The 103,134-nt window shown below is 40.4% G+C and overlaps 2 protein-coding genes across 21 annotated transcripts; both read left to right on the top strand.

Annotated features, from left to right (window-relative positions):
* Positions 8,110-44,086, top strand: ZC3H11A (zinc finger CCCH-type containing 11A). 20 transcript variants are annotated; one of them, XM_021063207.1, is made up of 21 exons: positions 8,278-8,441; positions 8,932-8,993; positions 9,090-9,136; positions 14,213-14,266; positions 15,634-15,693; positions 18,353-18,557; positions 20,482-20,601; positions 24,266-24,389; positions 26,064-26,267; positions 26,394-26,510; positions 26,780-26,860; positions 27,704-27,814; positions 28,924-28,986; positions 31,119-31,217; positions 32,583-32,651; positions 37,472-37,975; positions 38,303-38,382; positions 39,944-40,274; positions 41,049-41,215; positions 41,608-41,675; positions 42,069-44,086. In XM_021063207.1, exons 6-21 carry the CDS (start codon positions 18,504-18,506, stop codon positions 42,325-42,327), a joined length of 2,451 nt encoding a protein of 816 aa, XP_020918866.1. In that variant the 5' UTR covers positions 8,278-8,441; positions 8,932-8,993; positions 9,090-9,136; positions 14,213-14,266; positions 15,634-15,693; positions 18,353-18,503; the 3' UTR covers positions 42,328-44,086. The 20 variants fall into 20 exon arrangements, 15 of the variants coding, with proteins under 15 accessions (XP_005656710.1, XP_013844997.1, XP_020918865.1 ...); XM_021063206.1 differs by having other exon boundaries at positions 8,273-8,422; positions 8,932-9,136; XM_021063208.1 differs by lacking the exon at positions 9,090-9,136 and having other exon boundaries at positions 8,273-8,422.
* On the top strand, positions 49,759-56,222 carry SNRPE (small nuclear ribonucleoprotein polypeptide E). The gene is given in 5 exon segments (NM_001097465.1): positions 49,759-49,832; positions 50,338-50,364; positions 51,418-51,480; positions 52,990-53,068; positions 56,004-56,222. Coding segments are annotated over 5 exon segments (279 nt in total). The 5' UTR covers positions 49,759-49,778; the 3' UTR covers positions 56,060-56,222.

Here is a 103,134-nt window from a genome sequence, read left to right on the forward strand (position 1 = left end):
CAATCCCGTATCCTCATGGATCCTAGTCAGGATTGTTAACTGCTGAGCCACAAAGGGAACTCCAGCTCCAACCTACTTTTACAATATTTCCTCTTCCTATAACCTGTGGACTCTCCCCCAGCTGGATTTTTCTCCTTGCTCCTTCAGGGATCTCCCTAAGGTAGTCTTCACTTACTTCTCACTCTGTTCTACTTTAAGGTCACCTTAAGTTTTACTCCCTCCAGAGAGTATTTCCTGAAACGCTGCTTTTTTTAATGACCACCTCTTCTTTTCTAACTCTCCTAGAACTTAAGTAGAGTTGCAGACCAGGCCATGAAATGATTTTTTTTGTTTGTTTCAATTGAATTAGCATCCAAGTTTACAATCATAAATTTTTACTTCTAAATCTGAATTTCTAGGAGTTCCCATCATGGCGCAACAGAAACAAATCCGACTAGGAAACTTCAGGTTGTGGGTTCGATCCCTGGTCTCGCTAAGTGGGTTAAGGATCTGGCGTTGCCATGAGCTGTGGTGTAGGTCACAGATGTGGCTCGGATCCCATGTTGCTGTGGCTGTGGTGTAGGCCGGCAGCTATAGCTTCCATTCAATCCCTGTGCCTCGGGTGTGGCCCTAAAAAAAAGACAAACAAACAAGAAAAAAGAATATCCCTATTGGAGTTCCCATCATGGCTCAGAGGTTAACAAATCTGACTAGCATCTGTGAGGATGCAGGTTGGATCCCTGGCCTTGATCAGTGGGTTAAGGATCCGGCATTGCCATGAGCTATGGAGTAGGTTGCAGACACAGCTAGGATGTGGCATTGTTATGGCTTGTGGCTTTGGCATAGACTGGCAGCTACAGTACGAATGGACCCCTAGCCTGGGAACTTCCATGTGCCATGGGTGCGGCCCTAGAAAGACAAAAGACAAAAGAAAAAAAAAAAAAAGAATATCCCTATTTCCTGCTATTTGGTATTATGACCAAATAATATGGTCTCAAAAAATGACTCATTTGGCATATTACCCAGAGTTGAAGGACCAGAGGTTGAATCTTGATATGTTTCATGTAGTTGTGGAGGAGAGACAGGATTTGAAATTTATGGAACCAGAAGAGAATCTGCGGAAAAATCTTCCAATCATCACATATGTAAAATTTTAAATGGAGGACTCAATCGGAGTTCCCATCGTGGCGCAGCGGAAATGAATCCGACGAGGAACCATGAGGTTGCGGGTTCAATCCCTTGCCTTGCTCAGTAGGTTAAAGATCCAGCATTGCCGTGAGCTGTGGTGTAGGTCGCAGGCAAGGCTCAGATCTGGTGTTGCTGTGGCTCTGGCGTAGGCTGGCAGCTATAGCTCCGATTGGACCCCTAGCCTGGGAACTTCCATATGCCACAGGTATGGCCCTCGAAAGAGAAAAAGACAAAAAAAAAAAAAAAAAAAAAGTAAAAATAAAGAGGACTCAATTATTACTAACACCTGATATGATAGTAAGCATCCAAGATAGACCCCAGTGATCTCTGCCTCCTGTTATTCACGCCTTAGTTTAGTTGGCCCCTCTCCCCCATTATGTCAGTGTTGGTCTGTGTGGTCAATAGAATACAAAAGGGGAGGGGGGTATGTCTCTTCCAAGGCAAGATCATGAAACCCATTGCAGCTTATACTTTCTGTCTCAGTGTCCCTCTTTCTCGCCTTCTTTTCTCTCCCTCTGGAGGAAGGAAGTCAGTGGCCCATATCCTGAGCAGCCCTGTGGAAAGATCCACATGGTAAGAAACAGGTCTCCTGTTCATAGTTATATGAGTAAGCTTGGAAGTGGATCCTTTAGCCCCAGTCAAGCCATCAGATGACTTTATGGCCAATAACTTGGTTACAACCTTTTGAGAGAACCCGAGCCAGAACCACCCAGCTAAACTGCTCTTGAATTCCTAACTCACAGAAACTGTGGGGTAATAGATATTTGTTGTTTAAACCAGTAAACTTAAAGAAAATTTATTATGTAACAGTAGATATCTAGCACATTGTTCTCTCTTGGTCAAAATTATATTAAACAATTCAATATTAATTCTACAAAGTCTTAGTGTCTATATACATAAGAAATGATAGAAGTTTCCTTAAATTTGACAACAATCCTATAATTTTTGCCAATTTTACCAATAAGTTGTGAAATAAGAGATTTTTCTAAACTTATTAATAAAAAATTTTTAGTAAAAGTGGCAGGGGAAAGACTTGATCTCTTTATAGAAAATACAAAATTGTCATACCATTATGATGAAGAACAATATCCCCACATTTTTCACGTAAGAATGTTAATGCAGGAGTTCCCATGATGGCTCAGCAGAAAGGAATCTGACTAGATACCATGAGGACACAGGTTCGGTCCCTGGCCTTGCTCAGTGGGTCAAGGATCTGGCATTGACATGAGCTGTGGTGTGCGGTCACAAATGTGGCTCAGATTTGGTGTTGCCATGACTGTGGGGTCGGCCAGCGGCTATAGCTCTGATTTGATCCCTAGCCTGGGAACTTCTATATACAGCAGGTTCAGCCCTAAAAAGACCAAAAAAAAAAAAAAAAAAAAAAGAGGAAGGTTAATGCATTGGAGAGCACCAATGCTTATCTATTGGGGAACTGTTAACTTGATTTTCAATAGATCTTGGAATAAAATTTCTGCTGCCCTCAAACAAAACTAAAAAATTTAAAAAATGAAATTGGGGAGTTCCCATCGTGGTGCAGTGGTTAACGAATCCGACTAGGAACCATGAGGTTGCGGGTTCGATCCCTGCCCTTGCTCAGTGGGTTAACGATCCGGCGTTGCCGTGAGCTGTGGTGTAGGTTGCAGACGCGGCTCGGATCCCGCGTTGCTGTGGCTCTGGCGTAGGCCGGTGGCTACAGCTCCAATTCAACCCCTAGCCTGGGAACCTCCATATGCCGCGGGAGCGGCCCAAGAAATAGCAACAACAACAACAACAACAACAACAACAAAATGAAATTGGCATATGAAGAGCAATTAAAGAGTACGCAGCTAAATATATATAGAAAAATCTATATTAGAGGATTATAGAGTTTATTGGTTAAAATTATGACTTTTTTGGAGTTTGTAATGTATTATGGTACAAGGCTGTTGTTTTTTTGTTTAATGTGTAATTTATGGTGATTTCCTTTTGTAGTCTACATAGATATTCACTTCTTAATCTAATTTTGTCTCAATAATTTTGCCTTCTTTTTCTAGAGGGCTCTGCAAAACTTTTGTTCTCACATTGGATATCACAAAATGTTTTGCCAATTATTTACTGAAGAGGTCTAAAGATTGTTCGAAACTCATTTAGAATCAAGGTGGGGTGTGAGTAGGGAAAATCTGGTATTGCGCCCTTGGTCTAGATAATTTATCCCCTGATAACATACAAGGGGCAAGTCTACATCCACCCTTGAGAATTCTGTTTGTATGGGAGTAGGGAATCCTTTTGTGGTCTCTCACATGACCCATATGGAGATTGCCTGATTGGTTCTCCCTCTTTTTTTTTCTTTTTCTTTGCTATGCCCATGGCATGCAGAGATTCCAGGCCAGGGATGGTACCTACACACAGCAGCAACTTGAGCTGAAGCAGTGACAATGCCAGATCCATAACCTGCTGAGCCACCTTGGAAATCCAGTTCTCCCTCTTTTTAATAGCCCCAGGCTTTTAACTTCTGCCCTCTTCAATGCCCCTATTACTCCATTATTTTTCTTCCTGCCCCCCCCCCTTTAAGGGCCATACCATGGCATATGGAAGCTTCCAGGCTTGGGGTTGAATCAGAGCCGCAGCTGCCAGCCTATGCCATGGCCACAGCACCTCGGGATCATACAACTGCAGCTCATGGCAATGCCATATCCTTAACCAGGCCAGGGATCAAACCTGCATTTTCATGGATACTAGTTGGGCCACAATGGGAACTCTTCCATTATTTTTCTTTTCTCCCTTGGGAGAGACTAATGGAGACTGAAACATGATTATTTCCACCAAAAAAGAAAGAAAAAAGAACTGATGAAGTTGACTGCAAAACAGCCTTATGGTGGTATGAGAGCTATTAAAAAGAATAGGGTAGGAGTTCCTATTGTGGGTCAGCATGTTAAGAACCTGACTAGTATCCATGAGGATGTGGTTTCGATCCCTGGCTTCACTCAGTGGATTGAGGATCTAGCATTGACCTGAGCTGTGGTGTAGGTCAGAGATGTGGCTTGGATCTGGCCTTGCTGTGCCTGTGGTGTAGGCCAGCAGCTATAGCTCTGATTCAATCCCTAACCTGATCTGGGAACTTCCATATGCCACAGGTATGGCTCTGAAAAAAAAAAAAAAAAAAAGGATAGGCCTCTAAGCACTGATAACCATTAAAAGATAGCCAAGGAGTTCCCGTTGAGGCTCATCAGTAAATTAATCCAACTAGTATCCATGAGGACTCAGGTTCGATCCTGGCCTTGATCAGTGGGTTAGGGATCTGGTGTTGCCTTGAACTGTGGTGTAGGTCGCAGATGAGGCTCAGATCTCACATTGCTGTGGGCTCTGGCATATGACAGCAGCTACAGCTCCAATTTGATCCCTAGTCTGGGAACTTCCATATGCTGCTGCAGGTGCAGCCCTAAAAAGACCAAAAAAAAAAAAAAAAAAAAAAAAATTCAAGACACATTATAAAGTGGAGAAAAAAAGGAAGTTGCAAAACAATGTGCATAGTTTTAGCACGTTCTTATCCTAAAATTATAGTATTTTCAGATGGCCAATAAGCACATGAAAAAAATGCTCACATCACTGATTATTAGAGAAATGCAAATCCAAACTACTATGAGGTACCACCTCACACCAGTCAGAATGGCCATCATCAATAAGTCCGTAAATAACAAATGCTGGAGAGGTTGTGGAGAAAAGGGAACCCTGCTGCACTGTTGGTGGGAATGTAAATTGGTACAAGCACTATGGAAAACAGTATGGAGGTACCTCAGAAAACTAAACATAGAACTACCATATGACCCAGCAATCCCACTCTTAGGCTTATATCCGGAAAAAACTTTCCTTAAAAAAGACACATGCACCCTCATGTTCATTGTAGCGCTATTCACAATAGCCAAGACATGAAAACAACTTAAATGTCTATCCACAGATGATTGGATTAAGAAGATGTGGTATATATCCACAATGGAATACTACTCGGCCATAAAAAAGAACAAAATAATGTCATTTGCAGCAAAATGGATGGAACTGGAGACTCTCATGTGCTAAGTGAAGTAAGTCAGAAAGAGAAAGATGAATACCATTTGATATCATCATATCTAGAATCTAATATATGGCACAAATGAACCTTTCCACAGAAAAGAAAATCATGGACATAAAGAATAGACATGTGGTTGCCAAGGGGGAGGGGGAGGGAGTGGGATGGACTGGGAATTTGGTGTTAATATATGCAAACAATTGCCTTTGGAATGGATAAGCAATGAGATCCTGCTCTATAGCACTGGGAACTATATCTAGTCACTTATGACGGAGCATTATAATGTGAGAAAAAAGAATGTATACATGTATGTGTAACTGGGTCACCTTGCTGTACAGTAGAAAATTGACAGAACACTGTAAATCAGCTATAATGGAAAAAATAAAAATCATTATAAAAAATTACAGTATTTCATGCATTCTAAGATGCACATCCTATCAAAAAAAAAAAATCTTTTTTTTCTTTTTACCACCACACCCTGGGCATATGGAAGTTCCCAGGCTAGAGGTCAGATTGGAGCTGCAGCTGCCCGCCTATGCCACAGCCACCTATGCTGCAGCTTGCAGCGATGCCAGATCCTTAACCCACTGAACAAGGCCAGGGATCCAATCCTCATACTCACAGAGACTATGCTGTGTTCTTAAACCAGGGAGCCGCAACAGGAACTCTTCTATCAAATTTTAACGTCTCTAATTAATGCCCTGTCAGTTTAACTGGCCATTTTTTACTCTTAGAGGTCTCTAAAATAAGATGCATGTTACAGTCGACGATACCTTAGATTTGATGAAATATATGATTGTTAAAGGACAAAATTTGGGAGTTCCTGTTGCAGCTCAGCAGGTTATGAATCTGACTAGTATCCATGAGAATGCAGGTTTGATTCCTGATGTTGCTTAGAAGGTTAAGGATCCAGCATTGCTGTGAGCTGTGGTGTAGGTCACAGACACAGCTGGGGTCTTCATTGCTGTGGCTGTGGCCAGCAGCTGCAGCTTTGATCTGACCCCTGGCCTGGGAACTTCCATATGCTGCAGGTGCAGCCCTAAAAAGAAAAAGAAAAATTCGACTGAGTAATTTTAAAGATGAAATGGGTTTTAATCAATGATTCATGAATCAGGCAGCACCCGTCCCATATAACAAATATAAGGATACTCTGAGGAGTTGTACAAAACAGGTTTTTATAGGCAGAAAGAGGATGGAATAAGGAAGTTAAAGGAGTGGATTATTTGGAGTTCCCTGGTGGCCTAGAGGATAAAGACTCAGCATTATCACTGCTGTGGCTCGGGTTCAATCCCTGGCCAGTGAAGGCAAATTTCCACACGCCATGGTTAAACCAAAAAAAAAAAAAAAAAAAAAGAATGGATTATTATTTGGAGAAAGGTAGAAAGATGGGGGGAATCTGATCAGGCAGATTGCCTCACTAGTGCTGTTAAGAAATTTCACTCTGGGAGAAGCTGAAACTGCAGTTAGTTTAGGTATTAGGTCTTGGTGGTGATAAACATAAGCAGATGCCATTTGGGGACCTAATGCGGTCTTTTAAAACATTTTTCTTTTAGGGCCACACCTGTGGCATATGGAAGTTCCCAGGCTAGGGGTTGAATTGGAACTGTAGCTGCTGGCCACAGCAACACCAGATCCGAGCCTCGACTGCAGCCTACACTGCAGCTCATGACAACACCAGATCTTTAACCCACTGACTGTGGCCAGGCATTGAACCCACATCTTCATGGATACTAGTCGGATTCGTTACTGCTGAGACACAACAGGAACTCCCTCTTTTTACACTTTATATAGTAGACCAAGCAGATGCATCCTGCAAGCCCTAGTCTGGAGAACCCGTCAGCAATTTGGAAAGGCTTCTATTAAACTGAAAAACCTTAGGTGTTGTGGCACAGATGGAAATTGGTTACCAGGAACCTGCTTGTTAGGGCTGGTTGACATGGCAATCACAGAGTATTGTCATGTAAGGCAGGGATGATTGGGGCTAGGATTCTAGTGTTGTGGCTTCTCACTTTGAAGGGAGATAAAAGCTCAAGTGCCAAGAGACTCAACACCTCTCTGACCTGATACTTACCCAGTCCTGGACTGGCTGTGACTCCCTCACGAAGCTGGTAGTTGGCAAAACAAACCCAAGAGGAAGTAAAAGGTGCCTGGAGTCCTATGTGCTTTCCCATTAAGTGTATCCTTTCTTAACAGCAGAACTACATCCTTTATCCAAGTTCAGTAAAATGCTGCCACCCAAGTAAGTTCTGTTGAGCCTATATGCCAGGGTACACTATATATATTTAAGTGTATTTGCATATTAAAAAGTTATAAAGAATACATGCTAAATTAATGATAGGTTATTTCTCAGGAATGAGATTTATGGAGACAAATTTTGTACTCTACTTAAATTTTAAGAACCCACTTACATGTATTTTATAATAGGAGGAAAAAAGTAAAGATATTTAAATGGAAAATACAGGCTAATATTAATAATGAAGTGGGTAGGCGACTAATGTTTTTCCTTTTCATGTCTCAACCCTCATGAACTTTTTAAATGACCACGAATTATTTTTCTAATACGAAAATTTGTTTTAAGGGGAAAAAAAAAACTGAAACCCATTCACTACTTCAAATAAAAATAACTGTTCAATAAAATTTTAAAAATAATAAATGCACAAATCTTTCAACATCGCATGGGAAAAACAGTTTATTTCTAAATCAGATTTATACAGGATTTGAACAATTTACTCATTATTCATAATCAACTTATTTAAATTCAACTTTCTGGTAAGAATAAACTGAACGCTTACAGTCTCGTGGACACAATTCTCGCGCTTCCCCGCTTATTACGTCAATTTCATTACACAATTTTTAAAAAAAAATCAAAGACAGTTTCAAGAAACCCGTGACCTTCTAAAGCGCATTCCTTGGAAAGGCAGGGCCTCCACGGTTTAGCACCTCCCCTCTCACGTGACCCTGTCACCCGAGGAAGCCATCTTAAGCATCGCCTCATAGAGGAAAACTACATCTCCCAGAATCCTTGCGCTTTGCGTCGTGCTGGCACTTTTACTGGCCGGATCTTAGAACTGAACCTGTAGCCAGGCGCCATCTTTGACTCTGGCAGTCTTGGATTTCTGCTGGTGTTGCTGCTGAGAGGACGGCGGACGGCAGCGGCTAAGAAAGAAGAAAGACGTGGCAGCAGCGGGAGTCGTGGATAGTGTCGTCGGTTCGGTAAAGTTTCTGTTCTCCGGTAACTAGACCCGTTTTTTTGCTTCCCGGGTGGCTCGGGGCCGGGGAGGTGGGGGAGAGGGCGAGGGGAGTGGCCGCGGCCTCCCCTCGCCCCTGGGTCGCGGCCTAGCCCGGGAAGTCAGAGCGGGTCCTTCGGCCCGGTGGTAAAGACCGGCTCCCCCACCTCCGGGCCGCTGCCGTCGCCAGGGCGGCCTGGGAGCCCCAGGCTCCAGCTCCCAGGCCCATCTACCCCCACCCTCCTTCACCCCACCCCCACGGGGCCTGCTCCTTTTCCCAACCAGTCTTCCTCCCTTCCCCCACATCCGGTGTTGGCGAAACTGTAGGAGCCGGGAGCAGCCCCGGGAAACCGACTTGTTCCCCTACTCCCGGAGGAGAACTGACAACTACGTTGCTTTCTCTGGGGCAGCAGTTTCCTTAGTTTTAGCGAACCCCACTGCCTAAATCAAATTGAATGCCAGGAGCTGATTTTACCTACTCTCATTCCTCTCCAGGGTCCCACTACTTGGGAGATTTTCTCAAACTCCACATACAGAAAGCCACCGATCTTATTCCGGTATCCTACACCCCTTTCCTACCTTAATTACACTCCCACCCCCAGCCCTCAGCATCGGAGTCAAGAGCAACAGGGACACTTCCGTTCTCCTTGTAGGATTGATGAAACCGTAATGAAGAACGCCCCCTAAACTCCCATAATCGGTGCGGATTCCTATGGGGAAGGCCCATATTGTTGACATCTTCCAGGCCTTGGTTCTGGACCTTGAGAAGGAGGCTGAACTAGTGATAGCGATGCTTTTTAGGGTAATTGTATGTAGGTATTGGGGGAAGGGGAGGGATCAACCAAGAAGGCATGACACTGATTTAAAACTCATATTTCATTTTCTGCTGCTCATATAGAGTCCAACTTAGGAGTTACTCATTTGCAGGCTGTAAGGCTTCTCCGGTCTAAAAATGTCTGAAAACCAAGTATGGATTAACTCTTGATACAGATAGTAAATTAGAAATTCAGTTTGTAATCTTACTTTAAAATTTTACTCTCAAAGCATTTTTTTTTTTAAAAGCTACCTACATTTTTAAAAAATTGTGTTACTTTTAGCTAGAGCTGAAAGGGTCAACAGGCATTTGCTGTTAATGACCAGTATGTGGAGTCTGATTTAGCTTTCCAGAATTGACTTTTGGGGTTGTATTGGCAAATCACAGTCTTAAATAATGGATATTAAATGATGCACTATGTTTTTGTTTAAATGAAATTTACTGAAAATAATTCCAGAATTAAGGGGATTTGATGTTGCTGTCGTGAGGCAACATAAAAGATACGTATTTTAAAAGCTAAAACATTTCAAGCAGATACAGTTCTTGATGAATCATAAAGAATATGGACCATAGATTTGGAAGACTTGGTTTTTAGCTGCTACTAACTCTGACGCTGGAAAAGTAGACCTCAGTTTTCTTTTCTGTAACATGAGGAGATTGGACTATTTGAATTCAGAACTCAGAAAGTTGGAAGGGATCTTAAAGCCCTCTGTAAAAGAGTTTGGGAATGAGCTCCATTGCTGTCACTTTTCCTCCAAAAATAACCTGGCATGGAAGTCATTGGTCCAGTGGGAATTTGACTCCCCATAGAAACTGGAGAAAAGGTAATGCAAGTAGAGAGGAACAGCTGTATATCTGTTTGAGGAATAAACCCACTAACAGATTCTGCTACGAATTTTGGAGACATAAAAAGAATGAGTATATGTACCTTAAGTGTACCAGTGTCCTCACTCTCTCCTGGCAGAAGATGTAGCACTTTTAGTGGTGCTGGGATTCTGGGCTGTGTTCCTATTAATTCTAATACAGATGAAGAAGATGTGGTAGAGGGAAAGATGGTGGCAGAAGGAGTGGATAAAGAGGCAAAATTGCCTGCCAAAAAGAAAAGAAAGAAGGGTTTGCGAATTAAGGGGAAAAGGCGACGAAAGAAACTGATCCTTGCAAAAAAGTTTAGTAAGGATTTGGGATCTGGGAGGCCTGTTGCAAGCACTACTGCTTTGTTAGCGTCTGATGCCCCTGAGCATGATGAAGAAAGTCTTTTTGAGAGTAATATAGAAAAACAGATCTATTTACCTAGTACTAGAGCAAAGACTTCCATTGTGTGGCACTTCTTTCATGTTGACCCCCAGTATACCTGGCGGGCAATTTGTAACCTCTGTGAAAAAAGTGTTAGCAGGGGTAAACCAGGTAGCCATCTTGGGACATCTACTCTCCAACGACATCTACAGGCAAGGCACTCACCTCACTGGACTAGGGCCAACAAATTTGGAGTTACTAGTGGGGAGGAGGATTTTACTTTGGATGTACCTTTATCTCCCTCTTCTGCTGGAAGCAATGGAAGCTTTGAATATCTCTCTACTGATCCATTAGATGATAGTGGAATGGGTAAGAAGCGTGATAAATCAGTATCTGATGCCTTGAGGGCAGAAAGAGGAAGATTTCTCATCAAAAGTAACATAGTCAAGCATGCCTTAATTCCTGGAACAAGAGCCAAGACATCTGCAGTTTGGAATTTTTTCTACACAGATCCTCAGCACATCTCAAGAGCTGTGTGTAATATATGTAAAAGAAGTGTGAGCAGGGGTAGGCCAGGTTCTCACTTAGGAACCTCAACACTTCAACGACACCTGCAAGCCACACATCCCATCCATTGGGCTGTTGCCAACAAGGACAGTGGTGCAGTTGGAAATGGATTAGATGAGGCTGAGACTGAGGGAAATGATCTCTTGAGCAATACTTTGCATGGAGAAAAGTCTGCAGGCAGCCAAAGTGTAACAGCTGAGGACCTTACTGACTCTGATTCAGATGAACCTCCTGTATTAGAGGTTGAAAATAGAAGATCTGAGAGTCCCATTCCTGATGCAGAGCAGGACACTCTTATGCATGCACAGGAACGAGAAGCAACATACTGTGAAAATTCAACCTCAAGTCAAATAAGTCAAGCAATAATTCAGATGATTGTGGAAGATATGCATCCTTACAACTACTTCTCAACCCCAGCCTTTCAGAGATTCATGCAGATTGTGGCCCCTGACTATAGGTTACCATCTGAAACTTACTTTTTCACTAAGGCTGTCCCTCAATTATATGATTGGGTTAGAGAAAAAATTTTCTTGACTTTGGAGAATGTTCAAAGCCAAAAGATTCACTTGACTGTGGACATATGGACCCATGACCCATCCACTGACTATTTCACTGTGACTGTACACTGGGTCTCTTTGGAAACGCCATCTTCTTCAAATAGTGACAGGATCCCCAATTTTAGAAAGTGGGCAGTTCTTTGTGTAACAGGTTTGGCCAAAGACTGTTTGATAACCAACATTTTACAAGAATTAAATGACCAGATTGGTCTGTGGCTTTCTCCTAATTTCCTCATCCCTAGTTTCATTGTTTCTGACAATTCTTCTAATGTAGTACATGCAATCAAAGACGGTGGTTTTACCCATGTGCCATGCTTACTGCATTGTTTAAATATAGTTATTCAAGACTTTTTCTGTGAACACAAAAGCATTGAGAACATGTTAGTGGCTGCTCGGAAAACATGTCATCACTTTAGTCATTCAGTCAAGGCCCGTCAGATACTGCAAGAGTTCCAAAATGATCACCGACTACCATGGAAAAATTTGAAGCAGGATGAAGCTGGCCATTGGATTTCTACCTTTTATATGTTAAAATGGCTGTTGGAACATTGTTACTCAGTTCATCATAGTCTTGGTAGAGCCAGTGGAGTCGTGCTCACCTCCCTTCAGTGGACTCTAATGACATATGTTTGTGATATTCTTAAACCATTTGAGGAGGTCACCCGGAAAGTGAGTGTGAAGACCACAGGGTTGAATCAGGTGCTACCCCTAATCCATCATCTACTCCTTTCCCTGCAGAAACTCAGAGAGGATTTTCAAGTTAGAGGTATTACTCAGGCCCTCAATCTGGTAGACAGTTTATCTCTGAAACTGGAAACTGACACTCTACTAAGTGCCATGCTCAAATCTAAGCCTTGTATCCTGGCTGCTTTGTTAGATCCTTGTTTTAAAAACAGTTTGGAAGACTTTAACCCTCAAGGTGCTGATTTAGAAACTTATAAGCAGATGCTTGCAGAAGAAGTTTGTAATTATATGGAATCTTCACCAGAGGTCTGCCATGTTGCAACTTCAGAAGCTTCTGGTCCCTCAGCTATAGTAGGAGCTGATTCATTTACCTCATCTATAAGAGAAAGCACCTCCAGTTCGGGGTCTATTGATAGTTCAGCTGCAGATAATGTTGCCGTTGGAGGCAAAAGCTTCATGTTTCCTTCTGCTATGGCAGTAGTGGATGAATACTTCAAAGAGAAGTATTCAGAGATTTCAGGAGGTGATGACCCTTTGGTTTACTGGCAGAAGAAGGTGAGCATATGGCCAGCTTTGACCCAAGTTGCTGTTCAGTATCTGAGCTGCCCCATGTGTAGTTGGCAATCTGAATGTATCTTTACTGCAAATGGCCACTTTCATCCAAAGCAGATCATGAACCTGGACTTTGACAATATAGAACAGCTAATGTTTCTGAAAATGAATTTGAAAAATGTTAACTATGATTATTCTGCATTGGTTCTGAGCTGGGATCCTGAAAATGAAGTTACTCAAAGCAGTGAAAAAGAAATATTGTCTTAATTTCTTTTTCCTTTCTCCATTTAAATTGGGCAACTTTTGCTATGTTACTGTATCCTATTTCCTATTATTTTTATATATAGTTATACTAATTCTTCATGCACATCTGGGGAAACCTGAAAACACAGGAAGGGCTGAAAATTCCTCAGAGGTACTATAGTGTTGAAAAAGTGAATATTACAAGATTTCACAGTAACTCAATGTAGCTGTCACTTGAAATTTTGTTTATATTGAGAAAAGAAAGATATTTTTTAAATAAAAAATATAGTGCAGCATTAAAAGGCCTTAGGCTATTAGATTGAACTAGTAATTGGCTTTAAATAAAAATATCTTTTAACATGGGAAGTTTGATTGCTCTGAAACAAATTGAGGAAAAAGCATACTAAACTGTTATGTGCTTCCCCCACCACCATTTTCCTATTTCTTTAAAAACCCTGATTCATATTTACAGCTTGGCAAAAACTAAAGTTCACAGATTTTTTTTCATATTTGGAAAATTCTAATTGCCTCCTCATACTGGTCAACTTTACAATTTCAGCTTAGTGTGATAGTTACCCTTTATGTTTAGGATTGGCTTTATATAAAAAGGAAACAAGAAATTTAGGAAAAAAATTACTTTTAGTCTTTAAATTGCCTTTTTAAACTTTTATAAAATAGTGTAAAAACCAAGATTATATAGGTACTTTTATATAACTTATGGGTAAATGAGAAAAAGTTTACAAAATTTTAAAAGATTAAGTGGGAATTGGAATGAAAGCCCTGTGAGCACACCGACAAACCCAGTATCCATTTCCCAAGGAATGTTTTGCTGAATTTTAGTGATCTTAAATGTCTTTGAATGATCCATAGTGTTGTATTCTTAACTATGAGATTATTTTGGCCTCTATTCTTATTTAAAAATAAACAGTATTTTCATGTGTTAGGAATCATTGCCTCACTGGTAGAATGAGAGAAATGATCTCAAATGATCTTACCACTGTCCACTCTGAGAGTATGTTTCTGTGACTGAGAGGCCAGAAAATAATGACTTTTAGTAAAAGTCTATTAAAAGTTTCAGACTGAATTACTAATGTAAGATCCCAATTTTTCCTTTTTTTCATTTTAGATTTGGGGATATTCCCTGCCCAAAAATTTCCTGGAAAATTGACTAGTATTAAGTGTGAGTAAAAGGTGTCCACTTTTTTTTAAGTTTTGATTTTAGTTTTGTCTTGGATAGTATTTGGCAAGATTTAGCCTAGAAATTATGTAGTATTTATTACGTGAGAATCAAAATTGCTTTGTTACTGGGCTGTTTCAAAATTTAGAGCTCATTTCTATGTATCAAAATTGTTTTTTGTTTTTGTTTTTTGTTTTTTGAAATTCTTAAATGGTAAATGTACCATCGTGAAATGAAATTTCAACTCCAAAAGTTTACCCTTTTACTAAGTGGAGTAAATGGATGATTATAAAGTCTTTAGTTATAGCCATCATTAGTAAAGAATTTGGAACTAGGCTACATAAGCAAGCCTTTGCAGGGCCGGTATCGAATGTCATGCCAGTGACCCTGGTGTTGCTATAAAAGAAGAAAAAAATCCTCCCTTTAGATAGAAGCTTGCTGTATCTTGACAGTGCCAGTTCAGGATGGCCATAACACTGCTCTGCCTTCTACAGCTTGCTGCACCACTCTGTAGTTACTCTGTAACTATACATTTCTATCTTTTTTGGTTAAACACTCCGTGAAGGTGATAAAAGATGATGTGATGATATACATACATCCATATTATACATGTCAATATATACGTAAGGATTTCTCTTCATCTTTGTTTGTGGGCTGGGCAAAATTTAGTGTAACATATTAATATACTTCATGATACTTTGGTATAAGAATAAATTCACTATTTTTATAATGAACCCAAATTTAAAGGCTTTTGTAGTATATTTTAAAAGGGAAAACTTACCCAAATGTTTTATTTCTACACATTTGTGTGTGTGTGTGTGTGTGTGTATAAGGCAGTTAGTATATATGTATATTAAACATAAAACACTTATATTTTTACATACAAGTGCGTTTTTATTATACAGATAATAAAGATGGGGGAAGGTTTCTGTTTTTTTCTTAATAGGTGAAGAAATCTTGAAGACCAGAGATTGGATCTTATTGAATTTTGGTGTTCTTTTTCTTTTTTTCTTTTTCCTTCCTAAATTAATATTGTTCGGCTGTGGAAGATGGATTTTTTTTTTTTTAATAATCCTTTGACTCCCAAGTTCATCTTTATATGAACTCTTTTTTTTTTTTTTTTTTTTTTGGTTTTTTGGTTTTGTTTTTGTTTTTGTTTTTTTTTTTTTGAGGAGATAACTAACCCTAGCTGTCTCCAGTTTGACAAAGGTTATTCGAATGGACTTAATCTCCCGGTAGTTGGGAGATGTTTTAAAAACACATCCTGTGTTTGAATTGTGGCTGAGAGGTTTCCTTGGCAATGTGAGGAGGAAAATTCTTTCTGCCCCATTATTATTAATTCATGGATTGAGTGTTGGTTCGACCTACAGGCGTAATAGATTGGAACTCAGTGAAGACACAGACATTCCTGTTGAGAGCAACCAGCTAATGTAAGTATGGAAATGAATTTTTTTTCTCACTAAAGAAGCGAACATTTTTGTAATTTAAGGCATGATTTTCTTGTATCAATAAAAAATTAAAAAGATATTGTCAAGACATTTTTTTTCTTGTAATTGTTTACAAGTTTTGGGTTTTTTGATGAAACTATCTGTACCCTATTTTGTTGCTATTTCATAAATTCCATTTTGTTGTTTGATTAGCATGTTGAAGTCTTGAAACCAGCAACAGTTTCATGTATGTTCTTTGGGATGTTGATTTCAGGAGTGAAATTGACTGCTAAACCTTTTTTTTTTCCTTTGAAAAAACTTTATTATAAAACTTTTTCTTGGGCTTTCCCGTCACGGCGCAACAGAAACAAATCTGACCAGGAGCCATGAGGTTGCGTGGTGGTTCAGTCCCTGGCCTCTCTCAGTGGGTTAAGCATCCGGCGTTGGCATGAGCTGTGGTGTAGGTCGCAGACGCAGCTTGGATCTGGCATTGCTGTGGCTGTAGTGTAGGCTGGCAGCTGTAATTCCGATTAGACTCCTAGCCTGGGAACCTCTACATGCCATGGGAGCAGCCCTAAAAAGATAAAAGACAAAAACCCTTTTTCTTGGGCATTCCCATTGTGGCGCAGTGGAAAAGAATCTGACTAGTATCCATGAGGATTTGGGTTCAATCCCTGACCTTGCTGTGAACTGTGGTGTAGTTCGCAGACACGGCTCAGATCCCAAGTTGCTGTGGCTGTGGTGTAGGACTGTAGCTCGAATTTGACCCCTAGCCTTCGAACTTCCATATGCCTTGGGAGTGGCCCTAAAAAGAAAAAAAAACAAAAAACCTTTGTTTTCCTGATTAATACTTTTCCTCATTGCATATGTGTCATTGTAATTATTTGAATGTTCCTTGTAGACTTGATCCCATTTGAGGCAATTTTTAAAGTTACCTGTGGCGTGCCATAGATGCGTAATGCATTTCCTGTGTTTGTGGTCATAGGAGTCCTGGTAGTGGATCAGTGAAGTGCTGTTAAAAAGGTCCAACTCGGAGTTCCCTTCGTGGTGCAGTGGTTAACGAATCTGACTAGGAACTGTGAGGTTGCGGGTTCGGTCCCTGCCCTTGCTCAGTGGGTTAACAATCTGGCGTTGCCGTGAGCTGTGGTGTAGGTTGCAGACACGGCTCGGATCCCGCGTTGCTGTGGCTCTGGCGTAGGCCAGTGGCTACAGCTCCGATTCGACTCCTAGCCTGGGAACCTCCATATGCCATGGGAGCGGCCCAAAGAAATAGCAAAAAGAGAAAAAAAAAAAAAAGTCCAACTCTTATTTCATTCTATAGAGAATCAGTGATGGTCAGGTCAGTTAGAGAAGACTTACATTTTTTATTAAGTCTGTGTTGTGTTATATTAGAAAATTTAATACTGTTCTCAGCATCAAACAAAATAAGAGCTAGCCACATACAGTTCTATTACCATGGCCGTAACTACTGGTAGCATTTTGGTCTGTGTTCTAGACTTCTTCCTGCTATTTTATATCCACGTGAGCATTTGATTCAGTTTAGGATTTTAGCCATTCTAAAAGGAATTTGCAGTTCCCTGTGATGTTGAGTATCTTTTTTTTTTTTTTTTTTTTAAGGACCACACCTATGGCATATGGAAGTTCCTGGGCTAGAGGTCAAATGAGAGCTGCTGGCCTATACCACAGCAATGCAGGATCCGAGCCACATCTTTGACCTATACTATAGCTCACGGCAGTGCCTGATCATTAACCCACTGAGTGAGGCTAGAGATTGAACCTGCATCCTCATGGGTACTAGTCAGGTTCGTAACCCCCTGAGCCACAAGTATCTTCTCATATGCTTGTTTGTCATACTTAAATTTCCCTTGGTGAGGTGTCTGTTTAGATCTTACGGCCATTTTTTAATTGGTTTTATTTTTCTTATTGTTAGGTTTCAAGTGTTCTTTGTATATTTTGGAAACCAGTCCTTTATCACTAATGTACTTCGCACAGATTTTCTCCCATTCTGTAATTTGTCTTTTCGTTCTTTTAAGGGTACTTTCACAGAGTGGAAAATTTTAGTTAAGTCCACCTTAGTGTTTTCTTTCATGGTGTTATGTCTTAAAAATTACTGGCACATCCACGGTTGCTTGGATTTTCTCATGTGTTATTTCTAGAAGTTTTATGGATTCACATTTATGGTCCATTTTAATTTTTGTGAAAGTTATTAGGTCTCTGTCCAGATATATTTTTTTCTCATATAGGTATGGACTTCTTCCAGCATCATATATTGAAAAGATTATCCTTTCTCCATTAAAATTCCCAGAAATTTAGCAGATATCTTGTGTACAATAACCCAATTAATCTAATAGTCCCATTCTTAATCTAAAATGCAGATCATTTGTTGAGTTTGCAATGCTTACCTAATTAATGCTGAAGCACCATAGAGAATGCAAAAGAAAGAATCATGGCTATTCTTAACAAAAATCTTACATTGTAGATGAGAATGTACAGCATTCACATAAGAATAAAATAATCAGAGTGTTCATAATCTGTAATAGGCAAATACATATTAATTAAAATTTGGTTTTAACAGTGTGATCTCATTGGTCAAGGTTGATTTGGAGAAGAAAGTTGGAAGGATTTACCTGAAACACTTTAATCTCTTGTCTTCTCATTTTAGGATTACGTTTAAAAGACCATTTCTGTGATTGAGTTGTCTTTTGGAAGATTTAAACCAATTTCAAGAGGACTTGGAGCTTGTCCTTGCCTTGAAGAAGGAGTGGCTTGTTTTCAAGAAGCCACTTCTGATCTAAGGATCTGCGCTACTCAGCATGCCTAATCAAGGAGAAGACTGCTATTTTTTTTTCTATTCTACATGTACCAAAGTAAGAATTAGCATCTCTAAATCAGTTCTAGCTATGCTCTCCCTAAGAAAATTAGATAAGGTTTTCTTTTTTCTTTCTTTTTTTCTTTTTCTTTTAATTGCTTTTTAGGCATACACCTTTGACACTTGGAAGTTCCAGGCTAGGGGTTGAATCGGAGCTATAGCTGCTGGCCTGTACCACAGCCACAGCAATGCAGGATCCAATGCCAGACACTTAACCCACTGAGCAAGGTCAGGGATCAAACCTGCATCCTCACATCCTAGGCCGGTTCATTAACCACTAAGCCATGAAGGGAACTCCCGAGAAAAACTTTTCTCGGGAGTTCCCATCGTGGCGCAGTGGTTAACAAATCCAACTAGGAACCATGAGGTTGCAAGTTCGATCCCTGGCCTTGCTCAGTGGGTTATGGATCCAGCATTGCCGTGAGCTGTGGTATAGGTCACAGACGCGGCTTGGATCCTGCATTGCCGTGGCTCTGGCGTGGGCCAGCAGCTGTAGTTCCGATTAGACCCCTAGCCTAGGAACTTCCATATGCCACGGGTGTAGCCCTAAAAAACAAAAAAGAAAACTCTTCTTAAATCATCTTGGTGCTGTGCTTAAAATTGTCAGTTTTGGAGTTCCTCCTGTTATGGTTCAGCAGATTATTAACCCTACAGTGTCTGTGAAGATGTGGGTTAGATCCCTGGCCTCACTCAGTGGGTTAAGGATCTGGCAAGTTGCAGCATAGGTCGCAGATGTAGCTCAGATCTGGTGTTGCTGTGGCTGTAGTGCAGGCCTGCATCCGCAGCTCTGATTCCACCTCTAGCCTGGGAACTTCTATATGCCGCAGGTGTGGCTATAAAAAGAAAAATAAATTATCAGTTTGGAGCAGCTTTGATTTTTATTAGCAGTTTGCACAACAGTAGCGTTTTATTTCAGATATTAATGTATGAAATATGGACTGGGAGTTTGGGGTTAGTAGATGCAAACTATTGCATTTGGAGTGGATAAGCAAGGAGATCATGCTAACAGCACAGGGAACTGTAGTCACTTGTGATGGAGCATGATGGAGGATAATGTGAGAAAAGGAATATATATGTATGTATGTATGAATGACTTGGGTCACTTTGCTGTACAACAAAATTTGATAGAACATTATAAATCAACTATTAAAAAATATATAGTGAATCACAGAACTCTACTTAAATTCTCATCTATTTTTTTCTTTCTTTCGGGTCACACCTGCAGCATATGGAAGTTCCCAGGCTAGGGGTTGAATCAGAGCTGCAGCTGCTGACCTGCACCACAGCCACAGCAATGTCAGGTCCTTAACCCACTGAGCAAGGTCAGGATTCCAACCCACATTCTTATGGATATTAGTTGGGTTTGTACCACTAAGCCACAATGGGAACTCCTTAACTTACTTTCTAATTTTTCATTAAAAGCTAGTTGGGCAAATCAGGAAGTTCCCTTTGTGGCTCAGTGAGCTGTGGTATAGGTCACAGACATGGCTTGGATCCCATGTTGCTATAACTGAAGCGTAGGCTGGCAACCTTAGCTCTGATTCCACCCTTAGCCTAGAACTTCACATGCCTCAGGTGTGGCCCTAAAAAGCAAACCAAAAAAAACCTAGTTATGCAAATCAGGATGTATGAAATGGTTTTGAAGAGTAACTATAAAATACATTTTTAAAGAGTACTTAATACTCCCACTTGTCTTTTTCAAACCCGTCTCTGCTTATGTCATTCATGTCTTCATGTTGTGAAGAAATAGGATTTAGGAGATTATAAATTTGTTGACCTCAGATTGTTCTTGTCCTCCCATCTGAGTTTTCTACTTTGCCTATCCCTCCTTATTCCTTTATGTTTGTCTAGATGCCAAGAAACTTAGTGAACATTTTGCCTGGGATCTAGTTTGGTACCAGTTTTATTCTCTTTGTTTACAGGGTGACAGCTGTCCATTCCGTCACTGTGAAGCTGCACTAGGAAATGAAACCGTTTGCACATTATGGCAAGAAGGGCGCTGTTTTCGACAGGTGTGCAGGTTTCGGCATATGGAGATTGATGTAAGTTTTCAGTTTGTGTTACAGTAAATAGTCTGGTGTCATGATGGGCCAATAAAAAATAGAGGGGAAAATAACATTTCATGCAATGGGTGAATTAAATTTCTTAATGATCTAGTAAAAATTCTGTCATTAAAATGCTAACTTAATATCTAGATGTTATATGGTGTGAATTGGTACCATTTTTTTAAAAGCAGTTTGTAGTCTACAGTGTAAAAATTACATATATATATTTAGGGAGTATTTATACTTCTCTGTTTATTTTTAAACAGTCTAAAACTTAGAGAAATGTTGCAAATACAGTATAAGACTTCTAAGCCATTTAGGGGTAAACTGACTTCCCTTTCACTTCCAAATACTTCTCATGACTGTTTTCTACAAACAAGAAAGACATTCTCTTACATAATCATGATCCAACGGTCAAAATTAAAGAATTAAGATTTATGTATTACCTTCATTGAATTCTCAGATCCCGTTCACGTTTGCCGTTGTACTGGTGATGTCTTTATTGCAGTAGGGGTGTGTCCAGGATCAAGTGGTGCATGTAGATGTCATAACTTTTCAGTCTCCTTATGTCTAGCACCGTCACTAAGGCTTTCCTTGCTTTTCATTGGCCTTGACACTTGGTTAGTTAGAGGAATGTTTCTCAGTTTGGGTTTATCTGGTATTTTCTCATTACTAAATTCAGGTCATATATCTTTGGTAGGACTCTCACAGAGGTGATCTTCTCATTGCTTACCATTGGGTGGCATATAATCTTAATTATCCCATAGCTGGTGACGTTAACTTTGATCACTTCACTAAGGTGGTGTACACCAGATTGCTTCAGTGTAAGCTTTTTCTTTTTGTAATTAGTATTTTATGGAGAGGTACTTGGAAGCCCTGTAATCATTCCATTTCTCATCAAACTTCCAAGGTTTTTTCCCACCTTTTTTCAAGTTTTTTCTGTATATAAAATATGTGAACTCATGGTTTCCTATTTTTTTCATGTGTTACATCCCTTTACTATCATTTTTTATCCTCAGATTGACTCACATTTGGCCCCTAAGAACCCTTAAAGCTGATTTTTGTTTCTTTTTGATGTTTCCATCATTCTCTTAACACCTCTTCACTTGCTGGCCTAACAAGATTATCCAGGCTCATCTGGTTCTTTCCTTCCTCCGGCCCTGGAATCAGCCATTTTTCCAGAGAGCCTTGGTTCCTTCTAGTGTAGCTGCTCCTGGAGTGTCACTGCTCCCATGCCTGCAGTGGGCAGAATGGTGGAATGTATAAATGTATATACATATTTACATCATTACTTATTTGTGTATTGAAAATGTGTATTGAAAATATGTATTGAAAATCATAGTAGATGAGTTCACATAGATGCCCCCAATTTATCAACACTACAAGGTTTCATCTAGACTTCTTCCATACTTGAAACTCAGTTCTCCAAAACTTGATTCCTGTTGTCCTTAGTCTTATTTGATCAGTGCCCTACTTGTGTAAACCAATAATCTGTCACAGCCTCTTTCTTCCTCTCAGGCTCTGATAACATGTAAGACTTTTCCTCCACAGGACTGTTCCTCCTTTCTCACTTCATTTCGATTCCAACATCCTGTACTATACAGGGAAGCCCTCCTGGCTTGCTCTTCTGTGAGGATTCTTTCTCACCTTGCTTGTACCCCAGTGTCCTACTGTGGACCCGTCTCTCCCACCATGGATTCCTTTTTCAAATCCTTGAGTTTTTAGTCCTCTGTTGGGCAGCCCTCCCATGTGAGATGCTTGTTTTCCTCACCCTGCTTATTCTCCAAGTCTGCACCAGGTCCCCACTCAGGAAAACCCAGCCTTCCTCACCTTGCTTGGTCTTTGATTCGAATTCTATGGTGACTGTTTATGAGTACCCCTCTCCTCACCCTACGTTGGAATCCTACTGCATAAAGCCTTGCTCATTCTTCTCAGGCTCCAATATTGTGCCAGGCCATCCTGGTACACAAATGTCTTGCTAACCCTGACACCCTGTGCAAGTTCCACCTTGTCATATGGACACCTTCCTCATCTCAGTCAGCCTCCAACACCCTGCTCTGGGCCCCTTGCTCTTCCCTCTCCCAGCATGAAGACCTACCTGATTGATGCCTTTGGACTGAATTGTTTGAGATGGGGGTGGGCAAAGAAGAAAGAGACCGAGTATGTAATTTGTATGCCTGGGGTTATATACAACTACTCCATTCTAGTTGCAGATTTATGGTCTCTCAACTACTCTCTATGCTGACTGTCTTCCAAATAAGAAATTCACTAGATAAATTTCAGAAAAAGAATTATGGAGTTCCCGTCGTGGCGCAGTGGTTAACGAATCCGACTAGGAACCATGAGGTTGCGGGTTCGGTCCCTGCCCTTGCTCAGTGGGTTACGGATCCGGTGTTGCCATGAGCTGTGGTGTAGGTTGCAGACGCGGCTCGGATCCCTCGTTGCTGTGGCTCTGGTGTAGGCTGGCGGCTACAGCTCCGATTCGACCACTAGCCTGGGAACCTTCATATGCCACGGCAGCAGCCCAAGAAATAGCAAAAAAAAAAAAAAAAAAAAAAGAAACAATTACTCTGTAACTTTTGGTATTTATTCCTTCTCATTACTAGATAGTATTGTATCACGTCAATATACTAGAGTGTATTTATCCATTTTAAATGTGTTCATGTACATTTGGGTGGTTTCTGTTGTGGAGCTGTTGTAAGTAGTGTTGCTTTGAACATTCTTTAACACATCTAATGTGTAATTAGAACTAATGTATGTATTTCTTTTGGATTATATCTTGTCATCTAGCAGATCATTCTAGATGTGCAGGTATTCTTGTTTTTCTTGTTCCCCTTTTTAAGAGCTTGGGAAGGACAGAGATACTATCATGTGTTAAGCCTTTGAGAAGTCACAAATGGGAAGGATTTTCTTCCTTAACTCTTGAACTCTCAGCTTCAAATCATAACTGCAGTTTACTGAGTCTCATCTATTTGCTCAGTGCTTCATATGCATTTCATTTACTTTTCTTAAGAAACAAATTAAATAGCTATTGTTACTCCCATTTTAGCTGAGGAAGTGAGGCCAGGAGGCATTAAATCATTTGTCTAACATCACATGGCCACTAATTAGCATGATAGAGATTAAAACCCTGTTATCTTTGATTCTATAATCTTAACTATTATATTGCCCTGCTTTTCTAAATTAAGTGTAGGCATTTAGGGGTTCATGGATGAGGGCAAAGATGAAAGAAAAGGAGTTCCCATCGTGGCTCAGTGGTTAAGGAATCCAACTAGGAACAAACAGGTTGCAGGTTTGATCCCTGGTCTTGCTCAGTGGGATAAGGATCCGGCGATGCCGTGAGTTGTGGTGTAGGTTGCAGATGTAGCTCGGATCCCGAGTTTCTGTGACCGGTGTGGGCCGGTGGCTACAGCTCTGATTAGACCCCTAGCCTGGGAACCTCCATGTGCCTTGGGTTCGGCCCTAGAAAAGACAAAAAAAAAGAAAGAATAGCAAACCCTGCTCCTTTAATCTCTGCGTCATGCAAGAGGATGTCACTTTAAGCATCTTGCTTCCTACTACTCAGAATCATCTCATGCCACAGGTTTTTCAATTCTATATGAACTTTGTCCAGAAAAAGTGTTTTTTTAAATTTGAAAACAGTGTGTTTTTCCTCTTACAGAAAAAACGCAGTGAGATTCCTTGTTATTGGGAAAATCAGCCGATGGGATGTCAGAAGCTAAACTGTGCTTTCCATCACAACAGAGGGCGTTACGTCGATGGCCTTTTCCTACCTCCAAGCAAAAGTGAGATTAGTTTTTAATTGAATTTTAATAACACTTAGTATGCACACAGTACAAAATACTTCATAGATGTAGCCTTCTTTTAGTCTTGTGAGACAGTAGCATTATTTCCACTTCACAGATAAGGGAATTGAACTTTATTAAGGTTAAATGTCTTGTACACAATCATAAGCCAACAAATAGGAGAGTCACAGTTAAAACTTTGTTGCCAAAAGTCATGCTGTCTCACAAGTGTTTCTTGGCAAGACAGTTTAGATTACAACAGCATACCTCATTTCCTGTTTTCTTGTCAGACCCATACAGATTTAAAAAAAATTTTTTTTTTTTTTTTTGATTCTCCAGGCCAGGGTTTGGCAAATCTGATCTTCCACTTGTTCTATGAAATAAAGTTTTGTTGTAATGAAGCCATGCCCATTTGTTTATGTATTTTCTATGGTCAGATTTTCTGCTACTATTGCAAAGTTGAGTAGTTGAGACAGAGTTCTACAAGGCCTAAAATATTTACTATATACTTTTTTACAAAAAAATATTTACTAGCCCTTCCCTGCGGTGTAATCTAAAACATAACTCACTTTCTACCAGAAGCTCGTATTTATTTCTAAAGTTCCTTTTGAAGTAATTTCCTAGTGGAACGATGGGTCGTTTAAAAGCTGTGTTTGCTTTATGATTAAAATTCCATAGTTGTATATTTTCATCTATCATTAAGAAAAAAAAGTAGGTTCACAAAACCTTTTTGGTTTGGTTCAAAAGTGTTAGCAGAGTTCCCGCCATGGCTCAGCAGTTAACAAATCTGACTAGAATCCACGAAAGCAGGTTCCATCCCTGGCCTCTCTCAGTGGGTTAAGGATCTGGCATTGCTGTGAGCTGTGGTGTAGGTTGCAGATGAGGCTCAAATCCTGTATTGCTGTGGCTGTGGTGTAGTTCAGCAGCTATAGCTCTGATTCCATCCCTAATCTGGGAACCTCCATATGCCATAGGTGTGGCCCTAAAAAGCAAAAAAAAAAAAAAGTATTACCTACTATCTCTTTTAAAAGCTCTTCTTGATCAGAAAGCCTAGAATTTCAATATTAAATGTTTAGAATTTGTGAATAGTTACTATGCATCTAGCTTCCTGTTTATTCTCTATATTGAATGCCGACTTTGTATGTGTTTACATATAGTGAATGGTTGTTAGCCAGGAAAGCCACATTTTCAAAGCTCCCTGGAAGTTTAGAACCTAATTGGGAAAATGTGGAAATTTGAAAGTAAATTTTTAATTAAAAGATACAAATTAAAATAAAAAGACAATGCTCCTAAGGAAAATCCCCAAACCTATCATAGGTGGTCAGGGATTTTTGATGAATTGGGACTGTATCTTCTTGTATGTTCTACTGTTTTTTTGTTTTGTTTTGTTTGCTTTTTCACAGCCATAGCCACAGCACATGGAAGTTCCCAGGCTAGGGGTCAGATCGGAGCTACAACCGCTAGCCGATACCACACCCACAGCAACAGGGGATCCAAGTCATGTCTGCCCCCTACACCACAGCTCACGACAAAGCTGGATCCTTAACCCACTGAGTGAGGCCAGAGGTCAGACCTGCCTCCTCATGGATCCCAGCTGGGTTTGTTAGCCACTGAGCCATGAAGGGAACTCCTGTGTCTTCTACTTTTAATTTATGACTGTCTTTGTATGTGTAGCTGTGTTGCCCACTGTGCCTGAGTCACCAGAAGAGGAAGTGAAAGCTAGCCAGCTCACAGTTCAACAGAACAAATTGTCTGTCCAGTCTAATCCCTCTCCTCAGCTGCGAAGTGTTATGAAAGTAGAAAGTTCAGAAAATGTTCCTAGCCCTACACATCCGCCAGTGGTAATCAATGCTGCAGATGATGATGAAGATGATGATGGTAAGTTTTAGTTCTTTCTTTAAAGGAAGTAAATGATCAGGGTAACTTACTGATTTAGACAGAATTCAACTTGAAGATCTAGGCCTATTCTTAATTGAAAATTTGCCTTAAATTTTGATAATGTAGATCAGTTTTCTGAGGAAGGTGATGAAACCAAAACACCTACCCTGCAGCCAACTCCTGAAGTTCATAACGGATTACGAGTGGCTTCTGCTCGAAAACCTGGGGTCAATTTAAAACAAGGTAAGAAATGGCTATATTGATGCTAGTTCCTGCTCATAAATCCTACAGTGCTGTTGAATGTGTGTAAATACCTGTTTTTTAAATACCTCTGAACTTTAGTTCATAATTACCACCCCCTTCCTCTTCCCTGCTCCCATTATACTCACACACCTACTTACACATACTTTCTCTTATTCATTCAGAAAACATTTGCATGCCAGCCATGTACAGATAAAATGCAAAGGTGAAATGGTGCTAGTTCCTCACACAGTTGCTGTTTGCATTTCTAGGTGAATGTTTGAATTTCGGAATAAAAACTCTTGAGGAAATTAAATCAAAGAAAATGAAGGAGAAATCCAAGAAGCAAGGTGGTGAGTTATCAGGAGTTTTGACCTGGAGGGTTGAATGTTGTTAGAGAACAAGGATACTTCTGATAATAAGGACACTTGGCACCAACCAAAATGAGCAAACAGTTTTTGATTTTTGTAGTTTATAAATTAAACTCGGATTTATTTTAATGATGGTTGCTTTTTTAATTCATTACAGCTGTGTTTCAGTCCCTAAATATTCTAGACATTTAGAATAAACTGAAAGAACTTATTTTGAGAAATAACTCTAAAGAACAGCATATAAACTGTTATTAAAAATAGAAAAGTTTATTTTATGGTAGGTGAGCTCTTCCTTAAGAACAGCTAGGCTTTTCTTCTGGTGCTTGCCTTAGCTTAATCTGTATTTCTGACCTTAAAAGTTACAGATAAAGTGTAAAATGTAGTATTTTAGAGATAATCAGATGATTGGGTCTAAGTACCTTCTTGCTGAAGCTTGTTCTTTAGGAACCTTGGAGTTGTGTTTTCCAGATGATTAATTATAGATAGAGAAGATTGAATTGATACGCCTAATGTAGCTCTTGTGCTTCTGAGGTTACCTTTAGAATAATGTTAGCCTTATTAGTATATAAAAGTAGATTGAATGCCTAAGTCAGTCAAAACAGTTTCATGTTTTATATTCACTTTGTGCCAAGGGCAGGTAAGAAATAAGATTATCTCCCCTTCCCCTGCCCCATTTCCCTGTAGGCAGACAAAATGAAGACGGATTGGCTTTTGTAGTCCAGTGGTCCGTATTGGACTTATCTGGTCACAGAGACGAAATTTCTTGATTTGTGAAAGCTTTACTTTCCATAAATTACTTACTCTTCTTTGACTTGATTTATTCAGAAGGTTCTTCAGGAGTTTCCAGTCTTTTACTCCAGCCACAGCCTGTTCCAGGTCCTGAAAAAGAGAATGTCCGGACTGTGGTGAGGACAGTAACTCTGTCCAACAAACAAGGTGAGGTATAGGTAGGTCGTAAGTGTTGTCAGCCTACTGCTTTTAAATGACTGGGAGGAGCAGAATCCTTGCATGTATTTTGCTCTTAATGGATTTGCGGGGAAACTTCAATATGTTGACTGGATAGGATGAAAACTTAGTGCATTTGACTCTGCTATTTCAAAGGTTGAAATTCTTAACCAGGCAGCTCTCACATTTATGTATTCTGTTTACTTTTTACATTTACTGTTTATTTGAATCCAGCAAATTTATTGACTGCCCATTGAAGGTAAAAAAAACTATAATAAACCCTTTAAATTAGAGAAAAATGTAAAATTCTTTTCCCTTAATAGTTTTAAATCTAGTAAAGAACATGACACAAATAATTGCAGTATGCAGATACATGTAAATATTTATGTCATTCAGACAGCAAAGAGTCAGAGAAAAGAGAGCTCCCTTCTTGCTGGGATTTTCAGGGAAAGCTGTATGGGAGAGTTAGCAGTGGAGTAGTACATGATTTCATTTAAATTATGGAAGTGCACAAGCAAAGGTATAGTTTGGGTTGTATAACCAATTAGACACAACTTGTCTTCATATACTTGTCTACTATTAATAACTAGTACTGTGCTCTTTCTTCCCTTTGGGCTCTGCGTTTGGCTATTTAAATTATTTAATAGGTTGGTTTTAGGCGGGGGGAGGTGGTTTGTGTGTGTTTGTTTTGCTTTTAACGTGGGTAGTCTTTAAGACTGATACCTGATTCCCAGGAGACTTTCTGGGTGGACTTTTGTCTTTTTAGGGCCGCACTCAAGGGATATGGAAGTTCCCAGGCTAGGGGTTGAAGCAGAGCTGCAGCTGCCAGCCTACGCCACAACCACAGCAGTGCAGGATCTGAGTCACATATGCGACCTATACCACAGCTCACGGCAATGCCTGATCCTTAACCCACTGATTGAGGCCAGGGATCAGACCCCACGTCTTCATGGATACTAGTTGGGTTCTTAACCTGCAGAGCCACAACGGGAACTCCAGTGGACTCATGTTAATATTAGAGCATAATTTGTACTCATTAGTAGTTACTGAATACAGAAAAATTGGCTAATGGTAGAGAAATTCTGTTTTTGTCATTTTAGGAGAAGAACCTTTAGTAAGATTGAGTCTAACCGAGAGACTGGGGAAACGAAAATTTTCAGTAGGTGAGACAAGTTTTATGCCTATTCTTTGTTTTCTGCTTGTTTGTACGTTATGATATCTCCTCCAAAATTCTCTTTATTCAAATGCCCTATCAATATTGATATTGACTCCCTTTATTCCTGGCTGAAAGTATGTATAAAATTTCTTTGTTTTTCACATGTGCATTATATTCTTACTGAAGTCATACAAATTTATAGTGTAATGATTTAATTAGATTATGTGTAACTCTTTAAAAGTACTACATTTTAAAAAAGAGTAAATAATATCTCAGTTTCTATTGCTAAATTGAATTTCAGTGTTTAGAGGGGAAAAAAGTATCCAGTTAATATAAATTCAGTCCTTGAATTTATTAAGCTATTTTATATGTACGGAAGTATTTTACCATGTAATTGAATTGTTGTATACCTACTCATGTGTGTGGTTGTTTTTTGTTTTTGTTATGTTTTGTTTTGTTTTGTTTTTTGGTCTTTTTGCTATTTCTTTGGGCCGCTCCCGCGGCATGTGAAAGTTCCCAGGCTAGGGGTCCAATCGGAGCTGTAGCCACTGGCCTACAACAGAGCCACAGCAACGCAGGATCCGAGCCGCGTCTGCAGCCTACACTACAGCGCACGGCAACGCTGGTTCATCAACCCACTGAGCAAGGGCGGGGACCGAACCCGCAACCTCATGGTTCCTAGTCAGATTCGTTAACCACTGCGCCACGACGGGAACTCCTCGTGTGTTTTTTGTTGTTTGTTTGTCTCTTTAGGGCTGCACTCACAGCAAATGGAAGTTCCCAGTCTAGGGGTCAGATCAAAGCTGTAGCCACTGGCCTACACCACAGCCACAACACTGCCAGATCTGAGCCGAGTCTGTGATCTACACCACATTTCAACACCAACGCCAGATTCTTAGCCCACCAAGCGATGCCAGGGATCGAACCTGCATCCTCATGGATACTAGTCAGATTCGCTTCCACTGAGCCATGATGGGAACTCCTACTCTAGGGTGTTTGTTTCAAAAGAATTATTTTGAAAATCTTATCTGACTTCAGAGGTTCCTTCATACTCTTTTAAAATGTGGTTACAAATGTGAAATCTTAACCTGTTTTGTGTTTTCTTTTGTAGCATTATCACTGCCTAGGAAATTTTAGGTTAAAAAAAGGTAGAAATCTATTTTAAAACAGCACATGTGTAAACTTTGTGATTTGGGGTATATTGTAAATAAGAGAGAGAAAAAGATATTCTGTGTCTGGTCTTGCAAGTTTTTAATGGGACCCTGCTAAGATTACATCTTCAGTCAAACTATCCAAACAATAATTTTTAAAAACTTGTGACATAAACTTACATTGACCAGTGTAATGTAATGAACCACTAATCAGGAAACTTGGTTCAGGTCCTGTCTCTATCACTAATCGGTGACTTAAATAAGTAAGATATAGCATCTTTCATAACCTTAGATTTCTTATCTGGAATTGAAGAAAGGGGCTTTTTGGCCTTTGGAGTCTTCATGTCACAGGAAAATTTTAAATTTTAATGGTTTTTTTGGTCCTCCTAATCATCCCAGTTGTATTTAACCACAGATCTACCTGGAATTCAGCAGTTGGCCAGTTAAGTTTTTTTGTGTGCATGAAGATTTTTATTTCCACATTATTTCTAATTCTGAATCTCAGCTTTGATCAGGGCTATAACCCTCTGTTTGTAGTTTTAGTTATTTGGTAAATGTTAATTTGTGCATTCGAATTTTTTTTTCCCCTTTCTTAACCTCTTTTTTCTGGGACATTTTTATTCCTTCTTTAACATCGAGTTATAGTTAGTGAATGAATATATCATATAAATGCAGAAAACTTACAGAATTATTCTACATTTTTTTTTTTTTTTTTAAGGGCCACACCCTCAGCCTGTGGAGGTTCCCAGGCTAAGGGTCAAATCAGAGCTGCAGCCACTGGCCTACGCCACAGCCACAGCCACTGTAACACCAGATCCTTAACCCACTGAGCCAGGCCAGGGATCGAACCTTCGTCCTCATGGATGCTAGTCAGATTCGTTTCTGCAGAGCCATGACAGGCACTCCTATGTAGTCTGTTTTTGCTTGTATTTCTTGACCTTACTAAAGATTGAACTGACCTCTTAAAGTATATTCCTTCTGTTTGTAGGTGGTGACAGTGATCCTCCATTGAAACGTAGCCTTGCACAAAGGCTAGGGAAGAAAGTTGAAGCTCCAGAAATTAACACTGACAAAACACCAAAGAAAGGTACTTGTGTTCTAATACATCTTTTTGTATCTATTTTATTATTCATTCAACAAACATTTGAATGTTTACTCTGCTGGATTTTAGGTAGACAATGTTGGATAAAGTAAATGCCATCACAGTCCTCAGGAGCTTATAATATAATGGCAGATAGGAATACCTAACATACATTGTGATGAATTCTGTGACAGAGAAAGTACACAATATTGTGGGAGCACGGTGGAAGGGCACCTAATCTTAGCATCTGTCAGGGGAAGGTTCCCAGAGGAAATGATATTAAAGCTTAGACATGAAAGGTGATTTAGGTATTAGCCAGGTAAAGTTGAAGGGCCAGAGGCTGTGTACTAGGCAGAGAAAACACATGCAAAGGCTGAGAGCTCAAGGGATTCACTGTGGTTAAAACGTAGAATTGGGATGAAGAGCATAATGCCTGGAGTGGAAGAAGGGATTGATTATTTAGAGCCGTGTTACTTTGGGCTTATGCTAAAATAGTAGCAAACCATTGAAGGTTACCAACAAGGATCAAAGGTACTCAAAGATTTGCATTTTGGAACCATCACCCCACCTAAAATATGGAGGGAACAAGTGTGCTATGTAAAAATGAGTTAAATCGAGGAAAGAAGAGTTAGTGGCATATATTTAGTGTTCTAGAAGTCGATATGAAGAGATGTAGACTAATTTGAGAGATATTTGGGGGTTAGAATGACTTTGTAATTGAACTTTTATTTATAGAAAGAAGAAAAGGGGTGATTTTTTTTTCCTTGCACTACTTGCAGTGGTATTAATTACCACTGTTATTTTCCTTTTTGTTTTTAGTTTTAACTTCTTTTGAAGATAAGAAATTTCTTTCTACCTTTCTTCTACCCTAAGAGGCTTAGATGAGTAGACATTCTCTTTTGGGTTTTTTTTTTTTTTTATATTCTCAGAACAAACAGAAGTTACTTTTTTTCTTTGCAACTAAATTTTCTTTCTCTTTGCCTGTCAATCATATTGAAGACTCTCATAACTAAAGAGCATATTTCAAATGGATTTAGGGGGAAAAAAAACATTTTGATGCCAATAAGATTTTAGAATGTTCGACAATAACAAATTATTTCCCTAAATTCAGTAGTTTTTGCTTTTCAGATGTAAAGAGGAGAATTTTTTTTTTTTTAAGCTTTCCAGAGTGCACTAGAGAAACCATGATTCTCATAGGCCTATCTGTATTGTGAAGAAAAATTATAAGACCTGAAGAGATTTGAAAAAAGCTTCTGCATTGGAAAACAATCATAAGCCTAATTTGTGAGCTTTGAAAAAGATTTTTGACCTATAAAAAGCCTCTGTTCAACTTTTGGTTTTTGAAATCTTTTTTTTTTTCCTTTTAAACAGTTCAAGTTTCCAAGTCTCTGAAGGAGCGATTAGGTGTGTCAGCTGGTCCAGACAGTGAGGGGGCGACAGGTAGGAAACCTTAACGCTGGTTTCTGATGGCATTTCTTGGGGAAAGAATCTGTTTTTTCCAATTTACCTTTTGTGTTAGGTTGGGGCCTGTGTTTTTTCTTTTTTGTGGGTTGGTTTGTTTTTTAAGTAATTGATTTCCTGCTGGTATGAATTCTTTTTGTAGTTAAAAATGGCACAATGAGGGAGTTCCCGTCGTGGCGCAGTGGTTAACGAATCTGACTAGGAACCATGAGGTTGCGGGTTCGGTCCCTGCCCTTGCTCAGTGGGTTGATGAACCAGCATTGCCATGAGCTGTGATGTAGGTCGCAGACCACACTCGGATCCTGCGTTGCTGTGGCTCTGGCGTAGGCCAGTGGCTACAGCTCCGATTCGACCCCTAGCCTGGGAACCTCCATATGCCGCGGGAGTGGCCCAAAGAAATAGCAAAAAAAGACAAAAAAAAAAAAATGGCACAATGAGTGGTTTTGGTTGATTGGTTGGTTGTTTGCACCCACAACGTGTGGAAGTTCCTGGGCCAGGATCAAACTCAAGCCACAGCAGCGACCTGAACCGTAGCAGTGACAGAGCTGTATCTTTAACCTGCTGTGCCACAAGAGAACTGCACCTGCTGTGCCACAAGAGAACTATGTAAATGAATTGTTTATCGTAGCATTAGTAACAGGAAATCAGAAATGACCTAAATATCCAACAAAAAGGAATAAAATTAACATAGTATGTACTAAATTCCTGTCATGAAAAGTCATGCTCTGAACAATAATGGTATGGGAAACTTCTCCCATTGTATTGAATGAAGAAAAGTTATAAAGGAACAGACAGACATTCCTTTTGACTTAGGGCAACATAGGAACTTTTTTTTTTTTTTTTTTTCTTTTTATGGCCACACCTGCAGCATATGGAAGTTTCTGGGCTCTAGGGGTCCCATTGGAGCTGCAGCTGCTGGTCTGTGCCATAGCCAGGCCAGATTCAAGTTCCATCTGCGACCTACACTGCAGCTTGTGGCAATGCTGGGTCCTTAACCTACTGAATGAGGCCAGGGGTTGAACCTGCATCATCATGGTTACTAGTCAGGTTCCACAACTGGAACTGGAACTCCATAGCCTGTGCTTTTTTTTTTTTTTTCCTTTTTTTTTTTTTTTTTAAGGGCTACTCCCATGGCACATGGAGGTTCCCATGCTAGGGATCGAATCAGAGCTGTGGCTATGTGGAGCCCCAGCAATGCCAGTTCCAAGTCGTGTCTGCAGCCTACACCACAGCTCACGGCAATGCAGGATCCTTAACCCACTAAGCAAGGCCAGGGATCGAACTCGCAACTTCATGGTTCCTAGTTGGATTCATTAACCACTGTGCAACGATGGGAACTCCAATGCTTTTTTTTTTTTTTTTTTTTAAGATGGTTTTATTGGGAGTTCCCATCATGGTGCAGTGGAAACAAATCCGACTAGGAACCATGAGGTTGCGGGTGCAATCCCTGACCTTGCTCAGTGGGTTAAGGATCTGGTGTTGCCGTGAGCTGTGGTATAGGTTGCAGGTGCGGCTTGCATCTGGTGTTGCTGTGGCTCTGGTGTAGGCCAGAGACTACAGCTCTGACTATACCCCTAGCCTGGGAACCTGCACGTGCCTCGGGTGTGACCCTAAAAAGACAAAAAGACAAAAAAATAATAACAATAATAAAATATAGTTTCATTTACTGTATTTATTTATTTTTTTTTTTTTGTCTTTTTGCTGTTTCTTGGGCCACTCCCTCGGCATATGGAGGTTCCCAGGCTAGGGGTCTAATCGGAGCTGCAGCTGCCAGCCTATACCAGAGCCACAACAACGCGGGATCCGAGCTGCGTCTGCGACCTACACCACAGCTCACGGCAATGCCAGATTGTTAACCCACTGAGCAAGGGCAGGGATCAAACCCGCAACCTCATGGTTCCTAGTCGGATTCGTTAACCACTGCGCCACGACAGGAACTCCAGTTTTATTTACTTTAATATTTATTTCTTTTTTTGGCCGCAGCATGCAGGGTTTCCTAGGCCAGGGATCAAACCTGCACCACAACAGCAATGCGTGCTGTAGCAGTGACAGTGCCAGATCCTTAATCAACTGAGCCACAAGGGAAGTCCTCATTTCTCCTTTTGTATAACCTAATTTCAGGCATCTCTGGAGTTTCTAATTTGAATCTTTTATTTATATATTTACTTACTTTGTCCACACCTGTGGCATGTGGAAGTTCCTGGGCCAGGGATCAAATCCAAACCATAGCTGTGACCTGCTCCATAGCTGCGGCAGTGCTGGATCCTTAACCTACTGAGCCACCAAGGAACTCCCATTATTTTGTCTTCTTCATTGCTTCTCTTCATTTTGATGTTGCTTTTTCATAGCTGTAAGTACCTGGCCTAAGTTTCTTCTGTGATTCTAAAGGTCTTTTTCCCAAGTAGTCCTCTCTCCTGGCTGAGAGACCTGTCTGCCTAAATAGAGAGAGTGCACTAAAAGGCAGCTTGTGTTGGTTGCAGGCTGGAAGACTGAGGGCTCATATGATTGCTACAGTAGGAAAGACCTTATTTACTCTTAAGAGTGTAACCAGCTTCATTTTGTAGCTTTGCTTTTTTACTTCTCTTCCTCACCACTCATTTTTCTACTTGGCATTTGTGAAAGCCTGAAATTTGCATGCTCTAATTCTCTCCAGCCCAGCATCCTCATATAATTCTGCTCCTTTCCCTGGAAGATTCTCCTCTTTTTAGGGATCATTTTTCAAGAGGAGGTCATGACTGGCCCAAGTGTTCTTCCCACTGTTGATTTTTATGCTTGCTTGGCAGTTTTTCTTTGCCTGTTTTGAGAAGAACAGATCTCACTCCTGCAGTTACACCTATTCTTTTTCTATGTTTTTATAATTCCAGACATCGGCTTTCTATCTCAGAAATATATCAAGATTTATATTCTGCCAGTGGCATCTTTGTTTTCCATTGCTGTTGTGGATTTATTCTACTTTTAATGTCTTCTCTATTGTTTTGATAACATTTTGTAGTATAGGGAAACAGGGACCTTGTCACCATTCACATACTTTCCTTAAGGCGGTAATTTTGAGATCAGACTGCCATCTTGAAATGAAAGAATTTTATTTTAAAAACCTAAGAAAATCAGTAAGTAAGTACTTCCTGTGTAACAGGTACTCTACTAAAATAACTAAATATAGTCACTGTTCTGGTGGCGAATCTATCTAGTATGATTGAAAATGCAGGAGTTCCCGTCGTGGTGCAGGAGTTCCCGTCGTGGCGCAGTGGTTAACGAATCCGACTAGGAACCATGAGGTTGCGGGTTCGGTCCCTGCCCTTGCTCAGTGGGTTAACGATCCGGCGTTGCCGTGAGCTGTGGTGTAGGCTGCAGACGCGGCTCGGATCCTGCGTTGCTGTGGCTCTGGCGTAGGCCGGTGGCTACAGCTCCGATTCAACCCCTAGCCTGGGAACCTCCATATGCCGCGGGAGCGGCCCAAGAAATGGCAACAACAACAACAACAACAACAAAAGACAAAAAAAAAAGAAAATGCAGGCAGTTACAGTACTGTGTAATCAGTGCTGTGACCAAAGAAAAAGACTAGACTGGAGAGTGTCAGCTTCTAAACTGAACTCATTTTCAACTAATTAGGTAGGAGAAATGAGCCTGGTAGGAACCTGTAGAAGGGACAGCATATTCAAAGATTCAGAAGGGGCAACAGAATGTGATGTGGTTAAGGTTGTAAAAGGATATTTTTCTTTTGTTTTTGATAGTTATTAAAAAGTTATGTAGTGATTAAATATGTTTATGTATAATCTCCAAGTAATATTTTTCTCACATCACTTCATTATTTCTTTCTTTGGGCCCTTCAGTAACGAGGATAGGCATGTCTGTCAAGTGTGGAATTTGCTGTAGTTTAAACAAATACAGAATGATTAATGTATCATTAAATATTACTCTTCAGTGGCATGCCCATCTCTGGGCCTTTCCCACTTTTCTTCTGTCTTGTCACCTGATAGCTCCTTTTCATCCTTCAAATATCACTTAAATGTTACTTAATCTGAAAAGCTTCCCTTAACCAATTCCTAGACAAAGATTGATGTTCTCACTGTATGCTCCTATATGAATAACATGGGTTTGAACTGTGTAGATCCACTTACACAAGGATTTTTTTCAGTAAGTACATACTATAGTACTACGCAGTCCATGATTGGTTGAATCTGCAGATGCAGTACCATGGATATGGAGCCCAGCTGTAAAGTTATATATGCAAATTTTCAACTGCATGGGGAGGTTGGTGTCCCATCTCACACACACACACCTGCAGGCACACACGCACACAAATTTTTCAGAAGTCAGCTGTGATTGCTTTATCAAAGGTGTTATCATTACTATACTTTGTTGTTGCTTAATTGGTTTCTCTGTGTTAGACTGCAGGCTACTTGTGGGTAGAGTTTGCATTTTGCTTACTTCTATATTTCTAGCATAGTGTCTAGCACATGTTTATATCTATGAGCAAATAGAAGAATTAATTTATTACTCTTACTGGTTAAGATTTATGATGACAAGCTTCTCCAGCTGGTAAATGGCTTTCAGATTCCTCAAGAAGTAGCTTCTGAATAGATAGCCAAATCAGTAATTTTTACGTCCTAAGATTAGGTTTTCCCATGAGGTCCACTATCTAAGATTGAGGTTGAAACTGATCTACTATTGATCATTTTAATTGTCTGCCCAGATGATACCACTCTTATGGACTGTCTTGATCCAAGAATAGAGAGGGCGTAGATCATTAAGAGATGAACTCCAAGTACAGTCATTTGTTTTTCCCCCCTTAAAAACAGAGAGAGTTACTAAAGTTGGTGAGATCCGTGTGAAGACGTTAGAAGAAATTCTTCTTGAGAGAGCCAGTCAAAAACGTGGAGAATTGCAAACTAAACTCAAGACAGAAGGACCTTCAAAAGTTGACGATTCTACTTCAGGAACAAGAACCTCTTCCACTATCCGAATCAAAACATTCTCTGAGGTCCTGGCTGAAAAGAAACACCGACAGCAGGAAGCAGAGAGACAAAAAAGCAAAAAGGATGTAACGTGCATCAAGCTAAAGACTGATAATGACACTAAAAAAACAGTGGTTTTGCCACCTGTAGTAGCCAGCAGAGGACAATCAGAGGAACCTGCAGGTAGAGCAAAGTCTATGCAGGAGGTGCATATCAAGACCCTGGAGGAAATTAAAATGGAGAAGGCACTGAGGGTGCAGCAGAGCTCTGAGAGCAGCACCAGCTCCCAGCCTCAGCCTGAGGCCACCCCAGGGGCTAGACGATTTCTCCGGATCACTAAAAAAACAGGTAACAAAAGAACTTGATCTCAGTACCACTTGAAGGACTGTATTCCACAGGGCAATTTATAGGAATTCTCTGAGAAATTGTCTTTACTCATGTAACTTTGAAAACCACTAGATTAAAAGAAGTTAAGCTGCCCTCCTTACAGCAGCACTATATAGATCTTTGATGTTTTAAGGCACGTTTTGAATTTGTATGAGGACTATAAAACACTTTATCTGCAATTTTATTTGTCCCTCATTACTTTTATTAAGAAAATTTTATCTTCATCTGTCATGAAGTTTCAGCGTGAATGAAATTACTTCCCTAATGATATGTTTAATGTGAATCTAGGTATACAAGAAGAAAAGAAACTTCAAGAAGAAAATGAAGTTGCTTCTCAGAGTGGTGTGACAAGAACAGAGGCTAAAGAAGTGAGTTTCTTTAGAATCATTTTAAAATTAGTCTTGCCCGTGGCAAGCAAAAGCTAGATAAATAGTAAATATGCTTTTTAGTTTTAGTTTATTTATAAGTTTCTATTTATCATGTCACTAATATAGCAGGTAAACAGTCTCTTACTATGCTTACAGTTTTCTCTTAGAGTGTTAATGTATGTCAGTGTTTTCTGCCCTTTTGCAGTTGTTCTTAATTGGTCATTAATTTTTTTTTTCTTTTTTGGCCACCCCATGGCACGTGGACTTCCCGGGATCAGATCCAAGCTGCAGTGTGACCTATGCAGTAATACTGGATCTTTAATGCACTGTGCCAGGCTGGGGATGGAACCTGTGTCCTGGCACTGCAGAGATGCCACCGATCCCATTGCACCCATCAGGAATTCCTGCCACTAATATTTTTTAAACTAAGTTTTTTTCTGCCTTTGAGAGTAATGCCGCTCATTGTTTAAAAGTTGGGAATTTCTTTTTTTTCTTTTTTTTTTTTTTTTTGTCTTTTTAGGCCTGTACCTGAGGCATATGGAGGTTCCCAGGCTAGGGGTCGAATTGGAGCTGTAGCTGCTGGCCTACACCATAGCCACAACAATGCCGAATCTGAGCTGCATCTGCAACCTACACCACAGCTCATGGTAATGCCAGATCCTTAACCCACTGAGCAAGGCCAGGGATCAAACCTGTGTCCTCATGGATACTCGTCAGATTCATTTCCACTGAGCCATGACAGGAACTCTGGGAATTTCCATTCCTTAAGAAGAATGAGGAGTTCCCATCATGGCTCAGTGGTTAATGAACCTGACCAGTAACCATGAGGTTTCGGGTTCGATCCCTGGCCTCACTCCAACGATCCAGCGTTGCCTTTAGCTGTGATATAGTTGGCAGACGCGGCTTCCGCATTGCTGGGGCTGTGGTATGGGCCAGCAGCTACAGCTCCCATTCGATCCCTAGCCTGGAAACCTCCATATGCTGTGGGTGCAGCCCTAGAAAGACAAAAGACAAAAAAAAAAAAAAAGGAACCCTATAATTCCACCACCTAAATGTAACTACCATTAGTTTTGTTCATGCATTTCTTTCAAGTCTTTTTTTATATGTGTATATGAACTTGTTCATTGTTTAGCTCATGTTTTGAACATAATTGAGAACTCCACAATGTGTCATTTTTCAGCATTTAACTTTACAACATTAATTAAATTCTTAAAGACGGTTGCTTTTACTGGGCACATAATGTTCTGGACATTTGTTTTGTTTTGTTTTACACAATTAAGATAATGCACACCTTGTACATAAATCTTCGTGCAAACGTCTGATTAGGAAGTATTTGTATTAGACTTAGAATTTGGGTTTTTGTTGTTCCATGCACCTTTAATGTTTTCATCTTAAGCTTGGTGTTTTCTATTTAATTCAAGTAAAAAGCAAAAGCTCTTGTGTTCTAGATCATGTGAAACTGTTCAACTTAGCTGTTAGCCTGGTAACTTATAGAAAATTATTATCATACAGGTTTTGAAAGGTACGAGATTTCAATTTTGTCGCTTAAATTTATCCATAGGCTTCAGATGAGACCACAGGAGTTGGCATCACTAAAATTCAAGTCAAGAGATGTGAGACAGGGAGAGAAAAGCATGTGCAGAAACTGCCAGACCGAAGCACCTTACAGAAGGAAAAATCAGTTTTAACACCCCTTCGGGGAGATTTAGACTCTGGCAATACCCAATTAGCAGAGAAACCAGTGCTCGCCACTGTGCCAGGCACCACACGGCACCTGACTAAGCGGCTTCCCACAAAGTCATCTCAGAAGGCAGAGGTAGAAACCTCAGGGATTGGGGACTCAATGTTGAATGTGAAATGTGCAGCACAGGCCTTGGATAAAAGGGGTAAAGGTGAGTGTTTTCTAGTGCATCTTGCTAGAATTTCAAAATTAACAAGTTTCAGTGACTGGCAGTAATTGGGTTGAATATTATTTGCCTTGTAATACTGGTCATGCTGGTAGATAATAATATTTCTGATAATTCTATTTTTAAAAATGGACTGGATGAATTCGTTTCTCAGAATTGAAATTGGAAGTTCTCTCCGTGGCTCAGTGGTTAGCGAATCTGACCAGGAACCATGAGGTTGCCATGAGGTTGCGGGTTTGATCCCTGGCCTTGCTCAGTGGGTTAAGGATCCAGCATTGCCGTGAGCTGTGGTGTAGATCGCAGATGTGGCTCGGATTTGGTTTTGCTGTGGCTCTGGCGTAGGCTGGTGGCTGCAGCTCCCATTAGACCCCTAGCCTGGGAACCTCCATATGCCACGGGTGCGGCCCTGGAAATAGACTCCCCCAAAAAAGAAAGAATTTAAAATTGCTGTTTATAATGCTTTGTCTAACATTTTCCATGGTGCATTTTCCTCTGGTTTTGAAGAACACCAGGGAAGCAAAGTAGCAAATTTGAGAACCACTGAAAGGATTTGAGTGTGTGTCTATGTGTATGTATGTGTACATAGCCACATGTAGTGTAAATTGCTGGTGGATCATTTTCAGTCTGGTTTTCTTGTTTGGTTTTTTAATTATTTGTGGTATTTCTATTGATGTGAGGGAATTTCGATATTTGAGTAATATTCTCCATGTAAAAAAGGATTATTCTAGCCATTCATCAGATATTTTCTGTCCCTTGTAGCTAAACCTAAAGTGAATGTGAAACCATCTGTAGTTAAAGTTGTCTCATCACCCAAATTGGCCCCCAAACGCAAGGCAGCAGAGGTCCACCCTGCTGTCATTGCAGCTGTGAAGCCACTCAGTTCCAGCACTGTCCTGCAGGAAAGCCCAGCCAAAAAAGCAGCAGTGGTAAGAAGTTGATCCACTTCAGTGGTGCTTTAGTCTATGTAGTAGGAAAACAGGGAAAATTCTCTTGTTAGCTCACTATTATGTGTAATATTTTTTTGTCGTTTTCTAAGCATTTTACTTGCTTAGATTGTTACTGTGTATTTACAAGCTTAGACATTTGTAGAGTTGGAAGGATGAGATTTTCTTTTTTTAAAGGCTAATTAAGACTGTATTTTGCTTATTTTAAAAATATTTTGCTTATTTATATACTCAACCTTTGAATTGTTTATTCTTAGATTCCAAGGCTTAAAGAATGATAGCCAGGATTCTGAGAAGGCAGCAAAAGAAAATGAATATGCTCAGATTAAAAAGTCTGACTCTCCCACTGAGTTATCTTACTCTTTCTTTTGTAGGCTGTGGTCCCACTTCTCTCTGAGGACAAATCAGTCCCTGTGCCTGAGACAGAAAAACCTAGAGACAGGTAATACCTTGAAATTCTTATACCAAACTCAGGCCACCATTATTGATGTTCTCTAGGGAATAGCAGTGCTAAACAATTTGAAACATTTACAGTTTAGCCACATCTAAATAAATCTGCTAAACTTCAAATTAATTCCAAGAAAACATATTTGGGGTTGCTGTTCTCTTCTTATGCTGTTGTTTATATTTTGCTTGTATTAAAGTTTTTAAACATTTGTCTGAATTCTCTTTTAAAGGATGAAAGTGCTTTGTCCCAGAACAGTAAAACAATTCTTTATATGTGTCCTTAGAAACAACTCTTGGTTAAGATTCTGTGTACATGAGACTAGGTGGTCCAGCCAGTCGTTGGCAAGGGGCAGTTATCTAATAATCTTTTGGGTTTTTTCCTTTACAGTTTTGTGCTGCCTCCAACTCACTCCTCTTCAGATCTCTCCCCACCAGAAGCATCTGGCCCATCCTCATCCCAGATGACTACAAAAACTCGCCGACTCAGCTCTACTTCAACAGGAAAGCCCCCACTCTCTATGGAGGATGATTTTGAGAAACTAATATGGGAGATTTCAGGAGGCAAACTAGAAGCTGAGATTGACCTGGATCCTGGGAAGGATGAAGATGACCTTCTGCTTGAGCTATCAGAAATGATTGATAGCTGAAGGCGGTAGTAGAACATTTAAAGCAAACAGAAAAACAAAACAAAAAAAAAAAACTCGCCAAAAAACTGTTTCAAAAATAGTTTCATCTATTGTAACATTTATCCAAAATGATCATTTCCTTAGTCTAGAATTTGCCCCAAATCAGAAGTATACCTCTGAATTATCCATGTGTGTCCTGGATTCCTTGGGGTCAGATTTTTTAAAGTCCCTTGATAATCATTTTGTCCATTCGATGCCATTGTTTAGCATCTTTGAGAAAGAAGTTCTGTCTTACCCTCTCTCCACAGAAAGACTGAGTGGGAGACCCAAGCAAAAGGGTACAAGAGAACTTAGTGACTCCTTGAGGTGTTTGTCAGTTTTGACTTTTTTCCCTTTTGTTATATTATTTCTTTTATGTATTGTCTTAATGAACCTGTTGTTACCTGAGTTTGAAAAGGATGAAGACAGCTGCTACCATTAAGGACCAAATTTCATGCTACCACTGAACAACAACAACAACAAAATCCACTCAGTCTGTGTTAAATTGTATGTCTTTTTAAAGGTATTTGGAGATTCCACTAAGCTTTTAGAGACAGCTGAGCAGCTCAGGAAACCTGTAATCTGGACATAACTTTTTGGACCTGATTTTCATGCTTCTGCTGCTCTGCAAGCCTCTGAAGAGCAATAGCTAATTTATTATTACTGTAACTTTTTAAGGCTTTAAAGTGCCTCAGGGGTCCTCTGAAACTAATTTTCTATTTCTGGGATTCCCTGGATTCTTAATAAGAGATGGTGACATAATGATTATAGGAATTTTTTTTTTTAGGAAGAAAGTTGTCCCTTCTTCAGTACTTGCCTCTTACTAGCATTGAGTTGTCACAGGGATAAAAATTGGTTAATTTTTTATTTCTAACTCCCAGCAGGCTCCTCTTGCCCAGTATTTATTTGATTCCCTTTAACTACCAGAGGGGAGGGGGGAATGAACTCATTCAAGCTGCCATTATTTATCTATGGACTGCAGCAGTACACTGAATTGTACTGCAGCAGGGATTATTGAGATGCTCTGGGGGTGTATTGTATACCTTCCAGCTTTCTTTATTTCCTAATTGAATTTTCTTTTCTTGATGTTGGTCTCCTTCATATCACCTCAAGGTTTAGATTTGTGAAGGAACAAATTTGATGGGGATAATAGTCTTGAAAGGAGATAATATTGTATATAATCAGAAGGAAGAGGAAAGAAGGACTTGTCGACTTTGGTATTTTGCTGTTAGGTGGCCAGTTTTATTTCTCATGGGGAAATCTGACCCACCTGTCATGTTGGCTCCTAAGGAACTGCTGTTGTAAGCGGCTCATCAAGAGTTGAACTTCATGTAGCCTTGTTGGGAATATGGAAAAGGAAGAAAGCCACAGGACTGCCCATTCAGTCTTGGGAGGATCTGGATGATTCTACACAAGCAAAAATGACTTGAAATTTATGTATAGACACTTCTCTATCAATCCATCTGAATGTTGTCTAATAGCCCTTCTCCAAAGCAGGGGTGGAATGTTTTGGTTTCACCGCAGATTTTCTACTCATTTCATTTGGAATCAGCTTGTAGATTCCTGGTCCCTTTTGTATATAACCTTTATTCTTTTGCTTTTTTAAAAATAATTTTGTTTCATATTTAAAGTCCTGTATTAGTCAATGATTCATGTTCAGCATTATTTGAACCATTTGCCATTACAGAAAGAGAAATGCTTATTTGTGTTTTAAATAAAAACCGATATAGCAAAGTCTTGATGTTGTGAGTTAAAGAGTTGTATGTCACTTCAGCCTCAGTAGAGGCCCAGGTAGAATATTGTTGGCCTTTTGTGTAGCCGATCCAATTTCACAGATACTGTATGGCGTTAGAAACTATATAGAGGGACATATTGCCATAACCCACAAGTATGCTGTTTTAGCTGCATATGCTTTAGGTAAAAATAAATATATATGAAATTTTTTTTTCTAACACTGGTACTTAGCCATTATCACTATAACTCAAGACTTTTTTCTGTCTTTTTAGGGCCACACCCTCAGCATATGGAGGTTCCCAGGCTAGGGGTCCAGTTGGAGCTGCAGGTTGCCAGCCTACACCACGGCCACAGCAATGCAGGATCTGAGCCACATCTGCAACCCACACCACGGCTCACGGCAATATCGGATCCTTAACCCACTGAGCGAGGCCAGGGATCGAACCAGTACCCTCACGGATGCTAGGTAGGTTCGTTAACCGCTGAGCCACGACGGGAACTCCTCATTCCTTATTACTTTTTTCTAAAAGAGAAGTTTCAGAAATGATCTTAGATGGCTCGAACAGTTTAGAATTTTCAAGCATGAAGGCTTATAAAACTTAATTCAGCAAAGTCCTTTTTTTTTTTTTCAGTAGTGTGCCAATTTTTGGTTATGCGAATACATGTAAGTTTGTTAGCTACCAAAGAACATAGATTTTTCCAAATAGTCTGAAAGTCCCCAATAAATTGAATCAATTTTTCACAAAAAGCAAAACAGATTATGCATTGTTTTGAATGATTATGTTTTTCAGTTTTAACAGGAAGAGGGCACAAATGTTGCAGATCTTGGCCATAGCTAGAAATTTCAAGATAATTTGCAACTATGTTTTTTTCAAAATAGATGATCCTTTAAAATTCTGACATTAACCTCAAACTCCAGTGGATTCTCTCTCATGTGGCCAGAACATACTTTCATCTCAGCTGATCTTTGAAACCACCATAGATATAACATTGCTGTTTAATAATTGACAGATTCAGAAATAAAGCTTGTTCTCTGTCAAAGTTCTGTGATCCTTTTCTAAAATCATGGTTTCTGGAGTTCCCGTCGTGGTGCAGTGATTAACGAATCCTGACTAGGAACCATGAGGTTGCGGGTTCGGTCCCCGCCCTTGCTCAGTGGGTTAACAATCCGGTGTTGCCGTGAGCTGTGGTGTAGGTTGCAGACGCGGCTCGAATCCTGCGTTGCTGTGGCTCTGGCGTAGGCCAGTGGCTACAGCTCCGATTTGACCCCTAGCCTGGGAACCTCCATATGCTGCGGGAGCGGCCCAAGAAATAGCAACAACAACAACAAAAGACAAAAAAAAAAAAAAAAAAAAAACTTTTTTCTTAAATCTGAGCCTTGAAAGCTGCTCATTAAATCTGGACGTTTACACAACCTACACAACTTTCTGCATTAATAATTTATTTTCCAAACTCTGCTTTCTGCAATTTGAATTTTCAAAACAATGTTAAGGGCATGAACACAAAGAAAATACATTTTCTTAACATTGTACAATAAAATGGACAGAACATAAGCAATGGCCCTAAATAAGCAGCACTCCAGAATTTATAAAAGTCACAAAATTTACTGAGTGTGCCTAAATTACTTAGGTTTGTTTGGATTTAACTGTGAAGATGTTGCAGAGTCCAAGTCTATGGTGATGAGCAAAAAGCAGTGGATTAAAATTTGGTATTGCCTGTTTCTGGGCTTTTAGGTCTTTAGGTTCTGTGACTGGTTTGTCTTCAGATAGGAGTAAAGCAACAGCTTGTTACTTAAGATTCAGATGAGAATGCAGAGGAGGTAAGATGCTCAAATAAAAGACTAAAAAAAGACTTGTTTGTTGAATAGATAACATTTAAGAGAGAATTGGAAAGGAGGAAGAGAAGAAACTTGAAGGGAAAGGAGAAGCAAAATGGAAGGAGCCTTTCCTGGTAGGTATATATGGTTAATAAGGTATATAAGGTTAATATATGGTTACATGGGTTGAGACGTCAAAGAGAGTAGTCAAGAAAGCTGTGGAGTTCCCATTGTGGCACAGTGGAAAGGAATCTAACTAGTTAGTATCCATGAGATTGCAGCTTTGATCCCTGCCTTCGCTCAGTGGGTTAAGGATTAGGCATTGCCATGAGCTGTGGTGTAGGTTGCAGAGGCAGCTTGGATCTTGCGTTGCAGTGGCTGTGATGTAGGCCTGCAGCTGTTACCTCTGATTGGACCCCTGGCCTGGGAACTTCCATATGCTGTGGGTGTGGCCCTAAAAAACAAAAAATAATAATAGTAATTTTAAGGGAAAAGTAACAGGAGTGAAGCAGTGCAAGTATTACTGGATGATGCTATCCATTGAGGGAACAGATGAGAAATCAATAAATTCAAGACTGGTCAGGGAAGATTTCCTTGAGGTATTTGATCTGGAGTTTTGTGTAGCTTAGCAAAAGAGATGATTCAAGGAGTTCCCGCTCTGGCGCAGTGGCTTAATCCAACTACAGTGGCATGGGTTGCTGTGGAGACTCGGGTTCAATCCCTGGCCCAGTGCGGTGGGTTAAAAGAATCTGGGGTTTCCACAGCTGTGGCATAGGTCACAGCTGTGGCTCAGATTCAAACCTTAGCCTGGGAGCTTGCAAACAGCCAAATTGAGCAGGTAAGTTTTGTTCTTAGTGAGCTTTGACCATCAGTTGTATCTGCCTCTTCCACCACTGACCCTTCATGCTCTACACTAGCAAAACTACTAGCTACATAATTTTATCATTGATCTCTCTTTAATTAATCCCTTTGCCTTTGTTAATGCTGCCTTCTACCTAGGTCTCTTTTCTCCTCTTTTCTTTGGCTAACTCCTACATGTTCTATGACTTCCAGGTTACCTCTCCTAATACCCCCTTCTCCCTCTTCCCAAACTGGGGTTCAGTGCCTGTCTGCTAGACAAATACTCTTTGTTTACCCTCATTGTTATAAAGTTGTTTACCTGGGGAGTTCCCATCATGGCGCAGTGGAAACGAATCCGACTAGGAACCATGAAGTTTTGGGTTTGATCCCTGGCCTCACGCAGTGGGATAAGGATCCCACGTTGCCGTGAGCTGTGGTGTAGGTCACAGATTCGGCTCCAATCTGACATTGCTGTGGCTGTGGTGTAGGCCGGCAACTGTAGCTCCAATTAGACTCCTAGCCTGGGACCCTCCATATGCCACAGCTCTAAAAAAGACAAAAAAAAAAAAAAAAAAAAAAAAAAGTTCTTGGACCATTTTAAGGGCTGTTTAATCTTTCCTAGACTGCCCCTGTCTCTTCCTAACCCTATTCTCCCTCACTCCACCCCTCGCCCCATTCTTTGGCATGCTGCTTCTTTCTTTTCTTTTTTGGCCCTCTTGTGATATGTGGAGCTCCTAGGCCAGAGATCAGATCCGAGATGCAGTGATGCAATTGCCACAGTTACAGTGGGTCCTTAACCCACTGTGCCAGGTCAGGGATCAAACCTGTGTCCTAGCGCTCCAGAGATGTTGCCAATCCTGTTGCACCACAGTGGGAACTCCTGGTGTGCTTCTAAATAATCACAGCCATCCAAAAAGTCATGAGGCTTCTGGTTGAGATGGAAGAAACTTAAAAGCTGAGAGGAAGGATGTTCTTCAATATTCAGAAGGCCTGGAGCCGACTCCCTTTTCTCAGTGTGTGTTTCTTTGAACCAGAGATTGCAGGTACCTTGGGAATATCATGAAAATCTCAAATTTTACAAGAACATTATGGTTAGTTGGAACAAGAAAAGGGAAAACAAATTTTTCAGGACTTTCCACTATCTAATAAATTCGTTGAATTGGTGATACATTCATTCACAAGTTTCAAAATTCAAAATGTATATAAGGGTATACAGTAAAAAATCCTCCCTCCTACTCCTGTCCCAGCTCTCCTCCAAAGCCAATCTTATCAGTTTCTCAGGTATTCTAGTGATATTTTAGGCATATATAAGCACAAATACACTTTTATATGATATCAGGTGTAATACATATGATATCCTGCACCTTGCTTTTTTATTATATTTATTATCACAATTTTAAATTATGAATTAAAATTTTGTAACAAATCCTGTTTCACCTATACCCATACCAACAATCCATCCCCTATTCTGGCCCAGGACTGGAGCTAGGGTGAGGCAAGCAAAGTGCCTGGCATAATTTAAGGAAGTCCTCACTCTTGGGGTTATACTTGCATATTTGAGTGTGACTCATTAGATTTTGCTCCTTAGACTTGCCCTGAGATCCAGCTCTGCTGGCTCCTCTAAATTATTTTGAAGTAAATCTCAGGGATATCATAGCTTGATTTTTCTCTTACTGTATATTGGATATCATTTCATATCAAGACACCATGAACTTCTTCAACTTTTATTCTAGTTGCATAGTATTACACTATGTGAACATGCCATAATTGAGCTGGTTTCTGTTGATAGACATTTAGGTTGTTTTTGCCATCTTGGTATTTTAAACAGTGCTGTAATGATTACCTCACATGTATAAGTTCATCTGTAGGATTAAATACCTAGAAGTAGAGTTTAATAATCCACATTACCAACCCCTTTTTGATCTTTGCCAATCCAATGAGGGAAAACAATTTATTGTAATTTAGTTTCCATTTCTCTTATAACAAGTGAAGTCGAACATGTTTTCATCTGTTTGAAGATCATTTACATTTCCTTTGCTATACTGATTGTTCACATCCATTGCCAATTTTTACTTGGGTCTTTGTGTCAGATTAAAAGTGGATGCAAAAATAAATAAATAAATAAAAGTGGCTGCATGGGAGTTCCCCTCATGGCTCAGTGGAAACAAATCCTACTGGTATCCATGAGGACACAGGTTCGATCCCTGGCCTCACTCAGTGGGTTAAGGATCCAGCGTTACCGGGAGCTGTGGTGTAGGTCACAGACGAGGCTCTGATCCAGCAGCTGTGGTGTAGGCCGGCAGCTGTGACTTTGAGTCCACCCCTAGTCTGGGAATTTCCATATGCCCCGGGCGCGGCCTTAAAAAAGCAAAAAAAAAAAAAAAAAAAAAAAAAAAAATTGGGGCCTACACAGCAGATCACCACAACGTGGGATCCTTAACCCACTGAGCAAGGCCAGGAATCAAACCTGCGTCCTCATGGATACTAGTCCGGTTTATTACAATGGGAACTCCCCATAGCATCCGGCTTTTGAATTCAGATCGTGGCTCAAAGTGTCAGATATGAGAGCTCTGAGTTTGGGCTTCTTGCTGCCCTACCCTGTCCACCACAACAGTGCCATCAAGCCTAATTTCCAGGGAAATAGGCCTTAGAAAAAGGCACTAAATTAACTCACTTCACAGACAAAGGTGCCAAACAGGACGTTTGGGCTCTTAAAGCAGAGTCAGAAAATGAAGACACGGTGGCGCCACTTCATCAGCCGCCCCTCCCGGCAGCCGCCAACGCGCAACCGAAGCCGCTCTGCGCCTCCTTCCACCACACTCCAGGTGGCGCTGTTGGACCAACCCATGTTCCAAAACGCCATCGACTCAGTTTGGCCTCCCCCGGATGCTATAGAGCACAGAGATAAGCGGGAACCGTGTGGCTAGAGAGGTATTTCCCTGGAGCCGCCCAGGTCACCGCGCGAGCACCGAGCATTTCCGCTTCCGGCTCCTTATTCCGGAAGTTGCATTTCGAAGTAGTGTGGCCTTTGTGAGGTTCCACCATGGCGTACCGTGGCCAGGGCCAGAAAGTGCAGAAGGTGATGGTGCAGCCCATCGTATCCTACTCGGGATGTGAAAACTAGGAGGTTCGGACCAGGAAATGGGGGGCGAAGGAACAGAAAGAGCAGGCCAGAGGGAGCGGAGTGCAGCACCTCATCCCATGAGCCTCCGGGGCGCTCGAGACTGGTAGAAAGCGCGGGTAGTTGAAGAGTCGGTGATGAGTGGGAGGTGGGCTTGGGCGGACCCCTGCGGTGGGAAAGACAGAAATGGTGGGGGTGTGCGGATGGAAGACAATCTTAATTATGTACTGAGTGACGGCGGGAGTTAGCGGCGTCTGGCAAAAGGAAGATGTTGGTGCTGAAGAGACTGCAGGAGAGTATGGGGTGGAAGGGGTCGTTTACAATATCTGGGAGCTCTAAGTGTGTGCCTAATTGGGCACTTTTCGTTGCATAGGCACAGACTTCGAGTTCAGAAAACAAAAGTGAGGCGGGGGTAGAATTGACCAGTTTCAGGGGGTAGAGTCTGTGAATGTATGAAATTTTTCCTTAACCACTGGTGCAGAACCTCATCTTCAGATACTTGCAAAATGTAAGTTGTTTATTGTTAATTGTTTCATAATTACTTTTTAAGTTAAGGGTGAATTTATTTTGCTGTTTGTGTTATCTTGTCTGTTCACTGTTCTAAAGTTAAAAGTAGATGAAACTGGAGATTGGAAGGGTATTTGAGGGGAAGGAGTGCAGGGAAAGCTCTAATGTGATAAAATTGTGTGTAGCCATGCCAAGTCCAAGCATGCAAAGAGTTGTGTTGTCTTTACTTTGCAAGACCAGTATTACTTATTTCAAAAAGTTGTAGGCACAGCCAATAATTATTGGCTCAGGTGACAGTGGTATCCTGGTATTGCTACTTTTGTTTTTAGTGATCATGGCCAGAACATTGGGACCTTTAACCCTTCCCACTAGGATGAAACACTGGAAGAAAATTGAGTCAGCTTTAAACCAAATGGTGTGTTTTGTACTGGGGGTGAGGGGTGGGGAAGGGGGATGGAGGGACACACCCTTATGTATTGAAAAGACACTAAAAAAGAAAGATGGGAGGGATAAGTTCAGAGGATTCAGTGGAAACTTCTTTTCCTTTGGGGTTATTTTTAGTACTTGGAATTTGACTTGGCACTGCAGAGTGTTTAAATTATCTCAAAGAAATGTGGTTGCTGTTGACAAATTTTAGTGCGGCAACACAATGGAAAAATAGCCATTGTAATTTTTAATCACCAGAATCAAGGGTCCCTCTCCTGGTGATTAGGTATGAGAGGTGGAAAACCGAGAACTTACAGAAAGCTGCCTTGGAACTGGATTTTGCTATAGCAGATAAGAAACATCTTTGTGCAGTCCTATCGCAAGTTTTCACTCTAAATGTGTAGAGCCCAGAGGCAGTAGAAATATGATTGAGTACCAAAACAGGACAGTTATTAACAACTCTGTCCCGATATAGCATTTATTAAGTTAGAATGTTTCTTGTTAAGTAACTAGTCTTGGCTTTGCTATGTTACCGTTTTTCTGGGAGCTGTATTTGTCTATTGTTTGTCCAAAGTGGTGGATTTTGTTTACTTATTTCTTAACATTAGGATTTTTATGATTATTTCAGAGATCACGGATTCAGGTGTGGCTTTATGAGCAAGTGAATATGCGGATAGAGGGCTGTATCATTGTGAGTATCCAGGATATTTTAATTTTTTAATTAAACTTTATTTATTTATTTATTTATTTTTGTCTTTTCTAAAGCTGCACCCGAGGCATATGGAGGTTCCCAGGCAGCTATGGGTCTAATTGGAGCTGTAGCCGTTGGCCTACACCACAGCTCACAGCAACGCCAGATCCTTAACCCTCTAAGCGAGGCCAGGGATCGAACCTGCAACTCATGGTTCCTAGTCGGATTCATTAACCACTGCGCCAGGACTGGAACCCCTAGTATTTTTTTTATCTTAGTTCATTTTATTATTAATTTTAATTGTAATCAATTGTTATTTCCCTAATGCATATTTTTTTCCTACTGTACAGCATGGTGACCCAGTTACACATACATGTATAAGTACCCAGGATTTTTTTTATCTCAGAGCGGTATCTCTTAGAAAAAGATTTTACAAAAGATGGCCTGCAGAGCAATGTACAAAAAGTCAAAGACCCAACCCAAGGAAAGTTCTTCAGGGCCCACCATCCTTGCCTCATTTTTCTGCTTGATAGGGATTGAGTAATTCGTAAAACAGAGGGAAAATTAACTTTTAAAAGTTATTTAAACAACAATAATAGTCTTTAAAGGAGTGCTCAAGAGAAATAAAATTTGAGGGGGTGAGGATTAATGGAGTATTAGTACTGGGTTAGGTGTTACCTGAATCAAGTTAGATGGGGTTTGTTAAGTAAGACATTCAGGATGGTAGAACGATCTAAATAACGTTTTGTTTTGTTTTCCCTAAATGGTGTTTTAAAGAAAGATAAAATATGGTTGTAGGTATTACATGAGGACTCTGGTCTTTCCTTTAGACAGTGTAGATCCATCAGTAATCTCTCCCTTCCCTGTTTATTAGTTGAGAAACAAGCATGGTGGTTAGTGGTGATGGCATCCTGAGGGAACATGGGAAGAGTGGTGGCAGTAGAAGGTAATTCATACATGTACACACATTCTTGATCAGGTTATGAAAGATAGATAAAATGGCTCTTTGGCATAATTAATGAAATCTTAAGTCCAAAAGGTTACTAAATTTGAAGTACATTTTGTCTTTCTTTGTTATCTAAAAAGAGGCTTAGGATGAGGAGGTGGTGTTTCAACTGAAAGATCAATGGAAAGGTGAATTTCTGAAGTTTCATTTCTTTTTTTTTTTTTTTTTTTTTGCCATTTCTTGGGCCACTTCCGCAGCATATGGAGGGTCCCAGGCTAGGGGTCAAATCAGAGCTGTAGCCGCCAGCCTACGCCAGAGCCCCAGCAACTTGGGATCCTAGCTGCGTCTGCGACCAACACCACAGCCCACGGCAACGCCGGATCCCTAACCCACTGAGCAAGGCCAGGGATCGAACCCGCAACCTCATGGTTCTTAGTCGGGTTTGTTAACCACTGAGCCACGATGGAAACTCCTGAACTTTCATTTCTGATCGTATATTGGCATATTCATTTAGAATGGTTTGGTTACGATCTCATGAGATGACAATTGGCTTATTTTTCCAGGGTTTTGATGAGTATATGAACCTCGTATTAGATGATGCAGAAGAGATTCATTCTAAAACAAAGTCAAGAAAACAACTGGGTAAGAATATAGCTGGCCTTAAAAGAATTGTAGAAATTTGTATTTACTTGCAGTATTGAGTAGGTTTTGACCCATTTCATGTTTAGATATAGTTGGCATTTGAGAAGTTATTATTTGTGAGATTAGTACACTCTTTTCTTCCTTTTTTTTTTTTTTTTTTTTTAGGGCCTCACCCACAGCCTATGGAGGTTCCCAGGCTAGGGGTCGAATTGGAGCTGTGACTGCTGGCCTACTCTCCAGCCACAGCAACGCAGGATCCGAGCCAGTCTGCAGCTTGCACCACAGCTCACGGCAACACTGGATCCCCAGCCGACTGAGCGAGGCCAGGGAACGAAGCTGCGTCCTCATGGCTGCTAATCACATTCGTTAACTGTTGAGCCATGACAGGAACTCCCAGGATTAGTACACTCTTGAAATCATCCTTTGTCACTTGTTCCTCACCCCACTCCATTTCTGCTTCTGTCTCTCCACTCAGCTCTCACCAAGGTCACCAAAGGCTAATGGTATTAAATATAATGGTCCTCATTTTATGGAGCTCCACATAGTATTTGGCTCTCTGATACTAGTCAGGTTTTCATTTTTTCTTGCTAGTTATTCCTTTTTCAGACTTTTGTATACTCATTCTTTGGGACTCAGCCATTAAATGTTTGAGTTGCTCTAGGCTTGGTTCTAGGTTCCTCTGTCACTCATTATTTTCCTAAGCACTCAAGACCATACCTTCAATTATATGTTGACTTCCAAATTTATCTGTATACTTCTAGGCCTCTCTGAGACTACTCAGCATTTCTACTTGGATGTCTCACGCGCTCCTCAAAGTTAGCATATCAGAAATCAGACTCAATTCTATTTTAGTGTTCCTTGCCGTACTGAATGGCACCAGTTTCTATTCAGCTTACTGACTAACTCATCACAGCTTCCTCAGTCATCTCCAGTTTGCTGTGCAGACTCCAGTCATCTTTTTACTTATTTATTTTTAAATTTTTTTGTCTTTTTAGGGCCACACCTGCTGCATATGGAGGTTCCCAGGCTAGGGGTTGAATCGCAGCTACAGCTGCTGGCCTACACCGCTGCCACAGCAACACGGGATCCAAGGTGCTTTTGCGACCTACACCACAGTTCATGGCAACATGGGATCCTTAACCTGCTAAGCGAGGCCAGGGATTGAACCTGTGTCCTCATGGATACTAGTTAGATTTGTTTCCACTGAGCTACTTAAAACATAAGTCTGAACTTGTCATTCATTTGCTTGAAATCCTTCAGTGGCTTCCTGTTGCTCATAGGCTAAGAAAATCTTTAATGTAGTTTTCAAGGTCTTTCATGATCTGACCTTATCTCCCTCTCCTAGTTTCGTATCACTCTCTGCTTCATTTTCTGAGCCTTATCCACAGTTCTTTCAATTCTTGAAATCTGTGCGTTTGTCCCACCATAAATCTTTGTGTATGTTGTTCCTTATGTCTTTAAGACTCAGATCAAATATCCCTTCCTGCCAGGATTTGATTTTGCTTTGCTTTGAGTTGGGGATTGAGGGAGTGTGTGCCGTGCTGAATCTGTAGTAAAACACTCATTGGTGGGATTATTAATGTCTCTCCCACAGAACCACATGCTCCATAAGTGCCTGGGTCCTGCCCTTTTTTTCGCTCTAATATACTCTCGCCACATAGTAGAAATTTTTTAAAATATTTGAAACAGTGAAGGCAGTTTCTCAACCCAGTTAACAGTGGTTCTTTAGGGTTCATGCATGCCTTCATCAAGACAAACCAAATCATTTCTATTAAAATTCCATTAACTTGAGCTTTATTTAGGCATTTTATCTTTAATTGTCCAGTGCACTAATTCACAGCTCCTGGTATTTTTATCAATGGTGGATTTCAGATGTCTTTCTTTTCCAGACCCTGAAGATTTTCTTGAGCCTATACTGGCTATGTGGAAAATAGATTCTGGGAATTCCTATTGTGGCTCAGCAGGTTAAGAATCCAGTGTAGCTCCATGAAGGTGTGGGTTCGATCCCTGGCCCCACTCAGTGGGTTAAGGATCTGGGGTTGCTGCAAATTTTGGCATAGGTTGCAGATGCAGCTCAGATCTGGTATGGGCCAGCAGCTACAGCTCCTATTTAACCCCAAGCCCAGGAACACCTATATTCCTCAGGTGTAACCCCAAAAAGAAAAAAAGAAAGTAGATTCTGAGAAGTTGTAAATGTTTTGCTATACTTTTTCCTGCTTGGGCTATTTTTGGTAAGCCTGAATTTTTCAAATTTAAATATGTCTTACCAGGAAGGGCAAGCTACCCTTACTGACATTATTTATAAATTGTTTGCAAAGTGTTGATTTTCCTTGGTAAGAACAGATTAATATTATCTGTTGTAGAAGCCTAGGAAAGTGAAACAATTGCTATTGTTGTTGATTAGCATTTCTCAAACTGTTTTTCTGAACACCAGTGTTTCTGAATATTTTATAGAAATTTCTCAGGAAAAAAGTATTCTCTACTCAAAATAAGTTTAGAAAATGTTAGGTTAAACTTATATACCTTTTTAATTACAGGATGAAATCTTTATTATTAAGAGTTTAGAGTCAGGGTATAGTATGTTACATTTCCTAAAACTCATTTCTTAACTTCTGCAAATTCAGAGCATTAGGAAATGTTGCGCTAGACCTATTCAGTTGACTTAGTCTACAGAAACTGTACTCTTCATAAAGTAACATCTCTCTACCTTCATTAGGTTATTGTTGAAAAAGTATACATGCTCTTATATGCACAGCCTTTCAATATGTGGATTATGTGGATATTGGAAAATGTCGAACACCTTCCCAAGAGAGAAAGAAAGCATTTTCAGTCACTCAAGAACATCTGAAATTCTGAGGTTAAAATGTGATTGGTTACACAGTTGTCCGGGTGGTTAATAGTTTTTTTTGTTTTTGTTTTTTTTTTAATATTACAGGTCGGATCATGCTAAAAGGAGATAACATTACTCTGCTCCAAAGTGTCTCCAACTGAAGTGAGAAGTTGTTGAGAAGGCAGTATGGGGTTTTTGCTCAAAAGGTGTCCTTTGCTCAACAGGTGTCCTTTGTTGAGAGGGCAGTTCTGAAATATATTCATATTGTTTTGATGGTCCTTTGTTATTATGAGATAAAAATAAATGCTTTCCTGGTGTTTTTATTAAAAAATTTACATTGTTTTCTTCTGCTCAGCTGTAGAGCTTATACAATGGCACCATTAGCTGTGGGTATTTATTTATTTATTTGTCTTTTAGGGCCGCACCAACAGCATATGGAGGTACCCAAGCTAGGGGTCAAATCGGAGCTACAGCTGCCGACCTACACAGCAGCTCACAGCAACGCCAGATCCTTAACCCACTGATCGAGGCCAGGAATCAAACCTGCGTCCACATGGATACTAGTCAGATTCATTTCTGTTGAGCCACAACGGGAACTCCATTGCTATTTAAAGTTTTCTGAAGGATTTCACTCACCCTGGATATTTACTTTTCACAGAGCCATGATCTGTAGGGTTTTTTTTTTTTTTTTTTCGTTTTTTTTGCCTTTCCTAGGGCCGCACTCTCGGCATATAGAGGTCATATAGAGGTCGGGCTAGGGGTCGAATCGGAGCGGTAACTGCCGGCCTAAGCCACACCCACAGCCATGCGGGATCCCAGCCGTATCTACAACCTACACCACAGCTCACAGCAACGCCGGATCCTTAACCCACTGAGCAAGGCCAGAGATCAAACCTGCAACCTCATGGTTCCTAGTTGGATTCGCTAGCCACTGCTCCCATGACGGGAACTCCGATCTGTAGGTTCTTAAAGCAGAGTAGGAATTCTACCTGACAGATGAGCTTCGGATAGTGGGTGGTGGTGAAGAGGAATGTTCACAGAAGTAAGGGTTAGGTGCTAATATATGTCTTCATCATTAATTCTAATTCTGGTTGCTGGGACACGAGGGTTCCCAACCACAGTAAGTTGGGGACATTATAATAGCTTCAGTATTTGCTTAGCACTTTCTTAAAGTTACTGTGTGAGTTCTTTGTTAATTCTTTTTTTTTTTTTTTTTTTTTTTTTTTTTGGTCTTTTTGCCTTTTCTAGGGCCGATCCCACAGCATGTGGAGGTTCCCAGGCTAGGAGTCCAGTTGGAGCTGTAGCTGCCAACTTCCACCAGAGCCACAGCAACATGAGATTGGAGCCTCATCTGCAACCTACACCACAGCTCACGGCAACACCGGATCCTTAACCCACTGAGCAAGGCCAGAGATCAAACCCGAAACCTCATGGTTCCTAGTTGGATTCGTTAACCACTGAGCCACCACGGGAACTCCAATTCTTTGTTAATTCTTTAATCACTCAAGTTCCCATCATGGTGCAGTGGAAATGAATCTGACTAATATCCATGAAGATGTGGGTTTAATCCCTGGCCTCGCTCAGTGGGTCAGGGATCCAGTGTTGCTATGAGCTGTGGTGTAGGTCACAGATGTGGTTTGGATCCCTAGTGGCTGTGGCTGTGGCTGTGGCCTGCAGCTAGAGCTCTGGTCTAACCCCTAGCCTGGCAACTTCCATATGCCATGAGTGTAGCCCTAAAAAAAAAAAATTCTTTAATTGGTAAGATCAGAATGTGAGAAGTATTTGGACATAGGCAGAGAATGAAATGCCTTAAGTTTATTTTAAAAGAGCTCTGTTAAGAATTAATAGGAAGACTGCGATTGGTAAGCTGAAAAAGACCCACAAGCAGTGCTGGTAAGTTTTGTTAAGGCAGAATAATTTTATGTTAGTTGGAGAGACATTTCTCTTATTCTTACCTCTAAGGATTTTGGTTTCTCCTGCAGTAGTTGCTTATTTCCTAATTGAATTATATGGACAGATCTTTCCTCTGCCAATATCTCAGGGTTCTAGTTAAAATTCTCTTAAATGGAGGAGTTACCATTGTGGCACAGCGCAAACAAATCTGACTAGTAATCGCAAGGACTCAGGTTTGATCCCTGGCCTTGCTCAGTGGGTTAAGGATCCAGCATTGCAGTGAGCTGTGGTGTAGGTCACAGACTTGGCTCAGATCCTGTGTTGTGGCTGTGGTGTAGGCTGGCAGCTACAGCTCCGATTTAGCCCCTAGCCTGGGAGCTTCTATGTGCCATGGGTGTGGCCCTAAAAAGCAAAAAAAAAAAAAAACCTGTTAAATCGTTATTGAGTATCTACGGTTAGTTGAATATTCACAGTGACTGACAGACGTAGCTTCAGTACCACATGCTAAGTATTTTTTTATTAGAGTATAGTTGATTTACTGTGTCGTGTCAATTTGTGATGTACAACATAACGACCCAGTAATTCATATGCATATACATTCTTTTTCTATCATGTTCTTCCCTGTGCTGTATGGTGGGATCCTATTGCTTATCCTTTCTAAATAGTTTGCATCTACTGACCCCAAACTCCCTGTCCATCCCACTCCTTCCTCCTTCCCCCCCAGCAACTATAAGTCTGCTTTCCATGTCCATAAGGTGTTTCTGTTTTGTAGATAGGATCATTTGTGCCATATTTTAGATTCCATGTATATAGATGAAACATGGTATTTATCTTTTCCTTTCTGACTTGACTTCACTTAGTATGAGAATCTCTTGCAACCATGTTGCAGCAAATGGCATTATTTTGTCCTTTTTATGGCTGAGTAGTATTCCATTATATACACGTACATCTTAATCCATTCATCTGTCTTTAGACATTTAGGTTGTTTTCCTCGTCTCGGCTATTGTGAACGGTGCTGCTGTGATCATAAGGGTGCATATTATCATTAATTTTTTTTAATTATAGTTGATTTACAATGTTCTGCTGTACAGCAAAGGCATGTAGCTTTTTGAATTGTATTTTTGTCTGGGTATATGCCCAGGAGTGGGATTGCTATGTCATGAGGTAGTTTTATATTTAGTTTTCTGAGGAACTTCCTTACTGTTGTCCATACAATATACTGGTTGTAGGTAAGTGTTACTAAAATTGGATATTGAAAAAAATAAATTGGCTCTTGAAAGATGAATGACCATAAATTCTGCTAATGAGCAGTATTACTCAGGGTAGGTAAGGAAGAACCAAGAAGTCCAGTTCCTGCTTTTTGAAGTGCCTATGAGGGAGACTGAGATCTTGAAACCTAGGGAAAGATATCCTTTGTGAGAGAGGAGATTTGTAAGGTGAGTGTAGAAACCAGTCCAGCTTGGAACCTGGTATGCTAGCTCTTCTACTCTATTTGAACTTGTGCTTTGGGGTCATATTTTGAAATAGAGGGCTGCTTTTCAATTGAAACTCAGTTGAACCTGCTATGACATGCAAAGTAAACATCAGCATCAGGCAGCAGAGGGAGTTGCAGCCCTGAGACTGCTTCAGGCTTTCTGGTGAGAAGCTTTTTGAGAGCAAAAGACCTCCCTGCAGCTTTCTTGGCACCAAAATAGCTGGGAAGAGGATAAAAGCTGGAGCAGTATAATCCCTGAGAAAACCTGCTGGCTGCTTTTTCCATTTCCCGTGCAACCTTTCTAACCTAGCTGCCCTGTGTAAGCAAAGCTGTGCCTGCTGCGGCTCATTCTGAATGGATCAAGACATGGAAGGCTCTATTTTTGACAGAGCAAATGATGATAGTGAGAAATAAGGTACAGGGAACTCTACAGTCAAGCTCTGAAATCTTTGCTTACTTTCCTGCTCTACTGGAGCCTGTGTGTTTGCTTTTTTAAGTTCTGTTTTTCTACAATCTATCTTTTCTTCCAACTAAAGTTTGTATTATAAGAGGCATTACTCCTGGCTTCATTAACGTTACAAAAACATGCTGCTGGGAAGCTGCTCTTGTTGGCAGCCATTGGTATGTGAGCGGTTATACTTATGGAATTGGTTCTTGGTTTCAGAAGGGGTCTTGCTAACTACCCACTAACACTCTTGTAACATTTTTTTTTAATTTAATTTAATTTTATTTTATTTTATTTATTTATTTATTTTTTTGTCTTTTTGCTCTTTCTTTGGGCAGCTCCTGCAGCATATGGAGGTTCCCAGGCTAGGGGTCGAATCGGAGCTGTAGCCACAGGCCTACGCCAGAGCCACAGCAACGCAGGATCCGAGCCGCGTCTGCAACCTACACCACAGCTCACGGCAATGCCGGATGGTTAACCCACTGAGCAAGGGCAGGGACGGAACCCGCGACCTCATGGTTCCTAGTCGGATTCGTTAACCACTGCGCCACGACGGGAACTCCTTTTTTTTTTTTTTCCTTGTAACATTCTTGAAGTCCGGGGGTGGGGGGGCACTCAGGCTCTGAAAAAATTAAGTGCTGATGCAGCCCCTGGTGTTCTATTAGTAGGGAGAAAGAAGGATAAGAATAGTTTAAAAATACTAGAATTTTGTATTTTGTAGGCACCAGCAATTATTGTATCTCATTTGTCAAGGATTAAGGATTCAGCCTTGTCACTACTGTGGCTTGAATTTGATCCCTGGCCCAGGAACTGCTGCATGCCAAAGATGTGGCCAAAAAAGGATAAAAAGTTATATCCAATGGAATTTATTTTTAATTGAATTTAAAAAAAAAAGTGTTAGCTTGGAGTTCCCATCGTGGCCCAGTGGTTAGCGAATCCAACTAGGAACCATGAAGTGGGTTCCATCCCTGGCCTCCCTCAGTGGGTTAAGGATCCGGCATTGCCATGAGCTGTGTTGTAGGTCGCAGACATGGCTCGGGTCCCACGTGGCTGTGGCTGTGGCATAGGCCGGTGGCTACAGCTCCGATTAGACCCCTAGCCTGGGAATCTCCACATGCCACGGGGAACGGCCCTAGAAAAGGCAAAAAGACCAAAAAAAATTTTTTTTAAATAAAAATAAATAAAAAGTGTTAGATTAATACATGTTTATGATCAAAATGTAAACCAAAAGTTTACAGAAAATAAGACCCTCCTTTCTCCATCAGTATTCTCCATAAATAACCACTGTTATTTATGTCATTTAAACACTGAGTTAAGTGCTTATCTTTCTGGGCTCTTTACAGATATGTTTATCTCATATTTGGGTTTTTGTTTGTTTGTTTGTTTTTTGTCTTTTTGCCTTTTCTAGGGCTGCTCCCGCGGCATATGGTGGTTCCCAGGCTAGGGGTCTAATTGGAGCTGTAGCCACCGGCCTACACCACAGCCACAGCCACAGCCATGGGGGATCTGAGCCATGTCTGCGACCCACACCACAGCTTACGGCATGGCCAGATCCTTAACCCACTGAGCAAGGCCAGGGATCGAACCTACAACCTCATAGTTCCTAGTCGGATTCGTTAACCACTGCGCCACGATGGGAACTCCGTATTTTGGTATTTTTTATTTAAAATTTTTTTTAATTTTGGTAAAATACACATAATACTTACTGTCATAATCATTTTTAAAAAAATCTTTTTAGGGCCATACCTGTGGCATATGGAGGTTCCCAGGCTAGGGGTTGAATCAGAGCTGTAGCCGCTGGCCTGTACCACAGCCACAGCAATGCAGGATCCGAGCCACAGATGTGGCCTACGCCACAGTTAATGGCAACACCAAATCCTTAACCCACTGAGGTGGGCCAGGAATCAAACCTGCATCCTCATGGCTGTGAGTCAGATTTGTTTCCACTGAACCACGACGGGAATTTCATGTCATAACCATTTTTTTTAAGTGTACGTTCAGTATATTTACATTGTTATGCAACCAATCTTTAAAACTGTTTAGTTTTGCAAAAAACAAACTACACTTTTCATACCTCCCTCCACTCAGCTGCTGGTGGCCACCATTCTTTGTTTCTGAGTTTGATTACTCTAGATACCTAATACAAGTAGAGTCATACAATATTTGTCTTTTTAATGACTCATTTCACTTAGCATAATGTTCTCAAGGTTCATCCATGTTGTAGAAGCATGTGTCAGAATTTATTTCTGAGGCTGAATAATGCATGTGTATGAACCACATTTTGTTTCTACATTTAATTATTAGACATTTTGGTTCTGGCTTCTGTAAATAATGCTCCTGTGAATCTCTTTGAGACCCTGCTTTCAGTTCTTTTGAATATATGCTCAGAAGTTTTTTAAAGGACCATCATAGCAGCTTTACCATTTTCTCATCAGTAATACACAAGGGTCTCAGTTTCTCCACATCCTTAGCAAAACAACTTTTTTCTTTTTCTTTTTAGGGCCACACTTGCAGTATATGGAAGTTCCCAGGTTAGGGGTTGAATTGGAGCTGTAGCTGCCAGCCTATGCCACTGCCACAGCCCTGCCAGATCCAGGCCATGTCTGAGACCTGCACCACAGCTCATAGCAACGCCAAATTCTTAACCCATTGAGCAAAGACAACCTGCTGAGCCAAAGCAGGAACTCCACAACTTTTTTTTTTTTTTTTAAGAGAGGTTTGTGACTGTATTGACCAAGCAGGCTACTTGAAGGGGATGAAGCAGGAGGAGTGGCCCCAGTGCCAACCCAGCTGTGTAGGTGATTGATAACTCAGACCTGATTCCACCTGATTGATGGTCTTGTTCTTGTACGTGCCCACCATGCTACCCATCATCACAGGCAGGATGATCATGTCCTGCGGGTGTGTCTTACCACCTCAGGCTGCTTCTTTGGTGGTGCCTTGCATAGATGCTTAAGCAGGGAGTTCTGCTTCCTCCTCCACAGGCCTGGTTCAGCAATTGCAGGGTGCTCTACAGCTGTACCAGTTGCCTGCAGCATTTGTCCTACAAGGTCCACATTGCTGTGGGTAAAACCGTTGGAAGTGTGTCACTTCTGCTATCTTTTTTTAATTCGTTTTTTAGGGCCACACTCATAGCATATGGAAGTTCCCAGGTTAGGGGTTAAATTGGGCTGTAGCTGCTGCCTACACCACAGCCACAGCAACGCCAGATCCGAGCCACGTCTATGACCTACATCACAGCTCATGGCAGTGCTGCATCCTTAACCCACCGTGTGAGTCCAGGGATTGAACCTGTGTCCTCATGGATGCTAGGCAGGTTCATTTCCGCTGAGTCACTATGGGAACTCCTACTAATGCCATCTTGTAGATTCTTCTGGGAAGGAAACTTGTTTTTGATAGCAGTCATCCTAATGGTTGTGAGGTGATATCTCATTGTGGTTTTGATTTGCATGTCCATAAAATTACTGATGTTGAACTTCTTCGCATATTGGTCATTTGTCTTCTTTGGAGGAATGTCTACTCAAGTCCTCTGCCCATTTTTTTTTTTTTTTTTTAATGGAGTATAGCTGACTTACAAAGCTGTGTTATTTTCAGGTGTACAGCAAAGGAAATCAGTCATACATGTATGTATATCCATTCCGTTGCAGATTCTTTACCATATGGATTATTACACAGTATTGGTCGTTTTCAAACAGGTTTTTTTGTTGTTGTTAATTTGGAGTTCTTTACGTATTTGGATATTAGCCCCTTAAATAAATGATTTGGAAATATTTTTTTCTATTCTTTGGGTTGCCTTTTCACTCTGTTGATCATCTTTTGCCTTTTCCAGGGCCGCTCCTCTAGCATATGGAGGTTCCCAGGCTAGGGGTCGAATCGGAGCTGTAGCTGCGGGCCTACGCCAGAGCCACAGCAGTGCAGGATCTGAGCCGCATCTGCAAACTACACCACAGCTCACCGCAACGCCAGATCCTTAACCCACTGAGCAAGGTCAGGGATCAAACCCGCAACCTCATGGTTCCTAGTCTGATTTGTTAACCACTGAGCCACGACGGGAACTCCTGTTGATTATCTTTTGATACACAGAAGTTTTAAATTTTGATGTAACACAATTTATCTGTTTTTGTTATCATCGCCTGTCTTTTTAGTATAATAGATGTTTTTATTTATTTATGCATACATATTCTTTGCAGGTTCACTCTTATCAACAAAACTTGGGCATAGTTCCATGTTAAACAGCTGTGACATATTCCATTATATGAGTTTCTCAGTTTAAGTAACCATGCCCTATTGATCGGTATTTTAAGATGTTGCTCCTTTTTTGCTATTACAAGAATTTTTTTTTTTTTTTGTCTTTTTGTCTTTTTGTTGTTGTTGTTGTCGTTGTTGTTGCTATTTCTTGGGCTGCTCCCGCGGCATATGGAGGTTCCCAGGCTAGGGGTTGAATCGGAGCGGTAGCCACCGGCCTACGCCAGAGCCACAGCAACGCGGGATCCGAGCTGCGTCTGCAACCTACACCACAGCTCATGGCAACGCCGGATCGTTAACCCACTGAGCAAGGGCAGGGACCGAACCCGCAACCTCATGGTTCCTAGTCGGATTCGTTAACCACTGCGCCACGACGGGAACTCCCATACAAGAATTTTCTAACAAGCATTTTGATTCCTGTTTTTCTTCACTTAACATTTTCTTTGTCTTTTTTCTTTCCTTTTTTTGCTTTTTAGGGCCACACCCGAGGCATATGGAGGTTCCCAGGCTAGGGGTCAAATCAGAGCTATAGCTGCTGGCCTACACCACAGCCATAGCAACACAGGATCCAAGCCGAGTCTGCAATCTACACCACAGCTCACAGCAACACTGAATCCTTAACCCACTGAGCGAGGTCAGGGATTGAACCTGCTTCTTCATGGATGCTAGTCAGGTTCGTTAACCACTGAGCCATGATGGGAACTCAGCCACTTAACATTTTCTGAGAAAACTTCCTAAAAGTGGAATTGCTAGATCAAAAGATATGCACATTAAAAAAATTCACTAGACTTCCAAATTGCCCTCCAAAGTACATATGAGAAAATTGTTTTCCTTATACCAGCCACAGGTTAGACAACAATTTTAATTTATTTTATTTTATTTTTATTACTTTTTTAAGGCCACACCTGCAGCATATGGAGGTTCCCAGGCTAGCAGTCGAATCAGGGCTGCAGCTGCCGGCCTACATCACAGCCGCAGCAATGCAGGATCCCAGCTGCGTCTTCACCCTACACCACAGCTCATGGCAACGCCAGATCCTTAACCCGCTGAGTGAGCCCAGGGATGGAACCTGCAACCTCATGGTTCCTAGTTGGATTCATTTCCACTGTAGGCAGCAATTTTAATGAAACTCACAGGTGTATTATGTGGATACTATGGAATAATAATTGCCAACCTCCTAAGGGTGCCAGAGTAGAAAAATGGAAAAAAATTGGTCTTTGATGACCTTTGAACACTGAATTAATTAACTCTGGAACTTCCCTACCGGCTAACAGTGTTATGTGAGAGAATAGCATTCCTGATTGGGTTTTCTGTTACAACTACTAAGGCATTATAATTGAGAACAATGTCAGAACAGGACTGCTTGTCTTCTCTACCTCTTAAGCTTGGGAGATCAGTTTTTTAGTGAAGATGCCATAGTTGAGAAAGCTGGCAATTGAAGTGATAATTTTGGGCTATATAGGGGAATACAAATGAAGTGATGTGACTGATTTTATTCAAAAAAACAGCAAACCTCATCAGTTAAAAAAATAATTCCCGAGAAAGATGATCAGGATCATCATCCCATGTCCATAGAAATTACTGTCCCTGGAGTATTCACAGATTAGCCTTGTCCCCAGGGCTCTCTGAGTCTGAGATGTTTTGCTGGGCTGGGAAATTGCAGAGGGAAACTGGGAGAATAAACAAATGAATGCCTGTCTTTGGTGGACTGTGTTACCAAACCAGAGGATAAGAAAGGATTTCCCACAGAAAAACATCTTTCTTTAGATCCTGTACTTGTTGAAACACTCAATTTGGGAAGGTATTTCTTATTTTTCAGCAATGTCAGCTTTTATTGAATGTTTTAAGTTAGACATAGTGAAGAATATAAATTTAGTCCTTGTTTTTGGGGAGTTGGGAAAGCAGTGAGGTGTAGAGGGAAAGATGACTTTGGTAGTTCACATTCCTGGGTTTAAGCGCCAACTTTAGAATTACCCAAACCTCTCAACCTCAGTTTCGTAGGGTTGGTGGAATAATTTCAGGAAATAATACATACAAAGTATTTTATCAAGACTTGAGAATGCTCAAGGAATGTTTGTCTAGTTACAAATGAGGATAGTTTTATAGTTTAAAAGATTTGCTTGGCTCAGCATCCATGAGGATGCAGATTTGATCCCTGGCCTCAGTGGGTTAGGGATCAGTGTTGCCATAAGCTGTGGTATAGACTGTAGACCCAGCTCAGATCCTGCATTGCCATGGGTATGGCTTAAGCCAGTGACTACAGCTCCAATTTACCCCTATCCTGGGAACCTCCATATGCCTTGGGTGTGGCCCTAAAAAGACAAAAAAAATTAAAAGGTTACTTAGGAATATGGAGAAAAGGTAAACTTGTTTCACAAAGAGCAAGACCGATCACAACTTTGGGAATCTGTTTCTGTTTTCTTAGTCAATTGAGGTATAATTTACAGATACTGAAAGTCACACTTTATACATGTACACTTTGCTAAATAACATTTGACAAATAAATGCAATCATGTAACCATTGCTACAGTCAAAACAATGTTTCCGGAGTTCCCACTGTTGCTGAGCGGAAATGCATCTGACTAGTAACCATGAGGCTGCAGGTTCGATCCCTTGGCCTCACTCAGTGGGCTAAGGATCTGGCATTGGCGTGAGCTGTGGTATAGGTCAATGGCTACAACTCTGATTCAACCCCTAGCCTGGAAACCTCCATATGCTGAGGGTGCGGCCCTAAAAAAAAGGAAAAAAAGATGCTCGTTTTGTCTGCAAATAGAAATGCAAGAAATGAAAATTCACATAAAAAGTTGTATCCCCTGGGAGTTCTTGTCGCGGTTCAGTGGTTAACGAATCCGACTAGGAATCATGAGGTTGTGGGTTCAGTCCCTGGCCTTGCTCAGTGGGTTACGGATCCGGTGTTGCTGTGAGCTGTGGTGTGCATCGAAGATGAGGCTCGGGTCCCGAGTTGCTGTGGCTCTGGCGTAGGCCGGTGGCTACAGCTCCGATTAGGCCCCTAGCCTGGAAACCTCCATATGCCAAGGGAGCGACCCTCAAAAGGCAAAAAGACAAAAAAAAAAAAAAGTTGTATCCTTTTCTTTCCAAACCTAAGTTTTAATTTCCTTTTCTTGTCTTTTTTCAGTGGCTAGGGCCATGCTAGTATGAGTGGTAGCAGTAGATATCTTCGTAGCCTTCCTGATTTTATTTTTTTAATTTTTTTTATTTTTTGGTCTTTTTGCTATTTCTTTTTTTTTTTTTTTTTTTTTTTTTTTTTGTCTTTTGTTGTTGTTGTTGTTGTTGTTATTGTTGCTATTTCTTTGGGCCGCTCCTGCAGCATATGGAGGTTCCCAGGCTAGGGGTCGAATCGGAGCTGTAGCCACAGGCCTACACCAGAGCCACAGCAACACGAGATCTGAGCCGCGTCTGCAACCTACACCACAGCTCACGGCAACGCCGGATCGTTAACCCACTGAGCAAGGGCAGGGACCAAACCCGCAACCTCATGGTTCCTAGTCGGATTCGTTAACCACTGCGCCACGGTGGGAACTCCGCCTTCCTGATTTTAGGGAGAAAGCATACCATTAGGGAAAAAATACGCTGTCAAGTACGATATTGTCCCTTTAATCTGTGAAGTTCCCTCCAAGTCTAATTTGCTTACAGTTTTAGTCATGAATGTGTATTAAGTTTTGTTACCATTTTTTTCCCTGCAACTATTGGGATGATCGCATGGTTTGTCTTTATTGTCTGATAAGGCAACTTGCATTAACTAGTTTTCAGTGTTGAACTAACCTTGCATTTCTTAGATAAACACCACTTGGTCATGGTGTGTTATCTCTTTTGTATATTATTAAATTCAATCTGCGTATTTGTTTAAGGTTTTTTGTGTCTGTGCTTATAAGGGATATTGTTCTATAGTTTTCTGTAATGTTTTTATCTGGTTTTAGTATCAGGGTAATAGTTTCATGAAAGTTGGGAAGTGTTTCCTCATCTTTTATTTTCTGGATGGGTTTTATGGGATTGATATCTTTACCTCCTTAAATGTTTGGGTATATTTTACCTGTGCTGCAGAAGTTCCCACTGTGGCGCAGTGGAAACAAATCCAACTAGTATCCATGAGGATGCGGGTTGGATCCCTCGCCTCGCTCTGTGGGCCAGGGATTCGGTGTTGCCATGAGCTCTTGTATGGGTCACAGATGCGGCTTAGATCCCATGTTGCTGGCTGTTGTGTAGGCCAGCAGCTGTAGTCCTGATTCAACCCCTAGCCTGGGAGCTTCCATATGCCACAGGTATGGCCCTAAAAAAGCAAAAAGAAAAAAACCACCAAAAATTTTTACCTATGATGCCATCTGACCTGGAAGGTTTCTGTAATTTTGCCCCCAATTTGGAAATCTTTTTCATGTGAACTATCCTAAGGAATTTACAAACTTGCTTAGGGCACTGTATTATACATACAGCCAACAGGAAATAGTACAAGTACAGCAATATATAAATACTAAAGATTAACTGCCTAAATGTGGAGGGTGGTCTGGGGCACACCATGAAAAAGACGTCTCAGCTGAAGTCCTTAGCCTGACTTTCGGTGCTTTCTACAGTCACCTGTCTCCTTAGGGTTCCTCTGTATTAAGAACAGATCACGCATTGTCCCCTAAGTTCACCTATCCCTACGGCTTGTTTTTGTGATAGGTTTTTACAACTAATTGAATTACTTTAATACATCTAGGACTATTTGGGTTATCTACATTTATTGAGTTTTGAGTTTCATAAAGGAACTTGTCCGTTTCATATAAATTGTCATATTTACTGGCATAAAGTTGTTTACAATATTCCCTTATGCCTATATGATATGTAGAGATGCCTTTTCTTTAATTCCTTTTTTTTTTTTTTTTTTGGCTTTTTAGGGCTGCACCCATGGCATATGGAAGTTCCCAAGCTAGGGGTTGAATTGGAGCCGCAGCTGCCTGCCAAAGCTATAGCCACAGCCACAGCAACATGGGATCCGAGCCATGTCTGTGACCTACAGCACAGCTCACAGCAATGCTGGATCCTTAACCCACTAAGAGGCCAGGGATTGAACCTACATCCTCATGGATACTAGTCAGGTTCATTACTACTGAGTCATGACAGGAAATCTTATAGTTTTTTAAGGCGGAAGCTTAGATTATTGATTAAAAAATTCTTACATTTAAAAAAAGTTTTAGGTGAAATATTTTTATTAGAAAGCACTGCATAGATACTAAGCATTTATTTTGATTTAATTTAATTATGTTGAGAAATGCTAGCATATTAAATAATAAAAACATCTTTTGGGGAGTTCCTGTCATGACTCAGCAGTTACCAACCCTACTAGCATCCATGAGGACCTGGGTTTGATCTGTGGCCTCACTCAGTGGGTTGAGGATCTGGTGTTGCCATGAGCTGTGGTGTAGGTCACAGACGAGGCTTGGATCTGGCATTGCTGAGGCTCTGGCATAGGCCGGTGCCTACAGCTCCGATTCGACCCCTAGCCTGGGAACCTCCATATGCTGCAGGTGCGGCCCTAGAAAGACAAAAAATAGAAAAGACATCTTTTGAAGAAGCAATGTTTCAAAGCTTATTCAGGATATATTTTATTTATTTACTTTTATGAGAGTATAGTTGCTTTACAGCATTGTGTCAATTTCTGCTGTATAGCATAGTGATCCAGTCATACGTGTGTGTGTGTGTGTGTGTGTGTGTGTATGTAAACATTCTTTATCTCATATTATCTTCCATCACGCTCTGTCCCAAGAGATTGGATATAGTTTCCTGTGCTCTATAGTAGGATCTTCCTTTTTTTTTAATTTTTTTTATTATAATTGATTTACAATGTTCTATCAATTTCTGCTGTACAGGAGTTCCCGTCGTGGCTCAGTGGAAATGAAACTGACTAGCATCCATGAGGATAAAGGTTCAATCCCTGGCCTCCCTCAGTGGGTTAAGAATCAGGTGTTGCCGTGAGCTGTGGTGTAGGTCACGGATGTGACTTGGATCTGGTATTGCTGTGGCTGTGGCGTAGGCTGACAGCAACAATTCAGATTTGACCCCTAGCCTGGGAACTTCCATATACCACCCTAAAAAGACCAAAAAAAAAAAAAAAATTCTGCTGTACAGCAAAGTGTCCCAGTTTATACACACACACACACACACACACACACACACATACACACACATATATACATTCTTTTTTCATATTATCCTCTAGCTCTTACATTTTTAATATAAATATTTATCCATGTCTCAGAAACTTTGAAGTATTGCATTTTTAGTTTTATTAAGCTCAAAATATTTTTTGTTTCCGTTTTAATTCCTTTGATATAGGAGTAATTTAGAAGTGTGTTGTTCAATTTCCAAATGTTTGGGGATTTCCCAGTTACTTTCTGTTATTGATTTCTAGTGTAACTCTGTTGTGTTCAGATCATACACTTGCTGTGATTTCTGATGTTTTCAATTTGTGAGGTTTGTTTGATAGCACACATGACTTGTCTTGGTGACTCTTCCACATGCACTTGCAAAGTATTCATGTTCTGCTGTTGGAAAATGTTCTACAAATGTATGTCAGGTCAAACTGGTTAATAGCATTCAAATCTTCTGCATCCTTACTAATTTTTTGTTTACTTATTCTCTCCATTACTGAATAAAATGGTGTGTTTATTGTAGATATCATATATTTGGGGTCCAGTCTGACAATCTCTGCCTTTTATTTTTTCATTTATTTATTTTTTAAATTTTTTGTCTTTTGTCTTTTTAGGGCCGTACCACGGCATATGGAGGTTCCCAGGCTGGGGGTCGAATTGGAGCTGCAGCTGCTGGCCTACATCACAGCTACAGCAACACCAGATCCGAGCTGTGTCTGTGACCTACACCACGCTCATGGCAATGCCAGATCCTTAACCCATTAAGTGAGGCCAGGGATTGAACCTGCAACATCATGGTTCCTATTGGATTAGTTTCTGCTGCACCACGACGGGAACTCTCCCAATCTCTGCCTTTTAATTGAGGTGTTTAAATCGTTTACCTTGAATATAATTATTGATATGGTTTGTTTAAATCTGCTATCTAGTTGGGGGATGTCATAAGTCTTTTGCATTTCTGTATGTCTTGCAAGCTAGGTATTGACTTCCCTTTGTTTCTGAATGTCTTTTTCAAGGATGTTTATTTAGCAAACAGCCTTGAAAGATAGATAGTATCTCTAGAGCAAGGAGCAATTTTTTGTACCGGCCATACAAAAAATTTGGTTCCCCAAATTCAGGGTTTTTCTGCTGTAACAAACCACTTTATGTGTTGGTGTCACATGGCCCTAGTTGCATTGCTCTGTGGTAATTAGGATTTGGGGAATTGATGAAAAAATAAAAAACTGATGCTCTGGGTGTTGCCATTGATATGAGTAATAAACTTAACCCACTGAGTGAGGCCAGGGATCGAACCCAAAACTCATGGTTCCTTCTGCCAGCATCTATGAAACTGTGGCAGGCCGATTCGTTAGCTTACAAGTAGGATAAAATTCTAGATACTTCACAGTTCTTGAATCTATCTTGCTTGGGGTTTTTTTAATTCCATTTTTCCTAATCTATTTTTCCTTCTCTGGAGTTGTTTTTATTATGATTCCATTTTATTTGTCTATTGACAACTATATCTCATTTTTAAATATTTTACATGATTCCCTAGGGATTACCATACATACATATTTGACATATATACATATTTAACTTATTATAGTTTTCCTTCAATGGTATTTTACTATTTCAGGGATGATGTAAGAACCATATCACTCCCCATTCTTTGTGCTCTTTTTGACATACTTTTAGCTGTATTATAAATCTCACAATACATTGTGATTATCTTTGCATTAGACAGTCAGTAACAAGATTCACCTATGTGTATATGCATATCTGGTTGGGAAGTCCCATCTTTTCTGTCTTAAATTTTTTTTTTCCTTTTTGGCTGCATCCATGGCAAGTGGAAGTTCCTGGGCCAGGAATCAAACCCAAACCACAGCAGCAATCCAAACTGGAACAATGGCAATGCAGGATCCTTAACCCACTGAGTTGCAAGAGAACTCCTGTCTTATCAGTTTTTAAAAATTTATTGTAAACTTGGAGACAATTTTTTTTTTTTTTTTTTTTTTGTCTTTTGTCCTTTTAGGGCTACACCTGTGGCATATGGAGGTTCCCAGGCTAGGGATCTAATCGGAGCTGTTGCTGCTGGCCTAAGCCACAGCCACAGCAACACCAGATCTGAACCTTGTCTGCAACCTACATCACAGCTCATGGCAATGCCAGATCCTTAACCCACTGAGTGAGGCCAGGGGTTGAATCCACAACCTCATGGTCCCTAGTCGGTTTCGTTAACCACTGAGCCACGACAGGAACTCCATGGATTGGAGATAATTTTGTAATTTTTCAAGTCTTTTTTTTTTCAAGGCATGAGGGTTTTTTTTTTTTTTGTTTTTTTGTCTTTTTGCCATTTCTTAGGCTGCTCCCTCGGCATATGGAGATTCCCAGGCTAGGGGTCGAATCAGAGCTGTAGCTGCCAGCCTAGCCAGAGCCACAGCAATGTGGGATCCGAGCCGCGTCTGCAACCTATACCACAGCTCACGGCAACGCCAGACCCGTAACCCACTGAGCAAGGCCAGGGGTTGAATCCACAACCTCATGGTTCCTAGTCAGATTTGTTAACCACTGAGCCACGACGGGGAACTCCTGCTTTTGTTTTTGTCTTTTTGTCTTTTCTATGGCCACACCCACAGTATATGTAGGTTCCCAGGCTAAGGGTCTAATGGGAGCTGTAGCCGCCAGCCTATGCCAGAGCCACAGCAACTCAGGATCTGAGCCACATCTGCGACCTACACCACAGCTCACAGCAATACCAGATCCTTAACCCACTGAGCAAGGCCAGGGATCGAACCCGCAACCTCATGGTTCCTAGTCGGATTTGTTAACCACTGAGCCATGATGGGAACTCCCTTTTTTAAAACTTTAATTTTTTTTTTAAACAGATGGATCTTTTCTTGGCTTTAGCTTGAGATCTTTTCATATATAACCTTCCCATCTTCTCTTAGAGGAAGCCTGAGTGCTAATTCCATTTTTGTATAGGCGCCCTTTTAAAGTTTTGGCTAGGGTTCAGTGTCAGGGAATTAGCAGCAGGAAAGGCTGGAGGGAAGATCAATAAAGGCATTTCCTTTTCTTCTCTCTTAATTTCCTTTAGACAGCTAAAGAAAAGAAAAAGTACTATTTGCTGCAGTCTTTATACCTTGTTTTAACTCTAGAGTGTTACTTTTTTTCCAGGTTCCTTTGTTAAAAACAGTTTATTATGGCATTCAAAGATTTTTTTAATTATCATCCATAATCATTGTTCCTGCAATAGCTGTTTTTCCTGCTGTCCTTCAGGCTTTGTACATAATATTCCATTGAGTTAACAAATCATACTTTATGAAACATTTCTGTACGAAGTTTCAGCTTTTTAATTACTACAAATTATGCCACAGTGAACATCCTTCTGCATCTCTTTTGTGTTTCATAAAGTATATTTCCATGAGTGGGTGTCTGTGTTTTAAAACTACCAGCATTTTTATAGATCTTATTATATATTATAAGAGTAGGTTAGAGAGTTCCTATTGTGGCTCAGCAGTAATGAACCCGACTGGTATCCCTGGTCACGCTCAGTGGCTTAAGGATTCAGTGTTGCCATGAGCTGTGTGTAGGTTGCAGATGAGGCTCAGATCTGGTGTAGGCTGGCAGCTGCAGCCCCACTTCGACCCCCTAGCCTGGAAACTTTCATATGCAGCATGTTTGGTCCTAGAAAATAAAATAAAAGTGGGTTAGAAGGAGGAAGGAACTTGGAAAATATATACCCTCTGGTTGGGGGATCTTATTACTTTGCCTAGATTAAAGAAGGTGAGTCGAATTGCATAGACTTGTTGAAGACAGAGGCTATTGCAGGGAAATTTTCAGACATTTGGCTGTGGATCTCTACTGTTCTTTTTCCAGAAGTTTGTGTTTGAAGTTTCAATGCCTCTTTTTTTTTTTTAATTTATCCTTATTATTTTTTTCTTTTTCTTTTCTTTTTTTTTTTAGGGCGGCACCTGTGGCATATGAAAGTTCCCAGGCTAGGGGTTGAATCAGAGCTGTAGCTGCTGGCCTACACCACACCCATAGCAATGCCAGATCCTAGCTATGTCTATGACCTACACCATAGCTCATGGCAACACCAGATCCTTAACCTACTGAGCGAGGCCAGAGATCAAACTTGAGTCCTCATAGATCCTAGTCGGGTTTGTTACCATGAGCCACGACAGGAATTTCTTCAATACCTCTTGATTGGTTTAAAACTTTTTTTATTGTGGTAAAATATACAGAACATAAAATTTACTATATTGACCTTTTAAAAAGTGTACAGGTCAATATTTGATAGCACCATCCATCTTCATAACTTGTCTTTTCATCTTGTTAAACTAAAATGTTATGCCCATTAAATAATAACTACCCCCCATAATTCTTTCATCTCCCTACCCTGCCACCAACCCCTGGCAATCACCGTTCTAGTTTTTGTCTCTATGGTTTAAGTACCTCATTTAAGTGGAATCATACAGTATCTGTCTTTTTGTAACTGGCTTATTTCACTTAGTATGATGTCCTCAAGGTTTATCCATGTTGTAGCAGAGGTTAAAATTTCTTTCCTTTTTAGGGCCAAACAATATTTCATTGTATGTATACACCACATTTTGCTTATCCATTTAGTCATCAGTGGACACTTGGGTTGCTTCCGTGTTTAAGCTGTTGTGAATGATGTTCTGTAGATGGAATTCTGTATAATGTCTTTGAGACGCTGCTTTCAATTCTTTTGAGTACATACCCAGAAGTAGAGGTAGTAGTCTGTTTTTGATTTTTTGAGGAACCACCTTATTGTTTTTCACAGCAACCCTACCATTTTACATTCCCACCAATAGTGCACAAGGATTCCAATTTCTCTACATCCTCACCAACATTTGTTGCTGTGGGTTTTTTGGTTTTTTTTTTGTTTTTTGCTTTTTGTTTTTATAGTAGCCATCCTAGTAGGTGTGAGGTAGTATCTTATTGTGGTTTTGCTTTACATTTCCCTAGTGATTATTGATGCTTAGAATGTTTTTATTTGCTTATTGGTCATTTGTATATCTTCTTTGGAGAAGTATCTATTCCAGTGTTTGCCCGTTTTTTAGATCAAATTGCTTTTTGTTGTTGAGTTTTAGGAATTCTCTATATATTCTGAATATTAATCCTTTATCACACATACAATTTACAGATAAATTTTTTCTGCATTCTGTGGGTTGCCTTTTTACTCTGGATAGTGTCTTTCAGCGCAGAGAATGTTTAAATTTTCACAAAGTCCAATATGCCTATTTTTTCTTTTGTTGCCTGTGCCTTTTGTGTCATAGCCAAAAGAAGTTATTGGCAAATTCACTGTTGTGTAGTTTTTACCCTATGTTTTTTCCTGAGTTTTATGGTTTTAGGTCCTACTTTTAAGTCTTCAATTCATTGTATATGGTGTTGGAGTGGGGTCAGCCTCATTCTTTTTCATGCAAATATACAGTTTCCCCAACACCTCTTTTTGAAAAGACTGTTCTTTCTCTGTTGAATGGTTGTGACACTCTTGTCAAAAATCATTTCACCATGGGAAGATTTATTTCTGGGCTTTCTCTATTCTATTGGTCCATCTGCTTGTCTTTATGCCAGTACTGTACTATTTTGAGCTTTGTAGTAAGTTTTGAAATTAAGAAGTGTGAGTCTTTGAGTTTCATCCTTCCTTTTCAAGATTGTTTTGGTTATTCAGAATCCCTGGGTTTACGGTTTGTTGTTGTTGTTGTTGTTGTTTTTCCTATTCCAGCAAAAAATGTCAGGATTTCAATATGAATTACATTACATTTGGAAGGACTATAAAGATCACTTTGGGTAGTGGTGACATCTATTAGGTAGTATTGACAGTATTAAGTCCTCCAATCAAAGTTCAAGGGATGTTTTTCCATTTATTTATGTTTTCTTTAATTTCTTTCAGCAGTGATTTGTAGTTTTCATTATAAAAGTGTTTCATCTCCTTGGATAAGTTCATTCTTAAGTATTTTATACTTTTTTGATGCTGTTGTAAATGGAATTGTTTTTATAATTTCCTTTTCAAATTGTTTATTATTAGTGATTATTGTGATAGAAATATAACTGATTTTTCTGTGTTGACTTTATATGCTGCTACTTTGCTGAATTAACATATCACAGGTTTTTTTTAGAATCTTTAGAGTTTTCTGTATCAGATTATATCTATAAACAGTGGTAATTTTACTTCTTTTCCATATTAGGTACTTTTTATTTCTTTCTTGTCCAGTTGCTCTGGTTAGAACTACAGATACTAGGTTGAATAAAAGTGAGAAAGTTTGGGAGTTCCCATTGTGGCTCAGCCGAGATGAACCAGGCTAGTATCCAGGAGGATGGGGGTTAGATCCCTGGCCTTGCTCAGTGGGTTAAGCATCTAGTGTAGGATGTGCATTCGGCTCGTATCCTGAGTTGCTGTGGCTGTGGCATAGGCCAGCAGGTGCAGCTCAGATTCGTCCCCTAGCTGGGAACTTTCATATGCCACAGATGGGCCCTAAAAGGCAAAAAAAAAAAAAAAAAAAAGTCAGAAAGGTTAACATCCTTGCCTTATACTTGATCTCGGAGGAAAATCTTTCACATTTTGTTGTTGTTGTTATTGAGGTATAGTTGATTCACAATATTATTATAAGTTTCAGATGTACAGCATAGTGATCACAATTTTTAAAGGTTATACTCCATTTATAGTTATTATAAAATACTGGCTAAGTGTTCCCATTGTGGTGCAGCAGAAAAGAATCCAACTAGGAACTATGAGCTTATGGGTTCGATCCCTAGCCTCACCCAGTGGGTTAAGGATCTGGTGCTGCCATGAGCTGTGGTGTAGGTCGCAGACACGGCTTGGATCCTGAGTGTTGTGGCTGTGGCTATGGCATAGACCAGCGGCTTTAGCTCCAATAGGACCCCTAGCCTGGTAACCTCCATATGTTGTAGGTGCGGCCCTAAAAAGCAAAAACAGAACAGAATAAAATAAAATAAAATACTGGCTAGATTCCCTGTGCTGTTCAGTATCTATTGTAACTGATTTATACACAGCAGTTTGTACCTTAAGTACAAACTTAACCCCCTACCCCAACCTGTCCCTCCCCCCTTTCCTTTTCCCACGTAATCACTGGTTTGTTCTCTAAATCTGATTCTGTTTCTTTTTTGTTATATTCACTCATTTGTTTTACGTTTTTAGATTGTACTTATAAGTGATATCACACAGTATTTGTCTTTCTCTGCCTGGCTTATTCCACTGAGCATAATTCTTTACAAGCCCATCCATGTTGTTGCAAATGGAAACATTTTGTTCTTTTTAATGGCTGAATTCCATTTTGTGTTTGTGGATGTGTCTGTATGTGTATGAGACATCTTCTTTATCCTTTCATCTATTGATGGACACTTGGTTTGCTTCTACATCTCTGCTCTTGTATTTACTTTTTTTTTTTTTTTTTGTCTTTGCTTAGGGCCGCATCCGTGGCCACCTGCAGGTTCCCAGGCTAGGGGTCTAATCAGAGCTACAGCTGTCGGCCTACACCACAGCCACAGCAATGCAGGATCCGAGCCATGTCTGCGACCTACACCACAGCTCACGGCAACGTCGGATCGTTAACCCACTGAGGAAGGGCAGGGATCGAACCCTCAACCTCATGGTTCCTAGTCGGATTCGTTAACCACTGCGCCATGACGGGAATTCCTCAACTATTGTAAATAATAATGCTGTGAACATTGGAGTGCACATGCCTTTTTATTTTATTTATTTATTTATTTTGTCTTTTTATCTTTTCTAGGGCTGCACCCATGGCATATGGAGGTTCCAGGCTAGGGGTCTGATGGGAGCTGTAGCCACTGGCCTGCACCAGAGCCACAGCAACGTGGGATCCGAGCCACGTCTGTGACCTACACCACAGCTCAGGGCAATGCCGGATCCCTAACGCACTGAGTGAGGCCAGGGATCAAATCCACAACCTCGTTGTTCCTAGTCGGATTCGTTAACCACGGAGCCACGACGGGAACTGCAATATATCTTTTTAAATTAGTGTTTTCATTTTCTTCAGATGTACACCCAAGAGTGGAATTGCTGGATCATGTATATAGTAATTCTAGTTTTTTTAAATAAATTTTTTTAATTGAAGTATAGTTAATTTACAATTTGTGTTAGCTTCTTTCTTTTTTTTTTTTTTGCTTTATAGGGCTGCACCTATGCCATATGGAAGTTCCCACCAGACTAGGCATAGAATTGGAGCTGCAGCTTCAGGCCTATGCCACAGCCATAGCCACACAGGACCTAAGTGGCATCTGTGACCTATACCATAGTTCACGGCAATGCCAGATCCTTAACTCACTGAGTGAGGCCAGGGATCAAACCCACATCCTCATGGATACTAGTCTGATTTGTTACCACTGAGCCACAACAAGAACTCCTGTGTTAGCTTCTGGTGTACAGCAAAGTGACTCAGTTATATAGATAGAATTTTTCCATTATGGAGTTCCCATCATGGCTCAGCGGGTAACGAACCCAACTAGGATCCATGAGGATGTGGGTTCGATCCCTGGCCTTGCTTGATGGGTTAAGATCCAGCATTGCTTTGAGCTGTAGTGTATGTAGGTCGAAAACGCAGCTTGGATCTGGTGTTGCTGTGGCTGTGGCGTCGTAGGCTGGTGGCTGTAGCTCCAATTAGATCCTAGCCTGGGAACCTCCATACGCCGCTGGTGTGGCCCTAAAAAGCAAAAAAAAAGTAATAATAATAATAATAATAACATGGAGTTCCTGTTGTTGCTCAGGGGTTAACAAATCCGATTAGGAACCATGAGGTTGTGGGTTCAATTCTTGGCCTTGCTCAGTGGGTTAAGGATTCGGCGTTGCTGTGAACTGTGGTGTAAGTTGAAGAGAGGCTCGGATCTGGCATTGCAGTGGCTGTGGTGTAGGCCGGCAGCTACTGCTCCGATTAGACCCTAGCCTGGGAACCTCCATATACCTTGGATGTGGCCCTAGAAAAAGCCAAAAAGACAATAAATAAATAAATACAAAAACAAAATAACTTTTCCATTATAGTTTGTTATAGGATATAGTTTGTTCTACTTTGTTGTTTGTCTATTTTACATAGAGTAGTTTGTATCTGCCAATCCTAAACCCTTAACTTATTTCCACCCTGTCCCCTTTCCCCTTTGGTTACCATAGATTTGTTTTCTATCTCTGTGAGTTATTTTCAGTTTTTTTAAGGAAGCTTCATAACTGTTTTCCACGGTGGCTGCACCTATTTACATTCCCACCAACAGTGTAGCGGAGTTCCCATTTCTCCACATTCTTGCCAACATTTACTATTTATGATCTTTTTGATGATAGCCATTCTGATAGGTGTGAAGTAATAGTGGTGATATCTCATTGTGGTTTTAATTTGCATTTTTCTGATGATTAGTGATATTGAACATCTTTTCATGTGCCTATTGAGCACCTGCATGTTCTCTTTGGAAAAATGTCTATTCAGGTCTTTCGCCCATTTTTTGGGGGGATGGGGAATATGGCCACAGCATTTGGAACTTCCTAGGCCAGGGATGAATCCCAAGCCACAACAATGACAATGCTGAATCCTTAGCCACTAGGCCATCAGGGAACTTCTGCTCATTTTTAATTTTTTTTTTTTTAGTTTTTTGTTTTTTTTTTTATGTTGAATTTTATGAGCCATTTATCTATTTTGGATATTTACCCCTTATTGGTCATATCATTAGCAAATATTATCTCCCATCCGGTAGGTTGTCCTTTTGTGGTTTTTTTGGTTTTTGTTTGTTTTGTTTTGTTTTGTCTTTTTGCCATTTCTTGGGCCACTCTCGCGGCATATGGAGGTTCCCACGCTAGGGGTCGAATCAGAGCTGTAGCCACTGGCCCACACCAGAGCCACAGCAACTCGGGATCCAAGCCACATCTGCGACCTACACCACAACTCGCGGCATACTGGATCCTTAACCCACTAAGTAAGGCCAGGGATCGAACCCACAACCTCATGTTTCCTAGTCAGATTCGTTAACTGCTGAGCCACGATAGGAACTCCTGTCCTTTTGTTTTGCTGATGATTTCCTTTGCTGTGCACAAAAAAATTTAAGTTTAATTCGGTCCCATTTGTTTATTTTTGCTTTTTTCCCCTTTTTTGCCTTAGGAGACAGATACAAAAAAATATGCTGTGATTTATGTCAAAGACTGTTGTCTGTTTTTTTTCTAGGAATTTTATGGTTTCTGCTCTTACATTAGTCCATTTTGAAGCTTTCACAATTGAGTATGATGTTTTGCTGTAGGTTTTTCAAATATGGTTTTTATTATATTGAGATGATTTTCTTCTACTCCTAGTTTGTTGAGTGTTTTTATAACGAAGGGTTATTAAATTTTCTATCAGTGCTTTTTCTGTATCAAATGAAATGATCATGTGTTTTTTGGGGGGGCCTCCATTCTGTTAATGTGGCATATTACATTGATCAATTTTCATACGTTGAACCATCCTTGAACTCTAGAAATAAATACCATTTGGTCATGGCATATAGTCTTCAAATATGGTTCTGAATTTGGTTAGTATTTTGCTGAGGATTTTTGCATCATTATTCATAAAGAATATTGGATTTGTAGTTTTGTTATAGTGTCTTTGGTTTTGGTGTCAGGGTAATGCTGGCCTCATAGAATGTGTTAGGAAAAGTTGCCTATCCTTTAATTTTTTGGAAAAGTTTGGGAAGGATTAATATTAGTTCTTTAAATGTTTGGTGGAATTTAACAATAAAACCATCAGGCACAGGGATTTCCTTCCTTCCTTCCTTTCTTCCTTTCTTTCTTTTTGTTCTTTCACTTTTTTTAGGGCCACACCCACAACATATGTAGGTTCCCAGGCTAGGGGTCTAATTGGAGCTGTAGTTGCTGGCCTACACCACAGCTCACAGCAATGCTGAATCCTTAACCCACTGAGAGAGGCCAGGGATTGAATCTACGTCCTCATGGATACTAGTTGGGTTTGTTACTGCTGAGCCACAGTGGAACTCCCAGGGGGCATCTGTCAAAAGATTTTTAATGATGGATTCAATCTCTTTAGGGTCTATTTAGATTTTTTATTTCTTCATAATGCAATCTTGGCAGGGTTTGCATTTCTAGGAATGTGTCCATTTCATCTAAGTTAACTCAGTTTGTTGGCATACAGTTGTTCATAACACTCTCTTTGTAATCTTTTTTGTTTCTGTAGAATCAGTATCAGTGTCTCTACTTTCATTTCTATTTTTTAGTAATTTTGAGTCTTCTTTTTTTCTTAGTTCATCTAGAAAAGTTTTGTCAATTTTGTTGATCTTTTCAAAGAATGAACTTTTTGGTTTCATTGGTTTTTCTCTATTGTTTTTCCATTCTCTATTTCATTGATCTCTGCCCTAATCTGTATTATTTCCTTTCTTTTGCTAGCTTTGGTCTTATTTTTTTTCTTTTTTCTAATTCTTTATGTTAAAAAGTTAGGTTGTTGATTTCAGATTTTTTAAAATGTATTTTACAGCTATGCATTTTCTTCTTAATACTGTTTTTACTGCATCCCACAAATTTTGATATGCCGTGTTTTTGTTTTCATTTATCTCTATTGTCTAATTTGATTTATTGGTTAAGAGTTTTTTGTTTAACTTCTACAAATTGATAGATTTCCCAATTTTATTTCTCATTGATTTCTAACTTTGTCCTATTGTATTTGGAGACAATAACTTTGCATGACATTTTATCTTTTTAAATCTGTTGAGAATTCGTGGTCTTATACATAGTCAGTCCCATAAAATGTCCCATTTCACTTGAGTAGAATGTATATGCTACTGTTGCTGGGTAGTGTTCCGTATGTCTTAGATCTTATTGGTTAATTGTGTTAAGTCCTCTCTCTCTCTCTTTTTTTTTTTTTTTTTTTTTGTCTTTTTAGGGCCGCACGTGCAGCATATGGAAGTTCCCAGGCTAGGGGTCAAATCGGAGCTTGCAGCTGCTGGCCTATACCACAGCCACAGCAATGCCAGATCTCTAACCCACTGAGCAAGGTCAGGGATTGAAGCTGTGTCCTCATGGATACTGGTTGGCTTCGTTAACCTCTGAGCCATAACGGGAACTCAAGTCCTCTGTTTTCTAATTTATTTTCTCTCTGAGTGTTCTATTCATTATTGAAAGTGGGGCACTGAAGTCTCCAGTACTATAGTAGAGCTATCTATTTCTCCCTTAAATTCTGCTTTTGTGCTCGCTCGCTCTCTCTTTCTCTATATATATGTATATACATATATATATTTATTTTTCCCCCTTTTTTGGCCACCGCACAGCATATGGTGTTCCCAGGCCAGGAATAAGATCTGAGCTGAAGTTGTGACCTAAGCCACAGCTGTGGCAATGTTGGATCCTTAACTCACTGTGCTGGACCAGAGATCAAACTTGTGTCACAGTGCTGCCAAGATGCCACTAATCCCATTGTGCCAAAGTGGGAATTCCTGCTTCATATGTTTTGCTGGTGTGTTATTAGGTACCTAAATGTAATAAATATCTTTTCACTGTAGTATACCTTTTATTAATATCTCCCTTCTCTTGTAACTTTTTTTTTTTTTTTTTTTTTTTTGCCTTCTCTAGGCCACACCTGTGACATATGGAGGTTCCCAAGCTAGGGGTAGAATTGGAGCTGTTGCTGCCGGCCTACGCCAGAGCCACAGCAGTGCTAAATCCGAGCTGCATCTGCGAACTACACCACAGCTCAAGGCAATGCGGGATCCTTAACCCACTGAGCAAGGCCAGGAATCAAACCCACAGCCTCATGGTTCCTAGTCGGTTTTATTAACCACTGAGCCACTGAACTCCTCTTGTAACTTTTTAGTTCAAAGTCTATCTGATATTAATATATCTAATTCTGCTCTTTTTTCATTACTATTTGCATGGAGAACTTTTTTCCATCCCTTTACTTTCAATCTATTTGTGTGTTGGGATCTAAAATGGGTCTCTTGTAGGCAGCATATATTTTGGATCATCTGTTTTTATCCACTTTGCCTATCTTTTACTTTTAACTAGAGTTTAATCCATTTACATTTAATGAGACTTGTTTCTGTCCCTAATTTCCTGCACTCCTATGTTCCATGTTTAATTGATTTTTCAGTAATGAAAATTATATATTCCTCTCTCATTTTCTTTTATGTGTATATATATTTATTTTTATTTAAAAAAAATTTTTTTGAGCACACCTGTGGCATATGGAAGTTCCCAGGCCAGGTATTGAATCTGAGCCTCAGCTGTGACCTACACCACAGCTGTGGCAACACCAGATACTTTATTTTTTTTCTTGATTTTACCTTTCTTTTTTTTTTTTTTTTTTGCTTTTAGGGCAACACCCACAGCATATGGAGGTTCCCAGGCTAAGGGTCTAATAGAAGCTACAGCTGCTGGCCTACACCACAGCCACAGCAACTAGGATCCGAGCCGCATCTGCGACCTATACCACATCTCATGGCAACACCAGATCCTTACTTAAACTACTGAGCGAGGCCAGGGGTCAAACCTGAAACTTATGATTCCTAGTCAGATTTGTTACTGCTGTGCCTTGACGGGAACTCCAACACCAGATACTTTTTTTTTAATTTCTCCATTAAAATTCTTTTTTTTTTTTTTTTTTTTTTGTCTTTTTGTTGTTGTTGTTGCTATTTCTTGGGCTGCTCCCGCGGCATATGGAGGTTCCCAGGCTAGGGGTTGAATCGGAACTATAGCCACTGGCCTACGCCAGAGCCACAGCAACAGGGGATCCGAGCCACATCTGCAACCTACAACACAGCTCACGGCAACGCCAGATCCTTAACCCACTGAGTGAGGCCAGGGGTTGAACTTGCAACCTCATGATTCCTAGTCAGATTCATTAATTGCTGAGCCACAACAGGAACTCCTCAGTTATCTTGTAAAAATTCAGTCTGTCGCCTTTTTTTTTAGCTGTACCTTTTATCCACTTAATTTTTTTTTTTTTTTTTTGCTGTTTAGGGCCAGCATATGGAAGTTCCCAGGCTAGGGGTCAAATCAGAACTGCAGCTGCCTGCTACAACACAGCCACAGCAATATGGGAGCTGAGCCACATCTTCGACCTACACCACAGCTCACAACAATGCCAGATCACCAACACACTGAGCGAGGCAAGGGATCAAACCTGCATCGTCATGGATACTAGTCGGATTCATTTCTGCTGTGTCACGTTAAATTTTTTATAGTCACTATAGTTATTACAGTTATCATGAAAATTTTGTTCCTGTCATTTTGTACTTTCCTTTTGTCCTTTTGTTTATGTTTGTCCCGTCTTTCTTGTCCCTTTTTTTTCCTCATTCTAGTCTTTAGTCTCTAGTCTTTGAGGTTTATATGTGGTTAGCTCTTGCTATACAACATTCTCTCTCTTCTCTCCAAAAAACAAACAAAAACAAAAAATTCAATGGCTTAAAAAAATAACTGTTGGGCTCACTATTCCTGGACCATCTAGGGAGTGCTCTGGTCTAGGTGGTCATTAGGCAGATTGGTTGGCAGTTGGATGATTGGTTGGCAGTATGACCTCACTAATATGTCTGGTGTTTGGCCAGAGCAATAGGGGTGACTACTGACAGAGCCACACGTCTCTTATCACTCATCAATCTGGCTTGGACTTCTTTCAGTAGCAGCTTAAAGTTCTAAGAACACCAAGTGAGTAAGTTTCACTACACAAAACTTCATTACTCCTTTTGTTTCTTGTTTGTCAAAGTCCAAAACAAATCACATGGCCAACCTAGATTTAAGGAGTAGAGAAAGAGACTCCATCTCCTTTTGAGATTCAAAGAATTTGTGCCATCTACCACAAGAATATGCTATCTGTTCTTAGATGTCTTTAGAAATTAACCTAGAAATTTTAACATGCATGCTGAATTTCTCACAGTCTAAAGTGAGTTATGTTCTCGACATAGTAACTAGTACTAGACTTGTCCTTTTCCTATATATACCACAAGTGACTGGAAAACTGGCCAAAACATATTCAATAACTAATCTCAAATGTTGATTAATTAGGCTGCAAAGGATGCCCGAAAGAATAGAAACAAAGGTCAGTCCTGTGACCATTCTGCCTTTCAGTTTTGAGGCCTTTTCTGAAATATGGAGGGGGAAGCCAATCAAAGTACAGTGGACTTGTTGGGTTGAAAGAGTTCCCATTGCGGCTCAGTAAGTTAACCACCTGACATTGTCTCTGTGAGGAAGCAGGTTCAATCCCTGGCCTCACTAGGGGTTAAGGATCCAGTGTTGACACAAACTATGGTGTAGGTTGCATATGCAGCTTAGATCCAGTGTTGCTGTTTCAATGGCATAGGCTATAGCTGCAGCTCAAGCACCATCCCTAGTTCAGGAGCTTCCAAATGCTGCAGGTGCAGCCATAAAGGAAAACATACAAGACTTGTTCAGTTGAAGAGACAGAGATTAGAGTTTGGAGAACCTGAGACAGATGGAATTATTTAGCAGAGCACCAGAGAAGTGACAGCAACATAGAGAAAGGGTTCCAAAAATCTCAACCAGCATCCTTTGATCATTTGACTGAATATCAGTTTATGCATGCATAGCATAAAAAACTCCTTGAGGCCAGGCCTAGAACTAGTAAGTGAACAATTCCAGAGAATGCATAGAATTGCGAGACATTTGAATTCCAAACAGCCAGACAGGAGAGAACTTTTTAAACACTTAGGACATTAAGCAGACACTCCAGAAAAATCAAGCCTGACTAGTAGGATTAAACTAGTTCTAGAGTAATGGCCACTCTAATGATGCTTGAAGACAGTTCTCAAAAGGATCCAGAATTTTAACTGGCAGCTAAAGGAAAATTTAACATTTTAAAAGAAGGCAACAAAATCCATCGCTTGACATTGAAACATTTGCTATGTTAATAGTTTTATGCGGAGTTCCCTGGCGTGGCTTAGTGGTTAACGAATCCGACTAGGGACCATGAGGTTGCAGATTCAATCCCTGGCCTTGCTCAGTGGGTTAAGGATCTGGCGTTGCCGTGAGCTGTGGTGTAGGTTGCAGACGTGGCTCGGATCCCGCATTACTGTAGCTCTGGTGTAGGCCGGCGGCTACAGCTCCGATTTGACCCCTAGCCTGGAAACCTCCATGTACCACGGGAGCAGCCCTAGAAAAGTCAAAAAAGACAAAAAAAAAAAAAAAAAAAGTTGTATGCAAAGATGAAGGAAAGTGCAACCCAAACCAGGAGAGAAGTTGTCAGTAGAAACAGAGACAGATTGGAGTTCCCGTCGTGGCACAGTGGAAACAAATCCGATTAGGAACCATGAGGTTGCCAGTTGGATCCCTGACTGACCTCACTCAGTGGGTTAAGGATCGGGTGTTGCGGTGAGCTGCAGTGTAGGTCGAAGACTTGCCTGGGTCTGGCATTGTTGTGGCTCTAGTGTAGACCCGCAGCTGTAGCTCCGATTCGACCCCTAGCCTGGGAACTTCCATATGCTGTGGGTGGGGCCCTAAAAAGCACAGGTGAAAAAGAAAAAGAAACAGAAACAGATTCAAAAAAGACAGGGATGATGGAATTAGTACCACAAAATTTAAAAGTTATTTTAAATATACTCAAGTATTTTAAAGAAAATAATATGAAAAGATAAATGGAAAATGTGTGGTTAATCAGAAACTCTAACCTCCTCTCAAACAGTACAAAAGAACTTAGAACATTTCAACTCCAACCATTTACTTCTGAATTTATATGCTAATGTTGTCATGTATTTAATTTTATCTCATTTTTTGTAAATTTGTAAGACATTATTATTATTATAGCTTTTTGTGGCCAATATTTGAATTTAGCTATGTTTTTGCCATTTTGTTCTTGATTATTTTCTTTCATCTTACACCATCCATCTATGATCACTTTCTGCCTAAAGTACACATTCTAGAATTTTCTTTAGTTAAGATCTGTGGTGACAAACTTTCTGCTTTTGTTTAAAGAATGTCTTTATTTCATCTTCATTTTTAAAGATGTTTTCATTGCTCACAGAATTTCAGGTTGACAGTTATTTCTTTTAGCATTAAACACTTTAAAAATACTACTTCACTATCATCTAGCTTCCACTGTTGCTTTTGATAAGACATCTGTCATTCTAATTATGACACATGTGAGAGTAATCTTTCTTTTCCTTTTTTTTTTTTTTTCATTTTCAAAAAAAAAATGGTAGGAGTTCAATCGTGGCTTAGTGGAAACAAATCTGACTAGTAATCATGAAGACGCAGGTTTGATCCCTGCCCTTGCTCAGTGGGTTACGGAAGCAAAGTGGCCATGAACCTTGGTGTAGATCACAGATACAGCTCAGATCCTTTGTTGCTGTGGCTGGCGTAGGCCAGCAGCTGTAGCTCTGATTCAACCTGGGAATTTCCATATGCCACAGGTGTGGCCCTAAGAAGACCAAAAAAAAGGCAAATCCTGGGCCAGGGATTGAATGTACACCACAGCAGTAACCTGAGTTACAGTAATGACAATCCAGGTTCTTAACCTACTAGGCCACCAGGGAACTCCAGTAATCTCTTAATGGCTGCTTCAAATATCTTTTTTTCCCATTTTCATACTGTAGTTTCCCTGTTGTAGGACTGTGTATAGCTTTCTTTTTGCTTATCTTACTTGAGAATCACTGGATTCTTGTATCTGTGAATGGTATTCTTTCTTTATTTCTAAAGCATTGTTAGCCATTATTTCTTCAGTTATTGCCTCTGCCTCATTTTCTTTCTTTCTTCTTGGAAATTTGTATAGTCATTTGTTTGATCCTTACACTATATCGTCAATTATCTTTTTATATTTATCATCTTTTTCTCTTTGTTCTGTATAATTTTTTTCAGATCTGTCTTCTAGTCCACTATTTTTGGCTGTGTCTAAAAAAACATCCAGAGGAGTTCCGGTCGTGGCGCAGTGGTTAACGAATCCGGCTAGGAACCATGAGGTTGCAGGTTCGGTCCCCGCCCTTGCTCAGTGGGTTAATGATCCGGCGTTGCCATGAGCTGTGGTGTAGGTTGCAGACGCGGCTCGGATCCCGCGTTGCTGTGGCTCTGGCGTAGGCTGGCGGCTACGGCTCCGATTAGACCCCTAGCCTGGGAAACTCCATATGCCGTGGGAGCGGCCCAAAGAAATAGCAAAAAAGACAAAAAAAAAAAAAAAAAGAAACATCCAGAGAATTTAAAGCCATCCAGAAATTTTTTAATTTACATATTACTTTTTAAGTTCTGTTTGGTTTCTTTTCAGATATGTTGTCTTTTAGCTGAATTTTCAACCTTCTCTTTTATTTCTAGAAATGTATTAAATATGCTTTAAAATTTTCCTATTTGGTATCTGGTAATTCCAACATCCAATGTCTTTGCAGTTATGATTTTCAGTCATTTCTGCTGGCTCTTGCTCATGGTGCTTTGTTTCCTGACAGTTTTGTGATTTGTTTTTTGTTTTGTTCTTGTTGTTTTACTATGAATTGATTGAAAACAAAAAGAACAAATGCCTTTTCTTTAGGAAGTATTTAAAGCCTAGGGTGAAGAGAATTCCATCAAAGGGATTTGCTTTTGCTTCTTTTGGGCACCTGAGGGCATCATTGTACTAGGACTACTTTAAACCTAATCCTTGGCTTTAGATTTTTTCTTCAAGTATCCTGTTGTAAGTGTATGGGCTGCAAATCTGCATTGAAGCCGGCTTGTGTTTGTAGATTCTTAGGGTATATAATCTCTTCTTCCCAATTTGAACAAGGTTTTGAGATGAGCAATTTTTGTTATAGTCTCTTGGTGATGATAGTTGTGGTAGGGAAATTGATGATTTCTAATTCGCCTCTCACTGAGAGTGTAGTACTTTGAAGACTCAGTTTTACTGAGTGGGGGTGGGGATTTAGAAGAAAAATCTCCTTTTAGATTCTCTATTTTATTTTTTTATTTAAAATTTTTTTTTGTCTTTTGTCTTTTAGGGCCGCACCCATGGCCTGTGGAGGTTCCCAGGCTAGAGGTCTAATCAGAGCTGTAACCGCTGGCCTACACCACAGCCACAGCAACGCCGGATCCTAGCCGTGTCTGCGACCTACACCACAGCTCACGGCAACGTCGGATCCTTAACCCACTGAGAAAGGCCAGGGATCGAACCCACAACCTTATGGTTCTTAGATTCGTTTCCGCTATGCCACAACGGGAACTCCTAGGTTCTTTATTAGATATTCCTGAGTTTTAATTTCTGACTTGCATGCCATGCAATGCTATCAAAATTGAACCTAAGGTTTATCACATTTCATTATTGAAAATATAATTCTTTCACCTAAAAAAATCTCTGAAATTGTATGCATCTTAAATTGACATCATCTCACAATCATGGTCAGCCAGGGTTAGGCATAAATAGGGCTGCACCTGCAGCATATGGAGGTTTCCAGGCTGGGGATCAAATTGGAGCTGCAGCTGCTGGCTTACACCACAGCCACAGCAGTGCGGGATCCTTAACCCACTGAAGCGAGGCCAGGGATTGAACCCACATCCTCATGGATACTAGTCAGATTCGTTTCCACTGTGCCACAACAGGAGCTCTAGATAAATGCATTTTTTAATGTGTGTATGAATATCAAAAGTGAAGCATGGAAACTTGCAAAATGAACATCAATGGCTTTAAAGAAAATCTTGAGGCAGATAGTAGAGCGTATTTTCACCCCTAAGGATCAGATGTCTGTGGAGAGAAGCAGTCCTCTTAATGAAGCAGGCATATTCAGCAACATTCCTGAAACATGAGTCAAAAGTAAGTTAGTACTACATAATTGCAAATCAAGCTTAAGAGCCCAACATCAATGGTTTTTCATTCTTTTGAGGATTATTTTATGAAATAATACATAATCAAGGTTCTTGATGTCACAGAGCATTGATTGTGTAGAAAGTTAAGATTAAATGGGAAGTTTTAGGCATACCTTAAATGATTTATTTTACCATTCATGTTGCCCAAGACTAAATGTGATAAAAATAGATGAATGAGTCTAAAGATCTCATTTAGTAAGTATAAAATAAAAGTTTTAAGTTACAAGAAAGCATTATGTCATAGTTTAACAGCATTTTTCTTTCTTACAGTAAATAAATTAATGGTATTTCAACCAATGATGCCTTAGAATACATGTAATACATCAAGTAACTTTTATTTCTTATCAACTTCTGAGTAGTTTGTGACTTTAAAATTCCAGTAACCTTAGTTGATTTTAGCAGGTAATTTAGTCCCTTAGTGCCTACTCTGCTATACTGCCAGAAATGTAAGCTTTGTATTACTTTTATAATCAGAAGGATTACATTAGGAGTTCCTGTCATGGCTCAGCAGAAACTAACTTAGTATCCATAAGGATGCAGGTTTGATTCCTGGCCTCGCTCAGTGGGTTAAGGATCTGGCATTGCCATTCGCTGTGGTGTAGGTCGCAGATGTGGCTCAGATCTGGCGTTGTTGTGGCTGTGGTGTAGGCTGGCAGCTGCAGCTCCAATATGACCCCTAGCTTGGGTACCTCCACATGCAATGGGTGAGGCCATAAAAAGACAAAAAAAGAAAAAGAAAGCATATATTATTTCCAAAATGTATTTTGAGAGTCTTTCAAAAGGAGAAAGAAAGAGAACTATAGTTAAAAAAAAAAAAAAAAAAAAGAGTTTTGTCTTTAGGAAAGGGAAAAATTTGGTGTATTTGTGTATTACCTCCTTGTTTCTACTATTTTGTGTATATTTTCTCTCTCCTTGGTTAGATTTGCCATAGCTTTGTCTATTTCATGATGTTTACATAATCAAATTATTTTTATTTTATAATTAATTTTGTCTTGGTCTTAATTATTTCCATTCCATTTACTTTTGGAGGACTTTGTTGTTGCCTTTTTTTTTTTTTCCATGTCTTTTTAGGGCTGCACCTGAGGCATATGGAGGTTCCCAGGCTAGTGGCCAAATTGGAGCTGTAGCCACTGGCCTATGCCACAGCATGGGTTCCAAGCCGTTTCTGCAACCTATACCACAGCTCACAGCAACACCGGATCCTTAACCCACTGATTGAGGCCAGGGATCTAACCCGAAACCTCATGATTCCTATTACCATCTGTTAACCACTGAGCCACGACGGGAACTCCTAAGCTTTATTTAAATAGTGTCAGACTGTAAACATTATTCTGCCAATTGCTTTTGCTATTCAAGATTATTTTTTATATATATTTATTCTTGTTAATATATGTAACTCTAGTACATTCATTTTAACTACTGAATATTTTTATTGAATGAATGTACTTCAATATATATATTTATAGTTACCTACTGCTGGACATTTATATTGTTATATTGTTAGTAATTTTCAGTGTCACATCAATGTTGCAAGTGAATATTCTTATACATTTCTCACTGTACACACACAAAGGGTTTTATAGGGTAGGTTGTTTATACCTAGGAGCAGAGATATTAGCAGTGTATAATTTCCTAGTTCTTTACATCCTTAACCTACTTTTTTTGTAAACAAAAAAGTTTTTTTGGTCTGATGAATATGAATGATCTATTGTTTTAATTTGCATTTCTCATAGTAGAGAGGTTGAGTTTCTTTTCTTGTGTTTATTGGCCAATTGAGTTTTCTCTTTTGCAAATTGCTTGTTCATATCTTTGGCCTATTTTTCTGTTAAGCTGTTTTTCATTTTCTTATTGAGTTGTAGGGGTTCTTTACATATTCTAAGTATTAACTCTGTGGCAGTTGTGTCTATTGAAGTTATAGTCCCTGGAGCTTGTTTTTACCACTTTATTTATGGAGTCTTGTTTTACAGAATTTTAAAGTTATAATGCTGTCAAAATTATTTTTTTCCTTAAGATCTATGTCCAATGTTATTACAAATTCTCCAATATTCTCTTCTAAAAATAGTAAAATTTTGCTTTATGCATTTTGGGCTTGACCTACCTGAATTTTTCTTTCTGTACATGATATAAAATAGAAATCTATTATAATTTTTCAATTATGAATTATTGTAACATTAATTTTTCAATAATAATTTTTTTGCTACACAGTTTGTGTTGTCACCTTGATCATATTTTATGTATCTGCACGTAATTCTCTATTCCGGTTCACTGGCAGCCTTGACAATCCCTATATTATTACCATGGTGTTCGATATTATGTCTTTATTATGTCTTTTTTATATCCCCATGACTTATTTATTTTAGAAGTGGAAGTCTATACCTTTTGACCCTCTCAATCCATTTTGCCCCCCACCCCCCACCCCTCACCTCTGGCAACCACCTATAGGTCTTGAAATCAAGTAGAATAAGTCCTTCTACCTTGTTCTTCTTTACAATTCTTCTGGCTATTCTTGGCCCTTTAATCTTTTATATGAAGTACAGGTTCTACAAAACAAGTCTACTGGGATTTTGTCTGGAATCTTATTGAATTTTTAGATTAACATGGGCCTATCTTACTTTATTAACTTTATTAAGGTTTCCCATATATGAACATAGTATGTTTTTTTATTTAGTTAGTTTATTTTATGTTTTAAAATATAAAGTTTTAGAATTTCCTCTGTAAGGATTTTTGAAGGTTTTTCTTCTGCAGGCTTTTTTTTTTTTTTTCTTCCCCTAGCCTGATAATAGAAACAAGTACATACAGCAGCAGGAATCTTGGGAATGAATACTTCAAAAGCCTCTGAAGAATAAAAGAAAAAGTTTGTAGGAGCTGTTCAGTTGTGTTTTAAGTCTTAAGATGGCTTTGTACTTTGTCAACAGCAGTGAAGCTAGAACTACATTTCCTATAATTCCCTTCCCTGCAAACGTCTCCATTAGTATTGTCCACAAGAGAAGTTTGTCTGAGATTTTGAAGGCAGAAGTGAAATAGTAGTCAATGTTGTGCTCTGAAGGTTAGCATAGGGCAATTGCAGTTATGTAGTTCACACATCATCAGTTATCTACTGGCTCATTTTGTTGGTTTGGAGCAGGCACCATATCCCACTGGAGCTCTCCAGTCTCTCCAAATCCTGGGCCAGGTTTATGTACAGGAAAATTTCCTTCATGCTAAGGAAAAATTAGCATGCTGCAGCTTTTAGTAAAAGGAGTGACAAAGACACACACACAGTTCCATTTCGTCCCCACAGGTTGCACTTGGACCTTTGTCTCTCCCACATCACATCTTTCTCTCCTTTCTAATTGTTGGTCTTGCTGATTTCAGACCTAGAACCAAATGCAGAAGCAACAGACATACCTAGACTGCCTAACTGGCTCCCATGATTGCAAATCCCATCATAAATCCTTTATGCTCTGTCACTTCTGGTGGCCTTCATCCCTGACCAAATCCTAACTGATATGATTCCCATTTCCCTAATGGTCCCAGAAAGAACACTGGAAAAATAGAGTGAAGAATGTAAAGAGGGAGCGGGATGGATTGGGAACGCGGGGCTGATAGATGCAGACTATTGCCTTTGGAATGGATAAGTAATGAGATCCTGCTGTGTAGCACTGGGAACTATAGTCACTTATGATGGAGCATGATAATGTGAGAAAAAAGAATCTATACAGGTATGTGTATTGTAGAAAATTGACAGAACACTGTAAACCAGTTATAATGAAAAAAAAAAAAAATAGGGAGTTCCCGTCATGGCTCAGTGGCTAAAGAATCCAACTGGGAACCATGAGGTGAGGGGTTCGATCCCTGGCCTTGCTTAGTGGGTTAAGGATCTGGCGTTGCTGTGAGCTGTGGTGTAGGTCACAGACATGGCTTGGATCCCACGTTGCTGTGGCTCTGGTGCAGACCGGCGGCTACAGCTCCGATTCGACCCCTAGCCTGGGAACCTCCATATGCTGTGAGTGCGGTCCTAGAAAAGATCAAAAAAATTAATTAATTAATTTTTAAAAATTATATATATATATATAAAAGAAAGTGATTAATCACTTAAGACCTCTCACAGAATGAGAGAATATCTCAGAGAATTCGGGGACAAGATACAGTTCTTTTAATGAAATGTGTAAAGATTGATGCTGTGAAAACTACAATGGCTAGTGTCAGTGGAAAGGAATCTGAGACATTCTTCCATACTTCTACACAGATCTAAAATCAATGAGCAGCAGGCATTTGGGAATTCAGGGTTTATTTGGTAATTAACTTTGTGTTTTTATTGTCGTTGGTTTATTTTTAGAAGGCCCGTAGTGTAATGCCTGATACAGTATGTACTCAACAAAGTTTTGTGGAACAAATTGAAATTAGACTGTCTATTCTTGGGAATATTTGAGATTTGTTTTTGCTGAAATACCACTAATTAGGCCAAAGAGAAATATTGCTCTATCTTTGAGAGAGAAAATGGATACTTAAAAAGCTAGTATAATATCATCTCTTTTTATGGGGAAATGTGGACTGGATGATAGAATCCCTGACCTTTGGAACAGGAAATGAGTTTAGGGTAGCCCTCTCATTTTCCAAATAAGTCAAAAAAAGTTACCTGACTCAAGAAAGTCAGTGGTAAAGTTTGTGTCAGAATCATGTTCATAAAAATCTCAGTTCGTTGCTCTATTTACTAAACAAAACTCAATCTCTTCCTCTGCAAGACAATTGGGTGAATTTATTTATTGTTGGGGTTTTTTTTGTTTTGTTTTATTTTTTGCTTTGTTTAGGGCCGCACCTGCAGCACATGGAGGTCCCTAGGCTAGGGGTCTAATCGGAGCTACAGCTGCCAGCCTACACCACAACCACAACAACACCAGATTCTAGCCATGTCTTCAATCTACACCACAGCTCACCTCAACACTGGATCCTTAACCCACTGAGCAGGGCTGGGGATTGAACCCCAATCTCATGTTTCCTAGTAAGATTTATTTCCACTGAGCTATGACAGGAACTCCCAGGAACTGCTGCATTTATTTATTGTTGATTGAAAAAATTGAAACTAAGTACTGATGAGATCAATTTCAACTTGGTGAGAGGTCTCTAAGGACCTGGGATTTACTTCATACAGTATTCTCTTTTTTTTTTTTTTTGTCTTTTTGCCTTTTCTAGGGCCGCTCCCAGGCTAGGGGTCGAATCGGAGCTGTACACCACAGCTCACAGCTCGATTAACCCACTAATCGAGGCCAGGAATCGATCCCGCAACCTCATGGTTCCTAGTCGGATTCGTTAACCACTGCGCCACGACAGGAACGCCACATACAATATTTTCTTCAGAGGTCCTGTGGAGGCTCAGTGGGTTAAGAACCAGATGCTGTCTCTCTTAAGGACGTGTGTTCGATCCCTGGCTTTGCTCAGTGGCCTCCCTCAGTGGCGAGGTCTGGGTGGCCTAGGTTGCGGATGCAGCTTGAATCTGGCATTGCTCTGGCTGTGGTGTAGGCCTCAGCTTCTGCTTGATTGAACTCCTAGCATAGGAAATTCCATATGCTTCAGGTATGGCCATAAAAAGAAAAGGAAGAAAGGAAGAAAGGAAAGAAGGAAAGAAGAAAAGAGAGAGAGAGATTTTCTTCAACAACTTGGATAAAGACCTATGAGAAATAATTATATGAAATTATCAGGTGACATATACTGTATGATATTGACCTAGAGAGTTAGGAATCCAAATGCTAAATAACAGACTGTAATGTTGGGCTAAAAAATAACAATTTACGGGGTAATTGGAAAGTTCAGCATATACATTAAAATATATGGTAAGTATAGGAAGGGAAAAACGTGCTTTGGTAGCAGTTCATAAGAAAAAGACCTAACATTTATAGAAGCCAATGCACAATGCAAAGAAACTTTAACAAAAATGTTTATATAGTATTTGGATGCAGGAAGATGGAAGAAGCAAGATTGGCTGAGGATGTAGATATTGGTACAAATTTTTTTTTTTTCTTTTTAGGGCTGCACCCATAGCAAATAGAAGTTTCCAGGCTAGGGATCGAATCTGAGCTATAGCTGCCAGCCTAAGCCATAGCCACAGCAACTCAGGATCCGAGCCGTGTCTGCAACATACACCACAGCTCATGGCAATGCTGGATCCTTAACCCACTGAGCAAGACCAGGGATCGAACCCACAACCTCAAGGATACTAGTTCTTTACCCCTGAGCCACGACGGGAACTCAAACTTTATTTTTCTTCTTTAGCACCTGAAACATAATATAATAGGCATTTTTTCAATGTTTATCTTCCCTACTACAATGTAAATTTCTTGGGAATAGGGACTTTGTTTTCTGTTATATATCAGGGCCTAAAAGAGTACCTAGTGAACACTTAACAAATGAACATTAACTAGATGCATTGACCAAATAAGTTCCATTTCTGCTTAAACCAGCCACCTCTAGTTTCTGTTTCTTATAAACTACTAAGAACCTTATCTGATAGACATAGTGTAGTCCCCAGAACACTGAGGAATCAAATTGATCTTTCATTTAGTGACCTTGGGCAAAGTCACATAATATCCTGGGACTCAGTTTCTTTATATGTTGCCCCTCTTTGCTCTAAGATAATTTTTACAGGTTTTTTGTTTGTTTGTTTGTTTTTTAAGAAGCCAAATTTCAAAGCAGCAACAGAACAGTGGTTTTTTCAAATTACTTCATTCTTTAGTTTTTACTATTATCATTTATTTCTCCTAGGAATAAATCACCTATCCTCGAAGTTTTATTGTTCTCAGCTAATTCTCATGTACTGTCAGTACCTTTTGTCATTGTTGCCACCACTATCATCATCACCAGCTTCTTGACTTCTAGGAAAAGATTTAGATCCTATGGCTTAAAGCTTTTTTTTTTTTTTTTTTTTCTTTCCTTCCTTTGGCGTTCCTGTCGTGGTTCAGTGGTTAACGAATCCGACTAGGAACCATGAAGATGCAGGTTCGATCCCTGGCCTCAATTAGTGGGTTAAGGATCCGGTGTTGCTGTGAGCTGTGGTGGCAAAGGCTAAAGGTCTGGCTTCAGGAGTGTGCCTGGCATTTTGAAGAATAACAGGAATATTTGTGTGACCACAGTAGAGCAAGTGAGGAAGAGAAGGTAGATAAGGTTAGAAAGGTAGCAAGCAAGGGCCAATTAGATAGACCCTGGTAAGTATTCTGGAATTTATATTGAGTAAGATGAAATGGTTTTGAGCAGAGGAGTAATGGGATCTAACTTACGACTTTAAAAGAATGGAGATCCCCAGTGGCTCAGAAGTTTAAGGATCTGGCATTGTTGCTACTGTGGCTTGGATCACTGCTGTGGTGCAGGTTTGATCCCTGCCCTGGGAATTTCTGTACACTGCAAGTGCAACCAAAATAAAATAAAATAAAATAAAGATCACTAGCTACTATGTGGAGACAGGACAATATGGGAACAAAAGGTGACCTCAGGAGGCCAGTTAAGAGGATGTTGCAGTAATCCAGTGAGGGATAGCTGTCGGGCCAGTGGGTGCTACTTTCAGAATTTCCCGATGGACTGGTGATAGGGTTACGAAGAAGACTCAAAGACATCTCCAAAGTTTAGGCATAGGAAACCAGAAGAAGGAGTTGGATGGTTCATAGAATTTACAGGATACTCAAGCTATGAAAATGGGCGTATAAAGACAAAAAAAAAAAAAAATGCCGCAGGAGCGGCCCAAGAAATAGCAACAACAACAACAACAACAACAAAAGACAAAAAAAAAAAAAAAAAGAAAAGAAAATGGGCGTATAAATGAAGAGGAGGGAGGGACCGTAACCATGGCCAAAATCATACCACAGAGCCAGCCTGATGAGGCCTTTCTTGCTGCTGACACTGGACATTGCATGCCACCCCTGGCATGGAAACTAGATATTGCTGTTGCTAGAATAAATTCTGCTTCCAAGATTCTTTCCCTGCATTACTGTTTCCTGAGTCAGAATCCCTGGGGACCATGTCCAACTGCCCAAGTTCAGATCACATGCCTACTCTCCAGCTGTAATAGGTGATGGGAAAGTGTCTGGTCCTTTTTTTTTTTGGCTTTTTAGAGCTGCACCCATACCATTGCTCACCGCTATGTTGGATCCCTAACCCACTGAGCAAGGCCAGGGATCAAACTCGCATCCTTACAGATACTAGTCAAGTTTGTTACCTCTGAGCCACAATAGGAATTCCATGGCCCTTCTCCTTCAAAGTGGGTCACTGTCCCTGCTTTTTTACTTAAGGTCAAATGGCAAGAATTCTTCTGTTACACAAAGAGGGCTCAGCTAGTGGGCAGCCACAAACACAAGGAACATACACCACGTTACATCGGGGCCATTGCTGTGGAACTGTGTTAGATTGCTGAGGCTGAAAGCTACATAACTCATTTAAGAGCTTGGTGTTTTAAAGGAGTTTTGACAAACCAATCTGAGAGCATTTCATTCATAACTGTGAGAGCGCTTCAAACTCCTCAACAGGAAATATGAACGGTTGCTTTATCACTTGATGGCACAAAGTATCAGTAACAGACTTCCTTCTGCTTTGCCCACTTCTCTCACCACAGCCCTGTGAGACTGGGATTCTTACAGAAGCGAGGCTTGCTTTCGAGGCACCCAGGGCCTTATCTATGTATTATTTATCCATCACTGCAGCATCAGGGGAGAGGGAGGCCTAATAACTCTCTGATGATTGCTCAGGGAATCAAATGTACTTGAAATCAAAGGGCTGTACCAAAGGCAGGCATTACCGAGCAGTAGTATATAAAAGGTTCTTGCTGTAAGAACATCCACAAAATCTCACAAACTCCTCCATAGAATTGTTGAAGGGCTTGAGAAACAAAGTTTGAAAACCACCCAGTAAAGTAAAGAACACCAGATAGGGATCTCTAAAGACCAAAGTTGTCACTGTGCTGCTGGGGTTAATTACTATATCTCCATAGGTTTATTTGGTTTTTTTGTTTGTTTGTTTGTTTGTTTTGTCTTTTTAGGGCTGCACCTGTGGCATATGGAGGTTCCCAGGCTAGGGGTCGAATCTGTGCTGTAGCCACTGATCTGTGCCACAGACACAGCAACCCAGGATCTGAGCTGCTTTTCGACCTACACCACAGCTCATGACAACGCTGGATCCTTAACTCACTCAGCAAGGCCAGGGATCAAACCCGCATCCTCATAGATACTAGCCAGATTCATTTTCACTGAGCCACAACGGGAACTCCTCTCCGTAAGTTTTAATCTCTGCAAACCATAGTTTCCCTCTTCTGTAAAATGGGGGGAAATCACCATCTTGCAGTGATGTCATGAGGATTAAATAAGAGAATGTGTGTAAAACCGAGCTGAAGGGTGAATAAAGTGTCCTATGAAGTTAGAATAACTTACTTTTCGAGTTCCCTTCATGGCATGGCGGAAACGAATCTGACTGGAATACATGAGAATGCGGGTTTGATCCCTGGCTTTTCTCAGTAGGTAGGGGATCCGGCGTTGCAGGAGCTGTGGTGTAGGTCACAGACACAGCTTGGATCCCAGTCGCTACTGCTCTGATAGAGCCTGGGAACTTCCATATGCTGTGGCTGCGGCCCTAAAAAGCAAAAAGAAAACAAAAAACAAAAACAAAAAACACCTTGCTTTTCACAGGCACAGGGAACCAAGAATTTTAAACCCACAGCACTTAGGTCCCACATCTGTGTTGTCTGGGACATTTCTGTTGTTCTGGAAGTGGAGGCCCAGAGGCTCACGGTACCTTGCCTCACACGATCCCTTACAACAGCATTGGTGACAGACCCCACTTTGCAGCCATTCCCTTCCCTATCATTTTAAACACCCGATCTGAGTTCTGGCTTGGCTTACCGCCTTGATGGGTTAAGTTGTGAACTGACTGCTCCAAAGTCCAGTAGTTACTTTATTCATCTCGTTGTTGGGGAGCCCCTCCCAGCTCCCCTCAAGGATGGCTTGCTTGTTCTTTCCACCTCTGGCTCATCCAGGTGCTGCTTTCTTTTTTTTTTTAATTTTTTTGGAATTTATTTTACTTTGATTTTTAGGGCCACACCCACGGCATAGGGAAGTTCCCAGGCTAGAGGTCAAATTGGAGCTGCAGCTGCCAGCCTATGCCATAGCCACAGCAATGTGGGATCCCAGCCACATCTGCGACCTACACCACAGCTCTCGGCAATGCCAAATCCTTAACCCACTGAGCGAGGCCAGGGATCAAACCTGCATCCATGGATACTAGTCAGATTCGTGTCCACTGAACCTCAGTGGGAACTCCAAAAATATTTTAAAATTTATAGGTGTTCCCGTTGTGTCTCAGTGGTTAATGAATCCAACTAGGAACCTTGAGGTTGAGGATTCGATCCCTGGCCTTGCTCAGTGGGTTAAGGACCGGGTGTTGCCCTGAGCTGTGGTGTAGGTTGCAGATGCGGCTTGGATCCTGAGTTGCTGTGGCTCTGGTGAAGGCTGGTGGCTACAGCTCCTATTAAACCCCTAGCCTGGGAACTTCCATATGCTGCTGGTGCAGCCCTAGAAAAGACAAAAAAAAAAAAAAAATTTAAATAGTAAAATTAAAATATGTAATAAATATATTGGAGTTCTCTTGTGGTGTAGCAGGTTGAGGATCTGGTATTATCACTGCAGCAGTTCGGGTCACTCCTGTAGCACAGGTTTGATCCCTGGCCTGGGAACTTCCACATGCTGCAGGCATGGCCCCCCAAAAAAACACAAAAACAAATTAAAAGAAAATATTATAAATATATGTTAGATGGCTTCTATTTATGAACTATTGGTTTGGGACCCTTGTATTTGTTTTTTTTTTTTTTTTTTTTTTTTTTTTTTTTTTTTTGCTTTTTAGGGCTGCACCTGTGGCATATGGAGGTTCCCAGGCTAGGCATTGAATCAGAGCTACAGCTGCCAGCCTACACCACAGCCACAGCAACGCCAGATCTGAGCTGCATCTGTGACCTATACCGCAGCTCACGCCAACGCCAGATCCTAAACCCACTGAGAGAGGCCAGGGATTGAACCTACAACCTCATGGTTCCTAGTCGGACGCTTTTCCCCTGTGCCCACGATGGGAACTCTGGGACAGTGGCAGGGCAAATGAAAGTAGGAGAGACTAAACCAACATGGAGGAATGTGGTTTTGAGCATATGAAATAGGAAAAAGAGAGGAAGGCAAGCTTTTTGCCTTATTGCATTTTAAAAATGTCTACTCAGAAAATCTTTTGGAAGAGAATGAGTGACTTTCAGTCCTTAAAGTTCATGCTGACTCATAGAATCCTCTTCTTTTGCCTTATATGCAGGAAGGGATTTGCTAGAGGGGAAGCCTAGGAGCTGTGAATATTTTTCACTAGACTTTGTTTTTCTGTCTATGTAATGTGTTTATTGTTTAAAAATCACGTGTTGCTAGGTTTCACTCTATAAGATCGGAGCCAGTGCCTGCCTTCTATGGCATTAAAATTTGATGTAGGAATACTTATGAAGTTCCAACTCACAGTAACAGAGAACCAAAACCAAAACAATAATGAAGCTGGGTAAGATGTCTTCATAAATAAGATTTTAGAGTTGAGAATAAAGGAAAACTTGACAAAAAAAGTTAAGAGTTTGGTGTCCAGGAGAAGGGTCCAGCTAGAAGTTGTCCTAAAGGAGAGAGAATTACAGGATCTAGTTGAATGAAATCAATTCTTTACACTGCCTAGCCCATGCTTGTTGGGAAAGGGACTCTTTTGATGGGGAGAAATCAAGTGCCATTAGGGCTGTGGTGGGGTGAATAAAGATGGTTAATTTAAACCGTTTTCTTCCACTCTGGCAAATCACAGCAGCACCGGATCTCTGGGGGTATTGGTAAGCTTGCAAGATGCTAACTTTCCGGAGGTGGTTGCTGCTGTGTGCCTCCTACCTGGGATCAAGTCGCTTTGAAGGCTGATTGTCACATCACCAATCTGCAGCTGAGAGGGCCCCTGCAGATCTGGGAAACAAGATACCATCAAGGCTGGTTTCTGCAGAAGACTGAGCCCTGCAGGCTAGCAGGAGAGAGGAAGGCGAGCAGAGGGGGACTGCCGCAGGAAGGATGCCCACCCTGGCAGGTGGGGGCTTATGAGCCTGCATGCATCAGAACCTCCATCTTCTTGTAGAGCAGAGAGCACAAGACTGATACTAGTTACTCAAACTGCAAACCATGCCAGACCTCAGTTATCCTGAATCAAGACATTACAACCTTAAACTTTGGGCATAACAAGGGGAAAAGTCCTTGGGATCTGAGCTAGTTCTCGTGCTGGTACATAGGAACTTCTGGACACTCCCCTTTGGCTTGAGTGCCAATTGTTACACTCCTTTGAACAATTCATTTTATTTACGAGTCCTATGTAATAACAAGAATAAGCAAAAATGATTTACCCAACACCAGCAATATGCACGAGATTATGCTAGGCCTTGTAGGGAATGAAAAAATTTATGAAATCTGGAGTTCCCGTCGTGGTGCAGTGGTTAACGAATCCGACTATGAACCATGAGGTTTCGGGTTCGATCCCTGGCCTTGCTCAGTGGGTTAAGCATCTGGCGTTGCCATGATCTGTGGTGTAGGTCGAAGACCAGACTTGGATCCTGCGTTGCTATGGCTCTGGTGTAGGCTGGCGGCTACAGCTCCGATTCGACCCCTAGCCTGGGAACCTCCATATGCCGCGGGAGCGGCCGAAGAAATGGCAAAAAGACAAAAAAAAAAAAAAAAAAAATTATGAAATCTGTATTTTTATAAATCTTCATATTGTCCAAAGTGTTTTAGGATCCTTGCAACCTTTTGTCCTTATAACCTCCTCTCATCCTTTCCAGGGAGCTTTCTCACACTAATTTTACCTTGTTATGTTTATTTCAATGCCTACATGTATTAAGTATTGAAGTTGCATGCCTTTGCACTTGTCTCTCTTTGATACACGTTCAGATATGTGTATCATATATTCGACTTTTCGTTATAGCAGGAAACTACATTTACCGGTTGCACTACCCCAAGGATTGGAACTCTGTTTCATCCAATAGATTGAGAGCCACTGGAGACCAGAACTTTTTATTTGTTTGTATTTTTTTAACTACTCAATGAATTTTATTACATTTATAGTTGTACAATGATCATCACAACCCGATTTTATGGCATTTCATCCCAAACTCCCAGACCATTCCCCACCCCCCCAACCTGTCTCCTTTGGAAACCGTAAGTTTTTCAAAGTCTGTGAGTCAGTATCTGTTCTGCAAAGACGTTCATTGTGTCCTTTTTTTAGATTCC

Source organism: Sus scrofa, chromosome 9, assembly GCF_000003025.6.
Source record: "Sus scrofa isolate TJ Tabasco breed Duroc chromosome 9, Sscrofa11.1, whole genome shotgun sequence".
NCBI classification, from domain to species: domain Eukaryota; kingdom Metazoa; phylum Chordata; class Mammalia; order Artiodactyla; family Suidae; genus Sus; species Sus scrofa.

Excerpts from the sequence above, each read along its gene's own strand:
- ZC3H11A (XM_005656653.2), top strand. The coding sequence starts at position 18,504 with ATGCCTAATCAAGGAGAAGACTGCTATTTTTTTTTCTATTCTACATGT. Across the intron at positions 24,390-26,063 it reads TTTCCTACCTCCAAGCAAAA|CTGTGTTGCCCACTGTGCCT; the intron begins GTGAGATTAGTT and ends TTGTATGTGTAG. Across the intron at positions 37,976-38,302 it reads CCGGATCACTAAAAAAACAG|GTATACAAGAAGAAAAGAAA; the intron begins GTAACAAAAGAA and ends ATGTGAATCTAG.